General features: G+C 49.9%; 1 protein-coding gene across 1 annotated transcript; it reads left to right on the top strand.

Annotated features, from left to right (window-relative positions):
* Positions 1-42,615: 42,615 nt before the first annotated feature.
* LOC134414047 (nucleotide exchange factor SIL1-like) lies at positions 42,616-107,333 on the top strand. Its single transcript, XM_063148044.1, has 5 exons — positions 42,616-42,725; positions 44,909-45,044; positions 71,138-71,258; positions 104,806-104,902; positions 107,121-107,333. The coding sequence occupies exons 1-5, from the start codon at positions 42,621-42,623 to the stop codon at positions 107,331-107,333; spliced, it is 672 nt and encodes a 223-aa protein (XP_063004114.1). The 5' UTR covers positions 42,616-42,620.
* The last annotated feature ends 34,945 nt before the right edge of the window (positions 107,334-142,278 follow it).

The raw sequence follows: 142,278 nt of genomic DNA on the forward strand, positions 1-142,278 counted from the left end.
AGGTAAACGGGGTTCCTAGCAAGCCTGGACTTGTTCAGTGCCCAGCTGCAACCACCAGCGAGCCAAGGTATCTCTGGGGTGATACACCGCAGTTGCTGCCTTTGGCCCGGCAGCGAGGGTCAGACTGGCCCAGGCACAATCTAACTGGGAATATTGGGAGCCTTTTTCCAATAACCAGTGACACAGCACAGTGACACAGCACAGTGCTCCCACTGACACCAGTAACACATCCCAGCACTCCCAGTGACACCAGTGACACCAGTAACACATCCCAGTACTCCCAGTGACACCAGTGACACATCCCAGCGCTCCCAGTAACTCATCCCAGCGCTCCCAGTGACACCAGTAACACAGCACAGTGCTCCCAGTGACACCAGTAACATAGCACAGTGCTCCCAGTGACACCAGTACAGTCTGTCCAAATGCTCCCAGTGACACCAGTAACACGGCACAGTCCATTCCAGTCCTCCCAGTAACTCCAGTAACATGGCACAGCCCATCCCAGTGCTCCCAGTAAAACCAGTACGGCCCTCCAGCAAGCCCAAAACCCCCAGTAAGCCCAACCCTTGACTCCCAGTGACACATCCCAGTGCTCCCAGTGACACCAGTAACACATCCCAGTGCTCCCAGTAACACCAGTGACACAGCACAGTGACACATCCCAGTGCTCCCACTGACACCAGTGACACCAGTAACACATCCCAGTGCTCCCACTGACACCAGTGACACATCCCAGCGCTCCCAGTGACACCAGTGACACATCCCAGTGCTCCCAGTAACACCAGTGACACATCCCAGTGCTCCCAGTGACACCAGTGACACAGCACAGTGCTCCCACTGACACCAGTGGCACCAGTAACACATCCCAGTGCTCCCACTGACACCAGTGACGCATCCCAGCGCTCCCAATGACACCAGTGACACATCCCAGTGCTCCCAGTAACACCAGTGACACACATCCCATGACTTCCAGTAACACATCCCAGTGCTCCCAGTGACACCAGTGACACATCCCAGCGCTCCCAGTGACACCAGTGACACATCCCAGTGCTCCCAGTAACACCAGTGACACCAGTAACACATCCCAGTGCTCCCAGTGACACCAGTAACACAGCACAGTGCTCCCAGTGACACCAGTGACACATCCCAGTGCTCCCAGTGACACCAGTTCGGCTCATCCCAGTGCTCCCAGTGACACCAGTAACACACATCCCAGTGCTCCCAGTGACACCAGTGACACATCCCAGCGCTCCCAGTAACACCAGTGACACATCCCAGCGCTCCCAGTGACACCAGTAACACATCCCAGTGCTCCCAGTGACACCATTGACACATCCCAGCGCTCCCAGTAACACCAGTAACACATCCCAGTGCTCCCAGTGACACCATTGACACATCCCAGCGCTCCCAGTAGCACCAGTAACACAGCACAGTGCTCCCAGTGCTCCGGCGCTGCCCCTCCCAGTGCTCCCAGCGCTCCCAGTGCGGGCGTGCCCGTGACTCACAGCGCCGGCAGCGGCAACAACAGCGGGGGGAACTGGGGGGGACTGGGGGGAACTGGGGGGGACTGGGAGGGACTGGGAGGGACTGGGGGGAACTGGGAGGGACTGGGATGGACTGGGAGGGACTGGGATGGACTGGGATGGGACTGGGGGGAACTGGGGGAACAGGAGGGGGCGGGGAGGGACCCCCAATGTCCCCCCCTTGTCCCTGTCCCGTGTCTGGCCCCCGTCCCTGTCCGTGTCCCCATTGTCCCCAATGTCCCCCCCTTTTTTCCCCTCCCCCTTTTGTCCCCTCCGCGCCCCCCTGCCCATCGCGTGTCCCGGCCCCCGCCGAGGAATTTCGGGAGTTTGGGAATTTGGGAATTTTGGAATTTTCTCCATCAACAGCGATGAGATCATGGAGGGGGGGGAGGGGCGGAGGGGCCCCGCCGGGGGGGGGTCCAGCCCCGAATTGTTCCGTTGGTTTGATTGATTGATTGATTGATTGGTGGAGTGATTTTATTGACTGATGGATTGATTACTTTGATTGATGGATTGATTTTATTGATTGATTGACTGGTTTGATTGATTGATTGATTGGTTTGATTGCTGGATTGATTTGATTGATTGATTGATTGATTGGCTAAATGATGGATTGATTTGATTGATTGATTGGGTGATTGATGGATTGATTTGATTGATTGATTGACTGGTTTGATTGATTGATTGATTGATTGGTTTGATTGATAGATTGATTTGATTGATGGATTGATTTGATTGATTAATTGATTGGGTGATTGATGAATTGATTTGATTGATTGATTGATTGATTGGTTGATTGATGGAGTGATTTTATTGTTCGATTGATTGATTGATTGATTTGATTGATGGATTGATTTTTTTGATTGATTGATTGATTGGTTTGATTGTTGGATTGATTTTATTTCTTGATTGATTGATTGGTTTGATTGATGGATTGATTTTATTGATTGATTGATTGGTTTGATTGATGGTTTGATTTTATTGATTGATTGACTGGTTTGATTGATTGATTGATTGGTTTGATTGCTGGATTGATTTGATTGATTGATTGATTGATTGGCTAAATGATGGATTGATTTGATTGATTGATTGGGTGATTGATGGATTGATTTGATTGATTGATTGACTGGTTTGATTGATTGATTGATTGATTGGTTTGATTGATAGATTGATTTGATTGATGGATTGATTTGATTGATTAATTGATTGGGTGATTGATGAATTGATTTGATTGATTGATTGATTGATTGGTTGATTGATGGAGTGATTTTATTGTTCGATTGATTGATTGATTGATTTGATTGATGGATTGATTTTTTTGATTGATTGATTGATTGGTTTGATTGTTGGATTGATTTTATTTCTTGATTGATTGATTGGTTTGATTGATGGATTGATTTTATTGATTGATTGATTGGTTTGATTGATGGTTTGATTTTATTGATTGATTGATTGATTTAATTGTTGGATTGATTTTATTGATTGGTTTTATTGATGGATTGATTTTATTGCTCGATTTAATTTATCGATTAATTTAAATTATTGATTGATTTATTTTATTGATTTATTTCATTGTTTGATTTATTTATTTTGATTGATTTTATTGCTCGATTGATTTTATTGTGTGGATTGATTTTATTGCTCAATTTAATTTATTGACATATTTATTTTATTGTTTGATTTATTTAATGGATTTATTTTATTGTTTGATTTATTTTATTGTTCGATTGATTTAATTGTTAGATTGACTTTATTGTTCGATTCAATTTATCGATTGATTTTATTTTTTGATTGATTTTATTGTTCGATTCAATTTATCGATTAATTTAAATTAGTGTTCGATTGATTTTATTGATTTATTTTAGTGTTTGATTTGTTTATTTCAATTGATTTTATTGTTCAATTGATTTTATTGTTTGGATTGATTTTATTGTTCAATTTATTTATCGATTGATTGATTTTATTGTTTGATTTAATGTATCAATTGATTGATTTTATCGACTGATTGATTTATTTCGATTGATTTTATTGCTGGATTGATTTTATTGTTCGATTTAATGTATCGATTGATTGATTTTATCGATTGATTGATTTATTTCGATTGATTTTATCGATTGATTTTATTGCTGGATTGATTTTATTGTTCGATTTAATTTATTGATTGATTTATTTTATCAATTGATTGATTTTATTGTTCGATTTAATTTATTGATTGATTGATTTTATCGATTGATTGATTGATTTCGATTGATTTTATTGCTGGATTGGTTTTCTCCCAACCTCTCCTCCCTGGGCTGGGTTTGCCCTTTGCTCGGGGCCATAAATGCCCTGAAAAACCAAAATTTGTTTGTTGGGTTTTTGTGTTTGCAGAGCATTCACAGCCCTGATGCCGAATTTTGCCCCAAACAGGCAGAGTGACTGCCTAATCAGACTCAGCTTAAGTCAATTAAGCAGGAGGTATTTTTATTAGCGACGCGTCGGAGAAATCACAAAATGGATTTCTGAGTTCACATAGCAAAAGCAAGCCTTATATACATTTTTGGGTATAGGATTACATCAGATCAGATACATAATCATGCATATTCATATGGGGCGTGATGTAGGCGGAGCGTGGGCGGAGCGTAGGTGGAGACATCTCTTTTGGGGGATTCTCAGGTGGTCGTTCCTGTTGCCTTCATCATAGACGGGGTCTTTCCGGTGAGTCTTCCTCTTTAAACTTTTGAACTCCTCTCCTAATTTGGTCAATTCCCGGTGTACTTGGATTAGATCCCGTGGCTTGGCAAAACCCTTAGGGTCGTTTCGACATTGCTGGCTCTAAACCTACTTAGCCCATTAGTTTCTCCTATACCTATCTCTTCCCCTGTCATGATGCTCTACCTTTATTGCTCTACCTTTATCTAATTTATTGCTCTGTTTTCCTAGTGCTGTGCTTTCTCCGTGTGTTCTAGTGCTAGGCCCTTCTTTACATGCCTCTCATTCCATGTTTTAACCCATTACTTCTGGAAGGCTATCTGCTTTAGGGCTTCATTTCCCCCCTTTTTCTTGTAACTTACGAATTCTTTCGTCAAGTTCTGGTTCCACAGGACGCTGATAGGTTCATACCATTGCCCAAATCATTTGGGTCCTTTTTCACTATGCTCCTTAGTTTCCACCACAAACAAATGTTTGTAAGAGTTAGTAATAACAAAGCTACAATTACTATTAGCATTGGGTGCACCAGGTAATGGAAGACCTGTGTAGCTGTTGGGGAATATCTCGTAAAGATGTCCTACCAGTGATGCTGGCCTATTTGTTTTATTTCAGTCAGGACATTCTTTATTCTTTTTGAATTGTGTTCTATCTGCCATACCATTCGTTTAGTTGTTTGATTCACCTTTTGCACCAATTTCTTTACTTCAGGGTGTGCAAGCATTGCTTTGAGAATCTTGACGTCCACCCCTATTTGTAAAGGTTTGAGGTGGAGTCGGGGTCATGATGTCTAGCTGTCAATTTTGTTTCTTTTGGCGCTCTCGTTGCTTGATGTGAATTTGTTCTACCCGTAAAATAACCTTTTCTAGTTCAGTGTCTAAATCTCTTTGTTTTTTTTAAAGGGTCCAATTTGGTCACTTGTTAGTGGATGTCGTGGGACAGAAGAATAGCAACGGGTTGATAAAACCTTAGAACGACTAAGTTTCAAACAATATTGTAACCAGCGGTGTACTTTCCAATGGCACCACCCTAATACAATTTGTTCGGGAGCTTCAAACAATTCCCTAGCCTCTAAAATGGGTCTGTTGGCGAATTTTTAAGGCCAAATAATGGTCGTTTTCCCTTGCTTCTTTGCAGTTACACTCATAACATTGGAGGTCTAGTAAACAACTTTGTACGTTCCAAAATTTTCTATCACAACCTCCACAAAGAAATCCAATCAGTCCCACACACGTTCCAAAATTTTCTATCACAACCTCCACAAAGAAATCCAATCAGTCCCACACAATGTGCTTGGCAAAGTTGGGTTTCATCAGGGTCACGTCCATCTTAATGTGGCTGAACTGCCACAGCTGGGAGCGGGGATCCCGTAACGTGACGCCCGGCAGAGGCTCCAAGGGAATGAGGAAAGCTCGTTCCCTTAGCTCCCTCTCCGAGTCCTCTTCATCATCATCCAGCCCTTTCTGCTTGACCTTCACCCCGGCGTGGGCGTGGTGCAAATCCAGCTTGGCCCCAGCCAGGGAGGGGTCGGGATGGGCGCCCTCGCTGACCTTGTGCATCCGCGGATCACGGGCCAGCCAGGGATCCAGGGACGCCGACTCCGAAGGTTTCCTGGGATTGGGCTTTGGAGACGCCCGGAGTCGCGGGTCAGCAGCCTGAGGCCCCACACCTTTGTCTTTTGCCAGCCTGGGATCCGTAGGCATCCCAAGCATGTGCTGCTCCGTGGAATGTTGTTGCTGATTAGTGGATCCACGTAGGTCGTTCTTTGATCCGAACCGCGGTGAAGGTAGTCAGCAGCACTTGGAAAGGTCCTTCCTACTTTTCTTGTAGGGGTTTTCCTAAAAGGTTCTTAACATACACCCAATCACCGGGGTTAAACGGATGCAATTTACAATCAGGTTGCTTAGGTTGGTACTCGATCATCACAGTAGCATTCTTATCAAACTGTTTCCCCACCGCAATTACATAATCGTAAATGTATTGATTACCGATCTGGTCTATGACATCCCCATTTACAGCTTGCATAGCATAAGGTCTACCATACAGAATTTCAAAAGGACTTAACTTTTCCTTCGATCTTGGCTTGACTCTCAGTCTCAGCAGAGCAATAGGCAAAGCTTGATACCACTGCAAATTAGTCTCTTGGCATATTTTAGCAATTTGCTGTTTGATAAGATGATTCATCTTTTCCACTTGCCCACTGGCCTGTGGACGGTAGGGCGTGTGCAATTGCCATTTGATTTGTAATGCTTTGCTTATTGCTCTCACTACTTTTGCACAGAAATGTGTACCTCTATCCGAAGAAATGCTCTTCGGTACCCCGAACCGTGGAATAATTTCATGCAACAGTACTCTAGTTACCTCTCTTTCCTTATTTGTCCTACAGGGGAATGCTTCAGGCCACCCAGAAAATGTGTCAGTTAATACCAACAAGTATCGAAACCCCCCTTTTCTTGGGAGTTCAGAAAAATCAATTTGCCATACCTCACCTGGGAATTTACCTTGGTTTATGGCTCCTTGGTGTACTTTGGTTCCTGTATTCGGGTTGTTTTTCAGGCACCGTTCGCACTGGGACGTAACGTGTTTTATAGTAGTAAATAATTTTGGTCCTGCTATTTTGGTCTGCAAATATTGGTAAAGCGAATCTAGGCCCCAATGGGCTTTCTCATGTTCTGCCTTCACAAACTGCCACATCACGTTTCCTGGTATCACTAACTGTCCTGTTTCTAATTGCCCCCAACCATTTTCTAGTATTTTGCCCTTCCTTTGAATCCACCTATGATCTGATTCTTGGTAATCCGGCTGGATATTGATATCCAGCTCCCCTGGTATTAGGGCCGCTATTTCCGCTTCCCTATTTCTTGTAGCCGCCAATTTAGTTTCTGTATCTGCCTTCCTGTTCCCTATTTCTGGAATAGTATTGCCTTTCAAATGCCCCTTGCAATGCATTATGGCCACCTGTGTTGGGAGTTGGACCGCCTCCAGCAGTCGCAGAACCTCTTCTGCATGTTTGACTGTTTTTCCTTGTGTAGTCAACAGTCCTCTTTCTTTCCAGATGGCTCCATGAGCATGTACGACAGAAAAGGCATATTTAGAGTCTGTCCATATATTAATTCGCATGTTCTCTGCTAATTCCAGGGCTCGGGTCAGAGCTATCAGCCCTGCCTTTTGAGCTGAAGTCCCTGCAGGTAGGGGGTTTGACTCAATTACCCTTTCTGTAGTGGTGACTGCATAGCCAGCCATTCTTACTCCTTGCTTCACGAAGCTGCTGCCATCCGAAAACCAGTTGTCCGCGTCTTTGAGCAGCTCTTCTTTGAGATCTGGGTGACTGGAGTAGACGGCTTCAATTGTTTCCAGGCAGTCGTGTTCGATGGGTTCTGCTGGGGCTCTCCCTTCTAGAAATGAAGCTGGGTTCACAATGTTAGTTATCTGAATGGTTATGTCATGTGATTCAGCCAAGATGGCCTGGTATTTTAGGAATCTGGAAGGCGACAACCAATGGTTGCCTTTTTGTTCCAGTACAGCCGATACGGTGTGAGATACTAACACAGTCATCTTTTGGCCCAACGTAAGCTTCCTGGCTTCCTCTATGTTAATTATCACTCCGGCCACTGCCTTCAGACAGCTTGACCATCCTTTACTTACTTCATCCAATCGCTTGGAAAAGTAGGCCACAGTTCTCTTGTGTGGTCCCAACTGCTGTGCTAGGACTCCTAGGGCCATTCCTTGTTGTTTATGGGAGAACAGCTAGAATGGTTTTGATACCTCTGGGAGATCTAAGGTCGGTGCTCTCATTAGTTCTAGCTTCAACTTTCTGAAGGCCCCTTCTGCCAAGGTCGGTGCTCTCATTAGTTCTAGCTTCAACTTTCTGAAGGCCCCTTCTGCCTCTGGGGTCCAAACTAGAACGTCCTTAGCTTCCTTCAATAAATCATACAGTGGTTTAGCGAGTATCCCGTACTGATAGTTCCATAGCCGACACTAACCTGTCATTCCCAGAAAGGCACGCAGATCTCTCACTGTCTCTGGTTTAGGCATCTGACAGATGGCCCCTTTTCTAGCTGTTCTCAGGGATCGCTGTCCTCTGGAGACCTCGTATCCCAGGTACACCACTTCTTTTTGTACCAGCCGTGCTTTCTGTTGAGAGACTCGATATCTACTTAAACCCAGGAAATTTAACAAGGAAATAGTTCATTCAATGCATTCTTCCTCTGTCACTGTTGCTATTAGGAGGTCGTCTACGTACTGCAGAAGGGTGCCATCTCCCAGCGGCTTTTTCTTACTGTTCTAAGGCAAAAATCTTTTGACCCTTGGGAGCTAAGGGAAGGCAGAAGAGTGCGTCCTTCAAATCTAATACGGTGAACCAGGCCAAATTATCCTTCAGTCTAGTTAAAAGCGTGTATGGATTAGCAACTACCGGATGTAATGTTTTGGTTATTTCATTTACTGCTCTCAGATCTTGAACTAGTCTATTAGCTTCATTAGGTTTCTTTACTGGCAGGATTGGTGTATTAAAATCCGATTCGCATTCTATCAATAACCCCAGTTCTAAAAACCTTTTGATTATGGGCTCAATCCCCTCCTTTCTTCTATCTTCAGAGGGTATTGTTTTCTTACCACTGATTCTGCCCCAATTTTAAGTTCAACAACAATCGGTGCTGCTTATTTGATTTCAGGGGGGATTGTGAAAGGGGCTATCGGTGGGCCTGTTAACTAAAGGAGCGAGAAGTAAGAAGAAGAAACTGATAAGGAGCTTTCCCCAAGGCCTTGGCAGTTTTCCCAGAAGCCTTGGCAGCACGCCAGGTAACTCCCATGGCATCCGAACTTTCTTCACCAAGTTCCCCATCAGAGCCCCCTTCTGCTTCAGCCCCCCCCCCATTAGGTATCAGCCTTGACTTTTTGTCTGCATTTTGCTCCGTTTCTCTCTCTATTCTCTATTCCTTTAAAACTTCAAAGAGCGAGTTCTAGGTTACTGCTAAATTAACAGCTGTTTTATCTGCCGCTCGAGTAGTAGCTCAGACTAATGGGTAAGTCTCGCTCGGGATTTGCCTGAAATTGTAATAATTGTGATTCTCAGGTAAAGGTTCCACACAACTGATTGTTAGGCTTAGAGCTGTAATCAGTTGTTCCTCGTTTACTTGAAATTCCAATTTGTCCTTATTGAATTTTATTATGGCTCTCAAGTTCTCCAATAGGTCTCTTCTCAATAAGGGCTTTGGTGAATTTGGTAAATATAAGAACTGATGAATTCCCATCTGTTTCCTAATACTGTATTTAATGGGCTTCAGAAAGTAAGGCTTTTCTGGTTGGCCTGTTGCTCCCACAAATTGTATAAATCCATCACTTTTAGGTACCAATTCCTGATTTAAAACTGAAAAAGTTGCTCCCGTATTAATCAAAAGTACTGTTTAAACTGTGCTTTATCCCACTGAGTTAATTGATCTACTATAAATAACAAATATTTCCACCGACCTACTTTAAACAAATCTACAAAATCAACTTGGATAGCCGCTAGGCTGTTTTGCATTCTCCAGAGGGAGGGCTCTTAAGCACTTTCTTATTTACCTTTTAACAGGTGAGACACGCTAATTTGCTTTTTTTTTTTTTTTTTTTTTTTTTTTTTTTTTCAAATATCTTCATACATCCAAAAAATTTAAAAAAAATGATCACAAAAGGCTCTTGCTTCCTAATATGTCCGTCTATACAAGTTATCTAAGATCTAATGTGCCACTGGTTTTGGCATCATAATTCTATCATCAGGAAAAACTCACTTCTCCTTAAATGTTGCTCCTAATTTCCTTATAGCTGCCAATTCTACTAGCGGAAGGGAAAGAGTCTCTTGCTGAATTTCTATTTTTTTTTTTTTTTTGTGAGGTCATGATTTCAATATCTCTCTTTCTTAAGGTTGCTTTTTGTTTCTTTATTAGTCAAATTATTTCTCTGACCTTAATATCCCTCCCCCTCTGGTGTTCCTTTATATGAACTATCCCCCATATATTAACCCCTTCCTTTGAGTGTTTATAAGTCTCCTTTCCTTCCAAATTTCTCTAAAAGTATATACTACACTAAAAGCATATTTGGAGTCTGTATAAATAGTCCCTTCTTGCCCTTTTAAAATCCACAAGCTTGCGCTGACCAGGAGGGACTAAAGGGACTAGACTCCTTCACTCTAAACTTTTCTACTTCACCTGAATGGCAACCCATGTCATCAATTTCTAGATCATCTTCTTTAGGTAAAGAATAAATCTCAACTTTTCCTTCACAGGGTTTTATCTGTAAATTTAGGGCTACTATTAGATCTCTGCCTAGCATATTCTCCTCGGCCTCTGGTACCAACAATAAATCATTTACTCCAAATTTGTTATTTGTTTCAATTTTCACCCCTTTTATTATAGGAACAGGGAAAGCTTCTCCTGTAATTCTGACTACTGAAACTTGCTCACAACTCACTTCACATCCCTGGGGTAATTTTGTCACTGTTGACCGAGAAACTCCTGTATTTACTAAAAATACAAATTCTTCACTCTGAGGACCTACTCTTAGCTTTATTATCAAGGGCTCTTCTGGGTGTAATTCGATCTTTTTTGTTAGACAAAACCCTTGCCATTTCTGACTCTCCTGAGAGGTTTTCTCATCTTGCTGTTTCTTTTTGCAATTTCTTTGCAGGTGCCCCTTTTTATGACAATAAAAACAGGTAGGTCCCACACCCTTCTTTTTCTCATTTCCACTACATGCATCACAGCAACGTTCCTTGGGCTTTGGACCCTTCTTATCCCTTTCCAGGGCTAGTACTAGGGGATCCTGAGGGGCTACATTAATTTCACATTCTTTTTGCCACTCAGGTTTATTCCTTAGGGTGAAGAACATGTCTGCGTACATTATTTCATTCCATTTATTGAGCCGGCGGAGGAGGAGTATTAGTTGCAAAATAGTGTTATAATTAGTTGTTCCCTCTGGTGGCCATTTTTCTCCGTCATCAAGACGGTACAGGGGCCACCATTGTGTACAATACTTAAGAAGTGTCTTTTTACTTATGTTTCCCCCTGGAATCCCTCCCAGGTCCTTCCAGTGTTTTAGGATACATCCTAAAGGGGTTTTCATATTTATATCTTTACTCTGTTGGCTTCCCATGGCTATTCTCTGTATTCGTGCTCTTTTCCACAAGTACTATATGCCAATATACCTTAACACTTCATTCACACAATTTCCATTCGCTTCGTCCAGAAAATGCGGATCGGGACTCCGCTCTCGTTTCGCAGTGATGCTGCGTCTCACTCACTCCACACACACACCCGTACAGTGAAAGGCTCCTACCTTATGGTCTTATGTCAGAACAGACTGTTTTACCAGGTTTGGTCACGAGAGGTCGCCTACTGACCGCGAGATACCGGTTTGCCAGACTCATGCAATCACAACTGTAGACAGTATAACAACTGCAGGGGGTGACAAATTTCTTGCCGGACGTCTATCAACTTAGTCTTTTCTAAAAGATTACAGAGAGAGCGACAAGATATTTCCTGTAAGATTTTGCAACAGGCACATAGAACAGACACAAAAGGATCTCTGGCTGACAGACCTCTCAGAAAGCAATCCACAGTGTTATAACACAGTGCACAATGTTTAAAACGGTTCCCACACAGTGAAAACAGATCGAAGATACCAAGATAAACAAATACTCCCTCCGGCAGGACTTTAACCTGTGTTTTCTCCCAATTAATTTTAACCGAAGCTGGGATTTTTAACCCCAGCAAAACCAATGCTAGCCAACCAGTGCTAGCTAACCAATGCTAGCAAACCAATGCTAGCTAACCAATGCTAGCTAACCAATGCTAGCAAACCAATGCTAGCTAACCAATGCTAGCAAACCAATGCTAGCAAACCAATGCTAGCAAACCAATGCTAGGATTTCAACCCAGCTGGAATTCTTTACTGGGGCGTCCCCCAGCTTTCCCTTCGGGCGGTCACGTCTGACCCCCGTTTCCCAATAAAAGCGCTTTATTCTAAAACCAATAAAGAATTTAAATACCTCTTAAAGCCAATAGGCAATTAAAATACCTCTTAATTGAGCAGGAGATGCAGCCAGTGTCCATCCGAGAGCACCGGTCCAGGGAAGGAGCTTCTTCCGACGAAAAGCCGTCAGAGGCGCCCAGAAGACCCCGGCCCCGGACCCGGCTCGGGAGAGGACCCTTAAAGCTTGGATCTCCTGTCTGGTGCCATTCCTCCTGGCTGGCTCGCCAGAAATGATGCCGAATTTTGCCCCAAACAGGCAGAGTGACTGCCTAATCAGACTCAGCTTAAGTCAATTAAGCAGGAGGTATTTTTATTAGCGACGCGTCGGAGAAATCACAAAATGGATTTCTGAGTTCACATAGCAAAAGCAAGCCTTATATACATTTTTGGGTATAGGATTACATCAGATCAGATACATAATCATGCATATTCACATGGGGCGTGGTGTAGGCGGAGTGTGGGCGGAGCGTAGGTGGAGACATCTCTTTTGGGGAATTTTCAGGTGGTCGTTCCTGTTGCCTTCATCATAGACGGGGTCTTTCCGATGAGTCTTCCTCTTTAAACTTTTGAACTCCTTTCCTAATTTGGTCAATTCCCGGTGTATTTGGCCTAGATCCCGTGGCTTGGCAAAACCCTTAGGGTCATTTCGACATTGCTGGCTCTAAACCTGCTTAGCCCATTAGTTTCTCCTATACCTATCTCTTCCCCTGTCATGATGCTCTACCTTTATTGCTCTACCTTTATCTAATTTATTGCTCTGTTTTCCTAGTGCTGTGCTTTCTCCGTGTGTTCTAGTGCTGGGCCCTTCTTTACATGCCTCTCATTCCATGTTTTAACCCATTACTTCTGGAAGGCTATCTGCTTTAGGGCTTCAGGACAGAAACCTCCAGATAGGCTTTTTTAAAGAAAATGCCTAAAAATACCATTTTTGCTTTGATTTGAAAACTATTTTTTGCTCTTCAGACTGTAAGATAAAACAATTTGAATTGATGATGCATTTCACAGCAAAAATACATCCCTTTTCATCTTGAAAATGCTGAAATGAGTTGTTACAAAATTTTCAACATTTACCCCCTTTCTTAAAAAACAAAATTTTTAATTTAGATGAAATGTCTTTTTTTTTTTTTTTCCTAATGGAAACTCTTGATTACATTTTTACCCAACAGTTCTAATTAGAATTAACAATTACAGCTGATTCTTGGTGCGGTGATAAACAGCTGGACTGCACAGCCCTCTCCACTCTGGGACTTCCAAACAAGCCCCAGCCCTGGCAGTTTAGCCTTCTGCAACATTTTAGACTTGTCTAGTCACTGGAATTTATTTTTCTTTCTTTTTTTCCCACCCTTTCTCCTCTGAGGGTTAGATTTTACCAGTGCAGCATCTCTAACAGTCAGGGAACTTCACAGTGAGTTGAGATCGCATTGATTTCTCGAGGAAGAAGCCGCATACTAATTTTTCCTGTTTTCCTCCCTTGAGGAACACAGGTAACAGCTCCAGGAAGGCAGCTGGGTTTGTAGATATTATGTTTACCCACTGGCTGACAGGGAATTCTGAGGTCTGAGGGACCATCATGGGACACAAGGAGACTTTGGCTGGTCTGGTGCAAGGCTGGATTTGCTGAGAAAGAATGTGGGATTAAAGCAGAACAGGTTAAACCTGAGAGAAGCATCAGGTGAAGATCAGGGGATGGATCAGTCCATGCTATGCTGCCAGAGCTTCCCCCTGCCTCCAGGATGATCCTCACAATCCAGCTCTGTAGGGCGAGGAAAGGAACACTGGAGCAGCGAATGAAGAGGAAATGACTGCGGTGGAGGGGAGGGGAAGATGTCAGAGTCTGCTCTTAAACCCCCAATTCCAGGCACCGAGGCAAGTTTGTCCAGCCTTTGCAGGCAACCTCCAGAGAGCCAAGAGGCACTGGGACATCCTCTTTCAGGGGACTGGTGTCCCCAGTGCCACTGTGACTCCTGGACTGCCATGTCCAGTGCTTTTCATGCCTGCTCATCCCTGGGCTGGCTCCACGCTGTTAATGTCTGTTCTCTCCCTGGAAACAAGCCCATGGCCTTTGCCTGTCCCACCTCGCCCCTCCCGCTCCCCTGCCAAACAGTTATGACCTTCTTGGACAAACCTGAGATAGTATTAAACGAGAGGGAGGTTTTCATACACAAATGTCCCTGTGATTAATGGATTAAGAGATTCTGTGCAAATTAAAGCCTTTCTTCATACTTTGCACATCCAGCTCTTCAGCTGTTGTTCTTTCCCTTCTAGTCCTTTACAGAAGTCCCTGTGGGCCTTGCTTGCCCCATTCCTTTTGCTGCAGTTTTCTCCCCACAGTGACCCAGGGATTTCCCCCAAATCCTTGTGCCCACTGAGTCCTGGGCAGACCCTGCTGCTCCTGAATCAGCACTGTGGAGAGGAGGATGCTGTGAGCACAGCTTGTTTATACACAGAATCAGCCCAAGAGAGGGGCTGTAAATGCCTCTTTATTTCCATATTTATCATTGCAGCTCAGATGGATGAGGAACCCAATGGAAAGTTTAGATGAAACAGAGAAGAAATGAAAAACTGTTGGCAAGCGGCGGCTCAGCTGAGACTGGCAGCCTCAAGGGCTTCCAGAAGGAAAAAGGCTTTCACTGCTGCTCTATAACAACCCGATTCCCCTGCCAGGCCAGGAGGAGTGGGGCAGCTAAGGAACCCTGCCCTCCTATGATCCCACCCCAGAGAGATAGACCTGAGACCCCAAAGCAGCACGTTTGGTCTTGCTGATGTTTGGCAGGGCTGATTTCTTCCCAGAGCAGCAGCAGAGTGTGGGTGTGGAGGCTCTGTGAGGATCTCCAGGTGATGGGCACTGTGGTCACCCATGCCATGGTGGAAAGGAGCCACAAAGGCTTTGCTGGACACCTTTGGAACATCCAGTGCTGGGTGCTGGTGATGGATGATGATTTAAAGCCCATTTGTGCAGGGAATAATGGCTCATAACCATCCCCTCTCCTTTAGTGGTGTGACACTGCTGAGATGGGTGGTCTCATTTTCACCTTAGGGGAGGCATTTTATTAATTGTCCCTGGCCTTGCTCCTGAGCCCGTGTGTGCTGTGATGTGGACGTGCTTCAAATGCAGTGACAAGGAGGTGGCAGCCAGGATGTGGCTCCTGGGGGAGGCAGCCAGAGAGGCAGGGATGGTGGTGCCCACAGCTGTCCAGTGATCTGAAACCTTCAGCCCTGGGAGGGAGTGACTGCTCCTGGCCAAGGGAGTCTGACTTTGCTGGGGGATAACCAGGACTGTGTGTCTGTGACCGGGCTCTGTTCCATGGGGATTGAACTGTCCCCTTGCTGCCTGCGTGGCCCTCTGTGCTGGCCAATTTTTCCTAAATCCTGGCTTGAGCACCCATAAAGGCCCCTGCCCAGATCATCTGGCATGATGGCTTCTAGAAAAGCGTCCCTAGGGTCGCTGTCCCTGCCTAGTCACAGCTGAGCTGGTGGCACTGAAAACTTGAGTTTCCATTCACATCCCTCCTGTACCTGCAGGTCCCTGTGCCCTCACTCCGGGCTTTTTTCTCCTCCCTGCTTTCCCCTCATTTGTGCCCGGCTCCGGAGGAGAGCACTGGGAATTGATCACTGTGTTGGCTTCGCTGATTTAATCCAAATTTAACCAGGCGGGAGCGAGCGAGGGCAGCTCGGGGGCCCGGCATGCTGTGAAGAACCCGTCGGTGCCGAGCGGCACCGTTAATAACGGGGGTGAAAGGCGACACCCCCCCGGCATCGCCCCTCTCACCCTGGCACAGCTCCCACGGGGACAGAGCTGTCCTGGGGACACGGCACAGGCACTGTCAGGGGCTGTCACCCGGTGGGCGCTGAGCCCTTAGTGCCAGGACAGAGCTGTCCTGGGGACATGGCACAGGGACCCTCGGGGGCTGTCACCCAGCGGGTGCTGAGCCCTCAGTGCCAGGACAGAGCTGTCCTGGGGACACGGCACAGGGACTGTCAGAGGCTGTCACCCGGTGGGCACTGAGCCCTTAGTGCCAGGACAGATTACTCCTGGGGACATGGCACAGGGACCGTCAGGGGCTGTCACCCTGTGGGTGCTGAGCCCAAGCTGTGCCAGGACAAAGCTGTCCTGGGGACATGGCACAGGGACCCTCGGGGGCTGTCACCCGGCAGGCCTGACCCCGAGCTGTGCCAGGGCTGCATGGGCAGCAGCTCACCCGCGAACCCCGAGCTGCATCCCCGCCGGCAGAGCCCTTCTAGAGCAGGGATGGCCTCGGGCTCATTGCATCCCACTTATGGCTCCAGAGCCCCCGAGGGACTGATGGCAAAAGCCTTTGGATGAGTCTCTTTTTTTGGCAGTGAATGAAATAGGATTTGTGCTGCTAGTGATAAGAGACTGCAAGATGGACTCATCTGATCCTCACAGCAATTCAGAGAGGCTGATGCTGACATGGCAGAACAGGTCCCACAATAGTCTTCACATCCCAGTACACAAAATGGGTGAGAAAAAGCATTTTTAAAAGTGACTGGGGAAACTCTGCAGTTATGATGCTATCCTATCTCAAGCCCAGGGTTCCCCTCCAGCCTCTTTGGAGTCACAAGTACTTAAAAAATGCTCTGCTCTGAACTCAGGCTGGGTCATGACTCATGTCTTGGGCTGTAAAAATGCATTTCATTGTGTCAGCAGGAAAGTGGCAGTGGGCAGCGCTCTGACAGCGGTGAGGCTGGCCAGAGCAGGCTGTTCAGCAATTACACCCACTGGAGCCCAAATTCCATCTCATATTTTGCTACAGCACACAAAAAAGGTTCAGGGGAAGGAAAGGCTGAAGGGGAAAAGTGTTTCACTTAAAAATCCTGGTAGGACTCTATGCAATGGCTTGTCTGGCCACAAATCCATCTGTTTTGGTGCAAGTGCAAAGCCTGGACCTGCCACCTGGAAATGTGACCTCAAGAGTCTCCTGTAGCCTGTGGAGTTTGCTTTGTACCCAGAAGAGACACCTCTCATGCTCATCCTGGCATCCTTCCAGAGAGAAAAGGGCAACTGAACCCTCTGGATGTCTGTGCCTTGCTGTGGGCCTTGTCTCTGGGTCTTCCCCCAACCAAAACTACTTGCAGGTACTTTTAGTATGAACCCATCACCAAAAACTAAGTTACCTGTCAAGGGCAGCACTGTGAGGCTTCACAGCATTGGCACCTTGGGACTTAATTTTGCTTGTGGACTTAAATGTCCAGTTATGTATCTGGGAGTGTTTAGCTGTTGTGACCAAATTTGGGACACATTGCCACAACTGAGTCACTGGAGAAGCCAAACAGCCTTGAGAGGAGAGGAGCCTGGTGGCTCCAGATGAGCATATGGCAGTCCTGGGAGCAAACTCACACACCTTTGCCAGGGGAACATCTGGATTCCTTAAAGGAAGGGGTTTAGCCAGGAAGCATCAACTCCATGAAGAAAATCTGGATTCCTTAAAGGAAGGGGTTAAACCAGGAAGGATCAACTCCATGAAGAAAATCTGGATTGCTTAAAGGAAGGGGTTTAACCAGGAGGGATCAATTCCACAAAGAAAACTTGGATTGCTTAAAGGAAGGGGTTTAACCAGGAAAGATCAACTCCATGAAGAAAATCTGGATTCCTTGAAGGAAGGGGTTTAACCAGGAGGGATCAATTCCACAAAGAAAACTTGGATTGCTTAAAGGAAGGGGTTTTCCCAGGAGGGATCAATTCCATGAAAAGCAGCTGCCCTGTTCCACTGCTGTCCAGGACAGAGCAATGCTGTGGGATTGGGACAGGGGCTCAGTGCCTGTTAAAGCCCTGGGCACTAAGGAAGCCCAGGAGCAGCTGCAGGCAGAGGCAGCTGAGGGATTCCTGCTGCCTCCCACCAACGCTGCCGCGATTCATCAATTACCTATCTGCTCAGTCCTTTTCTCCATCCTTTTACAATCTAAATAGCACATTTTATAGTTGCTGCTAAGTGATGTGATCAACATCAATTACCTACTAAAAGAGAATCAAGTCTTGATTTAAAATTAAGTGCTGCATTTTCCCATGTTCTTTATATGTAGCCAACAGAATAATTGCAGTGACATAAAATCTAATTACACAACTCCACAATTAGGCCTCCCCCCTAGTGCTGTGATTGTCTTTAAGTATACTGATGAAAAATTACTCTCAGTCCCAAATTACTCTCTCACACCCATCTTCTCTAATACCTTTTGAAAAAGCCCTTCATCCCATCAGACCAGAGAGAGGAACTCCAGATGCAGAAGGTGATACATGCAGAGTGTATTTTCTTATCTCTTAGATGTGGGAGCAGTTTCAGATGTGGGATTTGGTTGGGATTGCCCAGGGATGCAGCAGTGCTCCTCTCTGGATGGACTGAGCATCTCAGTGAGGCTTCCCAAAGTGCCTGGTGTGCAGCAGCCTGAGACAAGCAGGGGGAAAATCCCCTTCTCAGTGCCCCAGCTGACATTTGGCTCCTGGGCTGCAAGCAGAGACCAATCCTGCCTGGCTGCCAGCCTTGGCTTGGTGTGTGGAGCCCAAAAGGAGGAGGAAGAGGATGAAGTACAGCAGTACTTCCCCCATCCAAAAGCCAGGAGCAATCACATAGCTGCCTGAGAAACTATAAACCTCAACAAAAATCATAAACATCTATAAAGCTCTGGTGCACTCCTGACAGGCTTTGAGGGATTTGATTCCAGATTATGTTTTTGAGATGTTTACAACCAACCTGGAAAGATTGAAAATATTCAATTACTGGCAAGGAGAGCTGAGATTTGCTTACAGTCAATCTCCTGCCTCCAGGATCTCTGTGGGTGCCAGCAGTGAAACACAGCTTGGGTGAGCAGAGCCGTGGGGACAGTGGCCCAGGGACAGGTCCCTGATGTCACTGAGCATCTTTCACTAGATGATTAAGCATTGCAGGTTTAATTTTGGGGCTGGCACGTTGGTTTTGGCTGCTGTGCAGTGGATCCCATGGCCTGTTCCTCAGCCACAGCCCAGCCCTCACCAGGGAGGGCTGCACAGCTCGTGGCTGATTTTCCATCATCTCTGCAATGCCATCACTCAGTTGCAGTTGGGAGAGGGGTGGGAAATGCTTTGGCATGATTTTAATCAGCAGAGTGCTTTGAGTGAATGAGGTGAGGGGACCAGTGAGCTCCCTGTGCCTTCTCTGACTTTCTCACCTCATTTCAGCATCAACCAGGGGTGCCAAGACTGAGAATTTACACCCTTGTGTTTACCTGGAACCTCACTACCTTCCTCAAAACCTGTGAAAAATAAAGAGGGTGCTGAAGTAGGCTGTGGCAGGGATGATGTGATGTGTAAAGCCAATATATCAATAATTGCAAGATCATTGCAATTATTCCCTCCTGATCCCAGGCATCCATCCCAGATATTCCCACCTTGTCACCAGCCCAGAGCACTGGGCGCCACCTCCAGCCCTTCCTTGGACATGTGCAGGGCAGGAGACTCCAACACCTCCCTGGGCAGCCCCTGCCAAGGCCGGACCATCCTTTCCACAGAGAAATTCCTCCATTAGTCCAACCTAACACGATGCACAGAGGCGCGCCAAAGCAGGCGTTCACTCCTGAGGGACAGATCCTCCAGGATGGGGTTGCTGCCCGGGACACGCCGCTCCCACATCCAGGGAGGCTCCCGCAGCCCAGGGCAGCGGACACGGCTCAGCCCGGCTAACCCAGCCCGGGACACGGCTCAGATCGGCCCGGGACACGGCTCAGGTTCAGCCCAGGACGTGGCTCAGATCGGCCCGGGACACGGCTCAGGCTCAGGCTCAGCCCGGGACATGGCTCAGATCGGCCCGGGACACGGCTCAGGCTCAGGCTCAGGCTCAGGCCGGCGAATCCAGTCCGGGACACGGCGGGACCGAGACAGCGCCGCCCCCGCCGCCTCACAGGGCACAGGCGGGGCCAGGATCAGGGGGCGGGGCCAGGATCAGGGGGCGGGACCAAGGGCGGTGGTGACAGACAGGCACGGGTCAGGGGGTGTGGCCAAGAGTGGGGCCGTGCTGAGTGAGTAGGGCGGGGCCAGGGGCGGGGCCAATGGCAGGAGCTCGTGCAAGGACGGCGCTGATTGGCTAGAGCGGGGCCGGGGCGGGGCGGTTGGGGCCGGGCGGCGCGTGCGCAGTGCGGAGCGGTGAGTCGGGGTGGGGGGGGGGTAGCAGGGGGCGGTGGTGCTGGCGGCCCATGAGGGCCGGGGCGCAGCTCCGGGTCGGGGATCTGCGATCCGGGACGGAGCCCTGGTCCCGGCCCGGGGCTACCCACTGCTGCCTCCCTGCTTTGCCCTCGCGCGAGCGGACCCGGCGGTAAGGCCTTGCCGGGTGGAGGCTGCCCGCCGGCCCGGTTCCCCTCATTGGCTGTGGCCGGGCCGTTGGGGACGTTGCGTGTGCGGCCCCGGAGGCTCGGCAGCCCCGGCAGGACGGGCAGCCTGTGCGGCTGGAGTGCTGCAGCAAACGCGTGCCCTGTGAGGGGCACTTAGGCACACAGTCGGAGCAGGGCAGGGGTCCCTTACACTCAGGGCTTTTAAACAAAAATCTTACACGTGAGTTTCCCCCAACGGGCACAGTTTGGATCCTGCCTGGAGCACGAGGTTGTGTGACCTCTGGCCTGCTGTGTGCCCAGGCTGCTGTGGAATAAAAACGTGCTGGAAAAATTGAAGTAGCTCTGGGATATTAAAATGGATGTTTCTTCAGGGTGTGCGCTCTGTAACACGAGGTCTGAATTTTAAAACCGGTTTAATTGTTTTGGTACAAGCCCGCATATGGTTTTCTGGCAGGAGAACTGGTGAAACGATGCATTCCACAAGGCCAGGAAGGAGAAAGCTGAGCAAATGGGATTTTGTAAATAAACACTGTTTGGAATGTTGCCTTAAAATGTTTAAGTTCAGTGGTTGACTAACTTGCATTAGGAGTGAGCTTTGACAGAGCTCTGATGCTGCCCACCTTCAGGAGGGTCTGGGTTTACACCAAGCTCTATAGACACAATTTCTTAAGTTATTTATTCTGCAGTGTTTCTTTGCTAGAACTAACCCTGTCTGAGTGCAGCGCAGAGGCAGAGCTGCCTGCGCTGGTGCTGCTCAGTGTGCCTGCCAAAGGAGGGTGATCAGCAGAGGCATTTCCGTGGTGGAGCTGTCTGTGGAAGAGGCTGGTCTGTGCACAGCCTTGCAGGAGCCTTTTAAGTGCAGATAAGTGTCCAGAGGATGTTAGAAGATGGTGACATGCCCTGTCATTTACCCAACGTGCTGCCGCAGTGCTCCTGCTCCCTGTGATTATTTGAATTCATTTGTTCTCTGGGAGTAGCACTGTTAAGGGATGCACTTCTAAGTTTCTGTCTTTTCTTTCCCCCAATCCTGCCTTAAAATGATCCAGCCTGATCCACTTAGTTTTTCAGCAGCCTCTAGGGTATTTCTGTGGTGGAAGTATCCAAAATGCTGTCCCAGAAACTTCAGTGTAGGAGTCCAGCTACCAGAGGTGGGAGAGCAGTGTGGCGAGTTCCTGGAGGCTGCTGTCTGTGTGACCATGTATTTACTAAATTTGAAAGGATACAAATATGATTCTTGGTAAGAAATCAGCTGGAAACAATTCCTGGTGAACTGTCGGAACAGCCTTTGAACCCACAGTGTTGTCCCCGTGTCCTGAAGCAGCACAAGAGCAGGGCTGGTGCCACTGCCACCACCTTCTTCATTTTTACAGTGGAGAATTCCTTTAGCCTGAGCAATAAAACACCTGGCAAACTCCAGCACCTCCACACCTGTCTCTGCTTCTGCTTGGGTTGAGCAGATGGGGTTGAATGCACAGCAGCCATACCTTGAGAATTTGTGAGGCAGTGGATTATTTAGATAAATTTAGGGATAATAGTCAGCCTTTCCATGTGCTAATCCTCTGTGCTACTGACTCCCTCCGTGGCTTTTGTAACCCACCTCAGCTCTTACACCCAGCGTTCTCCTCTGAGAAATAACGCTCCACTCGGGCTCGTGAGGGAGGTGAATCAGCTTTAATTAGGATTTGTCAAGCACTTTGTGGATAAGTTGTCAATAGCTGGTTGCTATTTTTTATGAGCACGCAGATATTCTTAGCACCTGCAGTGGGAAGTGACACAAGGCTGGGGGTCTCTGGGAAGCAGCCCTGCCAAGGGAGACGGCACCTGCTCACCGTGAGATCCATTCTGGCTGTGGTTCACGAGGCAGCTCAGCAAAACCCCAAATCCCTCTGAGTCTTTGGGAAATGTGAAACGTTCCTGAGAGCTAAGCCCTGCTTTTGCATGAGATTTGTAGCTTTTGCCCCCTCGCTGGGTTTCTCCCAAGCTGCTGGTTGGGTTTGGTGCAGCTGTGTTCTGGTGTCACCTGCTTTGTAACACCTTGTGGCAATGGCTTTTAACAACTGTCCCCTCAAATTAAGGTGTCTGGGGTGGGAAGGGCTGGGTGATGGCCCCTGTGGGCTTCAGGCATTGCAGAGGTCAGTGGGGTGGAAGGGAGGAGGGAAGCTGGGAAACCATGCCCTCCCCCAGGGCAGCATCCCATTCCCTGCTGGCTTCTCTGCTGCAGCAGCAGGTGGCAAATGAAGCTTGATGAGCTCTGTTAGTGAGGGATAAGGAAGGCGTGAATGGAAACGGTCACAGCAGTGCTGGCTCTGTGTAGTGTGGGTGCCCCTCAGCAGGATGAGGAGCTCTGTTGTATTTTGGGGAAGAGAAGGCTGTTCATTTGGCTTTGTCACTGCTGTAGGAGTAGCCAGATGGAGGATGCTGAAAGGAAATACAGGGCTGGAACAGCCTCCTTGTCCGTGCCCCTGTCCTGAGCCAGGTGAGAGATGCTTGGCTCCAGGCTGGGCAGCAGTGGATGGTAGTGCAGATCTGGACAGGGCCCAGTTCCCTCTGGGCCTTGATGGAATCCCACTCTCAGAGCCTGACAGCCCATCTAACTTGTCCTTGCAGCAAACTGAGCAGCCAGTTTGTGTCTTGCCTTCATAGAGTGGGGAGTCCTGTGGCTGGTTTTCCTTGTGAGTAAACCCTGTTAAAATCTGAGAGCTGGGACTGGCCCTGGAGGGAGCAGGGATGGAGAAACCCCTCCACAGCTGGTATAGGGCAGCATGTTTTATACTGCTGACTGCTCTGCTGGCTGCCCAGACCCTCTGGTTTGTGTGTACCTCAGAGCTGATACCAGCACAGAGCCCAGAACTGGGTATTTTATGTTTCTGGATCACAGAGGGGAGTTCAGCTCTTTGGAGCTGTGGTGTCACAGTGCTGGCACATTTAGTCTGGTCCCCAGTTTTCCCCAGGTTCCCTCTGTCTGGAGAACTTTCCCCTGGACTCTGTTTGTGTGCTTGATCTCTGTTTGTGCTGTTTCCAAGTACACTTCTTTGCATTGTTTTCTTAGCTTTTCTTTCTATTGATTTGTTGGTGTTTTGGGAACTTTTCTTCAGTTTATCAATTCTGATCATGACCTCCAGAGTGCCTCCAGCTCTTAACTCCTGGGCATCCTTTCAGGTTTTATAAAAGTGCTTTCTCTTCTTTGTTCAAACTATTAATGGAAAGGTTGAACAGAAGCAGACCTGGGCTGAGCTCCCAGGGCTCATACACAAGGATTTCTCTTGTGGTGACAGGGAATTGCTGATGGCTACCCCTCAAGTGTGTGGGGTTGAGTTGCTTTGGTTGGTCTTTTTTTTTCTTATTAATGAGCACTGGGCCTCATGAAGGTGAGCTTGCCCAGACCCAGCTCCTCTGGCTATTGAAAGCATCAGATGGATAGAGTGAAAAACCTGCTTTGTGCTGGTCAGAGGTGTGATGGGCAGGTCTCTGTAGGGGAGGATTGTGTTGTGCTCTCCTTCTGAAGGCTGAGGTGATTTTTAAGAGCTTTCATGAACTTTGTTCACCTGGGGCTTCTTGCTGATGCTTGCTGGGGCTGTCACAGCTCTGGGACAATCCTCAGCCCTGCTTCCTGTTCAGAGCTGCCTCAGCAGTGGGCTGTGCATGGGGGAAGTTGTGTCCAGCATCTCCTGCTCCCCTTTTCTCTCTATAAGCCTCTCCTCAGTGAGAGCTGGGCTTGTCTGTATGTGGCTAAGGTAGCAAAAATGCATTTTTCTCCTCAAGCAGTTCCAATTTCCTTGTGGGGTTGCACTTCTCTGGAAAAGATAAAACTGCCTGCTCTGGAGAAATTAATGACGCTCATTTTTATTCCTAAATAGTGTGTCATGGTGGGTGTGGTTGCAAGACACCTCACTGCACCAGGCCTCTGCTGTCACCTCAGTGCCAACTGCTTAAGGAAGAGCTGAAATAGATTTCACTGGAGCAAACATCTCTGCCTAGCTCTACCCTCCCTGAGTTCTGTGAGTGCTGAGCTGCTGGGCTCAGCTGCCTGAGGTTCAAGAATTGGTCCTTTTCTGAAGTGCTATTCCATCTTTCTTTGCACATGGGTGTAACTGTGGGGTGAAATTTGGGCCCCACTGAATTTAAGGACAACACAGGGTGTTCATGTCTTCCTCCTCTCCAGGCTGGTAACTTGTGGTACCCAGCTGTTCAATCCAGCTGTGCTTCAGGGACACCATCAACAGGATGGAGATGCTGTGCCCTCTTTCTGTTGGTCTGTGGCTGGTGGTAGAGTCATGGAATCATGGAATATTCTGAGTTGGATGGCACCTACAAGCATCATTGTGTCCAACTTGGTGGATGCCCTGACCTAATTTCAGTTCCAGGGCAGAAAATTCAGCCTCCCTAAAACCTTCCTATGGCTTCTGTTGGATTCTTCCTCACTTTTCTCCAGGGGGCTGTGTGCTGTAGTTAAATATGGATGGAAAGGTTGTGTTCCACTCTGGATTACAGCTGAATCTCAGTGGTGGATAAATTGCATCCCAAGTCTAGTTTGCAAAGCCCTTTGGGCTTCATGGGCTGCAGGAAGCTGTATTTTATTCTGGATGTGTGTTTGCTGATAATTCTATAGGATTTGCAGACAGCAGGTTGTAAGAGCCCTGATTATACTGGTTCCCTGTGCAGTCAGACTCTGCCCAAATAATTCAAGTGCCTGCTGCAGAGAGAGGGAAAGGAAGATGGAAGGATGATTAAGAAATCTCTGGAGTAGATGGGAAAAAGATGCATATGTTGATCTGAAGGAGGTACCAAGCCACATATATGTCTTCCAGCATCTAAATAAAAGTCAGGATTTTTTAAATGGTTGCCTACTTAATGCCCAAATAATTCCTTTAATGGCAGGTTTTAAAGGTTTAACCTAATTTTAGAATTTTTTATTTCAAGTGTCCTTCCATAAAATTAACTTTTTGAATGCAGAATGCTTTAATGTCTTCTGTGTTGGTGCTCATTTTCAAGAAATCCCTGCACAGTTATTTCTTATGTACCAGTTAAATCTATCAGCCAACAGATGTCAAGTGTAGCAAAAATGCTATAATAAAAAGGAGGTGTTTAACCTTGAACTGCAGAGGCAGGGCTCTTCCAGAGGTGCCTGTGCTGCGCCCTCTCCTCCCCATCAGACATCCCCCTCCCTTTGTTTCCTCCAGCAGACTGGGAGCAGCACTCTGGTGTGTTGTTAATGTTCAGACCTCATTCTGGCTGTGCTCAAAGAGTGCTGGTGAGCTGAGGATGAGCACGTTTCCTGCAGTACCTGGGAGTGTGAAGCCTGCTCGTGTTCAGCCTCTGTCTGCCCTGCTCCTGGCGTGCTCCCACAGCCTGATGACTGTGGCACTCGAGGATTGCTCCCACCCTCGGAAGCTGCAGAGCCTCAGCAATCTCCATCCTCTCTGCAAGCTGCTTGTGCTGCTCTTAACCATTAGGGGTGGCTTTGCCACAGCCTGGGAAGCACAAAGCCAGAGTCTCCTGATGGAGATCATTGGGGGTGTGCAGGTGAGTGGCTGAGAGTTGTTGATCCCTACAGAGGCTTTGCTGTGGGGGTAGGAGAGCACTGGGCTGGTGCTTGAGTGCTGTGCTTGCCTTGCCTTCGACAGGCTGGCCCCACAGAGCCTTGTCAGAGTCTCCTTCCCCAGCTGCTCCATGTGCCAGCCCTGTTACATCACTCCCAATGCCCTTTCACCACTATTTTTCCTTTAGGAAGGATGCTGGGCTGCATTTGCTGTGTTCCTGTGGTTTTTGCCCAATGTTGCTGAGTGCTGTTAGTGCCTTGGGGTGCCAGTGCTCATTGTGGCTGCAGTGTAATGGATCCCCTCGTGTCACAGCTGCTCATTTAATCCTGTGACATGAGGGGTGAGGAGTCCCTGGCTCACAGACCAGCAGCCTTTCCACAGAGGAAGCTCTGTGTGGACTGGAAGTTGACAGCTTTCAATGATTATATGCTGAACCTTCTTCCTATAAATAATTGATTCACAGGCTGATGAGAACTACAGGAACTTGTCTCTCAGTTGCTGCTCCCTGGCATGGACAGCAGCTGGAAATGTGCTGTTTTCCTATAAAATGGATCCAGAGGTGCCCTTGCTAGGTTTTCTTTATTTCCAGCCTGTTGATAGGCTGACCTGCTCTGCTTCTCAGGGACGCCCTGCCTGCCAACACCTGCAGCACACCTTGTGCCAGGGCTGGTGCTGCTGAGAGCTCTGCCACCTGCAGCCTTTCCCTGAGGGCTGTTCAGCCTCTCCCTTGGGCAGGTTCAGCCTCTCCCTTGGGCTGGTTCAGCCTTTCCTTTGGGCACGTTCAGCCTTTCCTTTGGGCAGGTTCAGCCTTTCCCTTGGGCACGTTCAGCCTCTCCCTTGGGCAGGTTCAGCCTCTCCCTTGGGCACGTTCAGCCTCTCCCTTGGGTAGGTTCAGCCTTTCTTTTTGGGCAGGTTCAGCCTTTCCTTTGGGGAGGTTTGCCTTCTTGCTGGAGTCAGTGTGTGTGTGTGTGTGTGTGTGTGTGTGTGTGTGTGTGTGTGTGTGTGTGTGTGTGTTGGTGCATCACCATGGAGATGAGGCCACAGGAGCTGCAGGGCGCAGCCTTTTCCAGGCTCACGTGAAGAAGGATGCGGTAACGGGCTCCTCTTATTTAGGGAAAATGGTTTCTTGGAGTAAATAAATCGTCAAAGAACACTTGGCATCAGCTCAGGTGCTATTAAGGAGAAGATCTCTTGAAGCCAGAGCTGTAAGGCTCATACAATATTCACCTGCTTTGCTGTGTTCCACATCAGGCATTGCTGCTGTGCCCAATGCTGACTCACTGACCCACTTGTGCTTTTACTTACCCTGAGATAACAAAGCTCCTGTTGCTTTTCTCCTCCCTGTGTAGGTATTTGTCATCCTGCCACAACAGCACCTTCCTGGATCCCTTTCCTTGCCCACTGAGTGTCCAGGCTTTCAGTGCTTTGAGTGGTTACAAGGCTTCACCTCCCATGGCTGCTGCTGCTTTGGCCGGGTTTGGGGAGGACGTGGAGGGTGTGTGGCTGCAGTGAGTACTCCCCCATGCAGAAACACCTCTCTGGGTTGAGCACACCCCAAAACCTTGTTCTGGTCATGCAGACATTCTTGGGGGGTTGGGGACCCTGCCCTTTCTGTGTGCCTGCCCCTGGCACACTCTTTCCTTTCTAGTTTCTGGTACACAGAACCCTCCCAACAAGGTCTGGAAGGGCCCTGTGGCAACTCTGCCTCATTGCCTCCACGTCTTATTCCAGACTTCATCTGTAAACATCTCTTTGCCCTTGCTAAAAACACTGTCTCTTAATTTCTCTCTGCAGGAGTATTATTTAATTTTTAACAGTTTTAGGATGTTATTTGAAAAATCCGATATGAAGCTGTATTTCATTTACTGTAATGATCCACTAATGCAGGCATATTTCAAAGGCAGGCAATGCAGTACTGTGGGGTTTAATTAAATTTTGTTTTTCAACTGAGCATCAATAGACAGACAATAACAAATGGTGGACAATATTCATACAGAATGAAATCTCTTCATTTTCCTTTTCAAGACTGTGGAGGTGAAAATGTATAGCCCTTAAAATGGACTTGGCCTGCTCACAACTGCTGCTTTAGTGTATTTAACTCACTTCAGGAGGAGTTTTTTCTTCTTACTCTGCCTTAATTAATTTTCTTGCTCTCTTCCTGCCCACAAAATAAACTCTTACACTGTGGAAAATTTCTAGCAGGAGCCGTGGGTGATCGAAGTGCTTCTGCAAGTTCTGCATGTAGTTTTGAATACTGTGTTGGTACCTAGTGTGTGATGGCTCCTCCAGATGGGCCCTCCTGAGGGTGACAGAACAGAAGGGCTGGGTGTGAGGTCCCTGTCTCTGGGAACTGGACATGGCATGTGCCAGCCTTGGAGAGGGAGGGAAAAATGGTGTTGCTGCCATGGTTGTACTCAAATCAGGAATCAGTAAGTGGCTCTGGAGTGCATTTTGTTCCTCTTCTCCCAGCAAGCGTGGGGTAATCAAGTACAGAGTGTGTGTGGGGAAGCTCGGGCAGAGTGTTCCACATCAGCAGGAGGTTTCTGGGAGCCATCTGAGTGCTCACAGCGTGGCACTTGGACACGTGTTCTTGGGTAAAGAAATTTGTCACGGGTGCTGTTAATGGGCTCCTTTGTTCAGATTTGAGGAGCAGGGTGAGATGGGCTGGCTGAGGCAGATTTGGTTTCTCCAGGTGTCTGGAGAAATTACCATTGTTCAGGAACAGAACCAGAGTTTGCTGAGGAACCCGATGTGAGTGTGACTCCCACTGCACTCCAGCCCTTTGATTCTCGCAGAAATCTCCCAAAGGCAGAGAGCTGAACAAAGCATTAATTTTTCAGAGGCAGAGTCTCCATTCAGAGATGTGAGTTCAAGCCATGTCCTGGGTTGATGTCTAAGGCTTTGCCTGCTTAACCTGCCTTCAAAGGCTGGGGACAAGGGCTGTGCCTGGAGCTGGCACTGCTTTCCACCGCTGAGCTGGGCTGGGTCACAGTCTAGAGAGCTGCTGGCTGGAAACTGGAGTGTGCAAAGGCTGGCAATCTGTGGGAACCTGACTCCTGATGTCTGTGCAGCTGTACCTGCCTGAAAAGCATGGCTGGAAATGACAGACTGGAGGCCGTAACCTCCTCCTCCTCCCTGGGATCTCAGTGTAACACTTGCCATTCCAGGCACAGCCTGTGTTGTTTGCTCCTTGCTGGAAGCAGCACCGTGAGTCCTTTGCAGCTCTCCTGGTGCCTGGGCCGGCTGAGGGTTGTGTTCTGAGCTGGCTGAGAGGCTCCTGGAGCAATGGATGGGGTCCTGTGCTCCTGCCAGTCCCTGTGGCTGGAGAGGAGTCCGGGTACAGATAGAAGGGGTATAAATAGAACTCGTCATCAGGCACCGGATGCTGTTTAAATAAACTGGAAAAACGCCTCTCAGCTGAGGTTTGTACTGGCCCTGCTAATGCTGGGGGAATGCCCCATGCCTGAATCCTTGTTCTTCCCTTGTTCCTTGCTTTAGGCTGCCAGATTTCCCATTTGCTCACTTCGTTTTGTTGATAGGCAGTGTCAAGGCTCTGTTGCTGGGGTTTGGGGCAGGATGTTGCTTTCTGGTGACTTGAAGCAACACGTCCAGCTTCTGCTGTCCTTCCTTTGCATCTCCTGCCTTTCTGCCTGTGGCTGCTCTCACTGTGCCATAAACTAATCTCCTTCCAGCTAGGAACTTCAGGCCTCTTGCAGACTCACTTTTATGGGGCCATTATCCATCATCTATAGAAGGAGAGGCTTTCCTGGCTGTGGCAGGGCTCAGGTGGCTGCTCCCAGATGGAGCACACTGGATCATCTGGAGCCAGTGGCTGAGCCCTGGGCTGAGGGATGTGCCCTCTGTGCAGACCAGGGAGTGCTTGAGCCTGGTCTTTGCACGAGCAGGTGAGTGATTTGAGATCCTCACAGTACTGCTGGCATGATTTATTCTTGCAGAAGTGCCCACAGCAACTTCAGGGCTTTGTTCTGCCCAGCAGGATCACAGACAAGGACATGCTTGGGCCCTGTGCTTTAGTGGCTCTTGCAGGACTATGCAGCAAACAGGACCTGCGAGGGGCCTCAGCTCAAGGGCACAAGCCCAGTGCATGGGGAACTACAATGGTGCTTGGGAGTGAACAAAAATAAGTCTATTTAAAATGAAAAAGTAGTAATCTGTAATGCAGTTTTGAGGGAATTATTGTAGCAGGAGAGCATGTGCTGGCTGGGAGGGGAGAAGCACTTGCTCAGACAGGTGATAATCCATTGCAGCCCATTCCAGACGCCTGGCAGATACCAGCCTTCCTCAGGCCTCCCTGGGATGAGCGATGTGCCGTGCCACTGGATGAGGAATGTGGAGTTTCTGGACTATGTGGAGTGCTAATTTAAACACCAAACCCTTGTTCCTGATGGGAGCTGCTGGTGTCTGCCTGGTGTGGGGTGCTACACGGGATCTGCAGTCTCACAACAAGGAGTGTGCTGGGCTCCTCAAGCACTCGGGGCTGACACGGCCGGCTCGCTTCCTTGGATTTCTCCTCTGGAGTTTGGCAGCCGTCTGCTTCAGGGAGCACAGTGGCCTCATAAGAGTTTATTTGATCTGACACATGACAAATTGTTTCTGCTGGCGGCTACTTTAGGCACAGTCTGTTCGCTGGCAGCCGCGGCTCTGCAGGCGCTGGGAAGTGGAGGAAGGCAGCCCTGCCTCCTCCTCTTAGGAAACATCAGTGCAGAGAGCGTTGCTGTGGCCCCCCCTGCCATCCCAGCCTCCTTTCTGCTGCTTGGTAATGGTGCTGCTGGCATGGATTATTAATGGTGTTTGTGTGCTGGGTGTGTCTGCAGGTGCTGGTTGTGGCTCCCATGGCGGGGCAGAGGAGAACCTGTGTTCTGGAATCAGACCCAGTTGCCACTAAAAACACTTTGTTAAGTTCCTTTTTTTAGGACACCCTTTTAGCTCTGCAATGAGCAGCAGAATATTACATTCCTCAGCAGAATAAAAAGTACATGTCCCCTGTGAGATAGTGTAAATACATTTTATCTGTTCTATTACCTGCAGTTTTCAGAATATGTCCCCTAAGCATTTTAATCTTGTTTTCCAGAGTTGTCTCAGAGTGAGGAATTGCTCCTATTTGCAACTTTGGGAATGATTACTTGTTCATTAATTTCTTCCCTTTCCTGCTGTCCATCTATTATTGCTTCCAAGAGGAAAAAAAACCTCTCTGTAAATCTCCTCCAAAACAGGGCTGAGTGCCTGATTAGACAGAGAGTTATGTGTGCTGGGAATGTGTTCCCAGGAGATCATCCTGGAGCTGTGCATGGAGCCCTGGGTGCTGCTGTTCTGTGCCCTTGGCACACAGAACTCACCAGGTGATGCCTTTTCCTTGGTCTTAAAATGAGGAGCCAGACACAGTTAGGGGATAAAGGGTTTTTATCTTGGTATTTAATAAAGATCTTTATGGTGCACCACTTCACCAAGGTGGAATGTGCTGAAATGCACACACATGGTATACAATTTATAGACCTTGCAAATTAGCATATTTAACAAAGATGCCTCAATGAGAGGCTTGAAGGAATAGCCTGATATCTTCCTATTTCAAAGTATTTCTCACTAGATGGGCCTAATTTTAGTTTACAGGATGTATTTTAGAGGGGATCTTGGTTTCTCAAGATAGCTTAGGGCTTTCTGGCCTCCAGCTGAGAGGCCTTTTGGATATTTGGTTTTCTGACCTAACAGAATGCCAGGCTTATGGTAAGTGATCAGACATAAGGAATTACAAGTGTGCATATTAGGGGCACTGAGAATACATAAAAGATACATAAAAGAATGGTAAAAAATCCTCATGGCATCATGGGTGCCCGGACTGGCTCCCTGCTCCTTGCCCTGGGATGAACAAGCCCAGCAGGCAGCACATGCCAGGGCAGCCAGGCACACCTGGAGCACACCTGGAAACACCTGGAGCACACCTGGAGCACACCTGGAAACACCTGGAGCACACCTGGAGCACACCTGGAGCACAGTGGCAAGGCAGGAGCTGGAGTCAGGGCAGCTCCAGCACCCAAGCAGGGCTTTGCTGCTGCTGTGCTTTGCCTGCAGTGCCGAGGCTGCTACGAAACAGGAACGAGATGGGACAATGCAGAGCAGTTCCTGCTGCCACGCTTTTGTCCAGCAGCTAAAAGCCTGTTCAGAGGGTTTTGTGGAAGCCTTGTTTGCTTTGGTCTTTTTTTACTCTTTCTTTAAGTACAGACTTAAAAGAGCTGGAGACTGGAGGCCACTGTAGTTATTGTTTCTTCCTGAATAGCACAATAAATGTGCCATTTGTCAGGGTCCTTGCCTCAGAAAACATGTGGCCTGTTCCCACTGCTGTTCCCTTTGACATATGAGGAACTGCCCCTGCCTGCCTCTGGGTGCGTGGAGATTTCTCACTCCCTCACTGGGGTCAGTGCTAAAACTTGTCTTGACGTGTGACGTGTGTGGTCACTGGAAGTCACTGTGGAGGCTGTCACTGAAACAGCCTGGATTCACAGAGCAGCTTCATTTAGATGGCAGCTGATGGAGGAGCTCTGCAGAACGGCTGGGTAGGAAACCTGTGTGCAGGAGGGGACAGCTGAGAGCTGCAGTTATCGTGGGAGAAGCTCAGACATGTACAGACGGGGTGTGGCAAACCTGTGGTGGATGTGCCATGTCCCACCTGCCATGGCACCACCAGGATGCACAGGCAGCTGCTCAGGATGTTCTGGTGTCTCACAGCAGAGAGGAAGGTGCTGCAGGTGCCTCTTGGATCAGAGCTGAGGGTGTGTGAGGGAACAGCCTGCTGCTCGCTCTGACAGCAGATTTCGAGCTCTTGGCTTTGCCAATCACCTCACAGCAAACACCAAGACATGGGAGTGAAAGTCCCTGTGTCCTTTGGCTGCTGCTTGGGTGTTTGCAGAGCCAGCAGGTACAGTGACAGCCAGGACTGTCAAAGGAAGAACCCTCTGTGGAGCAGTGCTGCTCAATACTGAGATATGCCAGTCCATGAAATGGCTCTTTATAGGGTGTCTCACCAAAAGGATTTTCCTTTTGAGTGTCTGGATCTCCTGCTGTTGGTCTGAGCTCCAGATGAGAAACAGTGCTTTCACTGGAAGGTACTGAGGTTACAAACAGAGTAATTGTCCCTTAGAAGAGAAAATTGTGGAGGAAACCCACTCAGAACACGTCTCTGTTCTTCCTCAGAGCAGGTTTAGGAGTGCTGTGGCTGAGGTGCAATGGGGATGGAGCTGAAGTTCTGCTGAGTGAACCCCATGGCTCTGAGGAGCAGGGAGCCTGGTCATGGAGCCCAGGAGGGACCTGGGAGCTTTACTGGCTCTTTAGTTCTCTCTCCACAACCCATGAATGCAGATCTCCTGGGGCAGCAGAGCGTTCCTTGTGAGGGGAGCCCTTGGTGCTGCGGTTCCAGTGGCACATGCAGGGTCCCATGGCAGTGCAGGCAGTCACAGGAAAGTCGTTTCATAACCTCTGCTGGGATTCATGAGATGTTCAGAGACAGGTTCTCCACTTAGTCAACGTTTTATAAAGATTTAAGGCTGAGGAGCTCTTTGAAGCACCGATGCAGCTTGTTCTGCCATGACAAGGTGGAGATGAACGCTGGCGTGACTTCCATTCCCAAGGAAAATGCTCTTTTGCACAGATCACAAGCTGTGGCTCTGCTGCTCTTTGAAGAGACCTGAGGAATCTCAGATCCAGGCACTCTGTACCCCATCAAAGCCTTCCCATCTGAAGGTGAGGTGACGGGGAGCTCCAGCTGCATGTCCTTTGTGTTTGGGCAGCAGAAGGAAAGAAGGTTCCTGAACCAGGAGTTGCTTGGAGGATCAAAGCTCTGCTTAGCAGAGGCTGACAGGGCAAAAAGCCAGGATGGCAGCAGGAAGGACAAAGCCTGCAGAAGATCTGGGCCATCTGATAGCAGACCTCCAGAGGGGCCTGGGAGACCTTCTGCTGTGCTGGAGGAGGCAGACCTGCAGTGTCCTGGGCTTGACTGGAGCCATTCCGTGGTGCCTGAGGGATTGTTTAATTAAAAAGAATGCTGCACCGTCACATTTCAACTGTTTTCTCCACACATTGCTGCAAGTAACATCTAAAATAGCTCTAAAAGGCAACAAACCATTCCCCAAAGCAGGGGTGGCAGATGAACAACATGAGAGGGAAGGAATTTTGTTCTCTTTCTGCTTTCTGTGTCTGTGCATTTGCTTCTGCATTTGCAGGCCTTGGGGCTTGTTTTAATTTCAATTTCCTTAGGAAAAACCCTGTTGAAGGAATGCTGCCTGCAGTGGCTGGCTGTTCTGCTTTGGCTTTGTCCTGGGGAAGCTTTGATGGTTGGGAAGCAAGAGTTGCTTTTCAGTCTTGGTGGGAAATGCCTGGATAGAGGAACGGCAATGACCACAAGAGTCACTTCTGGATGGTGGGACTGGCAATCTCTCAGCTCTCCCTTCATGCTCATTCCCGTCCCAGGGCTTATTTAATTGCTTAACAAAGGCATCCTCTGCAACCACTGAGAAAGGCCCAGTGCAGGGACGGAAAAAAAGCAAACTTGCATCAAGCCTTTGATCCAAGCACAGGGAGCTACTGCTGCTGACCTCAGTGTTTGTAACCATGGTGTCAGTGTTGGAATGGAGCAGCTGAGCCCCAGCGTGGGCACTGATGTGTCCAGATTGATGCAGGGACTGGGGACAAAGCCAGGACTGGTCCTGAGGGAGCCTGTGTGGCGGCAGGTTGTGTTCATCCCCAGAGAGCTCCTTCCTCCCCTTCAGGGGTGGGTTTGAGATTGGCTTGTTAGGGCTTTATTCCAGGTTTTGCTGCCAGTCTGGTAGCTCCTGACTGGGTTTGACCCATGAGGTGGATCCCAGTGGCCTCTGCCTTTTCATGTGGGAGCTTGCCACAAAACTGGAAGCATGTGAAAGCCAAGCCAGGGCTGGACATCCAGCCAGGCATTCCATGAGCTCAATCCACAAGCTGCTATGCCATGTTATTCCTGTGCACATACCCAGGGCATGCAGCAGGTGAGCCCCACGTTTGCTGCCCGTGTGCCATCCTGCTCCCTGCTGCTCCCTGTCCCCTGGCTTGTCACAGGGAGTCAGAGCTGTCACCACCGACTGACGCTCTGTGGAGAGGTGACAAAATGCATTTTTCATGAAGCTCACAGCTCATGGCTCCTGGCAGATCAATAGGGCAGCTGGAGGAGTCCTTTGCGTGCCCACTGTTGGGGCAGCTCTGTGCCAGTGCTCTGCAGGGACTGGCAGGGGTTCCTTGGCTTGGCAATCCCCATGGGAAGGAAACCTGCAGGCTGAGCTGGGGCTCCTGACTGAGATTCAGCCAGGGGCAGGGATGGTTGTGCTGGGCAGGCAGTGTGGTGTGGCTGCTGCTGTGGGAGTCGTGTGCTGGATCCATCGCCGCTGGATTTCTGTAACACTGAGCAGGAATTTTTTTTTCATGGTTTCTTAACCTCTTAATTGAGTTTCTTTATAGGGAAGCTGGCATCTGACAGGGGAAGGAGGTTGTTATTCCCTATGAGAACCATGGGTGAACAGCAGGAACTTGGAAAATACAAAAAGCTGTTTCCAGAGAGGCTGGGAACAAGCCAGTTAAATCTTTGGCAATTTGTGGGCCCAGCTGCAGTGGGACATCAGGATTCTCTGGGACCTTGTTAGTGCAGCATGTGCTTTCTTTCCTGTTAGATTCTCCAAGCTTGGGAAAGCAGAGGGGATAAAAACACACGGAATGCTGGGAGACTCCTGGGATAGTGTGAGGCAACGTGTCACCTTGCAAATAGGAACTGGTGGAAAGGATAGATCTGAGGGGGGGAGAAAACATCACTTATATTGTCTGTGCTGTGCATGGGAAATTGCAGCAAGGAGTGGGAGAAGGGAATAGGTATGGGTAGGATGAGAGGTGTTTTGGCTGGGATTCGGGGTGGTGGGGAGGCGAAGAGGAAGGGAAAAGCTGTTTCATGTGGTGGAGGTCAGGCAGTGTGACAGCTTTCAGAAAGATGTTTGTCCTGAAGGTCCCTGTGCAGTCTCATCTCCAGGCAAGTCCTGAAGTCCTAAATTGGAGCAAATCAGCACCAGTGCTGTGGTGTGGGCCCAGAGGTCCCTGCCAACCCCAGAGCTCTGAGGAGTCAGTGTCATGTGGTGTGCAGGCAGAGCAGAGCCCTGCGAGAGCAGCTGCCAGAAATTCAGAGAGATGCGCTGCTTATAAATAATAAATGATAAATTCAGCCTCTGATCTCCGAGGCACGCTCTGCTTCTGCACGCTCCATGCTGGCAGAGAAGATTCCCCGTGCTGGACTGAGCAGTCTGTCTCTGGCATGGAGGGTCTGGGGGAGGCAGCTCATGGAATTGGGGTCGTGCTGAGCCCCGGTGGAGCGTGGCCCCTTCTGCCAGCAGCACTAATGAGCGTGGCCCCTGTGCCACGGCCGCTAACGAGGGTGAGGGCAGCCTTGCTCAGCCTTCACACCAGCCCCGCTCAAAGCTGTGCTCCTGCCCTCTGGACAGCCGCGTTTTGTGTGAATGCAGCTTGCTGAATGAATGAATGAAGTCAATTTAAATGATAGACTAAACGATGCTTAGTGTTAAACTGTGCGAGCTGTATAAACAGCAGGGTCAGGGTTGCTATGGCCGGGTAGAAGGGGCGGTTCTGGCTTTATCCAACACACAACAACGCCTCCCTTGCTCTTGGGGGAGCTGTGGCAGTGCTGGTGAAGCTGCTGGTGCCAGGAGCTGCCCCCACCGTGCCCAGGCACTGCTGGGCTGTCTCCTGCTGCTGGACACATCCCTGTCCTGCTCCTGGCACCTGGCAGGGCTGTCGGAGCTGTGTTGGGTGGTGCCATGGCCAAGCTGCTGCTCGAGGGGCTGATGTGAGCTGATGGCTGCACAGGTAGCCTGGAGGGGTTATTGATATTTATTGTTATTATTTGTTAGCAGCGGTTACAAAGGTTGCATGAGTGCTCAGTAGATGCCAAGCTCTGTAAACATGTGTTTGTGCCATGGTTATCCTGCCCCTGCAACCCTGTGCCCGTGTTACAATTCCCTCCTGTGGGCCGGTTCAAGTTTGGAGCAGGACCTGCTGCCCCTGCTCAGGCTGGGCCCAGCCAGCCCAGTTTATTCCTACCAGCCTCAAAGTGTGGCTTCCTTGCTGTGTGGGTTCTCTGTAGGCAGCAAGAAGGTGTTCCCACAACTTTTCCCTTTGTGTAGGAGTGTTTTTAACATGCCAGAGCAGAGTCCTAGTAGGAGTAAATGATGAGGAGCAGGCAAGAAGAATAAATGTTTTTTTTAAAACCATTTCATAAGCGACATGAATGGAATGGTCTGTGTGGCAGCTACATCCTCTCCACTGGGATCCTGGAGGTGTGAGGGGGCTGGAAAACAACTGCTGCTCCCTGGGCTGCCCTGCCTGGCTGGGGCTTCGTGCCCAGGTGGGACCCTCTGGCAGGGCTGGGGGCTCTCACTGGAGTGGGGCTGGGACACCCACTGGAGGCACAGGGGTGCTTTCCTGAGGACAGGATGCCTGGAGGAGCAGAGCTGCTGGGATCATCCTGGGCATTGGCCTCGGGTGATGGTGTGTGCAGGTTGTCCTGTGTGAAAGCACAGGGTTGTGCACACCCAGCTAGTGGCTGGGGAAGGGCATTAGAGTGTGGCCTCCCAGTAATCCTCTGTGGCCTCCCAATAATCCTCTCTTTGCCGTCCAGCTGTTTCCTGTCCTAGGCATAGGCTGAATTTCAGCTCCAAGCCTCCTCTTTCTCCTGCTGGTGCAGCTGTGTGGTTGGCAAGCAGGAGGGACAGCTGGCCACAGGGTGCTCCCAAGGTGTCTGTAGCACACCAGCAAACATGAGTGCTCCTCACAGACCTGGGGACCCTCTTGCTCAGAGGAGGGAAATTGCAGGTCAGGTCAGCTGCATTTCCTTCTCTTTGTCTGTGGCACTGCACATCACTCAGCCTGTCACAGGGGCTGGGCCCTGGATGCCACCATTGGAAGGACATTGTGTGTGAAGGGGATCTCAGCTCGCTGTGAGTGCACTCTGTGTCCTGAGAGCCTCTCCAGTCCCACAGCCCCCGTGCACGGCTGGCTGGAGCTCATTCCCTGAGCTGCTGTGGCCCAGGGAGCTTCTCCTTCAGCCTCAGAGGCTGTGAGTGCCGCCAGGCTTTGTGCCCTGCTTCAGCTGGAGGTGCCTGGGGGTTCCCATCCCTGCCCTGCTCTCACCGAGGGAGCTCTGTTGGTGCTTTGTGCTAGATGGCACAGTGTGCTGCTGGTGCTCCCCTTGCCATCTCAGTGAGGCTGGCTGGACAGAAACCTGCCCTGAGTTAACCTGCAGACAGTTTGTAAGGCTGTAATACCAGTCCTGCTCCCTCAGGTCATCCCTAGGTGAAAACAAGGATTAGCTTATTGGTATTGCATATTCTTGGAGATAATTGGTGTTTTTGTATCAGCACTGGAGTGGCAGCAGGAGCAGGACAGTGCCTGTCCCCTGTGCTGGCACTGCTGAGGGACCTCCAGTCTTTTGACCAGTTCTGAGCTCTCATGGCAAGAAAAACCTGGAGGGGCTGGAGCATGTCCAGGGAAGGGAACAGAGCTGGGAAGGGGCTGGAGAGTCCCAGCAGTGTATGGAACGGTGAGGAGCAGCTGGGAAAGGGGCTCAGCCTGGAGAAAAGGAGGCTCAGGGGAACCTTCTCCAGGAGGGAGGAGCCAGGTTGGAGTCAGGCTCTGCTCCCAGGGAATGAGGGACAAGACAAGAGGAAATTGCCTACAGGCTCAGGGTGGGCACAGCAGGAATTTCCCCATGGAAAGGGGGCTCAGGGATTGGGAGGGGCTGCCCAGGGGGGTTTGGAGTTCCCATCCCTGGAGGTGCCCAGGAAGGGCTGGAGTTGGCACTGAGTGCTCTGGGCAGGGGACGAGGTGGGGATCAGGCACAACTTGGACTCAGTGGTCCTGGCAGTCTCTTCCAAGCTCAGTGATTCTGGAATTCTGCTTCCAGCTGGCTGCAAAGCCAGAGGCTGATGTTGGAGCTGAGGGGCTCTGGGATGTCTGTGTGCTCTCCTGGAGCAGCATGTCAGGGCTCAGATGAGGCTCCTGGAGGATTTGTTGGAGTGGCACAGGACGGGCAGTGTGGGCTCTGTGCTGGGCTGTGAGGGCAGTGCTGCCAGCAGCAGGAGGCATCAATGACATGTGCTCCTCTCACTGGCTGCCTTGGGGCTGTCACCTGTGGCTGTGGGAGCTGCATTCCCGGGGCTGTGCAGCCCCCTGTGCACAGCTCTGCCCTCACTGGAATGTCCCTGCTAATGGGGAGCACAGCTCTGGGCTGTTTCTGCTGCTGTTGGTGCAGACCAGGATTTCTGGAGCTGTGGAGCAGAACCTCCCAGCCAGCAACATCCCCATCTCTGACAGGAGGGTTACTGCCAGCAGAGGAGACTTCTCAGAGTCTGACCCTTTGCTCTTTCCATAGTGCCTGATTTTGTTTGACAAAAACGATTATTGAGAAAAAACCAGCCCCTCCACTCTGCACAAGGGGAATTTGTGACCTTCCTAGTCCAGTTTTGCTGCTGCCTGGCTGCTGTAGTGCTGGATCCCCAAAGATGCCCTCAAATCCAAGCAAACATTCCGTGTGCAGGTGGGGTCACCACGACCACCCTTTCTGCTTCACAGGCTGTGAGAGTTGTTTCTGGAAATTCACTGTATCCACAGAACATTCTGTGTGGAAATCCTCTCCTGCTCTCTGTGTGTGTCTGTCTGTAAGGAGATGTCAGCCTGTGCAGGAGCTCCTCTCCAGGAGCTCCAGAGCCCCTGTTGCACATGTCGGCTCCTCCTGCCTACCTGGGACTGAAGCAAAGTGCTAATTGTTGTGCAGATGTCATCTGCCAGGCAGGCAGGAGGCTGGAGGCTTGGAAGAGGCTGTGCTTTCATTTGCTAGCAGCCTCCTCGGTACACGTGAGCTCTATTTTTATTGGGAGTGTGCGTTTGCTTTCAGCCACTGCTTTGTTGAATTTCTCTTTCTTTTTTTTTTTTTTTTTTTTTTTTTTTTTTTTTTTTTTTTTTTCTCTTTTTATTTCCAGGCTTGCAGATAAAGTTTGAGGGATACATCTATTTTTCATTATTCCGGTTTTGCTGCTTGTTTTATAACTGAAAAAACCTCAATCAAACCAAGAAACCTGTTCCTGTGTAAAAAGCTTTAGTTTGTTCTGAGGTGAGAGGGAATTAATTGTGTGTTGTGGTCACACTGGACTGAGGTCAGGACCGTGGGACTGTCCAGAAGGGCACAAGGATCAAGATCTGGGATCAGAGGGAGTCTGAGGCTGAGCATTGTGCTCTGGGTGTGCCAGCTCAGGAGCCTGGGTGTTGGTTGTAGCCTGGATTTGCTTGGCCATGTCCCAGGAGAGAGCTGGAGGCTCTGGCCACAGGTTGGCTTATGAAAACAGGGAGCTTTTCTTTTACTCCAGCTGTGGTTTAATAAGGGCTTGTGGGCCCTTGAGGTGGTTCTTTGACCCTTTAGGAAAGAGGAGACACTGAAGTAGGAACTGGGAGGTGATGCTTTCCTGAACTGTGTGAGTTAAGCAGGGGGATGCTCATTGCTCAGGCATGCTGTGGGTGTCAGAAATCCAGATCTGTTCCAAAACCAATTAATGAGAAAAATCCAGTTTATGTGGTTGAGGTGGCTCAAAGGAAGAGGCTGCTGCTCAGGAAGACCCTGGCTCAGGAGTTTTTGGAGGCTGCAGAAGCACATCAGGTGCACTGTTACCTCTGCTCTGTCCCTCTCCTGGTTTCCTCTTCCTTTTCTGGCAAAAACCAAGCAGGGAGAGGAAGAAATAACAAAGTGGAGTGTAGGGACAAGGTACCAGTGAAAGGGTGGAAGGAGAGGAGGCTTCCCTCCTCGTCCCTGAAGGCTTCTGGGGGCAGAGGCTCTTTGGTGCCAGGAGCTGGTGGTGGGTGCTGCTGTGAGCAGGTTTTCTGCTTTGTGGGACACAAAGTGATTGCTTCAGTGAGGGAGAGCTCTGCTATCTGATGTGCCACCCTGATGGACAGCAAAGCAAGATATTTCAGACTGTGTGTAGGGGAGGAACTTCTTTAAAACCTGGATAGGAGCAGGAGCAGACTTGATGGAGGGATGGGTAATGAAGGAGTGTTTGAACAGAACTAATCAGTCCTATCTTCTTTCAAAAGACCTCATTTAGTTTAATTTAGCAGCGTGTAAATTTAGAGCCAATCACAGGAAATACTTGTGCAGCCTGTGTGCTGGCAGGCTGCTGCACTCCCTAGCCCAGCAGAGAGCTGAAGGCTGCAGGTGGATCCCGAGCCTCGTGTGAGGCTCTGGGGGCTCACGTGTGTGTGCTCACACGCAGGGTGGGCACAACTGCTCTGTGCCCGGGCACTGGCACCCACAGCAGCAGCAGCAGCCTTCATTTCCCCGTGATGTGCTCTGTGCCCCATCAGGGTGGCTCTGTACCCATCAGGGTGGCTCTGTGCCCCATCAGGGTGGCTCTGTGCTCCATCAGGGTGACTCTGTACCCATCAGGGTGGCTCTGTGCCCCTTCAGGGTGGCTCTGTACCCATCAGGGTGACTCTGTACCCCATCAGGGTGGCTCTGTACCCATCAGGATGGCTCTGTGCCCCTTCAGGGTGACTCTGTACCCATAAGGGTGGCTCTGTACCCCATCAGGGTGGCTCTGTACCCATCAGGGTGGTTCTGTGCTCCATCAGGGTGGCTCTGTACCCCATCAGGATGGCTCTGTACCCATCAGGATGGCTCTGTGCCCCATCAGGGTGGCTCTGTACCCATCAGGGTGGCTCTGTGCCCCATCAGGGTGGCTCTGTGCCCCATCAGGGTGGCTCTGTACCCCATTAGGGTGGCTCTGTGCCCCATCAGGGTGGCTCTGTACCCATCAGGGTGGCTCTGTGCCCCATCAGAGTGGGTCTGTGCCATGGCTCTGCTCCCTGGAACACCTGAGCATGGTCAGAGCCAGCTCCTGGCCCCATGGCTGGGCTGAGCCTCTGCTCTGAGCAGCAGGGAAAGCCTTGTGCTGTAGGAACCACTGAGTAAACCTTGCTGACCTCTGCAAAATGTTGTTTTCCTCAAGAAAAACCTACATATGGATTAGATGAACCCCTGCTCCTTGGACAGCTGGTCGTTTTGTTTAATTTGAATTAACGCAGCTACTTCAGTGCTTAAAATGAGGCACAGGCATAAAAAGCCTTCACGGGATTGCACGGCTTTTTATTTTTCCCTCCAGTTGTCATCCATGGCACTGACACAGAGATTTTAAACAAGTCTTGCAGGTCTCCTCATATTTTCCAGGAGAGATATCATCCCCTGTGGGGTCAGTATGAGTTCTTGGCATTTCCTGTCACAAACCCCATTAGCAGTGAGCCCCACGAGTCCCTGTGCTCACACCTCGAGGTGTTGTGCCTCCTGCCATGTCACACCCCTGATCCCACGCTGTGTGGCAAAGTGTTGTGTAAAGAGTCCTGAAACCTGCAAAAAATGGAAAAAAAATACAGTTGGGTTTGTTTTGCTTTGCATTTCAGGCTGGTGGCAATGTCTCCTTGGGCCAGGCTCCTCTCCAGCACCTCCAGGGTCAGCCTGCTGCTGCTGCTGGGCTCTGTGCTCCTCTCCTGCTCCAGCCTGGGACAGAGAGTGCCTGTAAGTTTTGGCTGCTCCACTTGACTTCAGACTGATAAAACACAGATGCTTTTTGCCTTTAAGGAAATGCCCATTATTCTTTAGGAAATGTCTTTCTCCTGCTTGAATTATGAAAACAAAGCAGAAAGGGTTCTGCTGATTTCTGTGTAAATGAAGAATCGCTTGTGTGGTGCTGCCCGTTTTTGCTAGAAATGCTAATGAAAATGGGGTATTGCAATGCAACTGTGGCCAGGCAGTGACAGCAGCACTTAAATGAACCAAGTCACATCCTTTTATCCTTACTGAGCGATTAATCCCCACACTTTTCCTGAGCAGAGCTGGTAAACATCAGCTGTCTCCATTATGTGTTTGAACAGATCCAGCACTGGGAGGCCTGGTGGTAAATTTACAATAGCCTGTATCACTAACTCCCTCTTGGATAATCACAGAGCTGTGGAAATCAGCTAAGTAATAACTGCTCCACTCACTCTTTTTTAGTCCTGTTGAGTCTTGGCTCAGAAAATGTTAACATTGATTTTCATCTGCAGAACCTGGGCTTTTATGGCTGTGATTGTTCCTGAGCTTTAACCATTTGTTATAATTTAAACAATTCCAAGCCCCTGATGCACTCAGCAAAAGCAGGAGTTAAGATCTGGTTCCTCGTGCATTTCTGAAATCGCAGTCGCTTTCCACAGCTGAAATAAGAACATTCTATAGGTTTGTCAGCCTTCCTTGTGTGTTACCACAATCATGGAATTGTGCAATTGTGTAGGTTGGGAGAGACCTTTGTGATCATTGAGTACAACCTTTAACCCAGTGCTGCCAAGGCCACCATCAGCCCACGTCCCCAAGTGCCACATCCACACTGTTGTTGCTACTCTGCGTGTTTTGCTCAGGTTGACATTTCTGTTGCTCAGAAAGACTCTTCTAGGCTGGAAACAGATATTTATATGCAGAGCATCCAAATTCTGACAGAAAATGTGCATGCATTTTTTCCCAAAGAGTGGAAGAACTGAAGGCAGAATGTGTCCCAGAATTTCCCAGTTAACCTCTGAATTTACTTACATTTTTCCCTGTGAAAACATCCTAAGGATTAAGAACCAAACACTTCATGAAGTGAGCTGTAACTCCATCTTAATTGCCAACAATTAGGACTAATCATTCCCTGTAGAGTGGTTAACTCAAATTCCTCAGTGGTGACTGAATTGGTGATCTCAGAAGCTGAAAATATTCCCTTCAGCAGGCACTGAGCTGTGGGGATGATGAGCCTGGACCAGTTCATCTGTTCCTGCTGGAACCAGAACAGCCCAGACCCAGAGTCAGTGCCTGGTGTGAGAGTACAGGTCATTTCTGTGCACTCTCCAGAGTTTTTTGTGACTCCCACCAGCTCCCTAGGGAGGCTTTCCATTGAACACCAAGGTTTCCCTCACAGCAAGGATTTTTTTCCCTGCTGTTCTTCCCTTGGTGTAACATCGAGCCGCTCGTGCTGGCTGCTCTCCCACACCTCTGCCAGCCTCGTGCTGCACTTGCCATGGAGGTGGTGATTAAATCCCTGCCTCATTGTTTTAAAAGCCTTGGAGAACACTGCAAGAGGGTGGAGAAGAGGATCCTCACATTTGTATCATGTGGGCAGCTCAGTGTGTTTTTTCTTGTGTCCTATTTTGGAAACAGTTGAACTATTTTAGGTGAAATCTTCTCCAAGCCTGAAATAAGTGCATTTAAGAAAAAGAAAAAATAAAAACAACCCAACAAAACCGAAAAAAACCCACCAAACCCCAAACCAACCAACAAGCCTTGAGGCATTCCACTCGTGTGGAAAATTTCAGCTGAAAAAGTTAAAAGTTTGACATATTTTTAGGCAAGGGAAAATGGGGTCTTACAATGTTATACAACCCTAATAATAGCCCGGGCTCCTGCCTCTGACAGGAGGAAATACAGGTAAGGCTCTGTGAGAGCTGGTTTGAAACCTGCAACCTGCTCTGGAATAGGAAATAAGCTGCGTTGCTTTGTTCAGCATAAATGTCATGCTAGTTATGCATGTTTAACCTTTAATATACTTTAAATCTAAATTTAACCATGTGGAAAGAATCTCAGATGTCAAAAAAAAAAATATCTGCTGGCGAGGGAAAAAATTTTGTATTCTCAGCCAGCACTAAATTACCCAGATGCAATTGCTAATGAGCTGAATCTCTTCTCTCCAAAAGGAGTTTGCCCTTACAAAAATAGAAGAGAGCGACATAAAAGATGGCAGTGGGAAGGTGCTGGGGACAGAGGATGACGCTGATCCTGAAGACCTGGAAGTGTTTTACCCCACGGGTCAGTGGCAAACCCTGCGTCCAGGTAACTGCTAATTATAGCATGCCTCTGGAACCCACCTGCCAGCACTGACAGGAGCCTTGCAGACGCTCCAAGAGCTGTTTGTTCCCATGACAATGTGTGCTTTTGCTGGTGCTCACACAGAGAGGAGGACTCGGTGACCCAGTGCAGGGACTGGAGGTGGTGAGCAAAGCGTCCAAGGAGGGGAGAGGTTGCTCCATGGCTTTCAGGTCACTGGAGCAGGAGGAGTGGGCTGCCAGCCCCCTGTGGGTGGGGGGCTGTCTCTGTCACTGGCTCCACAGCCCTTTCTCTCTTCATTTGTCAAGGGCCAGGTTTTATAACGTTTGTTGGCATGTGGATTCCCAGGTCTGCTGTGCTCCGGTGTGGCGCTGCTCAGCAGCAAGCTGATTAGGAGCTGTCACTGGAGCACTGCACAGCTTTTTAATAATGGCTTTTCTGTTCCTCGCCTGTTTGAAAGCTAGCTTTTATTTCCATCTGTGCAAACCACAAAAACTCTCTTCCCTTTCTTTGGGTTGGTGTCTTTCATTAGACATGCCTGGGACTCTGTGGTGAGAGGAGCCCAGCAGAGCAGCTTGGCCTCTGTGTGCTGAGAAGGCTCTGGAGGGGCCAAACCCATTCAAACACACACAGATGCACATGTGCATACATATTTCAACAATTAGCCTGTCTCTGGGATCCTGAACGAGCTGTTTAATCCACTTGTGCTTTGGTGTCCTCATGTATATGCAGGTGTAATACTTTCCCACCTCACAAGGGTGAACTAAGTAGTAATTAATTTTTATAATGTGCTCTGAATTTAAGAGCTTTATCCTGTGCTCAGTATTATCATTGAAAGAATAAGTATGGGTTCCATTTGTCTTGAAATTTCTGCCAGATATAGCAGAATGACTTTTCCAAATGTAAATCTTTGTATAACATAAATGGCTACAAAAGCCCCTGCGTTCCACAGAGCTGCAGTATATACTTATATTCCATTTCTGTACCATTATGTATGGAAGGCGTGTGGTGTCCCTGCTCATTATTCAGCCTGGCAGATCCCCACCAGCTTTGTTGGAGCAGAACAATCATTAGAAACCTCATTGCAGGGTTTGTTCACAAGCACCTTCTCCACTGCTCGGGTGCCTTATTCCGCTTCATTTTTGTAGTTATTCCATGTTGGGCACATGCAGTGAAGGGCTTGTGGAAGTGGAGAGCTTGTCAGTATTCACAGAGGAGAGTAATTTTGGTTACTCTTGTAAAGACTTAAATGGTGTCCTGCCTCATGTTCTGACTACAGACCCCAGCACTGGGGACGTGGCACAAAGAGGAGCCGGCCTTGGTCTCCTGCTGCCAGCCTGGGTTTCTGTCTCCTGGGGTTCTTCTGCAGTGAAATCCCTGTGAGGACTGGCACTGACACCTTCAGCACGTGTTAGCCAAGGCTGGGGCCCTGCTGCCAGCATGAGCCCATCCCTGCAGCCTCTGGCCACACTTTCCCAGTGTGAGCTCAGCTCTGGCTGGCAGGAAGCTGACTGGCACAGCTGCTGCTGTGGCTGCACAGGGATTCACCTTTTGGTGCTGCAGCAGAGCCACGCAGCTTGGCAGCGTGTCCATCCCACTGGTTCTGCATGTTGCCATGTTTTCCATGTGGCTGCACTCACTGGCAGCTGAGCAGAGCCTGGCTGGGCTCAGGGTTTGTCTGCTGCTGCCCATGTCTCCAGAACACCGCCACTCCCTCTCCCGTTGTATCCCTGTGGCAAACTAGGCCAGTCTCTCTGGGGGAAGCAAATTCAAGTGTTTGAATTTAGAATTTGGATCTACAGTTCTGAGCACTGGGAGGGAGCTTGGAGCTGCGTTTGCCCCATCTCACTCCTCTTTCAACTTGTTCCTGTTCTGAGCTCACGCAGGATTTTGTGCTTCTCTACAATGGTGCAGCAGCTCATCTTTTATAGATGTGTTCCCAGTTTTCCTCTGCTGAGTTTCCAGTTCCCTGTTGCTAATTGCATCAACCCACATTTCCACCGGGACTGCAGCAGTGTCATCAACCTGTAACCTGTCAAATCCCTCCCCAAATTCGATTGTTGTTGTGTCTGTAATGCTTTGGGCGCTTGTTCCTCGCTGTCTACAGTGTGAGCTGGATTTTGATCAAGTGCTTCCTTGCACTATGAGCACACTTCAAGCTGCTGGAGGTGGCTGGATGCAAACACAGAGAGACAGTTGCCCTAAGAGCTGTGCTGCCTGTGATCTGGAAGCAAGATCAGTTGTCTCTTCTGCCAGGCAGCCGGAGCTGACGGCTCTGGAAAGGTTGGTGAAACTTCCCAAAGCCCTTTAACACTTCGTTAGGCATTGCTTCTTTCTCACTTGGCACTAAATAATGCACCAGGTGCAGGCTCAGACTGAAGGGAGATGTGTGCCCCAGAGAGGCTTCCAGCACCTCTGCTCTTAGACTTTTGGGCATCATCTGTGGGGCTTTTCCTTCTGTCCATGTTTGGAGTCCACAGGAACCTGGAGGTTTTTTGGGGTTTAGTGAGTGGGATTGCTGTTTCCTCTGAATGAAGGTTCACACCCCTGCTCTGACTCCTCATGGTCAGGTAACAGAGTTTGTTTGAAGTTGTGCTTCCTCTGCAGTCTTTTTTCTTTCAGAATACACTTTCTCCATGTGACAGTACCCTTGGGAGCTGGAACATATTTTACTTTTGTTATTTGGGCACCAAATTTCCCAATATTTTGTTCAGCATTCCTGATGATGATTGGAAGTTGGATTTCTCTGGCCATCTAGTTGTATCACTGAGCAGCAGATTTTCCACCCAGCAGTGGTGGGAAATTTTCCACGCAGCAGTGGCGCCTCTGGGGGGAGTTTGCTGTGAAGATTCAGAGCAAGGATATTAGAGGCAGGGGTTTAATTGGGAAAGGAAAAGGGCATTAATCACCCCCCAGCAGTGATGAGTGGAGAGCTGGGGCTGCACAGGGCTCTGCTCTGCCCATCCCCGTGGCAGCAGTCCTTTGCTGCTCCCTAATGTGGCAGAAACCCTCTGGCAGCTTTTCCGGCTGACAGTTGGGAGTTAATGAGTCCAGTTTCCAATTCAGATGGACAAGTGAGAACCTCCACTGCCCAGATATCAAAATATTTACAGATTGCTCTGCAGAGAGGTGGCCGTGGGGCACAGAGGCTGCCTTTGCTGCAGAGCAGCTCCCTGCAGACTGGAGGGATGGAGTAGAGCCTGGCACTGTGACTGGCACGGTGCAGCATGGATCTCTCTGGGCTTTGGATGGATGTCTCAGGGCAGAGCAGGGAGCTCAGCTGGCCTGCACCTTCAGCTGTGGTTAAAGCTCTGCCTTGCAGAGCTGAACCTGCAGTGACTCCCCACTGTTTGTGCTGCCCAGAGTAATTTTCTGCAGTGCCCAATGATTTCCCAGTTAAAAACCAAGGAGCCACAGCTGCTGCTGCTGGTCAGGCTGCCAGAATGAAGCTGATGTGAGCATGCTGTTGGTGCTGCTTCTGCAAAGATGAAACCATCTCATGTTCAGCAGGGAGCCAGTGATACATTGCTTGGCATTTAAATATCCATGGCTGCAGCTCCCAAGGATCCTCAGGCTACCTTTGCTGCTCCTGCTTGTCACAGGTCTTCTCCCGTCTCATTTGCTGCTCAAACAAGGTTTTACACCTGTGGGAGCCCAGTTCTGCAGGCAGCCACGGCAGGGAGGCGTTTTCAGGGCTGCTTTGAAGGGCTTGTTGTGCAAGGACAGGGCTGAGGATGGGCAGTACCTCGGCCCAGCTTCACTGCCAGTCTGTCCTCCAGGGGATTCCAGTGGCCAAATGAGGCAGCACTGATTTGGCTGACAGGAGGTTCCTGAGGCAGGGGAGGCAGGAGGCAGCATGATCTGTGCCAGGCCTATGCCACAGCCTGTGGGGGTGACCTGGCTGCTGCTGAGGGTCCCCTCACACCTTGTCTGCTCCTGCTGCTCGCTGGGATGTCCTGAGCTGCAACAACTCTTGCTAATTGCTCTGCTGAATTCATCACTGTCCAAACCATTGGCTTCTCACTCACCCAGACCTAACTGAGACAGTGGTGGGCAGGTCTCTGAAATATTTATGGCAGCACAGTCAAGAGAGGGCTGTGAAATACAGAGTGAAACCACCAGGGTATGCTCGTTTTTGCAAAGTTTGACATGTCTAATCCAGGAAATAGGAGCCTCATCAGATCAGCACGGTTTTGCTTACAGAGGGAAGGCAAATGGAATTTTAAAAACCTCATCTGTACTAGATGAAATGCTTCTTCTCCACGTTTCTTTATAAAACGACTTGTTAGTGATGTGCAGATGGGAGGAATCTCGACTCTGGAGTTGTTATAATCTTGTCTGGCCAGCAACAGGAGAGCTGGAGGATGATTCCAGCAGGTAGGAAAGGCCAGGCTGACTTGAGAGCAAATGTTCAGTGCTTGGAAGCTGAGTTATGGTCCCTGGTAGTTCTCCCTCTACTTGTTTTCAATCTGACTTCTAGCATAGGAGGCTTTCCATCTCCTTAATTTATCTCCTGCCTGTCCTTTTTATTGCCAGCTGCCTTCATGGGCTCCTCTCTCAGCTTCCTACCCTTGTGAGCTTCCCTTTGCCCCTCATCCTCACATCACAGGCAGCACAGTGTCCCTAACACTTGTGCCTAATTCCAAGTCCTTGGCAGAAGTGCCAGGGCTGAAGTTCCAGGTGCTGCTCCTGCCCGGCGTGTGGGGCAGTGCCAGGCAGATGGGGCTCACCAAGCACACCCTCCATGCCCTGGTCCTGGTCTGGGTAAGAGGGATGGTGATGTTTCCCTCCAGCTGTTGGTGAGAGACAGGACTGGGGCTCAGGAGATGCTGGGACAGTGAGCAGACAGGGGTTCCCAGCCCCCTGCTCCAGCAGGAGGATGTGTTTGAAGGATGCCAGCTCTGGGCAGGGAATCACAGCACAAATGTCCTGCCCTGCAGCTTGGTTTCAGCATTTCTGTACAGAATTGGGACCCCCAATTCCATGAATTGGGAGCCAGCTTTTGCTCCCCAAATGCAGGTAAAACTTCTCTTCTGTCATGTGCAGAAGTGGCAGTGTCCTGGCAGCACTGGTGTGGTGAGGAAAAGCCCTACAATGCTTGCTCAGGTTTAGGAGCAGAGTGGGCTTGGGGTGGGTTTTTGGTGTGTCAGGTCAGTCCTGTCCCTTGCTGGCCATGATTACTGGTTACTGGTTTCAAACTGGTTACAAAAGACTTTGGCAGGGATGCTCCTTCTGCCAAAAACTAACTGTGCTTCTGAGCAGCCAGAATAAAATCTGAGCTTCTGTAACACAGAGCCATGGGCTAGGCTGTGGGCACTGCCAAAACAAGGGTGCAGGGCTGTGTTTCCATGAGCCAAGCCATGACTCCTGCTAGTGGTTTGTGGAATTCTGAGCCCTGCAGGGTATTCCAGGTGGTCAGGAGTGGCCATAAACCAGGGGATGAGGTGCTGAGAGTCAAGCAGTGGTTTTAGTGCAACAGGAGGAGGTTAAGTTGCAGCTTTCAGAATAATTTCAAACTTCACTTTAATGATGCTCAGGCTGCTGGTGGTGTAATAGCAGCAGACATCAGCAGTGGGATCCATTCCCGTGGTTAAATGTACATTGTTTGGTGGGGGAAAAGTGCTTTGAAGGAAGAGAGACTGTTTCCCAGGGAAGACATCTCTCATTCCTTGCTTTTATCTCCTCCCTGCCAAGCTGGGAATGCCGTGAGCCTGTGAGCTGCTGAGAGGTGCTCAAATGTGTGCTGGGTGATGAGGAATACCTTGCTCTGGTTTTTATGTGCAAGTAGGCTGGATTTGCTGCAATAGCTCCAATAACCTTCGAGTGGCTGTTTAGAAGGATGAACCTCATTAAAGAAGAGGTATTTAATAACAGGCCTATTTTTATCTCTCTCTTTATCTAACAGTCTGCACATTTATTTCAAGCTTGTAACAGTGCTTTGGAAAAAAAATGTTTTCCCTCCTCTGAAATGTTTTGGCAGTGCCTCCAGCCTTGGTTATCTTGAATTTCCAGTCTGGCTAGCATCTCTCCTCCTTCCAAAGCCAGCAAGCCACAGCAGGCCCAAAGCTCCAACATTTTCCTTGGGAAATGGGAAATTCCTGGGGGAATATGTTTTCAAAACATGGGACTTGGGTCCCAGGGTCACTGAAACAGTTCTGAAGGTTTGATCAAACAATCACAGCAACTGCCTCAGGCTTCAAATGTGTGATCTTGTGTGGGACAGGCACTGCAGTGTTTGGTTTTTGCTGCAGGATGTGACTGACCACACGCTCTGGGAGAGACTGGCAGCTCTGGGGTCAGGCATTCCTGCAGAGATTTTTTTGTCCTAAATTTGTCAACTTTATTCTGTAATGTCATAAATTCGGCCCTGACCTATAGATATCTTGCAGACATTGTGTGTTCAGCCCACTCTCCTGTGTTTGCTGTCATTTGCTGGTGGTGAAGGAGGCAGCCCCAGCCCTGAGGGGTTGCACCATCTTTCCACCTCCTTCCACATCTGTCCCTTTGGCATTGCTGTCTCTGTACCCAGACCCTGCCCTGACTGAAGGTTTGCTGGAGCACAGGTGTCTGAGCCTGTGGCCAGGATGACCATTTCTGAGCCCTTTTCCCAGGATACTTGTGGCCATATGCTCCAGGAGATGCTGGATTTGGGCCTTGGGATGTGTGTGGCAGTTGTTACAAAAGAACTTGGCTCTAGGGGCTAATCCCTGGTTTTTCCTTGCTGTTCAGTCTGCATCATATACATCCCTTACCCACAGTTTTGCAGCATTATCTTTTTCCATATTTAGGGAGTGTTTTCCATGGTCTTGCTCAGGCCCTTCCTCCCTGCAGTTTCCCCTGTGGGTTAAAGCCTGACTTACTGAAACTTCCACAGAGCTGATTCTGGGCGGGCAAGGACAAGGCCAGAGGGTTTTCAGCAGTCAGCACAGTCAGATGGCTCATGTGAGGAATATTTCACTTGCTCCTTCACAGCTCTTGCCTGCAAATTGTCCTCTTGCTCAGATGGGGCTCCAGTTTCTTTTTTTTTTCTCCTTTTTCTTTCCTAAGTTATTCAGTTTTCCACACATTTATTTATAGGGTCACACATGCAACAGGTCTGCTTTTTCCACAGATCCTTCCAGAGCCACGTGCTGTGCCTGCTCCATTCTGGTGCAAAAGCACCTTCTCCTCTGAGGAAAACTCAGAATATCCCTCCAGCTGTCTTGACTGAGCGAGGCATTTTCTCTGAACCCTGCCCTCTGTTCATTTCAGAATCTGCAGGAAATTTGGGACATAAATTAAAAAGGTATTTGATGCTCCTTGAGGTCTAGAAGCTGGTTTTGCATTTGTTTTTACTTGAATGCACACTGAGATAAATGGCTCTGCTTTACTGAAGCTGCTTCCTTTGGCATCCTGAGGAAGCTTCCTAGCTAAAAAATAAATATGGCTCTGTTTTTCCAGCCCTGCTTTACCAGCAAAAGCTGGGGAAGGAAATGTAATCTCCTTGGGTCTGTCCTGATTTTTTGTACAGCTAATTCCCATTTATTGAAAGAACTCTTCCATGCCAGATTAACGTTTAATTTTTTATTATGTGTTTACATTTTGGAAGGAGTAAGGGTGGTGGTGTTGGAAATTCTAATGAGGGACAACATTTCTGATTGAAAAGACTCAGGCTCCTCTCTCCTGATTTTTCTGCCTGATCCTTCAGACTGCAGGAAGTTTTGCTTGGGTCATTCACTTGTGACAGGATGTTATGTGAATACAGAATTGATGTGTGCAGCCTGTCACTTGGAATTGCTGCTGTTCCACTGCTGGAGAGCTCCCGTGGTTGCAGAGTCCTTGCAAGCAGCAATAACAGGAATGTGCCAGTGATCCTGCAAAGCCAGAGGAGGAGCAGGGAGCTGCAAGTCTCCCCCATCACTGCGGGGTGTGAATAAATAGATCTAATCAACAATTTACATGTTAGCCCTGGACCAGGGTTTATTTTCCGGATGTGTCATTCAGCCCAAGCAAAACCTCTGCATCTCAGGCTGGTGGTGTTTCTAAAAGCACCTCTAAGTGATCACTGAGGCTGGATTTTGAGCTGCATTTACATTTTGATAGAATCTGCTGCTTTCCTTATCTGAAACAAAGCCTACCTGATCTTCATTAATTACACTATCATTTCACCTAACCAGGGTGCTACTAATTACAGTTATCTGTCTGTTCTTCACCAGATAATACACAAAAAAATTGTTATCCCTGGCTGTATCTGGATTAGCTTGTTGTATTCATATTGTTGCATAATTATATTTCCTGAGTCTCATACCTTCTCTCAATGGTCTTCTCACGGCAGATCTTCACAGCAGTGGTGTTGTATTCATATTGCTGTACAATTATATTTCCAGAGCCTCATACCTTCTGGGTGGCTTTCTCATGGCAGATCTTCACAGCAGTGGTGTTGTTGCTTCTCGGTCAGGGCTCCTCTCCCAGGCTCTCCCTGACCACCCCGCCCCCTTTTATCTCAGCTACCTCCATGGGCTACAGCTGCTGCCCAATCAAGGACATCACAGCTGCAGCCCATTTACAATAACTAGAATCAGGGCAGGGTCACTAATACAATACAAAGATCTTTCACTGCCATACATATATTTGCAATACATAAGTTAACTCAGGCCCCCACATTAGCTGGAGCTGTAAGGGGGGTGCACATGGTGATGGGTTTTACAGGTGGAGTGCAGGTATTTATAGACTGTCTGAGGAAATGCTGGATGAGTGGCTGCTGCCCCACTGGCTGTGCTGCCATCCCAGCAGCAAAACATACAGAAAACACTGCTTAAACACAGAAAAATGGTTACTGCAGGGTGGCTGGAGCAGGCCATCTCCACAAGAGAGGTGATGGAGTCCTGGGACATCCCAGACCCACCTGAGCACAGCCCTAGGGCTGGAGGGGACACTGCTGGAGCAGAGGTTGATCCCAGAGGTGTTTCTGGGCTCAGCTATCTGGGACTGTCTGGCAGTGCCTTTTTTGAGACAGAAAATCTCACGGGGGCTTCACAGAGAGCTGCAAGCCCTGGTGGTGGTGCTGACTGCTGCCCCACTAACATCAGCTGCAGTCTGAGCAGGGCAAGCACAGAAAGGGCTCCTCTGAAAAGAGGCAGCAGGAAATGTCTGAGCTGCTGGGGAGCTGCGGTCCAGAGGGCTGGAGCCGGGAGCCAGAGGCTGCAGGGAAGGGGGTCCATGAGGGCAGAGCCTTTGCTGGAAGAGAAGCCAAGGGGCTTTCACTTGACTCTTGTTTCATCATCCTTCCACACACTGATCTCTTCAGATGCTCTCTAAACCTTTGGTTTGCTTTCTGAAGGGGAAAGGACTTGTCCTGGAGGAGGAGCAGAGCCAGGCTGCTGAGGAGAGCTGGTGGCTGTCAGCTGGAAAGAGGGGAGGGACATGGAGGCCAGAGGGGGGACACTGGGTGAGGAGATGTTCACACTCATCTCCATCCACTGTGAGTGCCAAACACACCTGCACTCCTGTTTGTATGGCTTGCTGTACTTGATAAACTGATATATGTGAATTTGGGGGTTTTTGTTACCTTTTTGTATTCTGAAGAGAACTAAAGATGGTTCACATGATTTTTTTTTGTGCCTTCTGCAGTGCAGGTGATACAGGCAGGGATGGAACAGCAGCATCTTTATACTTGTCAAGTCTTCATCCACACCTACGGTACTGCCTGAAGCTCAAAGTGATTTTCTTGCAGGCTTAGAACTCTACACCAGCAGGGAGAGCAAGAAACTCAGTGGAGATTATGCTCCAGAAAAACTGTATGCGTGGCCCAAAAGCTAAATATGGAACCATGGAAGTGCACACTGCAGTGGTAGGGGAGGTGGGAATGCTGAATGGGGAGGTTTCCTGCCCTTCTGGCACCAGGAACCAGGGGTCCTCTGGTTTTCTATGGTTCTCCTTGAGGATCTCTGGTTCTCTATGGTTCTCCTTGAGGATCTCTCGTTCTCCATAGTCTTCCTTGAGGATCTCTGGTTCTCCATGGTTTTCCACGAGGATCTCTGGCTCTCCATGGTCTTCCATGAGGATCTCTGGTTCTCCATAAGGATCCCTGGTTCCCCATGGTTCCCCCCAGGGCTGTGCTGGTGCCTTGCCCAGAGCTTGCTGTGTCAGCAGGCAGCAGTTTCAGGTGGGGCTGCTCTGCTGGCAGGGCCTTGGTGTTCCCAGCAGGGCAGGGCAGGGATGCTCCTGTCCCAGCAGGACACTGGGCATGCAGGTACCACCCTACAGCAGCTGCTCCTCCTCTGCATCACTTCCAGGGACAGAACTCCTGTCCTGCTGCGTGGCAGGGAGCCCTGCAGAGCCAGCACGGAGGGGACAGGCTGGGCAGCAGCTGGGCAGCACTGGTTTAATCCTTTTTGCCTGTTCCTGCCATGGAAGCTGTGTACTGGGTGAGATGTGTGTGTTTGGGGAGGGCTGGCCCGACCATTAGCCTGTCAGGGTTTGCAGCACTGGCAGCTGGGGAGAAAACTGTTATTAAGTGTAACGTGGCACCTTGGAGACGGAAGCATGGGGAGACAATAAATACAGCCTTCCAAAATGCCATTTTATGGTGTCATTCTTCAGAATTTATTAAGACTTAGTTGCAGCCATGCCTGCAGCCTCCTGTGCTGGAATCCATAAATTGTGTTCATTATCTCCAGCACTTGCTCTGACCTGCTGTATTTTACAAGGGGGGAGACACTGGAGGCGTGGGGACACCCCAGCTGCTTTCTGCAGCCATTCCCCTGGTGCCAATCCAGCTTTTCTGGGATTGCTGGGACACCCCAGGCAGTGCTTGGCTGCGTGGATGGACCCCAGGTGTGATGTGGTGGTTGAAGAGAACACTGAGGGACTGAGGAGTTGCCAAAATCACCACAGCTCCACGGGGAGCAGGGAAGCAGCTGGGTGAGGGGGGAGCCATGGGCATGTTGGAGCACACTGGCACATTTGTCACTCCACTGTGGGGCCACCCCAGCAGTCTTGGATGTGCTGAGGATGCTGGAGATGGAAAAGGGTTCACAGGAGCTCCCTGAACTGCACACAGGGAGATGCTACACCCCTGCTTGGTGTCCTCTTGCACCAGTGTTCTCAAATGAAAACACAAATGAAATTGTGCTCCTTTCGCCCACTTTTTGTCATGACAAATCTCAGCAGCAGCATGTTTGTGTACCCTCATCCTTATCCTCAGCATTTAGGTCCAGGATGGAGGAAAACAAGTTCAAGCCCAACCTCCTGATAATTTATTATGTTCCTTATGCTTAAAGGCAAAATTTAAGTTGCCAAATGCAGATGTTTGCATGCTCATTTTTTAGCTCTCAAAGTACTTTCTGTGTGCTTGATTGATGGATATCCCTGTTACATTAATAGCTGTGCTTTGCAGAAAGCTGTTATTACCAGGACAGTCTGGTGTGGGTTTCAGTTTTTCTTCTTGCATTTAAAATCCATTATTAATGTCTTTCTGAGGGAAAAAAAAAAGTTTCAATTCAGGCATTTTGCTTTGCTTTCTCAGGCTTCTTCTCAACTGTCTTTACAGTGGTGCTTTAAAATCAATATTACAATTGTTCTTCATATTTTACTGAGTGGTTGAGGGTTTCTGCATCTTGTTATTGATTTCTGATTGTACTGCAGGACATGTAGGTGCACACAGGTTGTTCTGTGGTGGATAACTTCATATGTGTCTTCCTAATCATCACTGAGTTGCCTTCTGCATGTTCCCTGTTGCTGGATGCGGCTGCTGAGCATGGAAGGCACCAGGAGAGCTCTGAGTGCAATCCTGAGACACCAATCTTGTGACTTCTCATTTAATTCAGTTTGGTTTTCAATCAGACACAGGGGTCACATGAGGCTTGTGGGGTCTCCTCTTTTGTGTAATCTTTGCAGAGTTCTTCTGCCCTGGCTTTTCAGGCAGCTTCATGTTCTGTGTTGTAGGAGCAAAACAAGTCATTGTCCTGGCTTTGTGTGGGGTGGTCATAATGCACCTTTAGCTTCCAGCACTGACCTTGGCCCTTGGGGCAGCTCTGCAGGCAGATCTCAGCATTTCAGAGGTGCAGAGTCATTGGATCCCAGAATGGTTTGGGTTGGAAGGGAGCCTTGAACTCATCCAATTCCAATCCCCTGCCATGGCAGGGACACCTTCCACCATCCCAGGCTGCTCCAAGCCCCAGTGTCCAGCCTGGCCCTGGCCACTGCCAGGGATCCAGGGGCAGCCCCAGTTGCTCTGGGCACCCTGTGCCAGGGCCTGGCCACCCTCCCAGGGAACAATTCCTGATTCCCAATATCCCATCCATCCCTGCCCTCTGGCAGTGGAAGCCATTCCCTGTGTCCTGGCACTCCAGGCCCCTGTAAAGGTTCAAGTCTCAATGAAGCAATGCAGAAGCCCAGTGTGCATTGGTAACTGCTGTAAAGCTGGATTTGCAGACTGAGGCTCTTGGAGCACATCAGCACTGATGGCACAATCTGTGTGAGAGCTTGTTGGCACCAGAGGAACCTGTGAGCAGTGACAGGACTGTGGCCAGCATGGGTGCTCCAAAATGCGTCCATGGCTCCAGGTGGGTGTGCAGGGGAAGAGCTCTGTGTGTGTGTGGGCACAGTCCTTCCCAGCTCTGCATGCCCTGGCACAGGCTCCACATCTGCCAGGGGCTGTGACTGTGCCAACAGGCACTCTGCAGAGGGCTGTCTGTGCACAAACCTCTGCTGGCTGGACTGGGCTGTTTGCTCCTCAGGCTTATCCTGGACAGGCTCCTGCACCTTCACACATGGAGGCTACACCTGGCTTCTGAGGAACTGGTTGTTGCAGTTTGTCTGTCCGTGCTGGGGACCAGGACAAGCACTGCCACAGGAGCTGGTCCTATGTCCCCGGGGTGACAGGGCTCGGTGGTGGCAGCACTGGCAGGAGACACGGCAGAGCCAGGGAGGGGACAGGGCTGGCACCCATAACAATGGGCAGGCTCTGACACTGCTGCTGGAACTCACTTAGCAATTCTGTTGATGTTCTGGAAACGAAAATATAATTCAGGCCACCTTCTCCTCCAAGCTGACCCTGAGAATCTGGGAGAAGAGCTACTGAATAATTAGGGGCTTTTTTTTTCTCCCCCCTTTTTGCTGGAGTTACTGCTCAGTGTTGAACTGTCCTCTACAGTGTCATCACTTCCCTTGAACTTACTGCTCCGAGTGTACTTAGCATTAATGTTATTACATAAATTGCAGTCTCATTAATCACTGGGGGCTGGAGCACATCCTTGTTGTGCTGTTTTGTGGGTGACTTGGCTGGTGGGAACCCCTGGCCAGGGATGGGGGCTGTGGCTGGAGCACTCCCCCTCTGCTCCTGAGCCTGGTTTAGCTGAGCTTTGTGTGTCTCACCCTGCAGGATCTGGAGTGTTTGCCAGCACTGCCATGATTGCAGCCTTGCTGCTGCAGAGGAGAAAAGGGAAAGGTTGGTTTGTCCCAAGGGAGTTTGGCTGGACCACATCCCTGCTGCTGTCCCTGTGATTTGGGTCTGTGGGGTCCCAAAATGCAGAGCCCAGCCTCGTGGCTTGGCAGTGAACACCCAGAGCCCGTGCTCTGTGCAGGGTCTGCTGCAGGGCTGTTTGATGATGCTGTGCTTCTGTCTCTGTGGCAGAGCTCTCAGCCTTCGTAGCAACGTAAATTCTCTTGGCTGCATACTAAAATTACACTGAGTTATTGATTTATCTTTGAGAGGATTTCCTTCCCGAGGGACATTTCTGGCTGCTGTAGTGATTTAGTTCTCCTGCAAGGGCAGAATCCGTGGCAGAGCAGAGCCACCCTCCTGCCCTCGAGCCTGCAGCTCAGGGTCACGATCCCTCAGGCTTCCTCTGCAAGCTGATTTCTGTTCCAAGGCTGGGACAAGGTTACATGGCTGTTATTTCAGTGTAACAACTGCAAATAAAAGGGCATTTTCAACTTTCCACTGCAGAAGCTGCAAGTCTGGGACAAGCCTTTGTGCCATGGCACCAGCATTATCTTGCACATGTCTCAAACCCAGCTCCAAGGCTGGCACGTGGGACTTGTGGAGTCATGCCAGCCTTAATACACTTGCACTCCTGGGAATGTTTTAGTTCCTCAGAGTGGGGTATGATGGGAGCAGGAGCTTGCAACACTTTTCTCCTAAAGCTTCAGGGTACAGCCTCTCTTTTCTTTGCTTTCTATTGACTCACAATGGAGCATCTCTAAAAACCAGGCCAGGTGAGTTCCTGCTGCTGGTCCTGAGGAAGCCAAGACAGTTCTTTTCTTCTATCCCCAGTTTTCTCCCCTTGGCCCTGAAAGCCCCCCCACCAACTATGGCTCAGCTGGTGAGCACCATCAGTAGAAGGACCTGACCCTTCAGGACATGGCTCAATGTTTCAGATATTCTGTGGCTGGAAAATGCCCAGCTCTGTGTCCTTGGGTGCCCATTTGAAGCACGTCCCTGTGGGTTCCTGTATCTAATCCCACTATCTAGTGGATTTGGCACCAATCTCAGCTGCATACTGATAAAATGGGAGGCTGCTCGTGCATGTGGTGTTATAAAACAGCATCCACCAATTAGGCCCAGGGAGAACATCAATTTATTTTCCTGTGAACCAAGTGTGGCACAGCTCCTTCCTTTCCCAGTGATCTATCTGTGAGATAAAACACATCTTTAGTGTCTATCTTAAATACTGCAGTGTTGGCAAGTTCTCTTGACAGAAATTAGGCTAATGTCCCTTACGGCTGCGTTAGCTGTAGAAACAAGGCTTTAAATTGAAGCTTTGCAAAGCGCTATTCCAGCGCCCTCTCCAAGGCATCTCCTTATTCCAGCTTTTATTATCCAAAATTGTTCTCACTCTGCCTTGGCAGCAGGGCTGGCAGGCAGCTCTGCCCATCCATCCTGCTGGTCTGGCAGCCAGGGGTGGGAGCAGCACCTCCGGGCTGGCCCGGGCAGTGCTGGCCAAGCCCCGCGGAGCCCTCGGCCCCGGGATGCTCCGGCTTGGGGGGCACCACTGCTGGGACGGGGCTGGGGCCTGGGTGAGGGGAGGCAGCTGACACCCATCGAGCACAGAGGGGATCCAAGGCAGTCAGCCGCACACCCTGACAGCGGCACAGCGTGTCCTGAAACGCTCCCACTGCGAGCTGGAGCTGGGAGAAGGAAGTTTGTGTTGTGCGTGTCTCATCCTTGCAATTTCAGCGCTGAGTTACAGACTCAGAAGCTGAGGACAGGAATAGGGAGTGCTGAGGCCTGGTCATGAATCCCCTTCTTGAGCTTCCCAGCCCTCCCCTGGAAAATAGTTTCCTTTTATGCTCCTTTACCCTCCTCAAGTTGAGCCCTTTTAGCCTTTAACTCCTTGTTTCCAACAACAGATTAACCAGGGCTGTTTTAAACCTCCTGATTCTCACACTGGTGTCGGTCCTGATGGATTATCCCTCCCTATTGTGTCCTTTCTGTGCCTCCACATTGCCAGGTTCTTTGGTGGCCCTCTCCTGAGTCGCTGAGAGAGGAGGAAAGGCTGAGAGTGACACATGTGGGAGACACGATGGTTGATGATGTTCTGGAGGTGCTAACCTCCATCATAGTAAAGAAGCCTCTCTCAAAATGTATTAAATGCCTAAAATCCCACAAAATTAATATCATCCTCAGTTCCTTTTGTCAGGTTCTCAATTCTCCTGGTCAGCTGCCTTGTTCTTCTCTGCCTACATCCTGTATTGATCTTCTCTGAACGTAGCCAAGCCTTCAGCATCCCAGATGGGCTTTCTGGAGTAACAAATAGACCTGAGGAATGACAATTATTGAATGGATTGTAGCATTGGCTTGGGGATAAATATTGTAGGGAGTTGGAAAGGGATTAAGACTGGCATTTGTAAGTAAGCTTCTCATGGATGTTGACTTGGGGACATGGTGAGACAAAGGTCACTGCAGTGTCTCTGCAGCCTGGTGTGCCATTTGAGAGATGAAATATCAGTGTGGCTGGATATGTTTGGTCTCTCTGTTTCTTCTGCTTGGACCTTTGTGGGATTAAACTCTCTAAACTGCTGCAGTTCACAGACTTCAAACCCAGTATCAGAAGAAAAAATAAATCAAGTGCCTTGTATTAAATCCTGAGCACATGGCTCCTGCTGCACCCAGGGCTGTGGTAACTCACTGCAGTGCCTGCCTTGAAGCTGGGGAGAAGGCTTTGCTGGCAAAGTGAAAACAGGTTGTGCCCACTCTACAAAAGGACACCCCTTCTTTTTCCTGCCCTGTGGTTATTTTTTCCTGGTGTGTTTGCTGCTGTTGCACTGCAAGGCAGAGCAGCCCTCCCAGCAGGGAGGTGGAGAGTGGAGCACTTGTTGGATGAGCTCTTTGCCACAGGAAGCATTTCCCTCCTGCAGCAGCAGCAGCAGCAGCAGCAGCAGGTACATCAGCAGATGCTGCAGCAGTGCCTCCATCAGAGGCCCTGTATTTCCCCCTGGAGCCCTCCTGTCATCCCTCCTTCCCTGAGATCCCTCCTCCCCAGGCTCCTCGCTGGCTTCCACCTTCAATTCCATCACTTCCAGACTTCCCAGGGGGCCCAGGCACCTCATGGGAGGGCCACGCTGTGCCCTGTGTGTGACAGACACCCCTCGTGTCCTTGTAGCTCCCCTGCACGGGAGGGATGAGGTTTGGTGTGTGTTCAGCAGGCTCAGCTCTGGGCATGAGGCTGGGCCCCCTGGTGTGCCACCACCATCATCATCGTCACCTTGGCTGCCATGGAGGGTGGGTGGCAGTCACAGGGTCTGCTCTGGCACTGCCAGCCAGGCCCTGCCTGTCCCCACATCCCTGCCTGTCCCAGGGGCTCGCCTGCCCCTCCTTCCCCCTTGCTGCAGGAGCTGCAGGAGAAGCCAAGTGGATTTGGCAGGTGGTGTGAGGAGAGAGCCCAGCCCAGCCTCCCCCACAGGGTGCCTCTGTTTGAATAGCAGCGTTCAGAGCACTCAGCACCCACTGATCAGCTGGGAGAACATAAATCCCAGTGCCACAGGAGAGCCCTGGCTCAGGGAAAAGGGCCAGTTGTGAGCACTGTCCAGCCCAGTGTCCAAATGGAATGGTGCTTTCACATCTCTTATCAAGGGTTACTTAGTGGAGAGCCCCTTCCTTGTGAGGCTTTGTTCTCTGCTAGCTGTGGATTGAATCACAGGAGGAGGGATTGGATTCTGGCATCATTTTAAAAACGTTTTCATTCTATTTGCTGAGGGGACCTCAGAGAAGACCTCTCAGCACTGTGACAAAAGAGTGGCTCTAAAACCCTTTTCAGCCAAACAAGTGTTTGAGTTGAAGGCTGATGGATGGTGCTTAAAGATGTGGTTACTGCAGCAAGGTTGGCATTAAAAATCCCTGGGTGCAAGAAAGTTCTCCCAAGGTTACTGTGGAGGTTGTCTCCCTGTAATCATGGTGTGAGCAGCCCTTAACACCCTGAGTCCACCAGTGAGCTCTGTGGCATCAGCCATGGGAGAGCAGCAGCACAGCAAGCACCAGTGGGTCACTTGTCTCTTGCTAAATGAGAAACTGCAATGGGATCAGCCCTTTTGGGGTGGCATCACTGTGGCAGGAGGGCTGGAACTGGATGATCTTTAAGGTCCCTTCCAACCAAACTGTTCCACAATTCTTTCCCTGTCCCTGTCCAAGTGGGGTTCAAGCAGAAAGCAGTGCTGCTGCTTTGGGACCTGTGAGGAGCCTGGGCAGGAGCACACCTGCTGTTGGGATGTACCAGAACAGGGTGGCTTTGGAGCTTTCCCAGGAATGCCTTTGCTGCCACCAGCTGTGCTGGATGTTGAACAGGGGACAGATTCACCCTTGGCAAGCTTGAAAGCATTTCAGATGGCTTCTGTCCCTGCTCCAGTGCAGCACAGAACAAAATCAGATGTTGGAGAAGATGTCATACTTAGACATCACCATTCTGACAGGTCAATTACCAGGATGTTTATTAACATAGCTTGGAATGTCACAGAAAGGTTTGTCAGATAAACTAGCCAACTGAAGTTCTTACATGAGACTTCCTTGGTTTTGTTGAGATGCTTTGAACTCTTCATTCAATCTCTCAACAATTCATCCCATTCAGGCCTTTCTGGAAGAGCCTCTGCAAGGTCTGTGGCTGGGGGATCAGGCCCTGCCTGCTCCCTGTGTGTCTGGGTGTGGAATCCTTTGAATCCCTCAGGGCAATCCCCAGGGCTGTGCCCTGGAAGAATATGCTATAGAGTCTCCACCTAGGCTGAAAGGGAAAATTTCCCCATGGAGCCTTGCACAACACTATGAACCACCCCAGTTCCTTTCCCATATGTCCCAAACTCTGGTAGTTTCTCCTTTCCCTGTTCCCTCATTGGTTGTGGTATCCCTGGTGCTGGCTCTGTGTCTCCCCTGTAGGGCAGTGCCCTTTGCCCTGCCCTTTGTGCCACCCCAGTGCCTTTGGGCCATTGGCCACTGACCCCTAATTAACCCTGTGCACACCACATGGCCAGCTCTTTTGTCTCTGATTCCCCTTTGGCGTGCTGGAATAAACCTTTGCTGGAATTTGTCATACAAAAGGCCCTTCTGCCTCTCGTGGCTGAACTGGCCATGGTGAGTGTGGTGTGTGGGCTTGGCTGCTCTCCCTGAATGTTCACCCAAGCAGCTTTTCCAAGGAGATGCTTATTGGGAAATAGGCAGCAGCATCCACCATCCAAACCCCTGTGTTGCTCCATCTGGGTGCCCTGGGAGGCAGAAGGAAGCAGCAGTGCCAATTGTTTGCTCATGCTGTAAGGACAGAACTCCTCTCTGAGGGTTTCCTCTGCAAGCCCAGGAAGAGAAGGACACTTCTGTTCCTTGTCAGCCCTCTGGGCAATGATCAGACAGAACAGTGCTGAAACCAGGCTGGCAGCACCAGGGCTGGTCGCTCGCAGGCAGAGGCAGCCCAGCTCCTCCAGCCCGAGCTGGGCAGCGCCTGGGAGAGGTGGCACCATGGCACTGGGCATGGTGCATCACCCCAGGGGTTCCTGCTGCATCCCATCCCCTGCAGAGCCCCTGCTGTCCCTGGTTACCTGAGCAGTGGAGAGGCAGTGCCCAGGCTGGTGCTGCTCTGAGGAGATGCTGCACTCAGCAGGCAGCTCTAGCTCCCCAGCAGTACCGTGGGAGGAGGAGCTGCCCACGGAGTGCATTTGTAAAGCATTTCTTCCCCAGGAAGATGAGTTTGTCACAGGAGTTTGTACTTGGGATGTGCACACAGGTGTCTGAGCTTCCTCCCTGCCTGAGGTGGGGAATGCTGGGGGTGCTGGGGCAGCTGCTGGGAGAGCTTCCAGGCCTGGTGCTGTGAAACCTCCCCACCAGCTATCAGGAGGAGGTGACACAGAGCATATTAATGACATTTTCCAGTGGCACTTAATTGGGAGGAGCAGTGAGTATCAGACAGTGAACTAATGCAAAAGGCTATAGCTGAGTGAAGAAGGGAAAGAAAAAGAAAGGAAAGAAAGAAAAGATAGGAAAGAAAGGGAAGAAAGGAAGAAAGAGAAAGAAAGAGAGAAAGAGAGAGAAAGAGAGAGAGAAAGAGAGAGAAAGAGAGAAAGAGAGAAAGAAAGAGAGAAAGAGAGAGAGAGAGAAAGAGAGAGAGAAAGAGAGAGAAAGAAAGAAAGAAAGAAAGAAAGAAAGAAAGAAAGAAAGAAAGAAAGAAAGAAAGAAAGAAAGAAAGAAAGAAAGAAAGAAAGAAAGAGAGAAAAAGAAAGAAAGAAAGAAAGAAAGAAAGAAAGAAAGAAAGAAAGAAAGAAAGAAAGAAAGAAAGAAAGAAAGAAAGAAAGAAAGAAAGAAAGAAAGAAAGAAAGAGAAAGAAAGAAAGAAAGAAAGAAAGAAAGAAAGAAAGAAAGAAAGAAAGAAAGAAAGAAAGAGAAAAAGAAAGAAAGAAAGAAAGAAAGAAAGAAAGAAAGAAAGAAAGAAAGAAAGAAAGAAAGAAAGAAAGAAAGAAAGAAAGAGAAAGAAAGAGAAAAATAAATAAAGAAAGAAAGAAAGAAAGAAAGAAAGAAAGAAAGAAAGAGAGAGAGAAAGAGAGAGAGGAAGAGAGAGAGAGAGAGAGAGAGAAAGAAAGAAAGAAAGAAAGAAAGAAAGAAAGAAAGAAAGAAAGAAAGAAAGAAAGAAAGAAAGAAAGAAAGAAAGAAAGAAAGAAAGAAAGAAAGAAAGAAAGAAAGAAAGAAAGAAAGAAAGAAAGAAAGAAAGAAAGAAAGAAAGAAAGAAAGAAAGAAAGAAAGAAAGAAAGAAAGAAAGAAAGAAAGAAAGAAAGAAAGAAGAGATTCAGGCTCTGGGCCTCTTCTTCCCATTAGTAATCCATCTCATCCTTACCTGTGTCTGTTACATGTCTTCCTTTTGTGTGTACAAATGTTCTGTTTTGAAGTAACAAACAATCTGGAGAGCCTCAGCCGGGTCCCCAGCCCTGGCACTGGTGGCTCCTGGAGCTGGGGACGCAGCTCTGGGGAGCTCTGCTGCTCGCTGGGATTTGTCTCCTGGTGGTTTTTAATCATTATTTTATTAAGGGAGAAGGTGTGGTGCCATCAGATAACTTATTATGGATGCTCTGGCAGTGTGATTATTTCAGTACTGCAGCACTGCCGGTGTGTTTTGCTGGAACATTCACATATTGATTCCAGATTCCTTTGTTGCCTGTACTAGAAAGAAAGTCGCTTTTCCCTCACTCCCTGCGTGGAGAGAAACAAAGAGTAAAGGAAGGTAGATGCTATCTGAGGCTTGCTCACACACCGAGGTAATTTTTGAGAGCTGCAGAGCCACTTACTGACTCATAACTGGGGCTTGTTTTCAAACCCTTGATAGATTTTGAATTCTCTTACAATGGCAAACAAGGATGCTCACTTGGGGGCAAGCCAGGAATCTGCCTCAGTGAGCTGGATCACCTTTGTTCTGCTTCCTCCAGCCTTCCCAGGGGACATTCCTGTGCCAAGGGGACAGGGTGGTGCTGCAGGGGGAGAGTCTCCTGTCCCTCTTGGGCTCCTCTTGATGGGCAGTCAGTGGCTGTCAGCTTTGTCCAAGGGGTGGGGATGGGATGGGATGGGATGGGATGGGATGGGATGGGATGGGATGGGATGGATGGGATGGGATGGGATGGGATGGGATGGGATGGGATGGGATGGGGAAGCCACTCTCAGGAGTGCAGTGAGTTACTGCACAACCTTGGTGGGAGGTTTGCAGGTGAGTGTGTGATGTACAACTTGCCAGCCTGTAGCTGTGCAGTGAGTTGGGGCTCAGCCCTGTCCCCATGCTGGAACACAAACCCACTTGTGGAATGTGGAATGATGTGCTGGAAAGGAGCCCAGGATGAGACCTTTCTCCTTTAGTGAGGAAAACACAGCTGGTCATTTGGTTGCTCTAGAAGAAGAGAGATGGGGTTCTTTGGTTATCACTGCGTGCTGCATATTCCACCAGCAGCCCTCTGCTTTTACTAATGTGGTGCACAACGTGCCTGATCCTCCCTCAGTTGTGAGCCTGGTGGAAGCATGTCCTGTTTTCCATTTGTTTATTAATTTATAATCTTGTTTTTAGCCTCTGCAAAGCTTGATATTGGTATAGAGCCTGGGAAACGTGCACAGAGCAGAGTAACAGATAGTTGTGATTTGGTTACAAGGCAATAATTTAAGTGGACAGGTTTAGCTGATAACATAAAGCACACGAGAGAAATCGCTTTGGTTTATAAATGTCATCAGAGCCCCTGTGAGGGAGCTGCTGCCTGGTGCTGCTGCTCCAGCCAATATATTATAAGGAGATATAAACAGATGTTTGAAAAAATCTGGCTGACCAAGATGAAAAGAATGGGGCTATAAATTAAAGTCTTCCTCAGCGTCTCTTTAAGCATCTTTATGGACAGTGCGCATCCAAATGGAGGAGTGCCAGTGCTCAGAGGGACCTCCAGGTGCTTTGGGCTGCAGAGGCAGCACCCAGGGGTGGGACAGCTTGTGGGGACAGCAGTGTCCGTCAGAGCTGGCATGGGAGACCAAAGCCTGTCCTGGTGCTTCTGCAGCTGATAAAGGGATTAAATCAGGAGCAGGAATAACACCATCCCTGCAGCGTCGCCAAAGGATCAGTGTCTCCTGTTTGGAAAGTAAACGCTGTTGCTCTGCTTTGACATTTATTCCCAATAAAGACCTTGTCATTTGTGCAGTGACAAGGATTTTATCATTTGGGAGTACTTTTCCTGTTGGACACTGTCTTTTTGGCTGTGAGGCAGCTGAGTGCCTGAGGAGCAGGTGGGAGGCACGTCCCCAACAGCGGCATTGGGAGCTCTGCTCACACCCTGGGGCTTTCTCCTGATCCATCATCCCAAGGCAATGCAATAACACCTATTCCAACTGAGAGCAGGTTCAGATTGGATACTGGGGAGGAATTGTTCCCTGTGAGGGTGGGCAGGCCCTGGCACAGGGTGCCCAGAGCAGCTGTGGCTGCCCCTGGATCCCTGGCAGTGCCCAAGGCCAGGCTGGACATTGGGACAGTGGGAGGTGTCCCTGCCATGGCAGGGGGTGGCCCTGGATGAGCTTTAAGGTTCCTTTCCACCCAAGCCATTCTGTGAGTCTGTGATCTTATTTTTAATTGATTTTAATTTATTTTAGTTGTGGTTAAAAAAATCCCAAGAGTGGGATATTTTTTAATTGGTAAGGGTTCCAAACCAATTGTGGGAGCAGGAATTTGCTGCTTCCCTCTCCACAGCTGGAACCCTTCTGGCAGGTTTGTGGAGGGGATTTCACAGCTATTTCTACTCACTCGGTAGTTGATTTAGAGCTGAAAATCACTTGAATGGAAACTCTTCTTTCCCTTTATGAGGAGCAAGGGATGAGGTCTGGCAGCTGTAGGATTTGCAGCTCTCAGGGAAGAGGGACTATTCAGTAACACATCTATGAAGTGCCTACCTGTGGATACACATATTTTATTTGTCTGAGGTGTCAAGGAGAAAAAATGTTACGAAATGGCTTAAATGAAAGCGTGGTTTTGTATTTTTTCAATTGAGTTTCATTTCTCAAATGCAACTTAATGCAAACAATAAGTAAAAAATTAATTTCTCTCGGGAAAAAGGTATTAACAGAATGGTTCTGTTTTAGCAGCATGTGAAGCTGTGTAATTGCTTACACATGTATTGCTCCAGTGTGTGCTCCCAGTTGTTGAATAGTATCAAATTATAGGAATCAAAGAGAATCAACTATTTTTAAGGGAAATGTCTAGAAGCTACATACTGAAACATGATTAAAATTCAGTATTTCCAGCTTACTTGTCTAAATCAGCAATTTTAATCACATTATTCAAGCCAACCCACCCTCAAACACACTTTTGACTTCAAAATACCCCAAACTAAATAAGACAGAAGACCTTCCTTGAGCAGCTGTAACATTTTTATGTGTCAGTGTCAATCTTTTTGTTGAAAACAGAGATGTTTTTCATGGTTTATTTATTAAAGCAGCGCATTTGTCCTGCTGTGCCATGAACCTGGGCTGCTGTGCTGGGTGGGGAGGGGAAATCTCTGGAGCACCAAGAGCTGCTTAAACACATCAGGGCTGTGAGTTTTGCTCTGGGGTTCGGATGCTCCTGGTTAAATCCCATTTAGTGTGCAAAGGAGGAGCAGGAAGGGTTTGTGCCTGGGCTGATGCAGCCTCGGGGATTTGACTGTGCTGGGGGTGCAGCTCATGAGCACCAGGCCTGGGTTTGGTTTTGTTTTCTGCTTGCTGATTAGACAGATGAGCAATGCCATGGTTGACTCTCACATTTAAAAGGGAAATGTTAACAGAAGTTTAATAGTTGTGTTTTACCCCCTTGTGTTGTTATCAGGGATGCCCTGGGTTTGGGACATTTGGGAGGGTCACTCGTTCCTGTGGCAGCACCTGAGCCCCACTCACGGTGTCAGGAAGGGATTTCCACCCCTGGGCAGGGAAGGAGGAGTCGATGGACAGAACTTTGGGGGTACTAAAGGGTTAAAAGGTGAAACCTCCCTGGTGTGGGTGAGCACATGGTGGGAAAATCCTCTGCTCCCAGCGCTGTAATCTTTTCTCTATTCCAACTGCTGTTGTATTTCTGATAAGGTTTTAATAAACCTTTTAAATTTTTTGGAAGTGAGTAGCATTTCTCACACTGAGAACAGAAACAGGAGGGCTGGGCCCCCCAGTCCCCCACCCTTCTGGAGCCTGCTCCTGTGCTTTCCCTTTGGGTGATTCCCTCGATGGGATTCCATCCACCTCCTTCCCCTCCCTGGCAGGCTGCTGTGGCTGGATGCAGCTGGAGCTGTGCTGTGCTCCCTGTCAGGGGCCATTCCCGGCTGTGTGACAGCCCAGAGCTGCCACAGCCACTGCTGGGGCTGTGACCTGGCCTGCCCAGCGCTGGTGGCACGGTCAGGAACGCTTTGGGCTTTGGGGGGAGGCAGCCGGGCCCTGGCTGTGTCTGCAGAGGAGGGGATCGTCCTCCCACCTCCCGTTCAGCCCGCAATGGCATTTCATCCTTCAGAGCCTGGCCTGGAAGGGACCTCACAGCTCACCTTGTTCCACCTCCCTGCTGTGGGCAGGGACGTCTCCCACTAGAGCAGGTCAGCATTGGCTGTGTTTTCCTTGCTGGCAGAGCCCTGTCCTGGTGTTGCCAGAGTCAGGGACGGGAGATGTGATGTTGGCCTTTTAATGGAGATCCTACAAACTCCTTTCTGACCAGCACTCCACCGCCAGCAAGGGGCACACATTGGTGAGGGCACCAAATTCCTGCAGAGCCCGATCTCTCAGCGTGGGAGGATGCTCCCATAGATAGACAGAGATTAAAGGTCCTGTGTATCACAAATTTAAGGAGCAGGAGAAGGTTGGGATCTGTCCATGGAAAGCATTCCAAGTGTGGAGGAGGAACATGTAGCCTATCCTCCCCTAAAATGGGGAGATAATCACACCTGTCCTCTCACATATGCAACCAATGCAGCTTCCAGTGGACAGGACTGATGGAGAGAAAGGGAGTCTACCAGAAATACAAACCTTGTTTTAATAGGAAATCCTCCAAGATGGATTTTCCTGCATTTTCTAAAAGCATTTATACCTATTGGATGACTACAGGCTTTGAAATGTTTGTGTGTGAATTGTGACAAACATCCCAGTCTTACACAGGAGGGACCAGATCCTTTGATCAGGGAAATGTCTCTTTGGTCTTGAACAGCGAGGGATCGATCCATTTGTTCCCAAGATCAGAGATTTTATCTGTGAGTACATGTACTTATTCTACAAAATAATTACCCTTGCCTTCACTTCCCTTTGGTAGGAGATGCTCCCTGTCTCCTGCAAGCTGTTACTCTATCCCAAGTATCTTTTTAGGTAAAAGGAAGAGAGAAAGTAAAGGTTGAATAAGAAATCCTCCTCAGAAGGGGGGAGATGAGCAGCTTTGGTCTGTCTGTCCATCTGTGAGCAGCTCTGTGGCTGTTCACCTGCATCCTTGCTGTCCTGGGCAGGCAGAATTCCTGCATTAGGAGAAGAAGAAATGCCATCAAGAGGTAGCAACAAAATATTGCCTCCCTTTGATCCCAGTGCTGGGCTGGCCATTGAGATGTGTTTGGTGAAAACCACTCTGAATTTCCTAACTTTTCTGCATTTAAAACTGAAGGTTAATGTATTCTGTGTATTTTTGTTGGCAGATAGTAGTGATCATAAATTCCTTTTAATACAGTATTTCTACACCAGCACAGCCTTGATGTGCAGCATACCTGGCTGTACTCTGCGGGATGCTTTGATTTCCCTTTGGCAGCTGCATTTTATTCTGTCTGCCCTAATCAGACATAATTCCCTTTTCTCCATGTAGCCTCCAAATCCACTCCTAGTGTGGAGTTTTAGTGCTCTGCTAGGACCTGGGCTAGAAGGGAGGGAATCAGTGTCTGCTGGGCTCAGGGTTCCACCTCCACTGTGGATCAGAGCCAGCCTGGCAGCAGAGGGACACCTTGGGTGGCTCAGGGTGGCAATTCTGGGAGGGAAAAGCAGCACTTCAGGGCTGCTGCTGCATGGGAGGAGGTCAGTGGTAGATATCCCACTCCTCACTGTGCAGGATGGGGAGGAGCTGCTCCCAAGGAGGAGCACATGTCTTCAGTTCCCAGTTCCTCCCCAAGCTGGAGCAGTGAAGTGCTCTGAAATAACGTGACCTTTGCTTGCAGGTCAGGCTGTTCCTGCAGGGTCACATGTGCAGCTGAACCTGCAGACAGGAGAGAGAGAAGCCAAACTCCCGGACAGAGAATATGGGGAAGGTGACACGAGAGAAGAGAGAAGAAGAAAAAGGTACAGTTATACAAGGCTTTGGGTTGGGTGGGCTGTGGTATTCATGCCTTTTATTAGAGGCCAGGTTCCCTGGTACACTCAATTCCTGCATCTTCCAGAGACTTCATTGCTGGATGAGGAGCTCAGCAGTGCTGAAAGCAGAGGCCTGTCCTTTGTGTTCCATTTGGGATGGCAGTGGAAGCACCCTGAGTGCACTTTCAGAGCACTTCATGGCTTCTCATGCCACGACATCAAAACAGCTTCCACACAGCCTGTGGAGTTCTGGCAAAGTCTTTGGGTTGTCCTTGATTGGCTGTGTTTGGAGTGTGATGGTTCTCTTTGCGCTTTTTAGGCCAGGCTACTTCCAGGACACTGTCTTTTGGAATTTATCTGCTGCAATCTAAAAACCTTTCTCCCGTACTGCGGTGATGACATCTTGTACTGCAACATGCAAAATGATTTGAGCTTCTGCTCAAACTAATGTTGCCTTAGCTAGGCTGGCATAAAGGTGTAAGAATATCCTAATGGTTGATGCCTCGGCCATATGTGCAATGGTACGGTTTGGGGAAAGTGACATGAGGGATGAGAGAAAGAGGAAAAAGAGACCTGCAAGTCATTGGGTTAGATAGCCTGTGAAATTTATGCCGTTTATTGCAGTCCAGAATCTCTGGAGCACATAATTCCTCCTCTTCCTGAGATTTCATTGCTGAGTGAGGAGCCCAGCAGTGCTGAAAGCTGAGGCCTGTCTTTTGTGATCCCTTTGGGATGGCAGTGGAAGTGCCCTGAGTGCACAATCAGAGGCACCTTCATGACTTCTCATGCCACGACACCAATACTAAATGTGCAAGGTGGCTTCCTTGAATGACATGTAGTCCTTTGAAATATCTGCAGGCAGTGGTCTGAAACTGCTTTCTGAGCCTGCTCCTTGGTATCATCTGTGAGGGGCTGAGGGCTGGCCTGAGCCCGGTGCTGTGTCCCACTGGGAGCAGCCGCACAGGCTCACGTGCAGAGCAGGCACTGCCAGAGGCCCTGGAGATCTCACCTGCTCTGCAGCCAGCATTGTCAAGGTGCTGTAAACCTCAGCTGGTGCTGACTTTCCCCTTGGACCCCTTGGTTTAGTCACTATGGGGAATTTCTTTCCTGAAGCCCGTGGGGTTTCCTGCTGGCAGCTGTGCTGGGGATGCTCGGGGAGTGTGGGGCTTTGGGGGCAGCTGCCCGGGCAGGGGCTGAGCTGGGGGCCCTGTTGGGCCCATGGCCCCCAGCAGCAGCAGCAGCAGCAGCAGCAGGCGCAGGGCCCAAAGCCCCGTGCCCCCTGGCCAGCACAGGCTGCCCTGTCCCTGCAGCTGTCACCCGAGTGGGGCCCAGGGGCCAGTGGCCGCTGGCAGCAGCAGGAATGCGAGCAGGGTGAGGATGCCCTGGCTTGGCTTTTGTCTCTGGAACAAAGCGGGCTCAGGGCAGTGCAGAGCAGGCTGGGAAGCAGAGCCCAGGGCCTTTGTAGGCTGCAAGGCTTAAAGATCAGCCCCTGCAGCAGCCCAGGTGCAGGTGGCCCAGTTGCCAAGGCTGTGGTGGGCTTGAGAGCGTGCAGGTGGATTTTGCATGGCTGTGGCCTGACGGCGGCTCTGGGCCCAGGAGTGCCTGTGGCTGCAGCAGGAAGGGTGGCTGAAGGTTTGCTGCCTGCTTTGGTGGCATGGCTGCAGGGGCCAGTGCTGTGAGAGCTCCCTGTGTGAGAGCTGGTGAGAGCTGAGCTCTTGGGGACAGCGCTGTGCCCCAGGCCAGGAAGAGCAGCAGTGCCCAGTGCCAGGAGTGGTGTCAGTGGGAGCCCCTGTGCACATGGACCCCCAGCCCCGGTGTGGCCGTGCCAACACCCCCAGGGACCTCCAGCCCCGGGAACTCGGAACAAGTGGAACCCACAAGTGTGCAAAGGCTGCCTGTGCCCAAAGGAATGGCCAAGAGAAGTCAGGTTTTAAAAAGAAACAGTATTTATTTGCCAAAGATCGGCAAATCTTGGATTTACACAACATGTGTCATTATAACAATTGTTATAACAACAACAACACCAACAATGTACAGAACATATTTACACGGGATCCGATGGGCTAACAATCTTCAAAACGTATTTACAGAGAACTTCAAATGGAAGGAACGTGTTTGCAGAAATCTTCTAAACTTTCAAACGTATTTACAGAAATCTTCAAAAGTTTCAAACGTATTTACAAAGGCGTGGCATCTGTGCCATCATGAGTATCAGTCCTGGAAGAAAGGAAGCAGCAGAGCTGGACTCAGCTGGCAGCACTGGGCCCAGCAGGGCTGGCAACTGGGCCCCAGGGGCTGGGCCGGGGCTGGCAGGGCTGGCGTGGCCCCAGGCAAGCGCAGGGCAGGCCGGGGCTGGTGCTTGTGGCAGCACAATCCAGGCCCCCTGCGGGCACCGTGTCCCTGAGCGGGGCCATCCAGCCCAGCCCCAGCCTGGCGTCAGGGGACCCAGTGTGTGTGTGGGCAGGGCGTGGGAAGCGTCTGCCTGTCTTACCTGTGGGGCTGCATCTTCATCCAAGGACCATGGGCTCCTCCTCATCCTTTATGTCAACTTCCATCTCCTCTGTGTTATCCTCCTCATCCACCTCCATCTCTTCGATGTTGTCCTCCTCGTCTACTTCCATGTCCTCAACAGGGGAGGACATGGAAGTAGAGGAGGAGTCCACCTCCATCATCTCTTCCTCATCCAGGCCCAGGTCCACTTCCATCTCCTCCACAGTGTCTCTGTCAGTCTGCAAGGGGCAGCACAATCTCCCAGTGGGCTTCCTGTCCCACACCATCCATTCCCACATGGCTGCAGCCTGCCCAAGCTGGGTGCCCCCTGCCTGGCATGGCACTGTACCTCCATTGGCACAGCAGAGCACATCCTGCTGGGATCGGCGTTCCAGAGCAGGCGGCAGAAAAAGCCCAGGCAGCAGCAGCAGCTCAGCGCTGAGGGTCAGAGTGCAGGGTGAGCAGCAACTGACCCTTGGCAGCCGGTGAAGTGTCTGCTGTGCTCGTTTCCGGGTCCTGGACGTTCCACCTGGAACCCTCTGGGAGCTGTGATGTCACTGAAGTTTCAGGGGTGCTGTGCAGAGGGAGATGGGGACTGCAGAATGATCAAATCCTTGAATGGTTTGGCTTGGAAGGGACCCTTAAGATGATGTGGTTCGAAGCTGAGCAATCTCCCAGCAGAGCAGGTTGCTGCGGCCCCTGTCCCACCTGGCCTTGGATATTGCTGGGGATGGGGCCTCTCCACAGCCTCTCTGCACTGGTCCCTGTGTCAGGGACAAGCACGCTGAGAGTAAAGAACTTCTTCCCATCATCAAACCTCTTCCAACTCTTGCAGTTTTATCCCATTCTCCCTTGTCCTGTCACTACAGTTCTTGACCAAGAGTCCTCTCCCACTTCCCTGTGGGTCAGGCTGTTCCTGCAGGGTCACACGTTTGGCCTAATCTGCAGACAGGAGAGAGAGAAGCCAAGTTCCCAGTAAGAGAGAATTGGGAAAGTGACATGAGAGATGAGAGAAGACGGGAAATGTAGAAAAATGCAAGGTATTGGTTTGGGTGGGCACCGGGATTCATGCCTTTTATTAGAGGCCAGGTTCCCTGGTGCACTCAGTTCCTGCCTGTCCTGAGGCTTTATTGCTGGGTGAGGAGCTCAGCAGTGCTGAAAGCTGAGGCCTGTCCTTTGTGTTCCCTTTGAGATGGCAGTGGAAGTGCCCTGAGTGCAGATTGAGAGGCACCTTCATGGCTTGTCATGCCACAACACCAATACTAAATGTGCAAGGTGGCTTCCTTGAATGACATGTAGTCCTTTGAAATATCTGCAGGCAGTGGTCTGAAACTGCTTTCTGAGCCTGCTCCTTGGGATCATCTGTGAGGGGCTGAGGGCTGGCCTGAGCCCGGTGCTGTGTCCCACTGGGAGCAGCCGCACAGGCTCACGTGCAGAGCAGGCACTGCCAGAGGCCCTGGAGATCTCACCTGCTCTGCAGCCAGCATTGTCAAGGTGCTGTAAACATCAGCTTGTGCTGACTTTCGCCTTGGACCCCTTGGTTTAGTCACTATGGGGAATTTCTTTCCTGAAGCCCGTGGGGTTTCCCACTGGCAGCTGTGCTGGGGATGCTCGGGGAGTGTGGGGCTTTGTGAGGAGCTGCCCGGGCAGGGGCTGAGCTTGGGGACCTGTTGGGCCCATGGCCCCCAGCAGCAGCAGCAGCAGCAGCAGCAGCAGGCGCAGGGCCCAAAGCCCCGTGCCCCCTGGCCAGCACAGGCTGCCCTGTCCCTGCAGCTGTCACCCGAGTGGGGCCCAGGGGCCAGTGGCCGCTGGCAGCAGCAGGAATGCGAGCAGGGTGAGGATGCCCTGGCTTGGCTTTTGTCTCTGGAACAATGCGGGCTCAGGGCAGTGCAGAGCAGGCTGGGAAGCAGAGCCCAGGGCCTTTGTAGGCTGCAAGGCTTAAAGATCAGCCCCTGCAGCAGCCCAGGTGCAGGTGGCCCAGTTGCCAAGGCTGTGGTGGGCTTGAGAGCGTGCAGGTGGATTTTGCATGGCTGTGGCCTGACGGCGGCTCTGGGCCCAGGAGTGCCTGTGGCTGCAGCAGGAAGGGTGGCTGAAGGTTTGCTGCCTGCTTTGGTGGCATGGCTGCAGGGGCCAGTGCTGTGAGAGCTCCCTGTGTGAGAGCTGGTGAGAGCTGAGCTCTTGGGGACAGCGCTGTGCCCCAGGCCAGGAAGAGCAGCAGTGCCCAGTGCCAGGAGTGGTGTCAGTGGGAGCCCCTGTGCACATGGACCCCCAGCCCCGGTGTGGCCGTGCCAACACCCCCAGGGACCTCCAGCCCCGGGAACGCGGAACAAGTGGAACCCACAAGTGTGCAAAGGCTGCCTGTGCCCAAAGGAATGGCCAAGAGAAGTCAGGTTTTAAAAAGAAACAGTATTTATTTGCCAAAGATCGGCAAATCTTGGATTTACACAACATGTGTCATTATAACAATTGTTATAACAACAACAACACCAACAATGTACAGAACATATTTACACGGGATCCGATGGGCTAACAATCTTCAAAACGTATTTACAGAGAACTTCAAATGGAAGGAACGTATTTGCAGAAATCTTCTAAACTTTCAAACGTATTTACAGAAATCTTCAAAAGTTTCAAACGTATTTACAAAGGTGTGGCATCTGTGCCATCATGTGTATCAGTCCTGGAAGAAAGGAAGCAGCAGAGCTGGACTCAGCTGGCAGCACTGGGCCCAGCAGTTCTGGCGTGGCCCCAGGCAAGCGCAGGGCAGGCCGGGGCTGGTGCTTGTGGCAGCACAATCCAGGCCTCCTGTGGGCACCATGTTCCTGAGCGGGGCCATCCAGCCCAGCCCCAGCCTGGCGTCAGGGGACCCAGTGTGTGTGTGGGCAGGGCGTGGGAAGCATCTGCCTGTCTTACCTGTGGGGCTGCATCTTCATCCAAGGACCATGGGCTCCTCCTCATCCTTTATGTCAACTTCCATCTCCTCTGTGTTATCCTCCTCATCCACCTCCATCTCTTCGATGTTGTCCTCCTCGTCTACTTCCATGTCCTCAACAGTGGAGGACATGGAAGTAGAGGAGGAGTCCACCTCCATCATCTCTTCCTCATCCAGGCCCAGGTCCACTTCCATGTCCTCCACAGTGTCTCTGTCAGTCTGCAAGGGGCAGCACAATCTCCCAGTGGGCTTCCTGTCCCACACCATCCATTCCCACATGGCTGCAGCCTGCCCAAGCTGGGTGCCCCCTGCCTGGAATGGCACTGTACCTCCATTGGCACAGCAGAGCACATTGTGCTGGGATTGGCGCTCCAGAGCAGGCGGCAGAAAAAGCCCAGGCAGCAGCAGCAGCTCAGCGCCGAGGGTCAGAGTGCAGGGTGAGCAGCAACTGACCCTTGGCAGCCGGTGAAGTGTCGGCTGTGCTCGTTTCCGGGTCCTGGACGTTCCACCTGGAACCCTCTGGGAGCTGTGATGTCACTGAAGTTTCAGGGGTGCTGTGCAGAGGGAGATGGGGACTGCAGAATGATCAAATCCTTGAATGGTTTGGCTTGGAAGGGACCCTTAAGATGATGTGGTTCCAAGCTGAGCAATCTCCCAGCAGAGCAGGTTGCTGCGGCCCCTGTCCCACCTGGCCTTGGATATTGCTGGGGATGGGGCCTCTCCACAGCCTCTCTGCACTGGTCCCTGTGTCAGGGACAAGCACGCTGAGAGTAAAGAACTTCTTCCCATCATCAAACCTCTTCCAACTCTTGCAGTTTTATCCCATTCTCCCTTGTCCTGTCACTACAGTTCTTGACCAAGAGTCCTCTCCCACTTCCCTGTGGGTCAGGCTGTTCCTGCAGGGTCACACGTTTGGCCTAATCTGCAGACAGGAGAGAGAGAAGCCAAGTTCCCAGTAAGAGAGAATTGGGAAAGTGACATGAGAGATGAGAGAAGACGGGAAATGTAGAAAAATGCAAGGTATTGGTTTGGGTGGGCACCGGGATTCATGCCTTTTATTAGAGGCCAGGTTCCCTGGTGCACTCAGTTCCTGCCTGTCCTGAGGCTTTATTGCTGGGTGAGGAGCTCAGCAGTGCTGAAAGCTGAGGCCTGTCCTTTGTGTTCCCTTTGAGATGGCAGTGGAAGTGCCCTGAGTGCAGATTGAGAGGCACCTTCATGGCTTGTCATGCCACAACACCAATACTAAATGTGCAAGGTGGCTTCCTTGAATGACATGTAGTCCTTTGAAATATCTGCAGGCAGTGGTCTGAAACTGCTTTCTGAGCCTGCTCCTTGGGATCATCTGTGAGGGGCTGAGGGCTGGCCTGAGCCCGGTGCTGTGTCCCACTGGGAGCAGCCGCACAGGCTCACGTGCAGAGCAGGCACTGCCAGAGGCCCTGGAGATCTCACCTGCTCTGCAGCCAGCATTGTCAAGGTGCTGTAAACATCAGCTTGTGCTGACTTTCCCCTTGGACCCCTTGGTTTAGTCACTATGGGGAATTTCTTTCCTGAAGCCCGTGGGGTTTCCCGCTGGCAGCTGTGCTGGGGATGCTCGGGGAGTGTGGGGCTTTGTGAGGAGCTGCCCGGGCAGGGACTGAGCTCGGGGCCCTGTTGGGCCCATGGCCCCCAGCAGCAGCAGCAGCAGCAGCAGCAGCAGGCGCAGGGCCCAAAGCCCCGTGCCCCCTGGCCAGCACAGGCTGCCCTGTCCCTGCAGCTGTCACCTGAGTGGGGCCCAGGGGCCAGTGGCCGCTGGCAGCAGCAGGAATGCGAGCAGGGTGAGGATGCCCTGGCTTGGCTTTTGTCTCTGGAACAATGCGGGCTCAGGGCAGTGCAGAGCAGGCTGGGAAGCAGAGCCCAGGGCCTTTGGAGGCTGCAAGGCTTAAAGATCAGCCCCTGCAGCAGCCCAGGTGCAGGTGGCCCAGTTGCCAAGGCTGTGGTGGGCTTGAGAGCGTGCAGGTGGATTTTGCATGGCTGTGGCCTGACGGCGGCTCTGGGCCCAGGAGTGCCTGTGGCTGCAGCAGGAAGGGTGGCTGAAGGTTTGCTGCCTGCTTTGGTGGCATGGCTGCAGGGGCCAGTGCTGTGAGAGCTTCCTGTGTGAGAGTTGGTGAGAGCTGAGCTCTTGGGGACAGCGCTGTGCCCCAGGCCAGGAAGAGCAGCAGTGCCCAGTGCCAGGAGTGGTGTCAGTGGGAGCCCCTGTGCACATGGACCCCCAGCCCCGGTGTGGCCGTGCCAACACCCCCAGGGACCTCCAGCCCCGGGAACGCGGAACAAGTGGAACCCACAAGTGTGCAAAGGCTGCCTGTGCCCAAAGGAATGGCCAAGAGAAGTCAGGTTTTAAAAAGAAACAGTATTTATTTGCCAAAGATCGGCAAATCTTGGATTTACACAACATGTGTCATTATAACAATTGTTATAACAACAACAACACCAACAATGTACAGAACATATTTACACGGGATCCGATGGGCTAACAATCTTCAAAACGTATTTACAGAGAACTTCAAATGGAAGGAACGTATTTGCAGAAATCTTCTAAACTTTCAAACGTATTTACAGAAATCTTCAAAAGTTTCAAACGTATTTACAAAGGCGTGGCATCTGTGCCATCATGAGTATCAGTCCTGGAAGAAAGGAAGCAGCAGAGCTGGACTCAGCTGGCAGCACTGGGCCCAGCAGGGCTGGACCTGGGCCCCAGGGGCTGGGCCGGGGCTGGCAGGGCTGGCGTGGCCCCAGGCAAGCGCAGGGCAGGCCGGGGCTGGTGCTTGTGGCAGCACAATCCAGGCCCCCTGCAGGCACCGTGTCCCTGAGCGGGGCCATCCAGCCCAGCCCCAGCCTGGCGTCAGGGGACCCAGTGTGTGTGTGGGCAGGGCGTGGGAAGCGTCTGCCTGTCTTACCTGTGGGGCTGCATCTTCATCCAAGGACCATGGGCTCCTCCTCATCCTTTATGTCAACTTCCATCTCCTCTGTGTTATCCTCCTCATCCACCTCCATCTCTTCGATGTTGTCCTCCTCGTCTACTTCCATGTCCTCAACAGTGGAGGACATGGAAGTAGAGGAGGAGTCCACCTCCATCATCTCTTCCTCATCCAGGCCCAGGTCCACTTCCATGTCCTCCACAGTGTCTCTGTCAGTCTGCAAGGGGCAGCACAATCTCCCAGTGGGCTTCCTGTCCCACACCATCCATTCCCACATGGCTGCAGCCTGCCCAAGCTGGGTGCCCCCTGCCTGGAATGGCACTGTACCTCCATTGGCACAGCAGAGCACATTGTGCTGGGATTGGCGTTCCAGAGCCGGCAGCAGGGAAAGCCCAGGCAGCAGCAGTAGCTCAGCGCTGAGGGTCAGAGTGCAGGGTGAGCAGCAACTGACCCTTGGCAGCCGGTGAAGTGTCTGCTGTGCTCGTTTCTGGGTCCTGGACGTTCCACCTGGAACCCTCTGGGAGCTGTGATGTCACTGAAGTTTCAGGGGTGCTGTGCAGAGGGAGATGGGGACTGCAGAATGATCAAATCCTTGAATGGTTTGGCCTGGAAGGGACCCTCAAGATGATGTGGTTCCAAGCTGAGCAAGCTCCCAGCAGAGCAGGTTGCTGTAACCCCTGTCCCACCTGGGCTTGGACGTTGCTGGGGATGGGGCATCCACAGCCTCTCTGCACTGGTCCCTGTGTCAGGGACAAGCACGCTGAGAGTAAAGAACTTCTTCCCATCATCAAACCTCTTCCAACTCTTGCAGTTTTATCCCATTCTCCCTTGTCCTGTCACTACAGTTCTTGACCAAGAGTCCTCTCCCACTTCCCTGTGGGTCAGGCTGTTCCTGCAGGGTCACACGTTTGGCCTAATCTGCAGACAGGAGAGAGAGAAGCCAAGTTCCCAGTAAGAGAGAATTGGGAAAGTGACATGAGAGATGAGAGAAGACGGGAAATGTAGAAAAATGCAAGGTATTGGTTTGGGTGGGCACCGGGATTCATGCCTTTTATTAGAGGCCAGGTTCCCTGGTGCACTCAGTTCCTGCCTGTCCTGAGGCTTTATTGCTGGGTGAGGAGCTCAGCAGTGCTGAAAGCTGAGGCCTGTCCTTTGTGTTCCCTTTGAGATGGCAGTGGAAGTGCCCTGAGTGCAGATTGAGAGGCACCTTCATGGCTTGTCATGCCACAACACCAATACTAAATGTGCAAGGTGGCTTCCTTGAATGACATGTAGTCCTTTGAAATATCTGCAGGCAGTGGTCTGAAACTGCTTTCTGAGCCTGCTCCTTGGGATCATCTGTGAGGGGCTGAGGGCTGGCCTGAGCCCGGTGCTGTGTCCCACTGGGAGCAGCCGCACAGGCTCACGTGCAGAGCAGGCACTGCCAGAGGCCCTGGAGATCTCACCTGCTCTGCAGCCAGCATTGTCAAGGTGCTGTAAACATCAGCTTGTGCTGACTTTCGCCTTGGACCCCTTGGTTTAGTCACTATGGGGAATTTCTTTCCTGAAGCCCGTGGGGTTTCCCGCTGGCAGCTGTGCTGGGGATGCTCGGGGAGTGTGGGGCTTTGTGAGGAGCTGCCCGGGCAGGGGCTGAGCTTGGGGACCTGTTGGGCCCATGGCCCCCAGCAGCAGCAGCAGCAGCAGCAGCAGCAGCAGCAGCAGGCGCAGGGCCCAAAGCCCCGTGCCCCCTGGCCAGCACAGGCTGCCCTGTCCCTGCAGCTGTCACCTGAGTGGGGCCCAGGGGCCAGTGGCCGCTGGCAGCAGCAGGAATGCGAGCAGGGTGAGGATGCCCTGGCTTGGCTTTTGTCTCTGGAACAATGCGGGCTCAGGGCAGTGCAGAGCAGGCTGGGAAGCAGAGCCCAGGGCCTTTGGAGGCTGCAAGGCTTAAAGATCAGCCCCTGCAGCAGCCCAGGTGCAGGTGGCCCAGTTGCCAAGGCTGTGGTGGGCTTGAGAGCGTGCAGGTGGATTTTGCATGGCTGTGGCCTGACGGCGGCTCTGGGCCCAGGAGTGCCTGTGGCTGCAGCAGGAAGGGTGGCTGAAGGTTTGCTGCCTGCTTTGGTGGCATGGCTGCAGGGGCCAGTGCTGTGAGAGCTCCCTGTGTGAGAGTTGGTGAGAGCTGAGCTCTTGGGGACAGCGCTGTGCCCCAGGCCAGGAAGAGCAGCAGTGCCCAGTGCCAGGAGTGGTGTCAGTGGGAGCCCCTGTGCACATGGACCCCCAGCCCCAGTGTGGCCGTGCCAACACCCCCAGGGACCTCCAGCCCCGGGAACGCGGAACAAGTGGAACCCACAAGTGTGCAAAGGCTGCCTGTGCCCAAAGGAATGGCCAAGAGAAGTCAGGTTTTAAAAAGAAACAGTATTTATTTGCCAAAGATCGGCAAATCTTGGATTTACACAACATGTGTCATTATAACAATTGTTATAACAACAACAACACCAACAATGTACAGAACATATTTACACGGGATCCGATGGGCTAACAATCTTCAAAACGTATTTACAGAGAACTTCAAATGGAAGGAAAGTGTTTGCAGAAATCTTCTAAACTTTCAAACGTATTTACAGAAATCTTCAAAAGTTTCAAATGTATTTACAAAGGCGTGGCATCTGTGCCATCATGAGTATCAGTCCTGGAAAAAAGGAAGCAGCAGAGCTGGGCTCAGCTGGCAGCACTGGGCCCAGCAGGGCTGGCAACTGGGCCCCAGGGGCTGGGCCGGGGCTGGCAGGGCTGGCGTGGCCCCAGGCAAGCACAGGGCAGGCCGGGGCTGGTGCTTGTGGCAGCACAATCCAGGCCCCCTGCGGGCACCGTGTCCCTGAGCGGGGCCATCCAGCCCAGCCCCAGCCTGGCGTCAGGGGACCCAGTGTGTGTGTGGGCAGGGCGTGGGAAGCGTCTGCCTGTCTTACCTGTGGGGCTGCATCTTCATCCAAGGACCATGGGCTCCTCCTCATCCTTTATGTCAACTTCCATCTCCTCTGTGTTATCCTCCTCATCCACCTCCATCTCTTCGATGTTGTCCTCCTCGTCTACTTCCATGTCCTCAACAGTGGAGGACATGGAAGTAGAGGAGGAGTCCACCTCCATCATCTCTTCCTCATCCAGGCCCAGGTCCACTTCCATGTCCTCCACAGTGTCTCTGTCAGTCTGCAAGGGGCAGCACAATCTCCCAGTGGGCTTCCTGTCCCACACCATCCATTCCCACATGGCTGCAGCCTGCCCAAGCTGGGTGCCCCCTGCCTGGAATGGCACTGTACCTCCATTGGCACAGCAGAGCACATTGTGCTGGGATTGGCGTTCCAGAGCCGGCAGCAGGGAAAGCCCAGGCAGCAGCAGTAGCTCAGCGCTGAGGGTCAGAGTGCAGGGTGAGCAGCAACTGACCCTTGGCAGCCGGTGAAGTGTCTGCTGTGCTCGTTTCTGGGTCCTGGACGTTCCACCTGGAACCCTCTGGGAGCTGTGATGTCACTGAAGTTTCAGGGGTGCTGTGCAGAGGGAGATGGGGACTGCAGAATGATCAAATCCTTGAATGGTTTGGCCTGGAAGGGACCCTCAAGATGATGTGGTTCCAAGCTGAGCAAGCTCCCAGCAGAGCAGGTTGCTGTAACCCCTGTCCCACCTGGGCTTGGACGTTGCTGGGGATGGGGCATCCACAGCCTCTCTGCACTGGTCCCTGTGTCAGGGACAAGCACGCTGAGAGTAAAGAACTTCTTCCCATCATCAAACCTCTTCCAACTCTTGCAGTTTTATCCCATTCTCCCTTGTCCTGTCACTACAGTTCTTGACCAAGAGTCCTCTCCCACTTCCCTGTGGGTCAGGCTGTTCCTGCAGGGTCACACGTTTGGCCTAATCTGCAGACAGGAGAGAGAGAAGCCAAGTTCCCAGTAAGAGAGAATTGGGAAAGTGACATGAGAGATGAGAGAAGACGGGAAATGTAGAAAAATGCAAGGTATTGGTTTGGGTGGGCACCGGGATTCATGCCTTTTATTAGAGGCCAGGTTCCCTGGTGCACTCAGTTCCTGCCTGTCCTGAGGCTTTATTGCTGGGTGAGGAGCTCAGCAGTGCTGAAAGCTGAGGCCTGTCCTTTGTGTTCCCTTTGAGATGGCAGTGGAAGTGCCCTGAGTGCAGATTGAGAGGCACCTTCATGGCTTGTCATGCCACAACACCAATACTAAATGTGCAAGGTGGCTTCCTTGAATGACATGTAGTCCTTTGAAATATCTGCAGGCAGTGGTCTGAAACTGCTTTCTGAGCCTGCTCCTTGGGATCATCTGTGAGGGGCTGAGGGCTGGCCTGAGCCCGGTGCTGTGTCCCACTGGGAGCTCCCGCACAGGCTCACGTGCAGAGCAGGCACTGCCAGAGGCCCTGGAGATCTCACCTGCTCTGCAGCCAGCATTGTCAAGGTGCTGTAAACATCAGCTTGTGCTGACTTTCGCCTTGGACCCCTTGGTTTAGTCACTATGGGGAATTTCTTTCCTGAAGCCCGTGGGGTTTCCCGCTGGCAGCTGTGCTGGGGATGCTCGGGGAGTGTGGGGCTTTGTGAGGAGCTGCCCGGGCAGGGGCTGAGCTTGGGGACCTGTTGGGCCCATGGCCCCCAGCAGCAGCAGCAGCAGCAGCAGCAGCAGCAGCAGCAGCAGCAGGCGCAGGGCCCAAAGCCCCGTGCCCCCTGGCCAGCACAGGCTGCCCTGTCCCTGCAGCTGTCACCTGAGTGGGGCCCAGGGGCCAGTGGCCGCTGGCAGCAGCAGGAATGCGAGCAGGGTGAGGATGCCCTGGCTTGGCTTTTGTCTCTGGAACAATGCGGGCTCAGGGCAGTGCAGAGCAGGCTGGGAAGCAGAGCCCAGGGCCTTTGTAGGCTGCAAGGCTTAAAGATCAGCCCCTGCAGCAGCCCAGGTGCAGGTGGCCCAGTTGCCAAGGCTGTGGTGGGCTTGAGAGCGTGCAGGTGGATTTTGCATGGCTGTGGCCTGACGGCGGCTCTGGGCCCAGGAGTGCCTGTGGCTGCAGCAGGAAGGGTGGCTGAAGGTTTGCTGCCTGCTTTGGTGGCATGGCTGCAGGGGCCAGTGCTGTGAGAGCTCCCTGTGTGAGAGTTGGTGAGAGCTGAGCTCTTGGGGACAGCGCTGTGCCCCAGGCCAGGAAGAGCAGCAGTGCCCAGTGCCAGGAGTGGTGTCAGTGGGAGCCCCTGTGCACATGGACCCCCAGCCCCAGTGTGGCCGTGCCAACACCCCCAGGGACCTCCAGCCCCGGGAACGCGGAACAAGTGGAACCCACAAGTGTGCAAAGGCTGCCTGTGCCCAAAGGAATGGCCAAGAGAAGTCAGGTTTTAAAAAGAAACAGTATTTATTTGCCAAAGATCGGCAAATCTTGGATTTACACAACATGTGTCATTATAACAATTGTTATAACAACAACAACACCAACAATGTACAGAACATATTTACACGGGATCCGATGGGCTAACAATCTTCAAAACGTATTTACAGAGAACTTCAAATGGAAGGAAAGTGTTTGCAGAAATCTTCTAAACTTTCAAACGTATTTACAGAAATCTTCAAAAGTTTCAAATGTATTTACAAAGGCGTGGCATCTGTGCCATCATGAGTATCAGTCCTGGAAAAAAGGAAGCAGCAGAGCTGGGCTCAGCTGGCAGCACTGGGCCCAGCAGGGCTGGCAACTGGGCCCCAGGGGCTGGGCCGGGGCTGGCAGGGCTGGCGTGGCCCCAGGCAAGCACAGGGCAGGCCGGGGCTGGTGCTTGTGGCAGCACAATCCAGGCCCCCTGCGGGCACCGTGTCCCTGAGCGGGGCCATCCAGCCCAGCCCCAGCCTGGCGTCAGGGGACCCAGTGTGTGTGTGGGCAGGGCGTGGGAAGCGTCTGCCTGTCTTACCTGTGGGGCTGCATCTTCATCCAAGGACCATGGGCTCCTCCTCATCCTTTATGTCAACTTCCATCTCCTCTGTGTTATCCTCCTCATCCACCTCCATCTCTTCGATGTTGTCCTCCTCGTCTACTTCCATGTCCTCAACAGTGGAGGACATGGAAGTAGAGGAGGAGTCCACCTCCATCATCTCTTCCTCATCCAGGCCCAGGTCCACTTCCATGTCCTCCACAGTGTCTCTGTCAGTCTGCAAGGGGCAGCACAATCTCCCAGTGGGCTTCCTGTCCCACACCATCCATTCCCACATGGCTGCAGCCTGCCCAAGCTGGGTGCCCCCTGCCTGGCATGGCACTGTACCTCCATTGGCACAGAAGAGCACATTGTGCTGGGATTGGCGCTCCAGAGCCGGCCGCAGGGAAAGCCCAGGCAGCAGCAGCAGCTCAGCGCTGAGGGTCAGAGTGCAGGGTGAGCAGCAACTGACCCTTGGCAGCCAGTGAACTGTCTGCTGTGCTCGTTTCCAGGTCCTGGACGTTCCACCTGGAACCCTCTGGGAGCTGTGATGTCACTGAAGTTTCAGGGGTGCTTTGCAGAGGGAGATGGGGACTGCAGAATGATCAAATCCTTGAATGGTTTGGCTTGGAAGGGACCCTTAAGATGATGTGGTTCCAAGCTGATCAAGCTCCCAGCAGAGCAGGTTGCTGTAACCCCTGTCCCACCTGGGCTTGGACATTTCTGGGGATGGGGCATCCACAGCCTCTCTGCACTGGCCCCTGTGTCAGAGACAAGCACGCTGAGAGTAAAGAACTTCTTCCCATCATCAAATCTCTTCTACCTCTTGGAGTTTGATCCCATTCCCCCTTGTCCTGTCACTACATTTCCTGACCAAGGGTCTTCTCCCACTTCCCTGTAGGTCAGGCTGTTCCTGCAGGGTCACACATGTGGCCTAACCTGCAGACAGGAGAGAGAGAAGCCAAGTTCTCAGTCAGAAAAAAATGCAGAATGTGGCTTGAGAACTGAGAGAATAAGGTAAAAGAAAAGACATGCAGGGATTTGGGTTGCGTGGGCTGTGGGATTCATGCCCTTTATTAGAGGCCTGGTCCCTGTTGCACTCAGTTCCTGTGTATCAGCCTGCCCACAGCAACGTCTGTGAGGGACCTGCACTCGCAGTGGTGGGAATCGGCTTGCTTGGATGGGTGATGGATGAGGCAAGAGAGGGATCGTTGTGTGGAAATTGACATAGTCTGGATTGTGCTGAAGAGGGTCCTGGAATGGAGACAAAATGGGGCTGGGCACACAATGTGGGGGTGAACAGCGCAGGATCATTACAGTAAGCCAGGACCAAATTGATACAAGAGAGTTGGAACGTTCTGAGGGAGAACATATAAGGAAAATGCAGGAGTTGAACTGGGTGATGCCAGCAAAACATGCTGCATCACCATGAGCCTGCAAATGCCCATGGGCGACACCATTGCATTCAGAGCGGCGACTTTTTTTACCTTGGTCACTTTGCCCTTAGGTATTACAGTTTCAGTGGTAGGCCCCTGGGCCCTCACATCTCCCCCTTTTTGTTGTCTATAAAGAAGGCTTCTGCCATAGGCTTTTGGAGGTATTAAGCAAAAAAGGATAAAATAACCAACCCAATGAATACAAGAAACAAAGCCCACACAACAGTCTTAACTAAAGATGAAAGCCAGCCTTGCAACCCCCTGTGTTTGCAAAATCCAGTGAACCAGTCGTTGTTGCCTTCTATCTGGATCTTGTTTCCTTGATCTTTTAGCAGCTGGATGCCCTGGTGTACTGACTCCCTATGTGACAGCAGGTAGAAAAAACACCTGCCTTCAAATGCCTGACAGCCATGGCCATTGTGGCTTGTCTGTGGAAGCGCCCAGTTGAAGGCATGTGGCTCAGTAAGGAGCATCCAGATTCCTGCTGCAGCGACTACAAACGGCTGCATCCTCTGACTTTAGCTGATTTATTTTCTGGAGGCTTGGATTGCCTAAAAGTAAACAGATAAATAGATTAGAAGATGAAACTTAAGTTGTGTTCCCACTAAACTTTCTCTTCTGTAAGCCAAGGGTATGAGCACAGCTTATTAGAAGAATCATATATCAATGCTTAAATATAATTTTTACAAAGGTTAATTCATATATCCTGGTTAGTGGTGTCTGAGCTATCTTGGTTTTGGTGTGTGTGGTCAACGCTGCTTAGAAGATCTTCTTCTGTCCTTCTCCTTCTTCTTTTCCAGGCAGCCACTGTCTCTCTTAGGCTTTCATTCTGTACTTCTGATGGTGGCTCTGGTGTTTGCCTCACCGTTTCCAGAAAGAGTTTTTATGTATTTTGCTGGGATTCCAACTCAGGAATGTTGCTGTAGAGACAAGGGCAACTTCTCTTCCCCAAGTAAATAATGGAAAAGGGCCCATAAATTGTTTAGATTCAGGGTCTTTGATCAACACAGGTGGCTGTTCTTTTAATTGGGCTGCAGTTGAATTAGTAAAATGCATGATGATGGGGGGAGTTGGCTCCATAAATGAGTTGTTCAAAAAGTTGAATATGTAAAAGGCCTTGGCCAGTCTCTCAATGGAAGATAATATCTGCACTCCCCAGATCAGTTGATCAAGGATCCTTTTGATGGATCAGTTGGCCCTCTCAGCTATGGACTGTCCTGTGGTGGAGTGTGGCATGCCTGTGACATGTTTTATACCCCAGTGGTGAGAAACTTGTTGGAATCAGTGTGAGGTATAAGCAGGAGCATTATCAGTTTTAATTTCCTGTGGAACTGCTAAGGTGGAAAAAACAAAAAAGTAAAGTTTTATAGCATCATCTTTTGATTTTTCACCAGCATTGGCAGAGGCAAAAATCCCACTGGAAAAGGTTTTGATTGAGACATGGATGTATTTTCATCTGGCAAAAGAGGCTGAGTGTGTGATGTCTGATTGCCAGATGTGGAGACTCTCTAGTCCTCTTGGATTGACTTCAGCTCTGACAGAAGCAAGGCCATGTTCTGACAATTTGGGCAGGTGGCTACAATGGATCTTGCCAGGTCTCGGGTAATTTTGAACATCCTGTGCAGCACAGAAATGGTTTGATGGTAGAATTGGTGGCTCATCTTTGCCTGTTTAAAGACTGTCTAAGGCGTATTGCAGTGGTTCAGATGTTCGAAGTAGGCAATTGAGGTGCTCCTGAGTGAGAAGTAAGTATATATTCACAAGGTCTCTTCCTGCAAGGGAACACTGATGTTTTCTACCTTTCCTGATTAGTTGTGCAATAATTTTCTGTGGGGTTGTTATCATTTTAGTAGGTTGGTGAGATCTGAAAACACATTCAATTATTATCAGAGGATCTGAGATAGTTGAGTCCCACTGAAACAAAAATATATGGAATTTTGGACTTACACCAAGGATTGCCAGGGAGAAAGGAAAAGTAGTGTGGTATCTGTGTGCCTGTTTAGTTTGAATCACCCTGGATACTTCTGTACAGCTGCTTCTGCCTGTGGTGTCAGTGATCACGGGAATCGAATCCTTCACTGCCTTTAAGGAGCAGGAAGAGTGGCATGAGATCTTCTGTGGTGATTCCCAGCAGTGAACTGACCCAACTGATGCTTCCACAGAGTTGGTGGAGTTCTTGCAGAGTCTTTGGGTTGTCCTTGATGTGCAGTGTTTGGGGTGTGATGGTTCTCTCTGTGCTTTTTAGGCCGAGTTGCTTCCAGTGGGCTGTCTTTTGGACTTTATTTACTGCAATCTCAAAACCTTTCTGCTCTACTGCCGTGATGACATCTTGTACTGCAATGTCCAAAATTATTTGAGCTTCTGCACAAACTAATTTATGGTCCATATAATGAAAAATGATAGCATTAGGACATCTTTTCCACCTGGGCAAGGGAATTTAAGCTGCAAGGCATTGACAAGTAGTTGGGCTCTTCTCCATTTCTTTGAGGCAACGCCGTCCGTGGGTTCCTCTGTTAAGGTGCTTGTCGATTTGGGGACGGAAAAGGCAAACAAGGGGCTTTCATTGGGGTGCAAGCAGAAGTCAAAAGAGCAGTCATTTAGATGTATAACAACCATCTGCCAAAATTGATGTAACTTGGAGGCTGAGGGCAGGCTGGACTGGAGGGCACCCATGTCCTCAATGACCTTGTTGATTTTCCTGAGGTCCTGCAGGAGCCGCCTCTTGTCTTTGCCAGGCTTTTTTATGTCAAACACAGGCGCATTGCAGGGGCTAGTAGATGGTACAACGTGGCCCACAGACAGCTGCTGCTGCACAAGGGACTGCAGGGCCTTTAACTTTCTGCCTGGGAGTACCCTCTGATCCACCCATATGGGGTCGTTGGTCTTCCAGGTTAACTGAAGTGTGGCGTGCTGCTCGATTGCCCCATCTAGAAATCTTGAGGTGTTGATATGATCTCTAGCCTTGTCCCCCTTTGAGACAAGAGGTCTTTTCTCTAATTGTTATTGGTGCCCAGGTGACGAATGATCTTCCTGTACCACTGTGCCCTCAGGACCTTCCATGCACATGGTACCTTGACTCCAGAAGCTGGTAGTGGCTCTCCCAATGCCAATAATCAATTCAGAAGCTGGAACCAGTGGCCATTCTTTTTGCCAATCAGAGAGGGAAATTATGGTGATGCCAGCTCCTGTATCTAATAGTCCTGAAAGACATCTCTTTCTCCCTTTACATGACAAAGCACACTTTAGAATGGATCTATTTCTGCCCATAATCTGTGCCCACATCACCATTGGATCAGCTGGTGTGGTGTTCATGTCCCGTGGGAGGTAGGCTCTGGCTATAACTGTTCCTTTTGGAATGAAAAGTGTGGGTAATAAGCATAAAGCCTGGACAGGTATCTCCTGCAAAGACGTCAAGGCGAGTATCTCAGGTAGTACAGTGAGTGTCTCCATCCCTTCCCCGGTGTTGGTTTAAATCAAAATGTCTCTGGGCCGTTCTTCAGGCCTGTATTTGCTTATGGGAATATGGTGAGCATAAATATCGTGGATTGGAATTGAAAAGGCTCTTAGCAGCTGCCTTTGGGTTCCAGGGCAGAGCTGTCTTCTGTCGAGTTTTCTGCAGCGATCGAGCTGTCCTGCTGGATCTGAGAAGGGCCCTGTGCTGGTTCTCCACGATGATGGGTAGAGTAGGGCAGAACAGCCTCGCATTTGGTGTCATTGCGCAGGGCCTTTCTGCATCTGTGTGGGGTTTCCTGCAGGCCAGTGGTTTAGCTGGTGTTGGAAAGCGTGTGGACGAGGGGGGCAGTGAGGACAGTGGCTGTGACACATAGAAGGTCCCTGCTAACACCCTGTATTTTTACGATTCTGTCAAAAATGCCTCATCTCCCCATCTCCCTAGATTTAAAGCAAGGTCCTTTTTCATGTGTATGTCAGGGTATAGCTTGGGAGGCTACTAGCACCTCTACTACCCTCTACCCTCTACCCTCACTGGTAGCCTTATGTAGGCTGGCATCACAGTGTAAGGATGCCCTGAGTGTGCATGCCTCGACCATTTGTGCGATGGTAGGTTTTGGGGTGAGGGGTAGAGAGGGTAATATGTCTTTTCAGGTGTTGTTAAGATTTGTTTCAGCAAGGGTAGGAAGTAGTACCTTCCTGAATTTTAGATGTTCAACTTGCTTCTCTATTGCTTGTGTAAGGCGGTCACTAAAATTTATAAAGTATTCCCAGGTCCCTGCAGATTGTCTGTGAAATCTAGAGTAGGTGTTGCTCCATTGGGTGTCTGCATGAGAGCTGTGTTTGCAGCACTTTTATCTCTTCTAACACAGCTCAGGAAGGTGTCTTGCGTGATTCGCAGGTTTAATGAAATATTCCTCCCTGGCTAGATGGACTAGTGTTAGGTGTGCCCGCCTGTCTTCCCTAGCATAGTGTTTTAATAGTTGTTGTATTAGATTTTTCCCCATTCCTTCTCACAGAACAAATTCAGTGGAGAAAGTAGGATGTGCATAAAATGGTGCAGATTGTGAGCCCCATTACATGTGAAGCAATGACTCCATTTAAGAAATTATTAAAATACAGTGAGCCTGTCCCATGGTCTTTCGCTGCTTTATAACGGTCTTTCATCTCCCGTGTGTGACAGCTTCCCATTGGGGGTTAGCCCCCCTCTGGTACTGCACCGGTGCTGCTTGTATTTTAGCTACCAATTCCCAGTCCCCCTCTTCAGCTGCCAGCTTCTCCATCCTCTGCCAAGAATCCTCAGGCTCATGCTGAAGGTGGGATGAACCTTCCCTCTCCTCTCCAGAAGAGGGAACTTGGTCTCTGGCAGAGGAGCGGGGCCTTGGGGTGCCTGGCCAGGCCCGGTGTTGTGGGCCTTTGGTAGCCAAGATGGCGGCCTTCCGGTTACCGCCCCTCACACTTCCGGCTCTGACAGTGTGGGATCCGCAACGGGGCTGAGTTGGAGGGGGTAGGGCAGCGGGAGTAGGCAAGGAAGCGCTGGATCCCAATGCAGGGGTGGTTCCTGATGCAGGGGTAGGACCCAAACAGGGGGAAGACCCGATGAGAGAGCTGGGGGTGGGAGGGAGTTTGACATTGACAACCCCTTCCAAAGGAGGGACTCCATTTTGTGAGCTATCTGAGGGGGATCCAGGGAGGAGAGGTACTGGAGAATGGGTTAGGGTAGAATCCAGGCCTGTGTGATCACTACAGACGTGGGCAGGGGGTAGAGAAGGAGGGAAGATGTCAGACAGCAGGTGGCTTGTCTGTGCTTTACAGCAGTTTCCGTCTCTCATCCTTATCTTGGTATCAGTGGGGTCAGGAATTCCAGGGGCAGAAAAGAGTCTGGGTTGAATATTAGAACTTTGAACCTTTCAGAAAACTCTATAAATCATATGAAAAAGTGGGGAAAATTTTGCAACTCTTCTAACACCCTGAGTTTTCTAAAAATAGAGACTTTCCCTAACTCAGTCCCAGAATGCTATAAGATGAACAGAACACACAAAAATGACTGGGAACTCTTTAAAGAGCCAATGAACAAACAACTTCCAACTTCCCTTAGCAACAGTCTTTCCCTCTAAAAGGAGAACCTCCCTAACTCGAAATTATGTATCCCTCTCATCTTTGGATAATTTGTTACCCAGAGCTGCCCATGATGTAAAGGGTGGCCCACCCAGAGGACTAAAAAATCACCCAAGGATGCTGCACTGCAGGCGGCTGTCTCCCCATTGATTGCTCTGGTGGCTCTGGATGCAGAGGTTTCAAAATGTCCCCTGAGCTTCAGCAGCTGAGCCAGCCCTCATCCCTCATGCTGCTGGAGGGTGCCAACGGTGCATTCAGCAAGCCTTGATAAAACTGATAAAACATTGTATTTTGAGGGCTGTCTCACTTCACTTTAATTTGTCATTTTTGTCGTGAGGTATTATAGTTCCAGTAATAGGCCCCTGGGCCTGCAAACCCTGCGTCCTCCTGAGATATCATTGCTAGTAAGGAGCTCAGAAGTGCTGAAAGCTGAGGCCTGTCCTTTGCGCTCCCCTTGGGATGGCAGTGGAAGTGCCCTGAGTGCAGATTGAGAGGCACCTTCATGGCTTGTCATGCCACAACACCAATACTAAATGTGCAAGGTGGCTTCCTTGAATGACATGTAGTCCTTTGAAATATCTGCAGGCAGTGGTCTGAAACTGCTTTCTGAGCCTGCTCCTTGGGATCATCTGTGAGGGGCTGAGGGCTGGCCTGAGCCCGGTGCTGTGTCCCACTGGGAGCAGCCGCACAGGCTCACGTGCAGAGCAGGCACTGCCAGAGGCCCTGGAGATCTCACCTGCTCTGCAGCCAGTATTGTCAAGGTGCTGTAAACATCAGCTTGTGCTGACTTTCCCCTTGGACCCCTTGGTTTAGTCACTATGGGGAATTTCTTTCCTGAAGCCCGTGGGGTTTCCCGCTGGCAGCTGTGCTGGGGATGCTCGGGGAGTGTGGGGCTTTGGGGGCAGCTGCCCGGGCAGGGGCTGAGCTGGGGGCCCTGTTGGGCCCATGGGCCCCAGCAGCAGCAGCAGCAGCAGCAGCAGCAGCAGCACCAGCTGCAGGGCCCAAAGGCCCAAAGCAGCACAGGCTGCCCTGTCCTTGCAGCTGTCACCCGAGTGGGGACCAGGGCCAGTGGCCGCTGGCAGCAGCAGGAATGCGGGCAGGGGGAGGATGCCCTGGCTTGGCTTTTGTCTCTGGAACAATGCGGGCTCAGGGCAGTGCAGAGCAGGCTGGGAAGCAGAGCCCAGGGCCTTTGAAGGCTGCAAGGCTTAAAGATCAGCCCCTGCAGCAGCCCAGATGCAGGTGGCCCAGTTTTCAAAGCTGTGGTGGGCTTGAGAGCGTGCAGGTGGATTTTGCATGGCTGTGGCCTGCTGTCAGCTCTTGGCCCAGGAGTGCCTGTGGCTGCAGCAGGAAGGGTGGCTGAAGGTTTGCTGCCTGCTTTGGTGGCATGGCTGCAGGGGCCAGTGCTGTGAGAGCTCCCTGTGTGAGAGCTGGTGAGAGCTGAGCTCTTGGGGACAGCGCTGTGCCCCAGGCCAGGAGGAGCAGCAGTGCCCAGTGCCAGGAGTGGTGTCAGTGGGAGCCCCTGTGCACAGGGACCCCCAGCCCCGGTGTGGCCGTGCCAACACCCCCAGGGACCTCCAGCCCTTGGAACGCGGAACACGTGGAACCCACAAGTGTGCAAAGGCTGCCTGTGCCCAAAGGAATGGCCAAGAGAAGTCAGGTTTTAAAAAGAAACAGTATTTATTTGCCAAAGATCGGCAAATCTTGGATTTACACAACATGTGTCATTATAACAATTGTTATAACAACAACAACACCAACAATGTACAGAACATATTTACACGGGATCCGATGGGCTAACAATCTTCAAAACGTATTTACAGAGAACTTCAAATGGAAGGAACGTATTTGCAGAAATCTTCTAAACTTTCAAACGTATTTACAGAACTCTTCAAAAGTTTCAAACGTATTTACAAAGGTGTGGCATCTGTGCCATCATGTGTATCAGTCCTGGAAAAAAGGAAGCAGCAGAGCTGGACTCAGCCGGCAGCACTGGGCCCAGCAGGGCTGGCAACTGGGCCCCAGGGGCTGGGCCGGGGCTGGCAGGGCTGGCGTGGCCCCAGGCAAGCACAGGGCAGGCCGGGGCTGGTGCTTGTGGCAGCACAATCCAGGCCCCCTGCGGGCACCGTGTCCCTGAGCGGGGCCATCCAGCCCAGCCCCAGCCTGGCGTCAGGGGACCCAGTGTGTGTGTGGGCAGGGCGTGGGAAGCGTCTGCCTGTCTTACCTGTGGGGCTGCATCTTCATCCAAGGACCATGGGCTCCTCCTCATCCTTTATGTCAACTTCCATCTCCTCTGTGTTATCCTCCTCATCCACCTCCATCTCTTCGATGTTGTCCTCCTCGTCTACTTCCATGTCCTCAACAGGGGAGGACATGGAAGTAGAGGAGGAGTCCACCTCCATCATCTCTTCCTCATCCAGGCCCAGGTCCACTTCCATGTCCTCCACAGTGTCTCTGTCAGTCTGCAAGGGGCAGCACAATCTCCCAGTGGGCTTCCTGTCCCACACCATCCATTGCCACATGTCTGCAGCCTGCCCAAGCTGGGTGCCCCCTGCCTGGAATGGCACTGTACCTCCATTGGCACAGAAGAGCACATTGTGCTGGGATTGACGCTCCGGAGCAGGCGGCAGAAAAAGCCCAGGCAGCAGCAGCAGCTCAGCGCTGAGGGTCAGAGTGCTGGGTGAGCAGCAACTGACCCTTGGCAGCCAGTGAACTGTCTGCTGTGCTCGTTTCCAGGTCCTGGACGTTCCACCTGGAACCCTCTGGGAGCTGTGATGTCACTGAAGTTTCAGGGGTGCTGTGCAGAGGGAGATGGGGACTGCAGAATGATCAAATCCTTGAATGGTTTGGCCTGGAAGGGACCCTCAAGATGATGTGGCTCCAAGCTGAGCAAGCTCCCAGCAGAGCAGGTTGCTGTAACCCCTGTCCCACCTGGGCTTGGACGTTGCTGGGGATGGGGCATCCACAGCCTCTCTGCACTGGTCCCTGTGTCAGGGACAAGCACGCTGAGAGTAAAGAACTTCTTCCCATCATCAAATCTCCTCTACCTCTTGCAGTTTGATCCCATTCCTCCTTGTCCTGTCACTAAATTTCCTCACATAGTGTGCTCTTCCACTTCCCTGTGGGTGAGGCTGTTCCTGCAGGGTCGTACGTGTGGCTGGACCTGCAGACAGGAGAGAGAGAAGCCATGTTCCCAGTCAGAAATGATGGGGAAAGTGGCATGAGGACTGAGAGGATAAGGAAAAAGTAGAGACTTGCAAGTCTTTTTTTTGGTGGGTTGCCGGATTCGTGCCTTTTATTAGAGGCCAGGTTCTCTGTTGCACTCACTTCCTGCATTGCAGCCTGCCCACAGCAACCTCTGTGTGTGACCTGCACACGTAGAGCTGGGAGCGTGCTTGCTTAAACTGCTGGTGAACGAGGCGAGAGAGGGATCTTTGTGTGGAACTGGAAACACCTGAGTGGATTGCACTGAAGAGCGTCCAGGAACGGAGACAAAATGGGGCTTGGCACTCAGAGGGAAAATTGGGGGAAAAAGCAGGGGACAGTGGAAAAAGCCAGGACTAAAACTTTACAGCAGAGGTGAGGACATTCTAGGCGGAATACATATAAGGAAAATACAGCAGTTGAACCGGGTGTTACCAATAAAACGCCATGAGCCTGAAAATGCCCATGGGTGAGACCGTTGCATTCAGAGCAGTGTCTCTCTTTTTCCTTGGTCACTTTGCCCTGAGGTATTAGAGTTCCAGTGGTAGGCCCCTGGGCCCTCACTACTCCCCCCTTTTTGTTGTCTATAAAGAAGTCTTCTGCCATAGAGTTTTGCAGGCCTTTAGCAAAAAAGGATAAAATAACCAACACAATGAATAAGAAAAACAACACCCACACAACAGTCTTAAGCAAAGATGAAAGCCAGCCTTTCATCCCCCAGTGATTGCAAAGTCCACTGAACCAGTCGTTGTTGCCTTCTATCTGCATCTTGTTTCCTTGATCTTTCAGCAGCTGGATGCCCTGGTATGCTGACTCCCTACGTGACAGCAGGTAGAAAAAACACATGCCCTCAAATGCCTGACAGGCTTGTACATGGACAAGAATTTGTGGCTCGTCTGTGGAAGCGCCCAGCTGAAGGCATGTGGCTCAGTGAGGAGCATCCAGATTCCTGCTGCAGCAGCAACCAACGGCAGCATCCTCTGACTTTGGTAATTTAATATCTGGAGGTTTGGGTGTACTAAAAGTAGACAGATGAAGAGATTAGAAGGTGGAACTTAATTTGTGGTCCCACTAAACTTTCTCTTCTATAAGGCAAGGGTGTGAACACAGCTTATTAGAAGAACCATATGTCAATGCTTAAATATAATTTTTACAAATGTTAAGACATAGAACCTGGTTAGTGGTGTCTGAGCTATCTTGGTTTTGGTGTGTGTGTTCAACGCTGCTTAGGAGATCTTCTTCTGTCCTTCTCCTTGTTCTTTCTCGGGATGCTGCTGTCTCTCTTAGGCTTCCATTCTGTTCTTCTGATGGTGGCTCTGGTATTTGCCTCGCGGTTCGCAGAAACAGTTTTAATGTATTTTGCTGGGATCCATCTTAGGAGTGTTGCTGTAGAGACAAGGGCATCTTCTCTTTCTCAAGTAATCAATGGGAAAGGGCCCATAAATTGTTTAGATTCAGGTTCTTTGGTCAACACAGGTGGCTGTTCTTTTAATTGGGCTGCAGCTGAATTAGTAGGATGCCTTATGACTAAGGGAGTTTTCTCCATAAATGAGTTGTTCAAAAAGTTGAGTACGTAAAAGGCCTTGGCCAATGTCTCAATGGGAGATAATATCTGGACTCCCCCTCTCAGTTGATCAAGGATCCTTTTGATGGATCAGTTGGCCCTCTCGGCTATGGACTGTCCTGTGGTGGAGTGTGGTATGCCTGTGATATGTTTTATACCGCAATGGTCAGAAACTTGTTGGAATCAGTGTGAGGCATAAGCAAGAGCATCTTCAGTTTTAATTTTCTGTGGATATGCTAAGGTGGAAAAACTTAAAAATTAATGTTTTATAGCGTCTTTGATTTTTCACCATCATGGGCAGAGGCAAAAATCTCACTGGAAAAGACATCGATTGAGACATGGATGTACTTAATCTGCCGAAAGGGGCTTAGTGTGTGATGTCTGATTGCCAGATGTGGAGACTCTCTAGTCCTCTTGGATTGACTTCAGCTCTGACAGAAGCAGGGCCATGTTCTGACAATTTGGGCAGGTGGCTAAAATGGATCTTGCTGGGTCTCAGGTAATTTTGAACATCCTGAGCAGTGCAGGAATGTTTTGATGGTAGAATTGGTGGCTGATCCCAGCCTGTTCAAAAACTATCTAAGCCATATTGCAGTGGTTCAGATTTTTGAAGTAGGCAATTGAGGTGCTCTTGAGTGAGAAGTAAGTATATATTCACAAGGTCTGTTCCTGATAGGGAGCACTGATGTTTCCTACCTTTCCTAATTAGTTGTGCAATAATTTTCTGTGGGGTTGTTATCATTTTAGTAGGTTAGTGTGCTCTGAAAACCCAATCAATTATTATCAGGGGATCTGAGATAGTTGAGTCCCACTGAAACAAAAATATATGGAATTTTGGACTTTCACCAAGGATTGCCAGGGAGAAAAGAAACGTAGTGTGGTATCTGTGTGCCTGTTTGGTTTGAATCACCCAGGATACCTTTTGTACAGCTGCTTCTGCCTGTGGTGTCAGTGATCACGGGAATCGAGTCCTTCACTGCCTTTAAGGAGAAGAACAGCGGCATGAGATCTTCTGTGGTGATTCCCAGCAGTGAATGTACCCAACTGATGCTTCCACAGAGCATTTGGGGTTCTGGCAGAGTCTTTGGGATGTCCTTGATGTGCAGTGTTTGGGGTGTGATGGTTCTCTCTGTGCTTTTTAGGCCGAGTTGCTTCCAGTGGGGTGTCTTTGGGACTTTATTTACTGCAATCTCAAAACCTTTCTGCTCTACTGCCGTGATGACATCTTGTACTGCAACATCCAAAATGATTTGAGCTTCTGCACAAACTAATGTATCACCCATGTAATAAAAATAATAATGTTAGTATGTTTTTTCCGCAAGGGTGAGGGAATTTGGTCTCCAAGCCGTTGACAAATAGTTGGGCTCTGCTTCATTCTTTACTGCATTACAGTCCACTGGTACCTCTGTAAAGGTGCTGTCGATTTGGGGACAGAAAAGGCAAACAAGGGGCTTTCATTGGGTGCAAGGAGAATTCAAAAAAGCAGTCATTTAGATCTGTAACAACCATCTGCCAAGCTCGAGGTAACATGGAGGCTGAGGGCAGGCTGGACTGGAGGGCGCCCATGTCCTCAATGACCTCATTGATTTTCCTGAGGTCCTGCAGGAGCCGCCTCTTGTCTTTGCCAGGCTTTTGTATGTCAAACACAGGTGCATTGCAGGGGCTAGTAGATGGTACAACGTGGCCCACAGAGAGCTGCTGCTGCATGAGGGACTTCAGGGCCTTTTACTTTCTGCCTGGGAGGGGCCACTGATCCACCCATATGGGGTCTTTGATCTTCCAGGTTGACTAAAGTGTGGCGTGCTGCTCAGTTGCACCGTCTAGAAATCCTGAGGAGTTGATAGGATCTTTCCGTGGTTTGAGAGGAAGTAAGTTTTCTGGGATGCTGTCGTCACACCAATAGGTTTTCAGATTTTAATATTGGCACCTGGTTTGGCTGCTGGGGACATTGTCACGCTTCTGAGAACACAGGGGTTCAAAAGCAGAGCACGCCCCGGGGGAAGCTCTTTTGGGTTTCCGGTGGGAAAGAGTTCGGATCTCTCCCCTGTCCCAGCTGCTGGCTGGGCAGGGGGAGGGTAAAAGCCATGCGGCCGGGAGAGGTAGGCCTGGCGCCGAGTGTGGAGGGGTTAAAGAGAGAGAAGCACCAGGAGGCATCGGACAGACCCCCCCAGGAGACAGAGAGAGAGAGAGCCTGGACTGCCTTGAAATTTAATATCATGTCCTGGCAGAACAGCCCGGCTTGCGGACAAAGGGGGGGTGCAGCGAGAAGGTGTCCGGCCGCTTGTGGGAGTCTCCAGGCAGGCAGAGCCTGAGTTTTTAACCCCTTTTGGTACAATAAAACCTTTACAGAAAAGTAACCTTCCCTAGAAGAGGGATAGAGTGGAAGATTAAGAAGGAAATGGGCAAGTGTGATGAAGGTCTGGGCAAGTGAAAGACGTTGGGAGAGAAGAATCTTAGGTGGGAAGAGATGATGAAGTGGCCTTAGCTGGACTCTTCTTGTTATAGCCCTGGACAGAAACATGTTTCCTGTGACAAAGAGACTGCATCCAGGGGGAGACAATGGCTAAGAGCCAAGAGGGTACATTGTTGGTACCCCTCGGCCCCAGGAGGTGGAATTTGGGGGAGACAGGTGTCCCAAAAGTGAGACTGTGCTCTTTTTGGAACGGGACAAATCATCCTGAAAAGATGACCCTAGAAGCAGCTCTGGTCCATGTGCAGTGGTGAGAGCACTGGAGATGGAAGGAAGAGGTCACGATGGCAGATGTTCTCTGGGCGGTGCCACGAGTGACGTGGGAACACACGAGGTTTCAATGGTGTTTGCTGGGGAAGCCTATGGCACAAGAAGGACTCCACTCCTCTTGATGAACTGAGTATTGATTATCTCAAGGGGGGTGCTGGACCAAGAGTTGGTGATTTGGGGATAGATGTACTGGAGATTTGGTGGGGGGAGGAGGAAAAGTTTTTGGCAGGTCTTCATTTTCCCTGTGTGTTTCTTTTTACTTATAGTTGTAGTTTAGTTAATAAAGTTTTCTTTATTTCTAAGTGGGACCCTCCTTTACTTATTACTGATCACATCTAACAGCAGAAACAAGGGAGAGTGTATTTTCATGGGGGCACTGGCATTGTGTGAGCATCAAACCATGACAGATCTCTAGCCTTCTCCTCCATTGGGACAAGAGGTCCCTTCCCCAAAGTGTTATTGGTGCCCAGGAGACGAATGATTTTACTGTAGCAACTGTGCCCTCAGGACCTTCCCTGCAGATGGTACCTTGACTCCAGAAGCTGGTAGTGGCTCTCCTGATGGTTAAAATTACCCCAGCAGCTGGAACCAGGGGCGATTCTTTAGCCAATCAGAGCGGGAAATTATGATGATGTCAGCTCCTGTATCTAATAGTCCCAAGAGACATCTATTTCTCCCCTTACATAACAAAGCACACTTTAGAATGGGTCTATTTGGGCCTGTAATCTGTGCCCACAACACCATTGGATCAGTTGGTGTGGGGATCATGCCCCGTAGGAGGTAGGCTCTGGCTGTAACTGTTCCTTTTGGAATGAAAAGAGGAGGGAGTAAGCATAGACCCTGGACAGTTATCTCCTGCAAAGACGTCAAGGCGAGTACCTCAGGTAGTATAGTGAGTGTCTCCATCCCTTCCCTGGTGTTGGTTAAAATCAAAATGTCTCTGGGATGTTCCTCAGGCCTGTATTTGCCTGTTGGAATATGGTGAACATAAATATCGTGGATGGGAATTGAAAAGGCTCTTAGCAGCTGCCTTTGGGTTCCAGGGCAGAGCTGTCTTCTGTCGAGTTTTCTGCAGCGATCGAGCTGTCCCGCTGGATCTGAGAAGGTCACTGTGCTGGTTCTCCACGGTGTTGGGGAGAGTGGGGCGGAACGGCCTCGCGTTTGGTGTCATCGTGCGGGGCCTTTCTGTGTCTGTGTGGGGTTTCCCGCAGGCCAGCGGTTTAGCTGGTGTTGGAAAGCGTGTGGACGAGGGGGCAGTGAGGACAGTGCCTGTGAGAGTTAGAAGGTCCCTGGTGATAGAGCCTTTATTTTAACAAATCTGTTGAAAATGCCCCATCACTCCACATATAATGCACGGATCTTTTTCAAGTTTGTTGTTGAAAAACTTGGGAGCCTACTAGCACCTCTACCACACCCTGACTGTTAGCCTTATATAGGCTGGCACCACGGTGTAAGGATGCCCTAATGGTGCATGCCTTGACCATTCGTCCAATGGTAGGTTTTGGGGAAAGTAAGGTGAAGGATGAGAGAAGGACAAAAAATGTACAGACATGCAAGGCATTGGTTTGAGTGGCCTGAGTAATTTATGCCTTTTATTAGAGGCCAGGTCCCCTGGTGCACTCAGTTCCTGCATTTACCTCAGACTTCCTTGCTGGGTCAGGAGCTCAGAAGTGCTGAAAGCAGAGGCCTATCATTTGTGTTCCCTATGGGATGGCAGTGGAAGTGCCCTGAGCGCACATTCAGAGACAACGTCATGGCTTCTCATGCCACGACACCAAAACTAAATGTGCAAGGTGGCTTCCTTGAATGACATGTAGTCCTTTGAAATATGTGCAGGAAGTGGTGTGAAACTGCTTTCTAAGCCTGCTCCTTGGGATCATCTGTGAGGGGCTGAGGGCTGGCCTGAGCCCGGTGCTGTGTCCCACAGGCTCACGTGCAGAGCAAGCACTGCCAGAGGCTCTGGAGATCTCACCTGCTCGGCAGGCATCTTTGTCAAGTTGATGTAAACATCAGCTTGTGCTGACTTTCCCCTTGGACCCCTTGGTTTAGTCACTATGGGGAATTTCTTTCCTGAAGCCCATGGGGTTTCCCGCTGGCAGCTGTGCTGGGGATGCTCAGGGATTGTGGGGCTTTGGGGGCAGCTGCCCGGGCAGGGACTGAGCTGGGGGCCCTGTTGGGCCCATGGCCCCCAGCAGCAGCAGCAGCAGCAGCAGCAGCAGCAGCAGCAGCACCAGCTGCAGGGCCCAAAGGCCCAAAGCAGCACAGGCTGCCCTGTCCGTGCAGCTGTCACCCGAGTGGGGCCCAGGGGCCCGTGGCCGCTGGCAGCAGCAGGAATGCAGGCAGGGTGAGGATGCCCTGGCTTGGCTTTTGTCTCTGGAACAATGCGGGCTCAGGGCAGTGCAGAGCAGGCTGGGAAGCAGAGCCCAGGGCCTTTGGAGGCACCAAGGCTTAAAGATCAGCCCCTGCAGCAGCCCAGGTGCAGGTGGCCCAGTTTTCAAGGCTGTGGTGGGCTTGAGAGCGTGCAGGTGGATTTTGCATGGCTGTGGCCTGCTGGCAGCTCTGGGCGCAGAAGTGCCTGTGGCTGCAGCAGGAAGGGTGGCTGAAGGTTTGCTGCCTGCTTTGGTGGCATGGCTGCAGGGGCCAGTGCTGTGAGAGCTCCCTGTGTGAGAGCTGGTGAGAGCTGAGCTCTTGGGGACAGCGCTGTGCCCCAGGCCAGGAAGAGCAGCAGTGCCCAGTGCCAGGAGTGGTGTCAGTGGGAGCCCCTGTGCACAGGGACCCCCAGCCCCGGTGTGGCCGTGCCAACACCCCCAGGGACCTCCAGCCCTGGGAACGCGGAACAAGTGGAACCCACAAGTGGAACCCACAAGTGTGCAAAGGCTGCCTGTGCCCAAAGGAATGGCCAAGAGAAGTCAGGTTTTAAAAAGAAACAGTATTTATTTGCTGAAGATCGGCAAATCTCAGATTTACAGAACATGTGTCATAACAATTGTTATAACAGCAACAACAACAATGTACAGAACATATTTACATGGGATCCGATGGGCTAACATTCTTGAAAACGTATTTACAAAAAACTTCGCACGTAGTAAACATATTTACAAGGAACTTCTAAACTTCAAACGTATTTACAAAGGCGTGGCATCTGTGCCATCATGTGTATCAGTCCTGGAAGAAAGGAAGCAGCAGAGCTGGACTTAGCCGGCAGCACTGGGCCCAGCAGGGCTGGCAGCTGGGCCCCAGGGGCTGGGCCGGGGCTGGCAGGGCTGGCGTGGCCCCAGGCAAGGGCAGGGCAGGCCGGGGCTGGTGCTTGTGGCAGCACAATCCAGGCCCCCTGCAGGCACCGTGTCCCTGAGCGGGGCCATCCAGCCCAGCCCCAGCCTGGCGTCAGGGGACCCAGTGTGTGTGTGGGCAGGGCGTGGGAAGCATCTGCCTGTCTTACCTGTGGGGCTGCATCTTCATCCAAGGACCATGGGCTCCTCCTCATCCTTTATGTCAACTTCCATCTCCTCTGTGTTATCCTCCTCATCCACCTCCATCTCTTCGATGTTGTCCTCCTCGTCTACTTCCATGTCCTCAACAGTGGAGGACATGGAAGTAGAGGAGGAGTCCACCTCCATCATCTCTTCCTCATCCAGGCCCAGGTCCACTTCCATGTCCTCCACAGTGTCTCTGTCAGTCTGCAAGGGGCAGCACAATCTCCCAGCGGGCTTCCTGTCCTCCACCATCCATTCCCACATGGCTGCAGCCTGCCCAAGCTGGGTGCCCCCTGCCTGGAATGGCACTGTACCCCCATTGGCACAGAAGAGCACATTGTGCTGGGATTGGCGCTCCGGAGCAGGCGGCAGAAAAAGCCCAGGCAGCAGCAGCAGCTCAGCGCTGAGGGTCAGAGTGCTGGGTGAGCAGCAACTGACCCTTGGCAGCTGGTGAAGTGTCTGCTGTGCTCGTTTCCAGGTCCTGGACGTTCCACCTGGAACCCTCTGGGAGCTGTGATGTCACTGAAGTTTCAGGGCTGCTATTCAGTTGGAGATGGGGATGGCAGAATGATCAAATCCTTGAATTGTTTAGCTTGGAAGGGACCCTGAATATCCTCTGGTTCCAAGCTGAGCAAGCTCCCAGCAGAGCAGGTTGCTGCGGCCCCTGTCTCACCTGGCCTTGGACGTTGCTGGGAATGGGGCCTCTCCACAGCCTCTCTGCACTGGTCCCTGTGTCAGGGACAAGCACCCTGAGAGTAAAGAACTTCTTTCCATCATCAAACCTCTTCTATCTCTTGCACTTTGATCCCATTTCTCCTTGTCCCATCACTAAAGTTCCAGACCAAGAGTCCTCTCCCACTTCTCTGTAGTCCCTTCCCTTACTAGAAAGGTACTGAGGTCTCCAATGACTCTTTGTACAATGTTCATAAGCTGAAATCTGCAAGTTGAAGCTTGTAGGCCCTCTGCAGTTATATAGTGGCGCTGGGGTTGTTCCTCAATTGCAACACAAAATTCTGAGGTATCAATTCATCAGATGTTTTTATTGTGGTGGAGTCTGAGAATTTGGGTCAGCAGAGCCCTTTATTTTCAGGGGGAGTTGTCTGTGAGCCTGACACAGAATCCAGCACTTTGTCTAATCTTTTCTTGAGTATAGTAGGTTTTTTCATTCCTTTCCTCCTGCCATTAGCCATTGCTAGAATGTCACAGTGAAAATAGAATTGAGGCCGTTTTTCACTCATTACATGTTCTTGTTTGTTTTGTCTTTTCTGCAAGGCTGGGCAAGATTGATCTCGATGCAAATTCATTCACATCTGAGGAGCTTAAAAAGGCCTTGGCTAAAATGAAGGAAAGTGAGAAGGCAGAAAGGAAGGTGAGTTTCCCATTTCTAAAGCAATGCACATTGCAGGGATCTGAAAACACCCTGTTACACTCTGCTGAAACACAATGGTTAAAATGATTGCTTGGAAAACACTGTGCAAACTAATTTTGTGGTGAATATGGACCTGAAATACCTTTATTAACTTATTAGTTATATTGTTCCCTGACTTTTCTGTACGACTCAAAGATTCTGTGAGTGGTCTGGGTTGGATAGGACCTTTAAAGCTGATCCAGTCCCACCCCTGCCATGGGCAGGGACACCTTCCACTATATCAGGTTGCTCCAAGCCCCATTCAAGCTGGCCTTCGACATTTCCAGGGATCCAGGGGCAGCCACAGCTGATCTGAACAATGTAATTTATCTGTTTCACTGCAGCTCAATTCACAAAAATGTCTGCAGACCCCAAAAGGAACTGGATTGCAGCTGACGGTATTTACAGAGGGTATTTCCTTTTACTCTCCTTGCTTTGGGTTTCCAACCTTGTGCTCTGGATAGCAAAACCCAAGTGGCCATGGTGAAGCAGGGGCTGACGTTTCCTTACACAAGCTCCAAGTTGTCCATTTAGTTACAAAACAACCCACAACCCGAAGTAAATAGGTGGGAAGATGTGTGACTCATCAGGTGCATCAGAGCCTCTTTCCCTTCTCCCCCTCAGCAGTATTTCTTTAACCCTCGCTCCTCCTGCTGTCTTGGTCTTGGCTTACTCAAACAAAAACTGAAAGAGGAGTCAAGGCTCTAAAGTTCTGGTGTCACAGAAAGGCTTTTTCTTCCCTTATGTGGCAGCACGGCATGATTTCATTTGCTGGAGATTATTTCCATAGCAGCATTGCTGATTGATTGCAGGGCTGCTGAAAAGGGCTGCTGGAAATGAGGATCATTGAAATGGAAAAATTACTGATACTCTATTAGGTGAAAATAAGCCATATTTTAAAACCCCCTGTTAAAATAGCTTTTGTCCCAGCAACTGGGCTAAAAGCAGCTACATCTAATGGACCTAAAGTATTCCATTTGCAGTCACTCCTGCAGAGAGCAAATCCTTCCCTGAAAGCTCAGTATCAGAGGAAACGGAGTTACACCGAGCCTCTCTGTGCTCCGCCAGAGGCAGCTCGGGGAGGGATGGGTTGGGTGTGGTACCTCTGGCAATTTATCATTCCATTGACACAGCTTTCACCTCCATTGCTCACTTGGTTTTCCTCCAGCCCTCTCTGATCCCTCATGGGGAGCAGGACAGTGCAAACCCTCCAGCTGAGGCTCACTCCGCATACAAACACATCTTGGCATTTGCGACAAATGCCTTCCAAAGGGGGCTTTCTGCCTTTCTCCTGTCCTTGGGGCAGCCCAGCTCCAGCATGGCCTCTCTGCTGTTTCTGTCCCCTGCAGCGGCAGGCTCTGTCCCCAGTGCCACCAGTGCTGATGTTCCTGCACCTCTGGGGCTCTTTGAGATCTCTGACAGAGCCTTTCCTCCTCATCACATGTTTTGTGTCAGCTCTCTGCTCAGGGCAGCCCTTGGGGTGCTGTTACTGCGAGGGAGATGAGCTCAGGACAGGCTGTGTGCTGGCCAAGCCCCATGACACAGCACGTCAGCTGCCCCCAGCTTATCACTGCTCCTTCTGCCTCCCTTTCTGACAGCTTCTATCCTCACACCTCTCCCTAGGAGATAGACCCTTCCAGGAATTTGCTCAATGCTTGGAAAGGCAAAAGCATCTTTGTCTGTGTCTGAGAACTCGTTGGAGTCACTGGGCACTTTGGGCTGGATGGGACCTCTGGAGCTCTCCAGCCTCATGTCCAGTTCCAGAGAGGTTCAGCTGTAAGATCAGGGAGGTGCCTCAGGGCTTTTTGCAGCCAGGTTTTGAGAAGATCCACTTGCAGGCAAGCAGAGAACAGCAGTACTGCTGCCTGTGGGGTTGATGTTGAATTGGATGGAAATGGCATGTAGAAATAGTGCACAAATGCTGTAGAGATGTAGAAGTGGTGCACAGAGCTCTACTGTTCACTCATATTGTGGGTATATCACAGCTAACTGGGTTCCTGGGCTTCTCAGAAGGACCCTGCCCCTGCACCTCTGATGTAGAGCAATAAATCCATTGACACAGACAACCAGGTTCCCTTTGTGAATTTTGGGGCTGGCATTCCTTTCTGTGTCTGTCTTGTCTCTCTTCATCTCCTATCTTGTTATCTCACATCTGGTTTTTCCTCCTTTTGTTTCCAAGGCCCGAGAGAAAGAGGTGAGGAAGAAGTTCCGGCCCATAGAGCAACTAAAGGAGGAGTTTGAAAAGCTGAACATGAAGATAGAAACAGATTATGAAATTATGGTTAAATTAATCAGCAAATTCAACAGCTCTGCCTCCATGCTGGATGAGAAAGTCGCGGCGCTTTATGATCTCGAATATTATGTTCACCAGGTAACAAGAATGCCTCAGTAACTACCATGTAAAATCTAGGGGATACGGTGTCATAAACGGGGCTTTATTTTTCTTATCAGTATCAGGTAATACAAATTGCTTAATTACCATAATCCTGGGACAATACCAGACAGCAGAGGACTAGTGCAGGCTTGTTTTATATCCAGGTTGGAATTAATCATCGCTTGTGCCAGGAGCCAGCAGTATCCTGGTGGTTGCCTGATTTGTTGTCTGTCCTCAGGCTGGTTTTCTTATCATCTCTTTTTCCTTTTTTATCTCCTTAATGTTAAAAAATGGGGTTTTAGCTGCCATTTTTGGGTAAGTAGAGTGGTGGTTGCTCAGAAAATAATTATTTTCTCTCTGCTTCCATGGAAAGCTGCCGTGGTTGATGGTAGGTGCCTTTATATCAGTTCACAGAGAACGTCTTTGTACCAGGAAAGGTGACAGCCACCCAAAACCCCCTATTTTGTCTTGGTGTGAGTAAGCAGTGGCAAGCAGAGCCTTGCTTTGCTAACTAGCTCTTTGTGAGGGTGAACATATTTCCTGGCATCTCGCTTCCTCGGGTTTGTGCTCACACTTTTCCCCCCTTGTCGCAGACATTTCTTCACAGAAATCCTTTCTTTCAGATTTCTGCGTCTTCTGGAGGCCAGAGGCCTCAGAAGAGAATGTAAACAATTATTATCAGATGCTGTGGAATGCAACAGGGGTTTCTTGATTGGCTCATGCTTCTTGTTTATAATTAAGGGCCAAACACAAAGTGCGAGCCGGGGACTGAGTCCTTGGGCACAACTTAGTTATAGATTTCTTTTCTAGCTATTCTTAGCCTAGCCTAGCAGCTCTGCAAACCTCTCTCTTTATTCCTATTAGTATAGTCATAATGTATTATATATAATATATCAATAAATTCAGCCTTCTGATCAAGAAACAAGATTCACCGTCTCTCTCTCACCAGCAGTGACCCACTCACGCACAGTAATATCTGGTGACCCCTCGTGTCAGAGCAGAAATTAATTTGATAAGACCAGAGGAGCAAAATTGCTGCACTGGGTAAAAATCCTGTATGTGTAGCATTTGATGGTTGCTTTGAAGCAACCACAGAAGTGGATTCAGGCCAGGAGCTGAAGAACTGAAGATCCTGATTTGGACAGAGTTCACAGCCAAGGCTGCCAACAAAGAGAACCTTCTTCTGGAAAACCTTCAGGAAAGATGATAGAAAAGAGCAGCAGACCTGTGGAGCTGACCAGAGCAAGCTGGACTCTTTCAGAAGGTACTGTTCATTTTTCTATCCCTGATGAACCAGCCCGTCGTAGGTTGTGGCTTTTCATATGGCAGACACATGCCTTGCCAGAAGAGATTCAATTTACTCCTTCAGAGGGGAATCTCATTGCCCTCTGGCAACATTGGTGTAGAGAAGATGGGTTTTTTCTGTCAAAAACAGATCTCTATGAGTTCTTTAGATGGGCAAAGCTTTTTGGGTCTTTTACTGATGTCCTGTACGCTTTGGATGTTTTTGTCTGGGAGTGCATGGACTCCATTTTCCAGTTCGTCTGGAGCCCGGGACGTGTCCTTCCTTCTATCTACCCAGCATTTGTAAAGCTTTTCCCAGTTCTGAAACGCAGAGCAGCTATCTTTCAATGGATTTCTAACTGTTATGGACAGACCCCGTTTCCACCGTCCCTGGGAGAAGACCCGGTGGGGAAGGACATTCTGCTTCCCAGCCCCCACTGCTTTGTGGCGGGGGGGGCTGAAACTTCGCCGTACGAAGAAGTTTTTTTTACTCTTTCTCCGGAGCCTGCGCAGAGGCAACTTTCTCCTTCTCCCCCTTCTCTCTCTTCGGGGGGGATGGGAGGAGGCGGCGCCGCTCAAGCCACAGCTGGCCTCTCAGACTCCGCCTCCTTCACACATGGGGGTGGCACCGGTCTCTGAGGCTTCCTCCATGCCCCTGCCAGAGCCATCACTCCAGGCGATCCCGTCTCCGACTCTCCAGGCGGTCCCACCTATGGCTTCACCAGCCTCCCCACCCCTGTCAGAGCCTGCATCTGACACTGCAGAAGAGACAGCACTTCTGGTCCCTGAGCTGTTGCTAGGCAACAAGGATGCGTCTCCAGCTTCTGGCTCAGGGGAGGAGGAGGCCCCTTCGGCCCCTCCGCTGCCTCCATCGGACTCCTCATCGCCTCAAGCCGAGACAGTCCCTGTTCAGGACGGTGTTGGAAACGGCGCTGAACCCGCGGGACCCTTGGGGCAGCCCGCGGCGGATCCCACGCTCAGCGTGATTCCCTCCCCAGTTCCGGCTTCCCCCTCGCCGCTCGGACTGGCCGCTCCAGCGGCTCTGCCGTTGTCGGAGGCTCTGCCCTCCGGGTCGGCGTCAGAAACTGCCATGGCACCGGCGGCTTGTTCGAACTCGGATCATCCCAGACTGGCTACTCTAGCAGCTGCCCCAGCAGGGGGTCTCTCCTTCTGTGGAGCGGGGGCTGCCTGCCAGCTGACTCTGGGGGCAGCCTGCCTGTCTGTGTTCAAGATCAGCATTCTCGGCGGGTTGGGGCGTGTTTGGTCGGTTGCTGTCCCATGGGGGCTGCCATCTCTGCTGCCCCTCTTGTGCCCTAGTGGCGAGGGGCAGGTGGGTTCTGCCGAAAGTTCTGCCTTTGGTCCCCAGCCCGGTGGGGGTGGTGCCGTGAGGCAGATGGGAGACACACCTGATGCATTTGCATTGCAGAGGCAGGGGGCACAGCGGGAAGCAATCATGGCTTGCTTGCTGTGGGGAACAAACATTCCTAGATCCAAGATGAGGATTTTTGGGGCTGCTTCTATTTCCCTGCTGCTGGCATGCCTCAGTGGTTTTGGGGAAAGGAAGCATGTCACTACTCGGTTTGGCCTGGGTCGTTGGGCTCAGATAGTTCCTGGGCTGGGCCCACTGCGTGGCCTCCTTATGTTTTTGGGGATTCTGGTTTGTCCTACCAGCCCTGGTCCCCCTTTGTGAGCCAGTTTTGGGGTTTCTGGTCCAGCATGGGCCAGGGCCCCCAGGGCCTTTCCTTCTCTGGCACTGCTCTGCTTGGCTGCTGCTCTTTTGCTTTTCGATCAAAAAAAAAAAAATTAAAAAAAAAAAATTTAAAATTAAATAAAAAAGATTGAAAATAGCGGGCAGCAGCTCTGAAGCACTGAAGCATTGAAGGGCCAGAAAAGGACATTCCAAGATTGTTCAAATTGTTTGAAATTGTTTTAAATTGTCTTATGACTGTCTGTGGAGAGCATTATTAATAATTGGTTAGCTGAGAAAGGCCACACTGATATAATGCCACTGGTTAAACTGAAGGAGAAAAGTCAGCAGTCAGCAAGCTGAAAGGAAGAGTCAGCAGCGACCTTGCTGCAACATGAGGATAGGGAGTTGAGATTAGTCCTGAATACATCCTAAGAATATGTAGAAAGTATCAAAAGTAGAACCATAGGAATGTAGAAGTAGGCGTAGGTGCTGATATGCAAGCTGACCAATCCTGAGCTCAACTTTTGCAATATGTATGAAGCTCATTATTAACTGTATTTAACCCGCCGTACTGATCAATAAAATCGAGCCTGTGATGATCAAACTGATGTCCTGGTTCCCTTCCGTCGACAAATGGTGGAGAATGCGGGCATAACCGAATCTCTGCCCTTTTTCTCGGATCAAAAGAAAAAGGGATTACGCCACGGTCCGGAAGTTGGGTTTGGGTCCCAGCAGCCGGGACGGTGCCGGAATTTGAAGCACCCTTAAGGTTCACAACGGTGACTTAAGCCAATACGTGTCGCAGGAGCCTGGAGAGCTGCAACAGCGCGCGCTGATTAATAGGTATGGATAGGCAAGCGGCATATGATTTATTTACCGCCTATTTAGAGCGGCGTGGGATAAAAGGGATAGATTTAAAAAAGGAGTTACCAGGGTTATTAGCTTATGGCCATGCTAAGGGTATCTTTTCTAATCCTCATACAGTTCATGAGTTATCAGAGTGGAGAAAGTTTGGGGAAATATTGTGGGATACAGTACTAGATGATGATAAGTCAGCAAAGAAATTCGGGAAGTTATGGCAGGTGGTGTATAACACGTTACTTCAGCAGGTCTCTGAGAGAAAGGCAGCAGGAAGGGCAACAGAAGCTCATAAGAGGAATATAGGGTATGGTCGTGAAGATGATCCCCTGGCACCTTCTGTAACTAAGGTACTTATGCCTAAGAGTCCCCAGCAAAGTGGTGTGGAGGATTTCTCTATAGGCGCAGTGGAACCGTCTGCACCTTTCCTGTCAGAGGGGGAGGGCGAGTCGGATGGTGGAGGTAGGAGCAAGCCAGCTTTGCCTCCGCCACCAGCTTCAGGCGGGTCGGATGGTGGGGGGAGGGGCAAGCCAGCTTCGCCTCCGCCGCCAGCCTTGCCTCCGCCGCTACCCCTCCGTGAGCCGGCTCAGGTTACAGCCTCGGTGGGGGGGTCACCTTCCCCGCCCGAGCCGGCTCCAGCGGGGGGGCTGGTTCCCCCCCGCAGGCTGGCTCCGTGTGAGTCGGCTCCGGTTTCACTGTCAGCTCCAGCGGGGGAGGGGGGGCTCCCGCTTCCCCCGCACGAGCCAGCCTCTGCTTCACTGCCCCCCCCGCGCGAAACCTCGGTGTCTGCACCGAAGCGCCAGCAGCATAGCACCCTTAAAGAGCCAGATCCCATCCCAGGGGCACACCGTAATCCATGGGGGGAGATGGCTAAACAGAGGAGGGAAGCTTGGGCTGCTTTGGCGAAAGAAGTAATGCAAATGGGGGATGGTGAGGCGGTGGAAATAGCTTCTAGTCTTGCATGTCCAGTTACATACACACCACAGTATGATGCACAGGGGAACCTTACGCATAATATAGCAGAATATACTCCCTTAGATTGAAAGTTGTTAACTCAGCTACGTTCTACGGTTAGTCAGTTTGGAGTAAAAAGTGAACCTGTTAAGCAAATGTTAGATTATCCTTTTAATACTCAGGTTTTATGTCCTAATGATTTAAGAGGAATAGTTCGGTTGATATTCACTCAGCATCAGCAGTTATTGTTTAATGCACATGACCCATTACATGGAGTAACAGTAAAGGAGCTGATGGGCTTAGAGGCATTCTTACGTACAGAGGCACAGATGATATTGGGAGCTGATAAACTTAGAGAGTCTATGTGGTTAGTGCGTGCTGCAATAGATATGGTTAAAGAGCCAGGAGGGTTACCGGCTTATATGGGTATTAAGCAAGGAAGAGAAGAATCATTTGGAAATTTTATCGATAGAACAGCTACTGCTATAGATCGGGCTGGTGTTGCAGGGCACTATTGAAGCAGGTGTGCCTTGCAAAATAGCAATCCAGCAACCCAAAGAGTGTTAGCTACTTTAGGGGCAAATTAGACTATTGAGGAAGCATTAGAGCGAATGGCATTAATGCCAACAGCTTCACAGGCATTTATAGCAGAAGCCTTAAAGGAATTAGGATTAGGATTGCAAAAGCATAGTCTACTCAAAATCAGGTGTTAGCTGCTCTTGCTCCTCTCCAAAGCGGCTCACTGGCAGTCACGTAAAGAGGCTGGAGACCATTCATCAAGTGTTACCGATGCGGCAATGAGGGACAGACACAAGTTACTGCCGTGACATCGGAGACACCAGCAGCTGCCGTGACATCGCTGCTACCTCCTGTCTGCAACCTGCAACAACACGGAGCTTCGGCTTGGACTTATCAGCAGCAGTAGACGTCACACTAATGACGAACCGGCCTGAGAGGATACCCACTGGAATAAAGGGTCCTCTTATACTAAATGGACAAACATGTGGAGCATTATTGCTGGGACGTTCCTCTATAACTATGTTGGGATTATTTGTTTTGCCTGGTGTTATCGATGCGGACTTTACAGGGGAAATACAAATTATGGCTTACACCCTTTATCCTCTGATTAAAATTACAAAAGGACAACGCATTGCTCAATTGGTACCACTGTCACAAATGACATCAGGAATACAATCATTTACTGGGCAAGCACGGGATGAAAAAGGTTTTGGCTCTACTGGTGTTACACTTTTAACTGTGGATTTACAAAATAGACCAAAACAAAAGGTTGAAATTACCTATGGGCATCAAAGCATAACCCTTTATGGATTATTGGATACAGGAGCAGATACTAGCATCATTTCTCCAGAAGCCTGGCCACAACATTGGCCTCTATTTCCTTCATCAAACATGCTGACAGGAGTGGGAGGATTTACATTGGCAAGCAGGTCGCCGTCTTTGTCTGTGTGCATTGAGAATCAACAAATATCTGCTGTGTTTTCAATTGTTCAATTGCCTCCTACAGTTTCCTGCTTAATTGGAAGGGACATTTTAACACAATTGGGAGTGGTGTTAACTAATCAGCACCCTTTGGGGTAATTGCCATTGCTTGGACTTTCCCCATTCCACTCACCTGGAAAACGGATACACCGGTGATGGTTAAGCAATGGCCATTAAAAGGGGAGAGTCTTATGCATGCCCATGAATTGGTACAGGAACAATATACAAAGGGACACCTGCGACTATCCACAAGCCCTTGGAATACACCTATTTTTGTAATCAAAAAGAAATCAGGGAAATATCGTTTGATACATGATTTGAGGGCTGTAAATGACCAAATGGAACCAATGGGGGCCTTACAGCCTGGTTTTCCAAATCCAGCTATGATTCCAGAACACTGGCCACTTTTAATTATTGACCTAAAGGATTGTTTTTTTCACTATTGGCCTGCATCCTGATGACATGAAGAGATTTGCAACTCTCCCACTTTATGTCAGCTTTATGTTGATGCAGCATTACAGCCACTACGTCGTAAATGGCCAGCAACTATAATATATCATTACATGGACGATATTTTGTTTGCACAGCAACAGCCATTCTCCTCTTTACAGATTAACACCATTAAAAATACTCTTGCTGCATATTCACTTGTTATTGCTGCAGAGAAAATTCAGACTACAAAGCCCTGGAAATATTTGGGATGGACTTTGACGGATCAAATAGTAATACCACAAAAATTGGAATTACAATTGGACATTAAAACTCTACATGATGCACAGAAGTTGCTGGGAGACTTACAGTGGCTGAAGCCTATTGTGGGAATACCAAATCACTTATTAGAAGCCCTACGGCCTTTGTTAAAAGGTGTGGACCCTACTACTCCTGTACACCTGACAAAGGAGCATCATCTTGCCTTGCAGCAAATTAGTAACTGTGTACAGCAAGGGTATGTGTCTCGTCGACAACTCGACCACCCCATTGACCTTACTATCTGGAATAGCCCTTGCCACTTGCTTGGTGCTCTCTCTCAGTTGCAAAAAGAAAACGGGGGAGATACGGGTGTTGGAATGGTTATCACCACCACTACAGCATAAGAAAACAATATCTTCAAAAATTGAACAATTGGCTGCATTAATCAAAAAGGGGCGTCTCAGAATTCTTGAAGTGGATGGTAGAGAACCTGCTACTATTAGATTGCCTATGGAAAAAGAAACCTTGGACTGGTACTTGATAAATTCAAAGAATTTACAAGAAGCATTATTGATGTCACCTGCTAAAGTAGAGACTAGTAAATTAGTGCCTAGAGTTTTGCAATGGATGACAGAATGGAACTGGATTACTCGACCTTTAAGAGAAGAAAACCCCATAGAAGGAGCTATTACAGTTTTTACAGATGCAGGAAAGAAATCAAGGCGTGCTGCTGTTACCTGGCAAGAAAAAGGACAATGGAAGCATCAACTCCTCACAGCAGACCCTGCAGATAGCTTACAAACTTTGGAATTGTTAGCAGTAGTATGGGCGGTGTCCAACTTACAGGAGCCTTTAAATGTGGTCACAGACTCTATGTATGTTGCAGGAGTAGTCAAACGAATAGAGGAAGCAGCAATTAAGGAAGTGAATAATAAACGATTGTATGAGTTACTGATACAGTTAAGGAAAGCTTTACGGGAAAGAGAAAATGGTACCCTTAAGCAGTATATTGAGAAACATCAAGATTTGACAGATCCACAAGCATGTTTGGCTAAGGTTTTGTATGTGATTAATCATTTATGCATTTTTGGGGAAGATGATACCCCCCCTGCAATGAAACATCATCCGAGGTCAGGTCAGGAAAATACTAAGGAAACAGAGGTCTGGGTTAAGTATAAGAACCCAAGTACAGGATTATGGGAAAAACCTGCAAAGGTATTATATTGGGGTCGGGGGTATCTTTGTGTTTCCTCACCTACAGGGCCTTTGTGGGTGCCTGCTAAGTGGACTAAACCTGTTTTTGATGCAGCCTCTGGTGGATCACCTTACGGAGGAGGACAGGGAGCGACTGGGGAAGAAACTGCTTCTAGTCCTACAACCACTACTGTTACAATTGAAGGAGTACTCGGAAGTGGTGGACAGAGCACTGACACGTCACTACCGGACGGCCCAGGAGTTGATTGGTTTCATTGACTCATTATCAACTTTTCACTTAACAGATCCAGCGAAACTACATTGCCTTGACTGTCACAATCCACATTGTGCTGCCTGGATAGCTCTACGTTGTGGGGGTTGTAAAAGAACTTTTTGGATAGAACAATCATTATTACGGGATTTGTGGTGTCATACTTGTGAACACGAGCATACGTGGGGAAAAAGCTGGCAAGATGAATTGTGGAGACAAACGGGGCAGAATGCATATATAGCTTTAAATCTTTATGAGTCTCCTGAACAGAAGGTTCTTGCTTATTATCGATGGGAAATACAATGTATTGTAAATAGAATTAAGGTTCAAAGTAAATCACGTATAGTTTCTATAAGGTGTAGGAAATTAGTGCCTTTAACACAGCATTCAGTTGTAGGACCCTTCCAAGGGGATCCTGATAGAGCATTAGATTGCTGCATTGATAAGTTGAAAAAATTAAGTTTGAAAGTGGCAGGACCAGTGAAATTAGGAGCAGCAAGATTGAAGACAGATAAGAAAAAGAAGGCAAAAAAGGGAACGGTCTCATTTGAATAGGGGTACCAGTGATTGCTAATTAATTTTCTATGATTAGAACAATTTTACTGTTGTGGGACCCTCGGGAGGATATAGTTGTTGAGGAGGATAACGAACAAGAACTACGATTACGAAATAAGATACACCTTGTGTTAAAGAAAGACCTTGAGCTGTTAGCCTCATATAGTAAAAAGGCTGAAGAGGCTTTGCGATCACCACCATTGAATTGGTTGCTTTGGGTTGAAGATACACAATTTTATACTGGTCCTTACTTACATTCGCTTCCTTGTTATGTTTGCAAAAAGGATAAAGATAAATGCTATGCATGGGTAGCTTTGCATTGTGCAGATTGTAATCAGGTTTATTGGTATTCACAGAAGTCATTGGGATATTTATGGTGTACATCTTGTTTTGGAAAGTGGATTCGAAATCATATCTGGGTTAGAGCTCTTGAACATAGTACTGGCCTGCCAGGACGGACAGGATTACAGCTCTTTGAGAGTGCAGAACAAGTGGTTATAGCATATCTTAGGTGGAAGTTGCAGGAAAACCTTAGAATATTTGAAATTACTAGAGCCTCACGTATCATAGCAGCTCACTGTAAAGCTGATTTACCTTCAAACTTACCTCGTGCTATACCTGTGAGCAAGGATGCTGATTTAGAATTAGATCAGTATATTCAAGAATTGACTCAGCCTTACAATAGACAATCTAGCAAACCAGGGAAAAGACAGCGAAGAAAGAAAAAACAACGTAAGCAGAAGGAAGAAAAGGAGAAGCAAAGTAAGCAGAAAGAAAAATGAGGTTTGTTTTTGTAATACTGCTCAATGCTGTAGCAAGTGAAGCAGTAGGAGTAACACACTTTAGTCAACCAAGGGAAAATTTATGGGTAACATTTGCTAATCAAACTAACCAATCATCACTTTGTCTTAGCCTTGGAGGAGTCACTAACCCATTTCGAACATGCCTGGTGGGACTTCCGGTGTGGTCTCCTGGAGAATTTTGCAGTTTGATAAACAATCAAACCTTATGTATGTCTAACATGTCAAACATCACATTGCCGGTGCAACAAGGGTATACTGCAGGTCAGAGTGATGGCTATCGTCAATGCTTACTAATCCAATCACTTAACACCTCTTTGCACTCTCCTCCTGAGGAATTGGATCTTTTTGGAAGTACAAATGCCAGCATATCTAACACTACAGCTGGTGGATGGTTTAGCTTCAAACTTTCGGGTGCTCAGAATTTAAACCAACCTAAAGAAACATGGGCCACCCTAGATTCATCCCTGAATGTGAGTGAATTCTCTCCACAGCATTACAGTCAATGTAAAGGCACAAATATCACAGCACCAATGAAATTACCCACAGGAATATTTTTGATTTGTGGAGACAGGGCATGGAATGGTATACCAGCTAAACCACAGGGTGGACCCTGTTTTTTGGGAAAATTGTCACTGTTTCATCCTAATGTGTCCTTGCTAATGCAGCTGAGTCAAAATTCAAACAGGAGAAAACGTAGCATACATGACTTAGACTGCAGCAAGATAGGAGATCCACGATTTTGGGGCACGTTCAAACAGGTGGTGGTTTCAACTCTCTTACCAGGAGGATCTGCCAATAAAGCCATGAATTTAGCAAAACAATTAGGATGCTGGGCAAAGAATGAGCTGAACAAGACATCACAAATTCTAGACATGCTAACTGCAGATGTGCAAAGTGTTAACCATGCTGTTTTGCAAAATAGAGCTGCTGTAGAATTTTTGCTCTTGGCACAAGGGCATGGATGTGAAGAGTTTGAGGGAATGTGTTGCATGAATCTGTCTGATCATTCGGTGTCCATTCACACTAAGATAAAAGAATTACAACAGGGACTTCACAAACTTAAGGAAGAAGACGGTTTAGGAATTGACGAATGGCTTAAAGGCCTGGGACTCGGACCGTGGCTGAGGAACCTTGTGATCTATGCTATAGGACTGCTGGGTGTAATCTTACTGTTTTTGCTTATTTTGCCTTGTATCTTTAACTGTATCCAAAACATGGTCAGCCGTACAATAGCAAAAACATGGCAAACTAATCTCCTTGCACAAGAAGAAAACGGGGGAAATGTGGAGAGCATTATTAATAATTGGTTAGCTGAGAAAGGCCACACTGATATAATGCCACTAGTTAAACTGAAGGAGAAAAGTCAGCAGTCAGCAAGCTGAAAGGAAGAGTCAGCAGCGACCTTGCTGCAACATGAGGATAGGGAGTTGAGATTAGTCCTGAATACATCCTAAGAATATGTAGAAAGTATCAAAAGTAGAACCATAGGAATGTAGAAGTAGGCGTAGGTGCTGATATGCAAGCTGACCAATTCTGAGCTCAACTTTTGCAATATGTATGAAGTTCATTATTAACTGTATTTAACCCGCCGTACTGATCAATAAAATCGAGCCTGTGATGATCAAACTGATGTCCTGGTTCCCTTCCGTCGACAGTTCTGCCTTTGGTCCCCAGCCCGGTGGGGGTGGTGCCGTGAGGCAGATGGGAGACACACCTGATGCATTTGCATTGCAGAGGCAGGGGGCACAGCGGGAAGCAATCATGGCTTGCTTGCTGTGGGGAACAAACATTCCTAGATCCAAGATGAGGATTTTTGGGGCTGCTTCTATTTCCCTGCTGCTGGCATGCCTCAGTGGTTTTGGGGAAAGGAAGCATGTCACTACTCGGTTTGGCCTGGGTCGTTGGGCTCAGATAGTTCCTGGGCTGGGCCCACTGCGTGGCCTCCTTATGTTTTTGGGGATTCTGGTTTGTCCTACCAGTCCTGGTCCCCCTTTGTGAGCCAGTTTTGGGGTTTCTGGTCCAGCATGGGCCAGGGCCCCCAGGGCCTTTCCTTCTCTGGCACTGCTCTGCTTGGCTGCTGCTCTTTTGCTTTTCGATCAAAAAAAAAAAATTAAAAAAAAAAAATTTAAAATTAAATAAAAAAGATTGAAAATAGCGGGCAGCAGCTCTGAAGCACTGAAGCATTGAAGGGCCAGAAAAGGACATTCCAAGATTGTTCAAATTGTTTGAAATTGTTTTAAATTGTCTTATGACTGTCAATGGTTTTTTGATAACTATTGATGGAACTCTTTTGCAGAAGTTTGTTTTCAGGACCAAAAAGGACTGTCAGATATTCCAAAGGAAACAACTTCAGCACTTGGACTGTTCCTGAAACTCAGCTGCATGGACTTGAATTCTCTTTGCATTGTTTCTTGCAATTTTCTTAGATTGTAGGATTGTTTTAGTGATTTGTGAGTATTCTATATTTTACAGGTGAAGAAATTTCCTGTTCATTCCACATCAGCATTTTTCTTTTAATTTATACAATTTAGAAAGGTGAGATGTCACAGATATTTCTTCACAGAAATCCTTTCTTTCAGATTTCTGCGTCTTCTGGAGGGCAAAGGCCTCAGAAGACAAGGTAAACAATTATTATCAGCTGCTGTGGAGTGTAACAGGGGCACCTTGATTGGCTCATGCTTCTTGTTTATAATTAAGTGCCAATCACAAAGTGCAAGGCCGGGGACTGAGTCCTTGGGCCACAACTTTGTTATAGATTTTTTTCTATCGATTCCTAGCCTAGCCTAGCAGCTCTGCAAACCTCTCTCTTTATTCTTTTCAGTATAGTAATAATGTATTATATATGATATCTCAATAAATCAGCCTTCTGATCAAGAAACAAAATTCACCATCTCTCTCTCACCAGCAGCGACCCACTCAGGCGCAGTAATACACCCCACCATTTTCCCCACCCAAGGCTGGCACTCAGAGCAGCCTTGTGCAAATCTGAGCTCCCTCCAGCCCACACTGGACCTAGCCAACAGACCACAGTTGAATAGGATATAACTTAATAAAAATTACACCATTAAAATAACAATCACACAATTACAAACTCTTCGCTGAGCTATGTGCAATGTCCCAGCTGTGTCTGATGAGTCCACTGTTCACAACTGATTTGCATACTAAAATTAATTTTTGACTAATGTGGTTCTGTGATAGATATAAACACAATTAAGTTCTTGTATCAGGACTCTTGTCCTGGACTGAGGACAGAACAGCTCAAACAATTCCTGATTTGCAAATCTATCAGTGGTGGATGGAGAAGCGGGTCAGGCTGCTCTTGGTGTTGAAGAAATGCTGAAAGCAGCCTGACTCATTTCATCTGCTCATGCCCTGGCTGATCTCCCCTCTTTCCCCTTCCACCCATTGGCTTTTGTCTCCCCCCAGTCCCCGGTGAAGAGCCTGGCTCTGTGTTCTCCATCCCCTCCTTGCTCGCACTGCCAGGCTGGGATGAGGAGCCCCTCAGCCTTCCCTGCTCCAGGCTGGACAAGGCCAGCTCCCTCAGCCTCTGTTCAAAGCGCAAGGGCTCCAGCCCCACCTTGGAGGCCCTTCCCAGACCCTGCTCCAGCTGCCAGACTTCTTTCCTTCCCTGGGGAACCCAACCCCAGGTCACAGTGATCTGGATAATCCCCGTCCTTGATGTCCTGGTCACACAGCCCTGGCCCCTTGTCCCCGTGTCAGGCTCTGGGGTGGATCCTGTGGGACATCCTTTGGTGGAGGCTGTGGCTCTAGGTGGCCCAGGGGGATCCTGGGGGACAGGGACCCTGCTGGGCATGAACAGCATTGGACTTGTTGGGAAAAACTGTGAGGGGGAGCTGGGGGAGAGTGACCAACCCAGTGGCCTGACACAGCCTGCTGGGATGTCACAGCCCATTCTCCAATGTCACACAACTGGTCTCTGATGTCACACCAGAGTCTATGATGCCATAGTCTGCACTGTGATGTCAGACCTCTGCCCTGTGATGTCACAGCTGGATCTCTGATGTCACAGAGGCAGACTATGATGCCATGGCTGCTTGATGACCTCACATAACCCACTCTGTGATGTCATAGCCCACTCTGTGACCAATTGGTACCAGATGATAAATTGCCTACACCAGGTGAGCTCACACCTGGAGCTTGTTCTCCACAACCCCAGGCCTGTGGAAACCACACAGTGTCCATTGTGTGAGAAGGGGAACTGGAAGTTCAGCAGCCTCAGTGTCCTGCCAGCTCAGCCAGGCCCACAGGAACATTGGGGTCCATGACCACCAGGGACCACCAGGGAGACCCCCAGGACAGGAGAATGCCCGGGTAAAGGGGAGGGGAAATATATTAATTATTTTGGGGAAATGATTATTATATGTATTTTTAGTCTAGGACAATCAATGAATATGTATGAAAAATACAGAATATAAACAGAAACTTTCCTGTACTCAGCATGCACAGCTTTGGGAGGAGCTCTTCCCCGTGCATCCAGCTGAATAAAGAATGCTGCTTCTTTATGCTACATTGGGGTTAAGGAATTTTCTGTTTTATTAAATTTTTGGTAACACTCCCACTGCCAAAAAAAAGCTCTGTCTGCTGCTATTCACAAACAGAGAAGGGCTGGTGGCAGATGTGGGGCTCAGAGGCTGCCTGGGGCACAGTGACCATGAAATAATGAAGTGTTCAATGTTCTGTGAAAGAGGGAGGGGCAGCAGCAAAACTTCTGCACTGGAAATAGGAAGGGCAGACTTTGGCCTGTTTAGGCTGCAGATTTGGGGAATACCTAATCAGGTACTGATTGCTTTAAGGGAAACAGCCCGTAAAAGCAAAGGGGTCCTGGAAGGATGGACACATTTCAAGAAAGTAATCATAAGGGGGAAAAAGCAGCCTGTCCCAGTGAGGCAAAAGATGAGCTAGTGAGGAAAATGACTGGCCTGGCTGCCCATGGAGCTTTTCTGGAGACTCAGGGGTGGAAAAAGGACCAGCAACTCAGGAAGTCTTTAAGGATGTTGCTGGGTCATACAGAAAGAAAAGCTGAGAGTTGAAAATTCTATTAAAACTTAACCTGGAGGGTTCTGCAAAAAGAATAAGAATGTTTTTATAAAAAAATAACAGCAAAAAGGAGGAGTAGAAGAACCTCTACTCTTTATTGGTTGCAGTAGAGAATATAGTAACAAAAGATAAGGAAAAGGCTGAGCTACTTTACCCCTAGTTTGTTTCAATTTTCAATATTAGGAAAGGATATTCTCAGGAGAAGTGTTCTCCTGAGCTGGTAGATGGGCACAGGGAGCAGAACAGCCCCTGGAATCCAGGAGGAAGCAGTGGGTGACCTGCTGAGCCACTCAGATGCTCACAGGTGAATGGGATCAGACAGGATCCATCCTAGGGCAATGAGGGAGCTGTAGATGAGCTCCCCAGGCTGCGCTCCATCATTTACCATCAGTGCTGGCTCAGCAGGGAGCTCCCAGAGGACTGGAGGTGCCAGTGTGAGCCCATCCCCAAGAAGGGCTGGAAGGAGGAGCTGGAAAACTCCAGGCCTGGCAGCCTGACCTGGGTGCCCAGCAAGGTTATGGAACAGATCACCTTGAGTGCCATCACAGGGCACCCACAGGATGGCACTCACAGGGCACTCCCAGCTGATGGGAACAAACTTTCTGCCTGACTGCAGAGGTTAGGACAAACCTGGGTGGTTTCCCTGCCATGCCCCAGCCCTTACTGGCCCCAGGGCTGATGGCATTTGTGCTCCCTCAGGTTCATGTCCCCACAGCAACAGCATGGGGGTGCTCCCCCTGCTCTGTGCAATGCAAACAGGGGCTGCTGAGCCAGTGCTGCCGTGTCTGTGCCTGCAAGGATGGGGCACCTGTGTGAGCTGGGGGAGAGGCCAGGGCTGCAGAGGGGGGATGTTGTTGGCAGCTCCATGAGGACGCTCTGGAACGCTGCCCTGGGCTGTGCAGCACACTGGGGATGGATCAGCCCCTGCTCTGCTGCTCCTTCCCATCTCCCCCAGGGCCCTTGCCTGTTGTTGCCCTCAGCTCCATGGCAACCCTGGGACAAAGTGGTTCCAGGGCTGTTCCAGGTACAATTGCGGTGACACTCGTTTGTGCGACCAGGTGCCATGGCAATGGCCACAGGGACCCGTTCCTTGGTTTGGTGCCATGGCAACCAATGCCCGGACCTGTTGTGATGGTTGGTGGCCATGGAAAGTTGCCCTGGGCCCTTGCTCAGCGCTGGTGTCAGTGCCCAGAGCCAGAGGGGATCCCTTGCTGGGGGCTGTGCCATGGCCACCTGCCCTGTGCCGCGCTGGCCACTCAGGCACCAGGAACCAGCAGGCACCGGCACTGCCAGGGCCAAAGGCCAGGTCAGCCTGACAGAAAGGGGCAGGGCTGGGCACTGTTTCCATGGCAACCGGCACTGGGAGGGACACCTGGGTCACCTGGCCTGGCAGTTGCCATGGAAACCCCTGTCAGGGACTGAGGGCACAGCCCCTGGCACTGAGACACTGCTGGGCCGGGTGCTGAGCACAGGGCTGAGCACGCAGAGATGGTTTTGTTCTTGCTGAGCTGCAGCACAGCCAAGGCCTGTCCTGCCCCTCGTCAGCCACGCTGGGGAGGGGCTGGGGCTGTGGGGGAGCTGGGCAGGGGACACAGCCAGGACAGGGGACCCCAACTGACCCCGGGCATAGCCCAGACCAGAGCACATCATGCTCAGGGTGTGAAGGGGGAAAACAAGGAGGAAGGGGGGAATTTTGGAGTGAGGGCTTTTGCCTTCCCAGGGAACACTTAGGCAAGAGGGGGCCTTGTGTCCCCAGTGGGCAGGGTCACTACCAAAGAGACAGACACCAACTGAAGGAATTGTAATTTATATCATGCACAGCTGCAAAGAATTACAAAAGGATAAGCTCAGCAATCCATCATAACTCATCATTACATTTTGATGACCAATCCCTTGGTGAAACACCAGAGGTGTTTGTGGCAGACAAAGATTCTGGCTGACTATCAAGGTACACCTTACAGACATCAGTAGTACTTTAGTGACACCGTTCCTCATTCTTTTTTCTCAATCTCATTTGAGTTAGGAACAAGAATTCTGTTGTCCATGGAGCTGGCACCTTTTTAATTCCAGAATAATGCCTCCAGGCTCTTTGCTGTTCAGCTTTACCATGCTGTCTGTGGCTGACAAGGCTTGGGGGGCCCTTTCCCCTCTGGCTGGAAGGGGTCGGGTCCCAATCCCTGAGGGGCACCCAGGCTCCTGGATGGAATTCCTGTGCAAGTCCCTCAGTGTCACAGCAGCCTTCACATGGAGCCCCATGGATCAGAGCATTTTCCACAGGGGCCTTTGGGGCAAACAGGGAGATTTGGTCTGGCAGGATGTGTAAAACAATCTCCTGTCAAATCTCCTTGTTCTCACACAGAATCCCTGGCTGCAGGGACACATTCCCATTGTTCCTGCCCAGGTTTCAGGACTCAGAGTTGTCTTTCTTAGGAGCTGTTCCTTCAGCTGCCTCGGGAGGGCCATTTGGCCTCTGGACCCACACTCTGGCTCCATTATTAGGGCTGCTGGATCCAAACCCTTTATCTCCACAAATGGTGGTGACTGGAGGTGGATCTCCCTTTTTCAAAATCGTTCTTAAAATTGCAAGATCAGTAATTGTGCTACCCTGTCATGGGGTTGAATAATCCAATCCTGGTCACTATTGTTTACAGAATTACTGCAATTTCTCCTGGATATTCTGCATCGATTCCTCCTGCCATGACAGGAACACTTTGCAAGGCCAAGCTCCAAGGGAGCAGTTACCAAAGCAAAGTGTCCTGGAGGAATCTGAATTCCTGTTTCGGTATTGATAGCTCTCATTTGCTTTGAATTTCTCCTCATTAATTCCAATGCATGAAGGCCCAGCCCTGCAGCCTCTGGGCTGGCCCTGCCAGGGGCCATCACAGCCAGAACAATTTCCCAGGCAGCCCAAGTCTCACTGCCCATGGTTGGATTTGCAAATTGGGGGCAGCCGTGCACAGCCAGGGGGTTTCCATTTCCCCAGTGGGCCATTGTGAAGGGCATGGAGCACATCTGAGAGATGGGTTCTCCATGGGGAAAGGTTCCATCTCCTCATTTTTTACACTGCTCTTTTAAAAACCTGTTCAACCAGTCCTGCAGCTTGTGCATAGTCTGGTACATGAAAAACCCTGCAGGCTTAATCACTGTATTTTTCACAGGAACAGACAAAGCACTCTGCATCACAGTATCAGCAAACCCTGTAAAAATAGCCAATTTCCTCCCTTCCTCCTTTTTCATTGTATACAATCTCACAAAGTTGGCCACTGACATTAAGGTCCTGGCCAATCCTGTTCTGTAGGGTATTTAGTGTTACATCCCTGAGCAGCCAAAGATACCAAATTAGCATTGTCAGCACTACTTCACATTATGATAATTTTATATGTAGATAGTGATAGAGAAATATAGATATAGATAGATATGGACATATATAAAAGATAAATGTATATATTAAGGTATTATTATCCTATAAATATATATGTAGTTATTTATTATATTAATATTTCACTTGCACAAATGCATCTGAGCTCAAGATTAGAACCTTCTTCTGTTGCTCCATGTGGGAGCATTCCAACAATCATTGTTCCTTCTGAAGGTGCTGTTTCCTATGTACTCACAACAAATTCATCTTTGTCTGCCTAAACCCACAAGGTCTTTTCCTTTTCCATTTGCAATTTTTGGATGCATTTGAAGCCATCCAGGGGTTCAGCTTCTTTTACCCGACTGCCCCACTGCTCACACGGGGCTCTGACCTCAGCCCACTCAAGAGCCAGGGAACTCCAGGGAAGGGTTTCCCAGCTGGGAATTTCTGATGGGACTGATTCCTCACATTTACATTGAACAAGTGACATTTTGTTGGGATCTGGCCAGACTGTGCCAGTTTTGTTTTACCAGTGGGCAAAGTCAGCACCAAAGACACAGACTCCAGCTGAAGGAATCAGTGTCATTTCCTGCAGTTCAGAGCAGCAAAGAATCACAAAAGGAGCAGCTCAGCAATGCACCCAACCATCCCCACCAAAGATTGCAGCAGTGATTAAGAAAGATCCAGCAGCATTTACCCTCAGCCTTTACTATCCCCCAGACCCACATAGCAGCTGGGGAAGCTGTCACAGCCAAGGGCTGCAGAGCCACTCCTGGGCACTGGGAATTCCTGCAGGTGCCTCCAGCCCCAGGTGAGGCTCCAACCCCGCTGGGAGAGGGCCCAGTTCTGACAGTGCTGAATGAACAAACTGACAGCACTGCTAGTGGGGCAACATCTGCTTTCATCCTCCTCTTGGGTCCCTCCCAAAGCCTGGCCAGGGCTCAAGGAGGAACCAAGGGAGCTGACTTTGATCCTTCAGGCCCCAGACAAGGCCAGATGTCAGATTTCATGGCCTTGTCTGGCTTCTAAATACACAAAGGTCAAGACATGTTTCACTAGTGAGTGGCTACATCTATCACAGGGCTAATGACCATGCATATTTCTTCAGGGAGCAGATACAAAGATAACCTTTGCTGGGAAGGTTCATCCAGAGGCCACCTTTGGCTCAGGGACTGCTGTCCAGGCCTCACTCAGGGCTGGTGTCCAGGCCTTGGCACTTCAGGGATGTGGTTTAGTGCTGGGCTTGGCACTGCTGGGTGACTGGCTGCACTAGGTGAGCTCAGAGGGCTTTTCCAACAGAAAGGATTCTGTGATTCCATGATTATATCCACTGCATTCCGCTGGGTCTATTTTAGCAGCATTCCTTTGCTCCAAAAGTTCCCTCTTGCCCAGCTCCTGTGGCCTGAGGCTTCAGCTCCTTCAGCTCCTGGTGCTGAGCTGCTCATGCTGAACGAGATGACTTGGAGAGAAGAACACAGTCCATGCAATTCCTTCTGGGACACGGAGAGGGGAGGCTGTGCAAACAGGAGCATTGTTTGCTGTGGCCTCCTCTCTGCCCTTCACACCTTTCAGCACTTCGAACCAGCCAAGAGCTTTCTCCAAGAGTGTAATGAAGCAGCTGCTCCTGCTCCAAGGCCTGGCTCTCTCCAGTCTCTGCCCTTGCCTGGTTCTGTCCCTCTTGCTGTGCCCTCCGTTCCCCCAGGGCTCGCTGGCTGCTGCCCAGGACTGTGGCACTGGCACAGATCCAGTGCTCCAGAGCCTCCTTTCTGTGCCCTTGCAGCTGCCTTGGCACAGCAGCCTTTTCCATCTGGAAGCTCCCCATGCACAGGGAGTTCCCAGCTCCGTTCCCTGCACAGCCTCCAGGAGCCCAGGGCTGCCATCTCCAGTCCCTGCTGGCACTGGGGGCTCCCAGGTGCCTCAGGCTGCTGTGACACCGCTGCACACAGGAGGGAAGAGGGGCAGGGGCTGTGCTCAAAGTCAGCTCCATGTGCTGCTGCTGCTGCTGCTGCTGCTGTGGGGTCATTTGTGCAGTCCTGTCTGCCCAGAGTCAGGGATCAGATCCTGCCAGTCTCTTCCAGCCCTGGCTGCTCAGAGTTTGGGCCTTGGAGCCTCAGGTGGCCAAAGGCAGCTGCTGCTGGTGCCTCTGTGTGCCCGTGTTCAGCAGTGCTGCTCCATCAGTCTGTGCCCAGCTGGGGAAAAGCCTCAGCCCTGCAGAGCCAGGAGATGCCGGGCTCTGCCTGAGTAGCTCAGCCAGCAGGAAGGGAGCTGCTCCATACAGGAACCAGGAGCAAAGGACATTCCTTCTGTAGGATATGTTTTCTATTGAAAGGAGAAAAAAAGGAAAAAGGAAAAAAATAGGTTAATTGTAAAAGATAAGAATAAAATCCAAGTTTTAGTGAAAAAACACTACATAATGTTAGTGAAAAAACCAAAACATAAATGCAAAGTTACGTTCTTTGCATTAAGAAGTGAATGATCTTTTGAAAAAGAGAACTCAGTTATTTCCATTGAAAATGTGCTGATGGCATGGATCCATCTTACTGACCTCAGCAACCTCTTAAAAGATTCTGGGCTTTGTTTCCAACATTGGTATTTGAAATTGTGGTCAAAGCAAGAGGAAATTGCTTTGTGCCCTTCCAGCTCCAAGCAGGACTGGGAATGGAAACTCTGTCAAAGCCCAAATCCCTTAGAAGATGACCTTCCTCCTAACCCTGCGAATGAGCTGCACATTCCTTTTGAAACTGTCAGGGATTTCAAAGAGAAACTAAGTCCCACCTACAGCTTTTTGCTCTGGTTTGGAAGTGCAGAAGGGCAATTCTCCATCCATCAGCTCCAGACTGCACTGCCTCAGGAGCACGGCCAACTCGCCAGCTTTGGCCCACTCGTGGTACTTCTAGAGGAGGAAGAAAGTGCAGTTGCACAATTCCAGCCAATCAAGAAGGAAGAACGGGACACACAATACACCCTGTACAGATCCAGGCATTCAGCTGGGACTGTGGAGATGTTGGGTCCTTGCCAGTTGGATGTGTGTCCCCAGCTGCAATCTCTGGGCCTGCAGCAGAGTCTCACTCACCTGCCAAAGCAGAAAGCTCAGGCGCTGTGCTCGCAAGGGGCTCGTCTGATGCAGAGCTGTCAGAGCAATGTGAGGGCAGAGCCAGCCCAGCTGGGCCCAGGGCTGAGCCCAGCAGAGCCCTGGCAGAGCCCAGAGCAGCCTCAGCACCCGCAGAGCCTGGCTGCAAGGAGAGAAAGCAGAAACTGCCCATCAGCTGAGGGCTCCTGTGCCCTTGTGCCCAGGCCTGCGGTGCCCAGGCCATGCTGGCTGTGCCCAGAGCTGTGCCCAGAGCTGCCCATCCCTGCTGCCTTTGGCAGCAGAGCAGAAGGGTAGGACATGTGCCCAGCCTGCAGCCAGCCACGGCACATCCAGCCCTCAGTAGCTGCCCAGAGCAGGATGCTCCTGTGCTCACTGCCAGCTCCCAAAAGCTCTGATCCCACCCTGCCAAGCACACAGGGACCCACCTCACACCACCCTGAAGTAAAGCTGCTCCCAAACCATGTCCTCAGCATCCTCCAATGGCACGGCCCATCCACACCACAGCTGCTCCCAAGCACTTCCCCATCCACACTGGACCACCCAGAACGCTTCCTCTAGAAAAACAAACAACACATTCTTGAAAATACATTAGACTGAAAAAGGGAAAACAAGAAAAACAGTAAAAACTCTTATCCTCTTTCAGGGCCTTGAAAAAGGCCCAACCCCTTCATGCCAGTGAAAAACCCAGCCATGAGTGAGGGAAGCCCACACTTTCTCTCTTCCCCCCTGCACTGCCCCCCAAAATCACGGTGATCCCAAAGCAAACAAGGGCAGTGGAGCAGCCCAAGCCCTTCCTTGCCTGCACAGCAAAGCAGCTGTGCACAGGTTCTGGAGCCCCACCTCTGCTCCCACCATGGGGGTTGGTTTGTGTCGGGCTGGCTGCCCCACCCCCAGCCCGGGTCACGGTGGGTGCTGGGGGCTGTTGGCAGAACCAGGAGCCCAATCCCATTTCGTACCCACCCCAGCCCATCCTCCCAGGCCTGCAAAAAGCAGCTGAGCAGCGACTGAAGAATGAGTTGCATCTGCCCCAGCAAAGGGGGAGCCTTTGTTTCCCAGCCAGGCTGGGCCATGCCCAAATCTGGAAGAATTTCCCCAGGTGGGACTCATCTGCAAATTCCCTGTGGAGTTTGGCTTTGAAAAAGGTGCCAGAATCAAAGTCCATCACCTTCAGCCTCCAGTGGCCAGGCTGAGGAAGAGCTTCTCATCCTTGATGTCTCCCTCGCTGTCTCCAGCAGCAGCAGCAGCAGCAGCAGCTGCAGCAGCATCGCACCCGGTACAGCTTCTCCAGGGGCTTCTTCTCCTTCCCTGGGGGGAGACCAGGCTTTCAGGGCTCTGCCCAGGGCCCCAGCTGTCAGGGAACCAGGACAAGCAAAACCAGCTTGGATGGCGGCCACCAGTGCTGGGCAGAGGAGCTCAGCTCCAGCACAAGGGCTGCGTGTTCCCATCCCATGACCCTGGTGCAGTGACACAGGCAGCACAAAAAGGGCTGGGTTCCTTTGCTTCTCATTGCCATGGCATGTGTGCTGCTGGAACTTACCAGGGCCCTGGATATTCCAGGGACCTGGAGAACCATTCCCAGCAACTGGGAAAATCCTAGGTGCTCCATCCACCCATAGATGAGGTTTCCAAAATTGCCCCAAAATTTGGTCCAGCTTTTAGAGGCCAAAAAGAGCAAGTCCAAGTTACTTGATGATATTTTTAGCCCAGAAAGCCCTGCAGCTGATGGCACACTTCACAATCATCAGGGGACACAGCTAGGCCAAAGCCCAGACCTCTGCTGGGAGCCTTTCTCCTCAAATACTCTTCAGACAAGCCTCCATGCAAGTCAGTTGGGAAAGTTTCTTCAAATGAGATATTTTTGGCACATAACTACACAGGGTTATGGGAAAGATTCTAAAGCAGCTGCTCTGGAGTCAAAGAGGCAGCACTAAGACACCTTGTCATCTTTTTATAGCTAAATCCTACTCTGGGGGAGTTGAAGGACTTTGGGATGAGCTAGAGAACGGACCTCTGAGTTTTTTCGATGATGCCATTGCTTTTTCTTCTCTTCTACATAGACAGGAAGGGTGAGTTTGGTTCACATCTCCACTGCATGGCTCACAAGGCTGCAAGACTTGTAGTTACAAGAGCTTTGAAGAATTTCTCGGCCAAGAAGACATGGCCAACAAGGATATTTGTGTTTTGGAGCCAACCCTTCAATATTTCATCTTATGGACTCATGCTACAGTGTAAGCCTCCTTAGCCAATCATGCTGTGACACACAAACCTACAGCACCGCATCCTAAGCTTCTTGTTTACCATTGTAAATACTTTTATTTTTTCTAGATCTTGAACTCTAAAACTCTAAACTTTCCTCCACTTCAACATTCCTCCCCATGTCTCTGCTAGAAACTAGAAATCCTCATTCTCGCTTCTAGCACCTAGTGTTTGGAAGCCCTTTCCAAGGTCTCAGATCAAATCTATTGGTTTCTCGGCTCTTTTAATGACCCGGGAAGGTTCGGGGTGGCCTTGGGCAGCCCGCGCTCCAAAGGATGAGAAGAGGCTTCAGGTTTTTTCTCGGTCTTCAGTGTTTATTAGTTATTTATATAAAAGATTTTCTCTCGGCCCGACAGAGGTCTGCACAGCAAGTCAGCCATGAGCACACACTGCGCGCCCCCGGGGCGGTCACCTATCTTTATACTCAAAATTACGTATACAATATTTATCAATTTTCCCCAATACCTTTTACCCTTATTGACCAGTGCACTTTTAGTAATAACCAATCCCAAAGTGCCAACATCACCACAGAAGATGGAGGCTAAGAAGAAGAAGAAGAAGGACAGGACACGCCCCAATTCCTCCATCTTACTTCTTTAGACCCCCCTGTACAGAAATCCTAAACCCTGTGTTTCACACTCTAATTAACTTATCCCTTCACCATTTACCCCAGTGAAATCCTCCCATCCTCATACAGGTGTCGTCTCCTGTGTAGGATCAAAGTCCAGCCACCAGACACTTCTGGCAACATTCCAGGACTCCCGAGCCCCCCAAGGGTGGTCTCGGTCACTCTGCACATCAGTCCTGAGGTGCTGAGATCCCACACAAATCCTGTGTTTAATTCTAAGCTTTGCTGACAAGACCAAAGGTCTGAGATTTCCCTGCATTTGGGTTTCCAACAACACTGATGCTGTTAGTTCCAGAATGCCCAGGATCCCTCTTGCAAGTCAGCTCTGTCAGGAACCAGGCAGCTGCCAGGGGGCTGCTTGTGGCCTCTGACAGCCCATTGCCCAGGGCTTGCCAGTGCCCCAGCCCCTCAGGGGCTGCCCCAGCCCGGCCAAGCTGCCCGGCAGCAGCGCCGCAGCCCCACAGCAGCTCCAGAGCAGCCCCATCCAGAGGCACCTGGGAGCCCTCAGCAAGGCAGCCAGCAGCACACGGGCAGGAGGACACACATGGCGCTTCCTGCCTGGCACAGGGCTTGTGGCCATCTCCAGGCACCGCTCTGGCAGGGATCCCTGCAGCTCCGGCCCCTGCCCAGCCGCTCTGTGGGCAGCACAAAGGCTTCAGCAGAACCACCACAGGCCAAGGGGCTTCTGGCCATTTTCCCTGCAGCACTGCATGCCTGGGCAGCTGGCTGAGCACAAGCACCCTTCTCCACCTTCAGGGCCTCACCACCCCTCAGCCTGCTGTGCTGCTGAGCACAAGTACCCTTTTCACCCTTTCCTGCCTCTTGCCCTGCAGAGCCTGGGCAGCAAAGAAAAGCTCCTGGCAGTCTGGGTATTATATTACATTCTAGAATTATTTACAGTAATCTATAATCTATAAGAATATATATAATTCTATATACTCTAAAATTTATTTATTTACAATATGGAAAAAAAATGGAAAAGAAGAAAGAAAAATCTTAGAGAAAAGGAAAATTAACCCTGGCACAGGTTGCCCCAGCAAAGACTGCCTCCCAGATCAGCTCTCCTCCTCAGTCATCTGGCAGAGCAGGCAGCCGAGCCCCGACAGGCGAGGCAGAGTGATCCATGCCCTGTGCAGCTGATCGTGCAGCCTCTGAATGGTGGAATATCGTTGATGCTGTATTGCCAGGAGGACATGCAGTGTTTCAAGCGCCAGCTGTGACACGGCACTGCTTGTGTCCTCTGTCAGGCATTCCAGGGCTGCAAGAGAGAGGAACAGAGGCACGGTCAGAGCTGGATCTGCGGGGAGCCCAGGAGAGCCCCCTGCAAGGGCCATCCCAGCCGGCTCTTGCCATGGCCAGGAGGGAGCAGGGAGCAAGGGGATCAGCCCGAAGCTGCTGGCCACCAATGGCCCATGTGGCCCTGAAAGCTCCGTGTGCTCTGTCAACGGGAGCAGAGCCCTTCGCAGCCGGGGCAGGGCTTGCAGCTCCCCCCGGCAGCCCCCACGGTCAGCCCGCTGCCCTCACTCACCAGTGCAGATCAGCTGCAGCTCTTGCTGCTGCCCCCTCAGGCGCCGCCCGGCCATGCCTGTGAACACAGAGCCTGTCACGGCCGCAGCGGCACAGCTCCCTGCCAGCGGCGCTGCCAGCGCTGTGGCCACACGGGCTGCTGGCCCGGCAGGGCTCAGCCCGGCCCTTGCTGCACGCTGCCGCCCCAGGGCATGGCTGCCAGAGGGCGGCAGCAGCAATGCCCAGGCCAGGCGGGGCTCCACGGCGCCCCAGGGCACGGCTGGCGCTGCCGGGGCAGCAGGCGGGGCTGGGGCCGAGCTGCGGCGGGCCGGGCCAGGGAGGGTAAGGGCAGCCCGGGCTCGGGACTCACCCATGAACCTGACGGCTGCTTCTCGCAGGGGCTCCTGTAGTCTCTCCAAGTAGCGCAGGGCCTGGCGCAGGTGTTCGGCCACTCGGCTCCTGTCTGAAATAAACAGGGCCAGGAGACTTCTTCTCCTTTTTTATGCCTTTATTAAAAGTGATCAGCTCAGGATTGGGCAGCTCAACGGGTCTGCAGTGTCCCGTCGTCTCCCAGGGCGACTCAGAGGAGGAGGATATGCACAGCTCTGTCCACAAGGGGCAGAGCTGGGGGATCCAGTCCTCCTGGGAGCCTTTAGGGCGTCGTGTCCCCGTCAGATGTTGCCCCTCCTACCCAGTCGGCCTGGTCTCACCGCCGGGGTCGACTCCCATTGTCAGGGCGAGAGGCTCTGAAGGTGTTCCGCATCTCTGAAGGCTCAGCACTCGGCTCCTCACGTCCAGACATCACTCCAGTCTCTCAACTCTTATTTGGCTCGTTGTTTTTGGGGTTTCTTCTTGGGTTTGGAGTCGGGGGTCCCACAAAGCATTCTGGTCCTTGGAATCACTTTGCATAACACCCCCTCCAGGTCTCTTTTCCTCACTGTTCGGGAAGGTCCCCACCCTTCACTGTCTCAGGAGAAGGGCCATTAACTTGCCCCAGCCTGGGCTTTTACTAATACAAAAACAACCATTAACGACAACGACCCGTAATTACCATAACACAGGCAGCAGCCCAGCAGTAGTGGTAACTTTTTCTCACAAAAAAAATATTAACCGAATTTTTGTTCATAACAGGCCCCCCACTTTTTCTTTGATCGAGCTTAAATTCTAAGCTCACATCAACTCACAATTATTTGTTTTGAATCTAGTATAAATTTCTTGTGCACTTTGGTAATCATGGTTACTTAACCTTGTTACTTTTCTTGGTTTCTTCAGGTTGGTTTGCACGGCAAGTACTATTTTACTAAAACAGATAAATAAGCATAGTAAAAAGAGCAATCCTCCAAGTACACACACAGTGAGAAAAACTACCTTTTCCCATACACCCTTTTTGAAAATCTTTAGGTTCTCCCACCCACTGGGATCAAGTGTAGGTGTTTGTTCTTCATTATTTACGCATGCTAATCTTTTTATTTCATTTGAAATGTTCCTAATAATTGAATTCTTTATTTTTAATACTGCCTGGAGCCGGATAACTTTGTTTAACATAGATATTGGGATCTGAATTTGGCTTTTAAAATTTTGGATTTTCTCCATTTCTATTTCACTTTGCCTGTTTTGTTTAATTTCTCTCAAATCATTATATATAGGAACTCCCAAACTTGATCCAGTTTCTTTGGGTAATAAGAAAATTGGTTTTATCACTCTAGCGGCACAGCTGCCAGACGAGATCAAACCTAGGGGTTTAGGGCTCCCCTGAAATGTGTTCCAAAAGGGGTTCATCTCTTTTCCAGTACACTCATATAAAAACTTGTAACAAACAAATTTTCTTACCATTTTCACCATTTCTTTGCTTTTTACTAGATCTGCTGAGCTTGTTTCAGCAGCATCACATTCAAAGCACAACCAGGCTTCCCCTATAGGGCACTCTCCTAGGAGTGCCTGCCTAAAAGTGGCAGTATTGTATGCTATCCAATACACTCTCCTTTTTTTCTGATAAAGGACCAATTGGGAGAGGTTAACACAATCAGGGTTAGAACTGATGTGGACTCTGGACAAGGAGCTCACTTCCTCCTCATAGAGGGGTTGGTAGCACTCACTGCACGGCTCAGCTGAGCTCCCCAGAGCACCACCAGCAATCAGAGCCACCATTACTACCCTTCCCAAGAGTCTGGTATGGGTCATCGTGCACAGCCTGCCCACCCGGCCTTGCCTCTTGGGGAATTTTACTGAGGAAAAGCTTCCAAGCTCTTTAGAGTCCCTTCTACCTGCTTCTCTGGTTAAACCTCTCTTGGTCTGTTCCCTACCAATTTTGGTTTCCCCCCCAGAGGAGTGTCCTGTAGAGGATTAACCTGGAGTCTTTAGAATTAAATTGGGGAACTTAACCAGAATTACTTATTTACAGTCTTAAAACTTTTTACCAACATAGTTTACAAAGAACAGTCTTGAAACATTTTAATCAATGTTAGAAGTCTTGATACCAATTTTTTTCCCACACAGTTCAGTCTTTTTGACTCTTCCTTCTGAGAGTCAACTTTAAATCACAGTATACTCAGGTGAATTGACTTCTGATGTGGATGAATCCTTATCCAGTGCCCGGAGGTGAGAGTGGTGTGGACTCTGGCCCAATGCCAGAGGGAAAAACTGGGAGTCTGGCCCAATGCCAGAAGGAGAAAGAGGTGGAGTCCGGTCCAATGCCAGAGGAAGAATGGGGTGCAGTCCGGTCCAATGCCAGAATGCCAGAGGGGAAAAAACCTGAAGTTGAATCCTGGTCCAATGCCAGGGGGTGAGAGTGATGTGAATCCAACCTTTTTCTTTTCATCTGCACCGTCGAATTAGTAATGAAGAGTACCTGAAACGGGCTTTCAAACACAGGCATTAATGGTCTGCTATTTAATGATTCTATCAAAACTCAGTTTCTCTGTTTAATGTTATTGGTTAATTTCTCTTTTTCCATAGCTTGCATGTTTCTCTCATCAACTTCTACATACTCTGTATTTTGCAAGGAGTTGTATTTCTCAGCTAACTTAACTCCCAAAGTACTTTTATTCTCCCATATCTCTGTGTATTTAATTCACTGGTTTTCTGTTCTATTTTTCAAGATCTTATCTATTTATCTCTTGCTTCTGTTTCTTACTTTCACTTACAGCTTAAATACTTCTTTCAACCCCTTACACTTAATTTTCTTTTTTTTTTTTTTTTTCTTACACTATTCTTCTACACAATACACTTCCCTCTATTGCAGGTCACACACACACACTTCCACTCGCCCCTTCCCACCTGCCCGGGAAGTTGAGGCTGACTTTGTGACACACTCATACACACAACAAGACAACAATAAGGTACCTTTTACTTTCACATCACTTATTACAAGTTAAGTATTACTGGCCAGTTTTGGTGCTATTGGATATCCTTTCTACCTATCTGTTTTTGTCTAACTTCAGATGTTTTTCACTATACTATACTATACTATACTATACTTCTTAGTACTTTGTTGAGACAGGACTTATCTGCTCCTGTATCTACTCAAAAATTCAAATTCTTCATTTAGGGGTCCCACCTCAAAGTTTACCAAGGGCTCTTGTAGATGTTGCATCAGGTCCCCTATAGTGTAAAGCCCCTGACCCTCTAATCGTCACCTTTAAGGATCTTCCCTAAATTATCTTTTTCCATGGCTATTGCCGCATCGAGACTGAGCCTTCTACAAAACCTCCTGACGTGTCCTGGCTCTCCACAGTAATAGCAATGTCGTTTTCTCAAAGAGCCTTGAGGTGTCTCCATCCCTCTTGCACCTGACAGTACTGACCTATCCTTGCCTCCTCCTGGTAGTGGACCCGCCCACCCTGCACTTTCTCTAGCTACAGCAACCATGATCCTGGCCTTGGCCTTTGCTTTATCTTCCTCCCTCCTTAAATACACCTTCAATGCCTCTCTTAATAACTCATTAATGTCCTTCTTTTGCCAATCTTCCATCTTTTCCAGTTTTCTCCTTATATCAGGCCAAGATTTGGTAACAAATTGGACTTTTAGCAGCATTTGACCTCCCGGGGTATCCGAGTCTATTCTAGAGTACAACTGGAAATTCCGCCTTAGGCGGTTAAGCCAGGCAGCAGGAGCTTCATCTTTCTCCTGTGTACCCTCAAATGCCAATTGGGTGTTAGTTCCTTTGGGAACTGACTCTTTGATCCCCCGTATTATCAAAGACCTATATTCCCTCATGGCCTTGCTCCCCTCTTCCTGGTTAGGGTTCCAGCTGGGATCCGTTAGTGGCAATTTCTGTTCACCTGTTGGCACCTGGAGTCCTGGACTGTTATCTTTCTCCCATATTCTTATGCCAGCCACCCTTATCATCTGGACCTCTTCTGGGGAAAATAATATACTCAGGATGGAATTCATCTCCCCCCAAGTGTAGATATTTGGACCTAGAAATTGATCCACTTGGTTGGCTATGCCCACTGGGTCCTCAACTAAATGCCCCAACTCTTTATTGAATCCTCTCACCTCAGAAGCAGTTAGAGGAGCATTCACAAAGCCAACACCTCCCGCCACTCCTCCCATAGGAACCTCTCTGAGGGGAAAGAGTCTCTCCGCCTTGGAGGTCTTGGATCTGGTGCTACAGTATGGCCCATCTTCAGATGCCAAACTACTTTGAGGGATATCTGGGTTACCCTGAACTTTCTGCACATCAGCAGGTGTATTTGCTGATGGCTGTTTACTGGGCAAGGAGGCATTTGTGCCCCAACTAGGAGGAGGTAAAGGGACAGCAATAGGAGGGGGAGAAGAGCTTGAGTGAATATTAAGTGGAGCTGGAGAAGGGGTGGAGAATGCAGCAGGTGGAGTAGGCATTTATGGTGGTGCAGAAAGAACTGGAGGAGATACTGGGTTTATCATAGCGAAAGCTGAAGAGGTAGAAGGAGGAATTTGAGCAGGTGGTAGTGAGATGGCAGCCGGGGGAGGAACTGGACCTGCCATTTGAGGTGCTTGAAGAAGAGGATTACAAGGTGGAGGGACAGAAGGAGGCAAATAAGCCAGGGGGTCCCATCTTTTACTAGTCCTATCATCCCCTCCTTCATTCCCCTCTTTCTTCCTCTGTACCTTACAAATTTGCACTCCTTCATCCTCGACAGTGCTCTTTATCCAGCAAGATACATACAATAATTGCTCAGGATCAGTATCACCTCGAGCTGTCAGATAATTATTTAATTGTTGGCACATCCACTTATCCTTTGTCCCACACCAAGGCCATCCTCCTTGCAACTCTAATTCCAGCCACACTTCCATACACTAATGGATCATTTTCACTTTATCTAATCCCTCCGTGGCCTCTATAGAATCCCATTTTACTAACAGTTCTCCTAAGGGACTATTGGGATGCATATACCTCAGTTTCTTGCCAGTCTTTTTACTATTACAACCTCCCATTTTTCAGGTCTCAATAAAATGTCCCAAAGGTGCCTCTACTGACTGGGAATTTCAAAAAAAACCTTGTTTGAGGAGCTTCAGCCTCCTCCACTGAACTTCAAATTTCTGCCTGATGCTCAGTACTTTATACTGAAACAACCGCCCAATCTCTTGATTCCCTAACTTTCCCAATGTCAGGTCTTACATCTATCGTTACTTGAACACACAAAGCCTCGGCCTAAGAAACCGGGTCATGCCTGACTCCCTTAGTCAGGAAAAACAACTGCCTGATTTTTAGTTTGCCTAACCCGCCAATTTTTAGGCTTCACCGTATCAGGACTTAAAAGCCAACCAGAGCCTCCTTCGCTGGGGTTTGTGCCTGACTCCTTTGTCAGGACTTACTTTGCCTGCAGGGCTTGTGAACCACCCGAATCCTTCTCGGGACTGACAAATCTTACTCGGATCCTTCTTGAGACTTACAAATGTGCCTGACCTCCCTCTGTCAGGACTTACTTTGGGTGCGTGCCACTCATACAAATTCCCTTCGCACGCCCGAAGGGGGGGGGGCCCTTTATTCCCCCTTGGGAGATGACTCACTCACACTAATTCCACGTGCTTCCCCCTGTTCCTGGCCAGGTTTCTCGTGAAAAACCGGAAACGCAGTACTAAGGGGTCCACTCTCAGGTCGAGGGTCCGGCTGCCGGCCCGCGTCTCACTCACACACACATGCGCACGTCTCCCACTCCCGCCACCGGATTTCTCACCAGTCCGGTGCTCCGGTGCTCCTCTGCGTCACTGTCCTGAGCCGATCTCTCTGGTCCTGGTAGCCAGCTGTCCTCTGAAGATCCAAGATGGCCAGTCCTGAGTCCTCTTGAGGCGTGGCTATTCCGGACGAGCGCCCCCAGCTGAAATAAACAGGGCTAGGAGACTTCTTCTCCTTTATAATGCCTTTATTAAAAGTGATCAGCTCAGGATTGGGCGGCTCGACGGGTCTGCAGCGTCCCTCGTCTCTCCCAGGGCGACTCAGAGGAGGAGGATATGCACAGCTCTGTCCACTAGGGGCAGAGCTGGGGGATCCAGTCCTTGTGGGAGCCTTTAGGGCGTGGTAATCCCCGCCAGATGTTCCTACTACGGTCCGGGTCTCACTTCCTGCCAGACCTGGCCTGGGAGCTCTCGAAGACAGGGTGAGGAACAATGAAGCTTTCCAGCATCTCTGCAGGCCTAGCACTCTGCTCCTCACATCCAGACATCACTCCAGTCTCTCAACTTTTATTTGGCTCGTTGTTTTTGGGGTCTTCTCAGTACAGCGGGGGACCCACAAAGCATTCTGGTCCTGGAGTCACTTTGCATAACCCCCCCTCCAGGTCTCTTCTCCTCACTGTTCGGGAAGGTCTCCACCCGTTACTGTCTCAGGAGAAGGGCCATTAACTCGCCCCAGCCAGGGCTTTTACTAATACAAAAACAACCATTAATGACAATGACCCGTAATTACCATAACACAGGCAGCAGCCCAGCAGGAGTGGTAACTTTTTTCTCACAAAAAATATATTAACCGAATTTTTGTTCCTAACACATCTCTTGGCAGTTACAGCCTTGGAGGATTTGTCAACACCTGCCCAAGTCTGCCAGGCTAATTCCTAAGGAAATTTTTCTTCACTAACCATTTGAATCTAAATCAAAGTGAAGAGTCTAACAGACACATTGGGCAGTATTTGGACCCACCACAGGACTCGCTTTTGTGTTAGGAAGCTTCCCTATGTGTCAAAATATTTAAATGAAGAAGGTTCCTGTTCAATGAGTAGCAAAAGTGGCTTCAATTTGGTCTTTTGCTCTTTGAATTTTGTGTCTTCAAAGATTTCCTTCCACAATACTCAGCTGGTTAGATTACTGTGCATGTTTCCATCAAAGACACAAGTGTCACCCCAAGAGCATGCACCACCATAGCCAAAATAAAGCTTTCCCCATTATTAACTCATCACTCAAAAGTGCATAAACTACAGAAACATTCTGAAATACAGCTGGTAACCTTAATGGAACTGGTTTGGAAGTGGAGTTTGGTTTTTTTTTTTAATAACAAACAAGATACTTCCCCTTCCAAATAAAAAGAAGAGTAACAGAAAGAAAAACAGCAAAATACAAGAAGGGACAGAGGGACAACCCTAGAGTGTTCTAACTTAGTGAGTTAACAGATCTCCAAAGCCAGTGTCAAAAAGTCATCACACTCATGAGGGCAGGACCAATTTATCCAGTGAATTCTCATAACCTCTGCTTACAGATCCTGCACAAAGCTCGAGTGGATGCATCGCCAGTCCAACAAACAGAGACAGAGCAAGCACATGCGAGTGGTTTCAGTCTCCTCAAGTCTCGTATTTCATTACTCAGGGGTAATTAGATTATTTTCTCATAAAAAGTAGTTTAAAGCCCAGCAGTGCAATCAAGTTCCAGAGCTCCCTGTGATGCAGCAATGCTGGGCAGTGGGTCTGGACTGTGCAGAGCACACATCATGGTGTGCTTTTCCAGCCCAGCTGAGGAGACCTTGTGTTGGAGAATTTTGTTCAGACATGGCTTATAGAAAGGCCATGAGCACATACAGCTGGTTAAAAAGTAAAAGGCAGCTGTAAGCAGCAAGTTCTCAGGTTTTTTCCTTAAACAATAAACACCATGTCCTTGAGTAAAGTGATGAGAAAAACATGGTGGAAAACATGGAGGCCTTGAGAATGTTCAATAACAAGTCAACAACAGGATGAGAAAAACAAGTATTAGCCTCAACAAGGAACCACAGGTATTGGCAACAAAGGAGGGGTTGGTGTGTAATCTGTAACCACTGATGAGCTTGGGTTTTGCAATATGTATGAGCTTAATTAACACTACTATAAAAGTGTGTAAGCTGGATCAATAAATCGGAGTTCGATGCTCATCAATCGGATGTGTGCTCGTCTCCCTTCACTTTCCTCAAATGGTGACACCCGATCGTGATACTGCGACACACCACGGAGGAGTGAAGACATGGGTTGGGTCCTGAGAAGCAGCCGGGATGGCAGATAAGCGCGGAGAAAAAAGGAGAAAAAAAAAAAGAAGCTGAGAAGCGCCGTGCCTCGGGTGTCGTATAGACGAGCCTGGCTGATACTGCTGCGGCGACCTTGAAGAGCTGCAACAGCGCTGACGATTTAGGTATGGAAAGGCAAGCAGCATATGATTTATTTACTGCCTTTTTACAAAAACGGCAGGTTAAGGGGATAGATTTGCAAAAGGATTTACCAGGGCTTTTGACTTATGGCTACGATAGAGGAGTTTCTATTAACCCCCATACAGTTCATGAGTTAACAGAGTGGCATAAATTCGGTGATTTATTGTCGGAGGCTACTTTAGAGGACGATAAAACTGCCAAGAAGTTAGGTGAATTATGGAGGGTGGTTCACAATGAGCTCTTACAACATCAGGCCGAGAAAAAAGCTGCCAAGCAGGCAACAGCTGCTCATGGGCATAATAAAGATTACGATCAGGAGAGGGGAACACCATTAGCTCCTGCAGTGAGGACGATTTTCTTACCTGCTTCGCTGCCCTCCTCTGCTTCAATAAGCCAGGCTATACAACGTGCTTCTGAGGCTTCTGCATCCCCTGAACAACAGGAGCCATGGCCGAGACCACCCGATAATCTCCCAAAAAATCAATGAGCCGATCCCTGGGGCGGAAAACGACCTGTCGGGGGCTATTGCAAGGGAGCGGAGATTGGCGTGGGCTGCGCTTGCAAGAGAAGCCATGGAAAAGGGGGATGGGGAGGTTATCAGCGCTGCTACCCAGCTGGCTTGTCCTGTTGTATTCCATCCGCAGGAGGGAGGGGGCATGCAGGCTACCATTACAGCCCTTGAT

This window comes from Melospiza melodia, unplaced genomic scaffold (assembly GCF_035770615.1).
Source record: "Melospiza melodia melodia isolate bMelMel2 unplaced genomic scaffold, bMelMel2.pri scaffold_99, whole genome shotgun sequence".
Classification (NCBI taxonomy): Eukaryota; Metazoa; Chordata; class Aves; order Passeriformes; family Passerellidae; genus Melospiza; species Melospiza melodia.

Coding starts and splice junctions, on each gene's coding strand:
- LOC134414047 (XM_063148044.1), top strand. CDS start 42,621: ATGTCTCCTTGGGCCAGGCTCCTCTCCAGCACCTCCAGGGTCAGCCTG. Junction 42,726..44,908: donor GCCTGGGACAGAGAGTGCCT/GTAAGTTTTGGC, acceptor TCTCTCCAAAAG/GAGTTTGCCCTTACAAAAAT. Junction 71,259..104,805: donor GAAGAGAGAAGAAGAAAAAG/GTACAGTTATAC, acceptor CTTTTCTGCAAG/GCTGGGCAAGATTGATCTCG.